The following is a 141513-nucleotide window of genomic DNA, read 5'->3' as shown; positions in this document are numbered from 1 at the left end:
AGTCTACGTTGGGTATCCTATGGGGAATCAAACCCATGACTGTGCATTTTAGACAATGACTCTACTCACTGGGCTAATTCCTCAATACTGCTTTTTTTTTCTTTGTTTTAATTATGGGCTGGAGAAATGGCTCAGTGGTTAAGAGACTAGTTACTCTTCCGGAGGATCTATCTGCATTCTCTTCCCTGTGTGAGACCAAAATGGAGCAATACACCTTGCAAATTAAGGAACCCATTATGTTAACCCCTACATTACAAAGGTGGGTTTTTTATTTAAGAATAAGTTTCTGTTTCTTTCTTTTTTGGTCCTTTTTTATTGTTTTTTGCATTATACATTTTTCTCTGCTAAATTTTTGTTTCTTAAATCTACTGTTGAAAGTTCCCTGGTGTGGGGAGACTCTCACTCAAGTCTTGGGATAACATGACCCCCGCCCCCAGTAACTCACGAGAGACCGTCCTTGCTGCAATCACACAAGGTTTATTGACAGTACAGGAACAAGTGCACTGGGGCCAAGACTCATAACCCATGCAGGGGAGGAGTTTGACCTCGAGTAACTGGGAGAAGGGCTTTTTAAGGGAAGAAACCACAGCTCAGCAAGCCAAAGGGGGTAGGGAGGGCGTCATAGAAAATTTTGAAAATACCAGTGATGGGGCTGGAGAGATGGCTCAGTGGTTAAGAGCATTGCCTGCTCTTCCAAAGGTCCTGAGTTCAACTCCCGGCAACCACATGGTGGCTCACAATCATCTGTAATGAGGTCTGGTGCCCCCTTCTGGCCTGCAGGCATACACACAGACAGAATATTGTACACATAATAAATAAATATAAAAAAATAAATAAATTTACTATAAAAAAAAAGAAAATACCAGTGATGATCACAAGGGGGAAACTCCCTGTTCCTCAAGATTATTCTCAAGATTACAATCTAACTTTATCTTCAGCTAGTTCCTGAAACACAGTCACTGAACCAGCTAATCCTAGATTTCTGATTCTTCTCTCCCTGTTTATTTAGATTTTTGGCTATTTTCTTCCTGCTAGGGGGCGGGGGTCTGGATTTATCCAGGTCTTTCACTGTAACCTGCGAAACATATGAACCTGTTTACATGATGATTATATCGTTGTCTTCCTCTTTCATCGTATTTTTCTATCAAATCTCTTGCTTCTGGAAATACGCTTACAGCTGTTAATCCTTTACCTCTTTCCCATAAAAGGAACCTCAAAAGTCCAGAAGGGGCTGCTTTCTAAAATACTGACTTAGGGTGAGACATCTAGCCAGTCCTGGGTGCACCTCTGAAATAAACCGTGCTCCAGTTAGACAATTGTGGAACTGGTTTTTCTGTTTGAAAAATTTGGGGTTTAACACTTGCACCTCCATTGTATCTCACAACCATCTATAACTCTCCAGTTTCAGGGTATCCAGTGCCCCCTCTTTTGACTTCCCTGAGCACCTGGCATACATGGGGTACGCATACATGCTTGCAGATAAAACGTGCACACACATAAAAATAAAAATAAACAAATCTTCTAGAAATATTGCATGGTGTATTGTGTGGTTGCAAGCATGCCAGTCACCTGCGGTCTCTGGATCAGGTGTTAGAGCCCCCACTTCCTTTTCCTGTGGACAGAGGCAGGGCCTGTTGTCCTAAAAGAAAAGCCTTCATCTGCATCTGGCCCTTGCTTTACTGATGTAGATAGATGTAAATTTCTCTCAACTGATGCTTTAGGGAGTCATTCCGGTGTCTGTCTCTGAGGCCTTGGTTAACCCTTTCCTTTCAAAACCAGGCAGAGAAGCAAAAGAGTTGGCACCCTCTCTCTGTGCCGCAGTGACAACCATGTGACGGCACTCAACACCCCCAACCTAAAAACGTTATGCAATTTCTATTCCCCACAAGTGAACGCTGTGATGGACTGTATAGCTTGTTTATTTTTGCATGTGTGCTTGCGTGCACGTGAGCCACTGTGTGCGTGTAGAGGTCAGAGGACACCGTAGAGAGTTCTCTCCTTCATACCAGCATGTGGGGCCTGGGGATTGAATATAGGTCATCAGGCTTCATGGCTAGGTGTTTAATCTTCTAGCCATCTCACTAGTCCCTGTTAATGTTCCTGTTCCAGCAGCGAGGCTCAGAGTCTGTGCCCTGGCAGTCCTTACGTGTTAGGTCCAGGTACCCTTCAGCTATCTAAACAAAATGACTGCTGAAGAGCAGAGAAAGGAGAATTGATCAATATGGACACGCAGGCTAGAGTAAAAGGCATTCAGTGGCTATCACCACCCCGAAAGGGATCAGGATATCGCAGGATTAAGGTTGAAGTAAAAGGCAAGAGGTAAGCATAACCAAACAGTCCCTGTGTAGGTGTGGTCCCGCCTATGTTGTCTTAGCTTGTATTTCTGGAGATGTTCTGACAAGGTGTCAAATTGTGTGAACTCTTCTTCCAGTTGGCTGGCTGGCATCAGCTGACCCTTCTCCCAGCTGAGATTCCTGGAGCAGTCCCTCTTTCTTGAGGTTCATGTGTCTCTAGTCCAATACCAAAGGGTATCTATTTTTTTGTTTGTTTTTGGTTTTGCTTTTTTGAGATACGGTTTCTCTGTAGCTTTGGAGCCTGTCCTGGAACTAGCTCTTTTTAGACCAGGCTGGCCTCAAACTCACAGGAACCTGTCTGCATCTGCCTCCCAAGTACTAGGATTAAGAGCAATGTGCCACCACTGCCTGGGCTATTTTTTTTTTTAAAGATTTATTCATTTTATTCATTTTTTGATGTATACAATGTTGTGTCTGCATATGTTCCTGCATGCCAGAAGAGGGCACCAGATCTCATTACAGATGGTTGTACCTTCCCATGAGGTTGCTGGGAATTGAATTGAAGATGCCTGTTGCTAGCGCTCTTTTTTTATATATATATTTATTTATTATGTATATAATATTCTGTTTGTGTGTATGCCTGCAGGCCAGAAGAGGGCACCAGACCTCATTACAGATGGTTGTGAGCCACCATGTGGTTGCTGGGAATTGAACTCAGGACCTTTGGAAGAGCAGGCAATGCTCTTAACCTCTGAGCCATCCCTCTAGCCCCCCCCCCTTTGTTTTTCTTTCAAGACAAGGTTTCTTTGTAGTTTTGGGCCTGTCCTGGAACTCATTCTGTAGACCAGGCTGGCTTTGAATTGACAGAGATCTGCCTGCTTCTGCCTTATGACCAGAAATTGACGTCAGCTGAGTTAACTTTTAAATGATGGGATGTACATGACTTTTGACTTTTGGGTTTTATATTGTCCTATACCCTTCCCTGCTATGCAAAACTGGCAGTGTCAGACTATGGTAAACACTAACAAGGAAAAAGAATGGACTGACTGTAAACACCAGTTCAACTGAAAAACTCTGGTAATGGAAACTGCAAGGAAGGGCAAATTGTATCTGAGTTTAACCTTGAGATTGCAAAAATTCTTTGGTTTATAGCTTAATGCTTGCTATAAAAGGAGGAGTTCAGAAACCAGCCGGCCTTTGCCACACCTTTCAAGTCCGTCTTTGGCTATGGTCTCAGCTAGCTGATAAGCTTTTTGTGCCCCATGAAGATTTATTTTAAATTTTTTTTTCCTAAAATAAAGTTTGCTTCTGGTTTATTAGACTTTGGTGGTCTTTCCCCATCTTTGCACAACCCCCATGGAGCTAACACTGAAGGGTCTAGGTTAGTAGGTAGGAATGAACAGCCTAGGGCAAGCTGGGTCTGTTATGACCTGCTTACTGACTTGTGCTACCCCTTTAAGAGACAAGCCCCACCCACTCCTCCCTTCTGCCAAGGCTAGCAGATCTTCCTCTGCTTAAAGCCTGTACTCTCTCTGTCCCATCCCTCTTCAGAAGAGGTACCTGCTGCTTCTTCTCTCCTATTCCTCACTTTCTCCTTCTCTCTCTCTGTTTCTCTCTCTCTTTTTCTCTCTGTAGCTCCCTCCTTTCCCCTTCCCTTTCATATCCCGCTATATAAATTATATCCAAACCCTCTCTTCATGGCATACCTACACATCTCTCAATGTTGTAGCTCCCTGTCTCCTTGTGGGATTGGCTGCCCCGCCTACCCGCCAAGGTCCCTCACCACCGCCTCCTATTCCTACCCACCTGGGACCCACAGAGGACTCAGGTGGTTGGATCAGCTTCCCCTAGGGTCCCTCTGCATGTCTGGGAACTGTGCCGCTTTATCTAAACTATTCCAGGGTCTGTCTTAGGTGTGCTAGAGCGTGGTATGAGATGCTTTATCTACGTTAGGCTGTAAAGTCATGAGGAGATGGCTGCTGAGCTGGCTCTGTGGTAAAGTGTTTGTTGCACAAGCATGAGGACCTGAGTTGGAATCCAACACCCATGGAAAGAGCCAATTGTAGCCAGGAAGTGGTGGCGCACGCCTTTAATCCCAGCACTTGGGAGGCAGAGGCAGGCCAATCTCTGTGAGTTCGAGGACAGCTTGGTCTACAGAGTGACAGGCTCCAAAGCTACAGAGAAACCCTGTCTCAGGGGAAAAGAATTGTGCCAATGCTTGTGTTGGGGTGAGACAAGAGTCTCTACCATGATGGTGAGCTCAAGATTCTGAAAATAAGAGAGGAAATCTTTTTTGTTTCCCCATGGTCTATCCATGCTCAAGCAAGAGGGCAAGATTCAGTGGGTCTTTATGTGTATGTGTGCACATTTACAGATATTTATATATGTGTGACCGTGTGTTTATGAGGGGCTAGATGGGGCTGGACAGGTTGCTGAGTGGTTAGGAGCATTTACTGTTTTTTGATTTTGTTTTTTTTGGTTTTTTGTTTTTTTGTTTGTTTTTTTTTGAGAAGGGGTTCCTTCACCTTTTAGCCCTGGCTGTCCTGGAACTCCCTCTGTAGGCCAAGCTGGCCTTGACCCAGTGCTGGGATTATAAGCATGCTCCACCACTGTCCAGCACAGTTTTCCTTTTTTTTTTCTAAAACCAAAAACCAGTGACTCTTAAATACAATGTTTGCTCAGTGTAAGTGGTTACACAAAAGACATCTTACTAGTTGCAAAATAAAGAAGGCCAAAAATTAAATTGTTTACCGGACACATTGGTGATGGGTGGGGAAAGCGGCCACAGGTCTCAGGCTCTAGCTAATGACACGTAAAGCTTCTGGATGGGTACAAACTAGTGTCTGCTATTTTTTAAAGATTTATTTATGCCTGGCAATGGTGGCACATGCCTTTAATACCAGCTCTTGGGAGGCAGAGGCATACAGGTCTCTGAATTCGAGGCCAGTCTGATCTATAGAGTCAAGTCCAGGACAGCCAGGACTACACAGAAAAATACTGTCTCTCATCACAAAGATGTTAAGTCAGCACAGGAATTGGCAATGAATGACTTTCAAAGGGACAAAAACAAATCAACAACAACAAACAAAACAAAAGGCAGGCAGGGTCTTCCACTCCAGTTCTGATCTCAGCACTTGAGGCAGGCAGACCTCTATGAGTTCAAGTCACTGTCTCAGAAACTAACCAAAGCAAAAAATTATTATTATGTTTACCTATTTGGGAGAGGAAGGGCCTGTGCCCCAGTATATATGAAGGTTAGTTGACAACATCCAAGAGTCAGTTTTCTCCTTCAACAATGTAGGCCCTAGGAACTGAACGTAGGTTCCCAGATTCCGAAGCAAGCACTTTTACTGCCTGAGCTGGTGGGGTGTAGGCCTTGTCTGAATAAATAGAGGAAGAATTAGAGTGGGCGAGAGGTGTGCCTGACAAAGCAGTTTCTTCAAGCTCTCTATGGTTGATCCTTATCTCAGAGAAGTTCTGGTTCTGTGGGTTGACTGGAAGAGGAAGTTCTTACTGCAAGAGAGGGCAGGCTTGCCACCCAGAGATGCTTGCTCTTGCCCCAGGGTGCTTCCTCAGGCAGCAGAGATAATGGCTTTTATTAGAGGGATTGGTCAATTCTGCTTCTGGAATCCAAGGTAACTTTAAGTTTAGGGTGGTAAGTCTGTGTGGTCAGCCTTGCAGCAGAAGGCCAAGGCTAGCAGGGGATTTTAGATAGATAATATTGAAAGACTAACTTGCCCATACCTAGTCAAGCATTCATCTGAGCCCAAAATGAAGATGTCAGTGAATGTAGATCAACAAGAGACAAGCAAGACAACCTCTTACCATCAGGAAACTCCTTGGGGGCCTCTCACAGGCCCACAGATCAAACGTGGTCCAGCCATTCCCAGTTGCTGTGAAGGACATGTCTCTCCAGGATAATTAGAAATATGGGGATTGTTTTAAAAAATCATATTGCTGATGCCTGCTGTGGTGGCACACGCCTTTAATCCCAGCACTTGGGAGGCAGAGGCAGGTGGATCTCTAGGAGTTCGAGGCCAGCCGGGTCTACAAGAGCTAGTTCTGGGACGGGCACCAATGGAATACTCAGATTAACATCCTTGCAGTCTCAGAAATGGAACATAAACCAACACGTTTCAGGGGAGGATATTATAAGGTACTAAAAATAACAGTCACCAACCATTCAGACTGTACAAAAGCAAAAACTAACTAGCAAACTTTCAGAGGTACCAACACTCCTACCTTTAAAATGGTTAACTGAGAAACCGATATGGATTAAACAAAAGAGAAACTGCAGGCTTTAGAACAGTTGGTATGCTGAGCAACTAGATGCTCAGCATATTGAAGAATCAACCAGTCCTTGGAATTCTCTCGTGTTTATTTTTATTTTATTTTTTTTTAAATATTTTATTTATTATGTATACAATATTCTGTCTGTGTATATGACTGCAGGCCAGAAGAGGGCACCATACCTCATTACAGATGGTTGTGAGCCACCATGTGGTTGCTGGGAATTGAACTCAGGACCTTTGGAAGAGCAGGCAATGCTCTTAACCTCTGAGCCATCTTTCCAGCCCTGAAGTTTTTTGTTTTTGTTTTGTTTTTTTGTTTTGTTTTGTTTTTTTTTTTGGTTTTTCGAGACAGGGTTACTCTGTGGTTTTGGAGCCCGTCCTGGAACTAGCTCTTGTAGACCAGGCTGGTCTCGAGCTCACAGATAGCCTCTGCCTCCCAAGTGCTCCTTTGTATGCGCACCACCGCCCGGTTCTGTGTTTATTTTTAGAAAGAAATCTGAAAAATGGAGAGTGGTAACAGATCTAAGAGCTATTAATAAGTTGATTTAACCAATGGGTCCTCAACAATCTAAAATTCCTTTGCCTTCCCTATTGCCTAAAGGATAGCCTCTTATAGTTATTGATTTAAAATGTTGTTTCTTCACTATACCTTTACAAGAGAAAGTCAGAAAAAATTTCCTGCCGGGCGGTGGTGGCGCACGCCTTTAATCCCAGCACTCGGGAGGCAGAGGCAGGAGGATCTCTGTGAGTTCGAGACCAGCCTGGTCTACAAGAGCTAGTTCCAGGACAGGCTCCAAAACCACAGAGAAACCCTGTCTCGAAAAACCAAAAAAAAAAAAAAAGAAAAGAAAAAATTTCCTTCACAATGCCTACTTATAATAATTCTCAGTCTACTAAAAGATATCGTCTCACAGGGAATGTTAAATACCCCACCCTGTGCCAATATTTTTGAAGTCAGCAATTGAAATCACACATAAGCGATTTCCTGAATCTATAGTTTACCATTACATGGATGACATTTAGCTACCTGATTCAAATGTAAATACTTTAGAAAGAGTGTTTGAAGAAGTAAAGTTTTGCCTAGTTGGAGATTAAATTGCTCCTGAAAAATACAAAGAAGAGATTCTATCAATTATCTAGGTTATAAAATAGGTTTACACAAAATTAGAACACAAAAAGGAGAGATATATTGCACACTTTTAATGACTTCCAGAGATTGCTAGGAGACATTATCAATCTGTGGCCCACCTGATCAAATAATTCATTTAAATAAAACCTTAGATGGTGAAAGACTTAAATGATGCTAGGGAAATAACAGCTGAAAGTGAAAAAGAATTGACTTTAATCAAAGAGAAATATGTGAAGGTATATGTGGATCATGTGGATCTGAGTCTTACCTGCATCCTGGTCATATTACCCTCCAAATATTCCCCTAATTTAATTTTAATTCAGAAGGAATATATTTTCTCAGAATGGATCTTTTTTTTTTTACCATATATACCAAGTAAAAAATTAAAATCTTATGTGGAAAAGATCCCTGAATTAATTATAAGAGGAAAATTGAGACTTCATCAATTAGCTGAAATAGACCCTGGGAGAAATTATAGTACCTTTTACTAATGATAAAATTTTTTTTTAAATATTTATTTATTATATATGCAATATTCTGTCTGTGTGTATGCCTGCAGGTCAGAATAGGGCACCAGACCTTTGGAAGAGCAGGCAATGTCCTTATCCACTGAGCCATCTCTCCAGCCCCTAATGATAAAATTTTAAAAATATGGCAAGACAATGAACCCTGGCAAAGTGCTTGTGCAAATTTTTTGGCAGATTAATAACAACTATCCCAAAATTGACAGAGTTAACCTTACAAAGAGAGCTAACTGAATCCTTCCTCGCATTGTATATGACACACAAATAATGGGAGCCCCTCATTCTATCCTGCTGCAAATAAATCAGGAGAGGCAGGTTACAAATCAGAAGATTTAGGTAAAGTGGAACAAAGGCCCTATGATTTGGTTCAAAACTCAGAATTAAATGTTATTCTCATGGTACTAAGGGGTTTTAAAGAACCTCTTGATATAGTTACTGATTCACAATATGTAGAAAGAGTTGTTTGGAAAGACCTGGATAAATCCAGACCCCCCCTAGCAGGAGAAAATAGAGCCAAAAATCTAAGCAGGAAGAGAAGAATCAGAAATCTAGGATTAAGCGGTTCAGTGACTGTGTTTCAGGGGCAGAGCTTTCTCAGGAACAGAGTTCCAACTGTGGCAACTCCAGGGGAGGAGGCTTGAAGCCTCCACCCGAACATTGCAGACTCTTTGGTTATATGGACACCAGGGGCTGGCGTGATGCTTCCACCCAATCAGGCAGGTCTCTGCAGAAACCATCATCTTTAGACCCTGTACAATGCTTGATCTTAGTTAAGCAGAACATTTAGGTTGTAGAAAGATGGGATGCTCCCAACCCAAAAAATAAAACATATGTTTTAGCCGGGTGGTAAACCTTTAATCCCAGCAATCTGGAGGCAGAGACAGGCAGGTCTTTGTGAGTTCAAGGCCAGCCTGGGTCTACAAAGGAAAATAATTCTAGGACAGCCTCCAAAGTTATAGAGAAAACCTGTCTCGAAAACTAAAATAGATAAAAGAAAGATGAAATGCCCTGGGTTACACAACCAAAGTTATCTTGAGCTCTCTCTCTCTCTCTCTCTCTCTCTTTCTCTCTGTAAATACCTAATTGCTATCAACCTTTAATCTGACCTACCATTTTTTGACCTTTAGGTGAAATTCAGGAATTTGACACACCCTACCTTCACCAACAGTGAAGCCAAACAGGTGCTAACAACACAGGTTTCCTTACACTAAAGTTTGGACGTGAAGGGTTTCTCTCCTTCACCCCCTCAATAGGCTCACGTGTTTAGTCACTTGGTCCCCTCTTGTGGCACACTTTCAGGAAGTTGTAGAATCCATAGGAAGTGAGGCCTGGCTGGCAGAAGAAGGGCACTAGGGACGCACTGTTGAGGTTATAAGCCAGCCCTGGCTGCATGCTGGCCATTTCTGCTGCCACTGTGATGTGAGAGGTCCTGCTGCCATCAGATCTGTCATGCTTGCATGGACCACGGCTGGTACTCCTGTGAAAGTGCCCCACTGTGCCATGCTAGAGTGAATTATTCCCTCAGGTCCTTACAGTAGAGCTGATACTTTATGTGGACACCACACTGGAGTGAGGATGGGTATGAACAAAAACATTCTTGCTGCTCAATCCTCTTTGAAAAGTTGGGGTGGAGGGAGGGGGAGGGAAATGGGAGGCGGTGGCGGAGAGGAGGCAGAAATCTTTAATAAATAAATAAAGAAATAAAAAAAAAAGAAAAGTTGGGGTGGGGGCTGTGGTGTGACCCTGGTCTGTTGTGTGGCGGCACCATCTGCCCACCCAAGTGTGGCAATAAATTCCACTGTGTGTCTGAGAGGTGCTGCTGGCATTCATGTGAGCAAAACACTTGGAAACCACTCTGTAGTTGAGTGCAGGGACCCAGCAGGATGCTGACAGCTGCTGCCGTGAAAAGATGCTTTTCAAAGGAGAGGGGCTCTAGTGACCTTGAAAGAACTTTAGGTGTCTAAAAAGAAAGCTACCTGCTGAGGTGGCCGGCCTAGCCCTACCAGCTCAAGAGCCAACCAGTATAGGGACCTGGCTACTTTTCTTTGGAATCTCTGCCTTCAATTTTGTGTTTATCTCTAAGACAGGATAGAAAGGCGAGAAATGATGAGGACATGAAAAGTGAAGAGAGCCTCTCACCCACAAACCTGGTTAAAAACTTTCTGTGGTGAGCCCACAAGAACTGTACAGTAAATGGACAGCCGGCAGGTCTATTGGACTTTCTGCGGTAAGTGTATGCTCCACCTGGAGAACCCGTTTTTTCAGAACTGCGGGAACAGTTGTTCTTTGGATAAGTCATTGTCAATTCTTAAAATCTTGTGAAATCATGACATTTCTCCTTCTATGGTAACCAAGCAGTGTAGCAGTCTATATAAACCTCACTTTTCCTGAACCGCAACTAGATACCTCTCTCCACACCATGAAGCCTTGGTGTGAAAAGGATTCAGTCAAGTCCTTGTTCTCATAGCCAAAATCTACATAAAAATATTCCCCCACAAACCTTTTTTATTGACGGTTGTCACTGATAAGAAAGGAGCCTCACACAGGAGGTAGTATGTCTGCCCTAACAGCAGACTCAGGAAGTGTAATCTCTGGTCTTCTGCTCTGATTTAACAGGCTACTAATATTCTGTATTTATCCTTCACCTTGGTTACAACTAACACAGAATCATAGCTCAGGAAATTAACTGTTTAGACAGGAAAAAGACCCCAGTTCCTAAAACTGGCTTCAGAGAGAAACATTTTCACCTGGGCACCCTGCTGGAGTTAAAAGCAGGGTCCCCAGAAGAGACTCCTTTTAATACAACCAGCAAGATGCTAATGCAAATCAAGCCCACAGGTTAGTGTAGCTACCAAAGCTGTGTTCCCAGTCTCAGGGGAACTTCACAGCCACGCCCTCTCTGAGATGTAAGGTGCCTCCTTGTCAGACCCACCAGTTTCTTGTGATTCTGTTAAAAAAAAAAAAAAAGCATGCTTGATACAATTGTTACCACCTATGGGACTGTTAACTTTTCGGTATGCCTATATAAACTAAAAGCTTTGTGGAGATCACACCTTACCCTTAGACTTAGCTGTATCCCTTATCCTTATGCCTTACCCTTATGTCTGATGCTTTGCCCTTATGCCTTATGCTCTTATGCTCATCTTCCCCTAAGGAAAAAGAAACTTGCAGGAAAAATGTGCCTAAGTCAGTCAGTTTGGTTTACCCCTCAGATCCCATTCCCAAACCAGTCTTCACTTGTCCTAGAAGCCCTATTCTGAACCCTGAGAAAGTGCTGGGGCCAGTACTCAGTAACCCTAGGTACTCAGTAACCCTGGATATCTTTCCCTAGCAGAAAAGCAAGAATTCCAGCACAATTAACAACTGCTTAAAGCATTTAACCCTTCCCAGCTATAAACATGCAACTCTCTAGGAATTTCACAAGAAACTCTTTATCTATGCCTAGGGGCTCCTGGTTTTCACCTTATAAAACAACAATCACATGCAAGGCTCTTATTCTATAATCTCATTTATCAAAAGTCGAATTGAAAGGAAGAAGGGGGAGGCTTCTTATCTTTTGAGATACAACTTGAAAGTCATCAAAATGATACATATATATTGTGTAATGTTTAGCTTTGTCCATTTGACACAACCTAGAATCACCTAGAAAGAGTCTCAATGAAGAATTGTGGGGTTAGCTTGGGCATATTTGTAAGAGATTGTCTTTAAACTAATTGATGTGAGCAGACACATTCCCCTGTGGGCAGCACCATTCCCTAGGCTGAGGGTCCTTAACTGTTTAAGGGCAGAAAAATTGAACTCAGCACAAGTAAGTGAGCATGAATATGTTCATACATTTCTCTCTGCTCTTTTGTCTAAATAAGAGAGTTCTAAGCCTAATACAAAACTATATGCAGCCGGGCGGTGGTGGCGCACACCTTTAATCCCAGCACTTGGGAGGCAGAGGCAGGCGGATCTTTGTGAGTTCGAGACCAGCCTGGTCTACAAGAGCTAGTTCCAGGACAGGCTCCAAAACCACAGAGAAACCCTGTCTCGAAAAACCAAAAAAAAAAAAAAAAAAAAAAAAGGAAAAACAAAACAAAACTATATGCAATAAAAATAAATATTAAGTATTGTCCAGGGAAAATAAGAGGCAAAAACATACATAAAAATTAGAATTACAACAAGCAAGAACAATATCAAACAAGAAACATATGCTAAATGTTTCAATAGTTATCCTATCCTAAGAAGTCTAAGTCTTATATTACAAATGGCTTGGCTAAGTCATTAGAGGAAAGTAACTAAGACTATCTAGTCTTCAACCCCCTCGAAGACCTGAGAAGGGAAATGATATTACTTGAGTAAACAGAAAATGCAACCAAGGAACTTCCAAAGGTAAAGGAATAAATGACAGAGACAGCCGGCAACCTGGGCAATCATCCAAAGTCTCATGTGCAACATTGGGGCAACCAACTTTGGCTAAGCCTAGAGTATCTGACAGACCATGTTCAGAGGCAGGAAAAATTTCAAAACTCTCTTACCCTGTCTTAACAAGGTTTGGCAGTCTGTTTGCTTGTATCCTGCTTGTCCAGTCTGGACACTTTGCATTTTGTCAGTGGTCGAGGCAGGGCAGTTCTTTGCCCAAAGGCCAAGGACTTTGCCAAGAAGAAAACAAGCTCCAAGAGGAGTGTCTTTGGTGCCTAATATTCTCTCGGAATAGACCAATGTTGCCAAGAGCAATTATGTCTCATGTCAACAGAATCCTAAATTATTTAAATGCCATATTCTTTTTTTTTTAATTTTTTTTTATTTTTGAGACAGGGTTTTCTGTACCTTTAGAGCCTGTCCTGGAACTAGCTAGCTCTTGTAGACCAGGCTGGCCTCAAACTCATAAAGATCCACCTGCCTCTGCCTCCCAAATGCTGGGATTAAAAGCATCCTCCACCACCACCTGGCTAAATGCCATATTCTATAGTTCATTGAGGTGTTTGAATATTAACTATCTATATGGAATACAAACTCTATACATCTAAAGACCCCGACTAATCTATAGTATGACAAACATTGATGACTATTGACCTATGTCAGGGACTGTAGGCCCATATTTTCTACACGGTGTGACAGCCAAGTTCTCGGGCCATTGTTGGTATCCAAAGCAATCCCTCCAGACAGGCTCAGGATGTTCTTCTCCTTCTCTTTTGTTATTATGTAGATCGCGGGAAGAGGTGTGAATTCCAAGTTAGTGACCCAGTCCTGCTACCCACCCCAAAGAGAATATTAATGAGCTTCCACCTTGGTTTACCTGGGGGAATAAAAGATGTTTGAATAAAAAACCGTGGGTGATCTTCAGGAATGAATGAAGCCTGAGACTCCATTCCGATATTGCTGTGTGAACTGTTTCTCAATTTTCCCCCCTCCCCCGCGCCTCCACGCTGGTCCAGAGAGGGAAAAGTACTTTATGTTGGGGCATCGGACCCCAACAAGGAACCAGCCCAGATATAAATCATTTCTCTTACCAGAGTGGGGGTGTGGGAATAAATGAAAACACGATTCACATGACAGTATTGGGAGGGAGTTTTAGAGATCATTTAAATTCTGAAATCATCTGCATTAATTTTCCAAATAGCTTTCATACCTTGGTATAAATAGTTTACCTTGATAAACTGAGGGGGGGGCAGGTAACACAAACTTCCTCAGCATTGTTTCCTAGGTAGCAGGGAAATGACTTAGGTCATAGTGGGAGAGGGAATATAATTTTCTAGAATTACTTCCAGCTCCCATGGGGGCAATGCTATTTCTATGGGATCCTGTAAAAAGTAAAATGATGGTTAAGTTTCAAGATTACTGTCTGGTATAATTGCAGATAGTTTCTGAGTAGTCGGTAGGGTATTTCTAAAGTTCTTTACTCTGTATGCTTAGTGCTTTGATTATTATGTGGCAAGAGGAATTTTTTTTTAAATCCAGTCTATTTGGTGTTCTGTAAGCTTCTTGTATCTTCATAGGCATATCTTTCTTTAGGTAGGGAAAGTTTATTTCTTCTATGATTTTGTTAAATAAATTTTCTGTGCCTTTGAGTTGAACTTCTTCTCCTTCTACACCTATTATTCTAAGATTTGGTCTTTTTATGGTGTCCCATATTTCATATTTTAGGTTACGCTTTTGTTAGATTTAATTTTTTTTAACTGATAAGTCTATTTCCTCTATTGTATCTTCAACACTTGAGATTCTCTCTCCCATTTCTTGTATTCTGTTGTTCATGCTTGCATTTGTGGTTCCTGATCTTTTTTCTCATGATTTCTGTTTCTATAATTCCTCCGGTTTGTGTTTTCTTTATTGTTTCTATCTCAGTTTTCAAGTCCTGAATACTTTCTTTTATATATTTGATTTTTTGTTCTTGATTTTCTTTAAGTGATTTGCTGATATCTTCCAATTTTTCAAAATATTCGTTTATTTATTATGTATACAATATTCTGTCTGTGTGTATGCCTGCAGGCCAGAAGAGCATATCAGACCTCATGACAGATGGCTGTGAGCCACCATGTGGTTCCTGGGAATTGAACTCAGGACCTTTGGAAGAGCAGGCAGTGCTCTTAACCACTGAGCCACCTTTCCAGCACCTCTTCCAATTTTTTGTTTGTTTTTTCCTCCATCTCTTGAAGGGAATTTCTCATTTCATCTTTAAGAATTTCAAACATTCTCTTGAGGTTATTTTTTAGGTCATTTTCTTCTGGTTCATCCATATTTGGTTGTTCATATCTTCCTGTTGTAGGGTCTTTAGGTTTTACTGGTATTGTGTTGCTTTATGGTGTAGCGTGTGAGCTTACCTTTTCTACCCGTCTTTTCCTCTAATAGGTGTGGTTGGGGCTGTCTGAGATTCTGTTGAATAATAATCTTCTAGGTGCCAGTGACTCCAAAGCTCAGATGGTTGTTCCTCACGGTACAGTCAGTGTCACAGTTCTAGTTACCCTGTTGGTTATTCCTGTTCCTGGAGGTAGCTCAGTGCTCCTGTGCTTTGGTCTGCTCCCTTGGAGTTTGCTATCTCAGGCCTACTTTGGCCTAGGCTGCTGGCTTTGATCTGTTTCTGTAAATCTTCGTCTGGATCTCCTCCTGCAGAAGTCCCTGGCTTGGAGTTGGACATGTGGTGGAGATCGCTGACTCTGGATCTGGTCGCTGGCTCAGTCCTGATCCGCCAGTCCTAACGTTCTTATTTGAAGTTCTGGCCAGAATGTTGTAAGAAGATACACCATCTCAGCTAGCCAAGTTGGAATCATCTTGAAAAATTGGTAACCCAAAACGGGTCTTAAAATGGTGTGATCAGCATAATGACATCATATCCACCAGGGAGAAATCTTCTTCCTGGAGACATCAAAGATTGAATTGTGGAAAACTTAAACATATTCATATAGATATATATTCAATAAAAGGTCCCATAGAAACAAAAATAGGTATGAGGAGAAGTAAAATGTTTTGAAAGCAGAGTTAATAACAGTAGTCCCTAGATTTTATTTTCCTTCTGGCCCCTGACAGGTGGCTCCTGATATGAGACACAAAGTCTGAATTTTTCTTTTAATAGCATACTTGGATTTAGAGAAGGGTAGCCACTGTCCAGCCAGCTGCCAAATTTCATTCCTTTGAGTACCCTTTGGGTTACTTCCTACAGGTAGTAGTGTTTGGTTATATAAAGCAAATGTAGGACATCACCTTATAATCTCCTTAGCGTGTTTCCATGTAACAGAAAAGTACTTTTCTAAATCTTTGCTATTGACATGGTGTTTTTTTTTTTTATAAAATTCTGAGGCCTTCAGCACATTTTAATCAAAAATCAATAAATTTCTGCATTACCTTGTGCTAGAGGACATGGTAGACCTGTACGGGATTGGATATGATATATATATGACAAAGCCTATTCCTGATTATATCTTGAACCTGAATAAACAATCAAGTCAATACTGTATCATCCGGTATAAATTCAGTGGTTTCTGTTTGGATGGAAGCATCACCCAAGCCCCTAGCACCCCTATATTCAAAGAGTCTGGGATGTTTGGGTGAAAGTTCAATCCTAAGCCCCTCTCCTGGGAGTTGCCTAATTCCAGACTCTACATACAAGAAAGCCCACCAAACAATGACCCGTCCTCAGAGATGCTCAAGATCACTCCCACGAGGTATTTAAATTATACTCCAGAGAACGAACACATGGTTTTCTGGTCCTCATTCCCTGTCTCCTCTCTGGGGAGCTGGAAGACCACCCAGGAGCGTTGGTATCCATTAAACCTGTTCTTTTTCTAATTCAGTTTGATTTTCTCTGATCTGGATTATTGTGTCAGCAGAGAGGTTTATTGGGGCACAAAAACTTTTCAGTTTCCGTATGCAAAACTGAAAGACTGCGCCGCCGCCCCCCCTCCCCCGCAGTAACTCCTGAGACACTGCCCTTGCTGCAATCACATGAGGTTTAATGGATGAGAGGGAAACAGTGCACTGGGGCCGAGACTCATAATCCACTCCTGGGGAGAGTTCGACCCTGAGTGACCCGGAGAAGGATTTTTAATGGAAGGAACCACAGCCCAGTAATCTAAAGGGGTAGGGAGGGCATCATAGAAAATTTTGAAAAACGCCAGTTGGTGGTGGCGCACGCCTTTAATCCCAGCACTCGGGAGGCAGAGGCAGGCGGATCTCTGTGAGTTCGAGACCAGCCTGGTCTACAGAGCAAGTTCCAGGACAGGCTCCAAAGCCACAGAGAAACCCTGTCTCGAAAAACCAAAAAAAAAAAAAAAAAATTTTTTTAAGTTAACTGGATGATGGTGATGCATGCCTTTGATCCCAGCATTTGGGAGACAGAGGCGGCAGGCGGATCTCTGTGAGTTCAAGGCCAGCCTGGTTTACAGAGCTATTTCCAGTACAGCTAGGGCTACACATAAAAACCCAGTCTCAAAATAAATAAATAAATAAATAAACAAATAAACATTTAAGCTATGTTGTATGTACAGGTGCTTTGTCTGTATGGCTGTATACCATATGTGTGCCTAGGGCCCACAGAGACCATAGGAGCACATCAGATCTCCTAGAAATAGAGTTACAGACCACTGTGAGCCACCACACGGTTGCTGGGAAAAGAACTTGGATCCTCTGCAAGAGCAGCCAGTTCTCTTAACCACTGAGCCATCTCTCCAGCTCCATAAAACGGTATTTAAAAATGCAAAATGAAACAATTAAAAAAAAAAAGGAGTACAGACGGATGGGGAGGTAGCCCAGTAGCTAAGCCAGATACCTCAAACTCATGTAAATAGCGGGGGTGATAAAAACAAGGGGGACCAAGCTCATGCCGACTCATCCTTTGGGCTTCCCTGTCGCTGGTGATAAGAGCCCCCCTCTGCCTTCTTGGAAGGAAGCCACAGTCACAGAGACTCTCGGTGCTGCTTCTAATTGGATAGAGGATGCTGTGGCTGTTGACTCTCAACTGCCTTCTGTTTAAAACTTCGCTGGGCTAAGTTGGCATACTTAGGAGTAGTGTATCCCGATCACTTCCGTTTATGTTGTGGCATTAGGGCCAGGAGGATGACTCAGTGGGCAAAAGCACTTGATGCCAAGCCCTCGCATAAACACACACCCAGATAAAATAAAAATGAATTGCAGGCATTGGTGTTTGTTCGTTGTGTGTGTGTGTGAGAGGGCGTTCATGTGGGCGGGTGTGTATGTGTGTTCAGATGCACATACACGTGTGTGCTATATGTGGAAGCAGGGGTCAACCTCTACTGTTGTTTTTCAGGTGCCTTCCAACTTGGACTCTGTGCTTGTGTGCATGCGTGCGTGCGCCAGTCTGACATGTGACGTGTGTGTTGTGCACATGTTCTGTGTGTGTGTGCAGACAGGCATGTGCATGGAGCACACGTGGAGTCAGAGGGCATCCTGACGTCGGTTCCCACTGTTCCATCTTGGTTTGGACAGAGGCTCTTCACTGCTGCCAATACCCTGTTGCTTGGCCTGGGAGTTTCAGGGACTCACCTGTCTCTGAGTCCTAATCACTGCGCTCACAGAGGCTGCTGTGTGGGTTCTGGAGATTCATACTCACTTCAGATTTGCATGGCAAGTGGTTTGCACTCACTGAACCATCTAGATCACCTTGCTTTGGCTAGATCTTGCTGATTAATTAGGCTAGGCTGGCTGTCTAGCATGCCCCTAGGGCTATTGTGCCCACTTCTTCAAGGCTGCGATTTCGAGCAGGCACCCTACCCTCTGCCTTTTTTTATGCTGGTTCTGAAAATCAAATTTAGGTTTGCTTGCTTGTGCAGTAATGGAGCCATCAGCTTAGCCTGGGCATTGGTTTTACACAATCTTCTACACACACACACACACACACACACAATCTTCTATACACACACACGCACAGTTTGACATTCATCCCTTCTGTGTTATATGCCAGCCTAACCCAGAAGATTGGAGTCTGTTTTGGCTCAGTCAGGGCAGGATCTTTTCTGCATTTAACTCTACCTATCCCCATGGAGACCAAGGCAGCAAAGGGCAGTGAGTATGGGAGACAGGAAGGCCTGGCACATCCCAGTCCATCTCTGTCAACTGGTTGCTATGGTGCTTGACATGAACTCTCTCTTCCCAACCTTCTGTTTCTCCAACAAGATGACTGGAAAAGTGGTTCCTTCTCACCACCAAAGCTTCTTCTGAGTTTTGATATCCAGAGACAGTGCAGCGGTCCAGACTCAGCTCCCAAGACCATCCAGCTGATGATGGCACCCATGATGATGACATCAGCATATTTGAGAGATGGATGATTGGGAGTCTTTTAAAAAGTAGATGGGGTGAAAGAGAAGAGAATAGACTAGGGAGCTCCTGCCTCCCTGGCAGTTCACAGAAGTTCAGCTTGTTTTTTTGTTTTTGTTCTTTCTTTCTTTTTTTTTTTTTTTGATTTATTGTCTTTGAGACAAGGTTTCTCTATGTAGTCCTGACTGTCCTGGAACTTCCTCTGGCCTCGAACACACAGAGATCTGCCTGCCTCTCTCTCCTGAGTGCTGGAATTAAAGGCATGCACCCCTATAACTTTTTTGTTTTCTGGGTGCTGGGAATTGAACCCAGGTCTTCTTGGAAGAGTAACCAGTGTTCTTAAATTCTGAGCCATCTCTCCAGCCTCAAGTTGGGTTCTTGAGGATTGTTTGTAACTTCTGGGGCCTGCTTATCTGGAGCTGACTACCTAACAGGCTGCTATACCTGCGATGGCCCCCTTCCTGGAAGTCAGCCGGCCTCCCTGTGTCTCACACCGGCTTTTTGCCAAAAAGCTGCTTCACTGGCCGTGTTTTGTCTGTTATGAATGCTGTTTACTTATTTAATGGTGTGGATGTTTCGTTTGTTGAGATAGAGTCTCCGATGACACAGGCTAGCCTCGAACTTGCTATGTAGCCGAGGGTGGCCCTGATCTCCCGATCCTCCTGCCTCCACCTGAGCTCACCCTCACCGTCTGTCTTTGACTCCAACTCTAGTACCCCTTCAAACGACTTCAAAGACCCCTCTTGGGTCATGAGTCAGGAGGATTTCTCAAGCATGGGCTGGGGGGGGCAGGTGGGAAGGTGGGGGGCGTGGCCGCAACCTGCCTAACCTTGGTCCCACACCCACCCCAGCCAGGTTGCAGCTCCAACTGTTAGTCATCGATGTTCAGTTCAGCAGCTTTCCCAGTGCCTCATCTCACTGTTGGGAAACAGAGTCACTGAACGGGTTAACCTAGGTTTTTGGCTCTTCTTTTCCTGCTAGACTTTTGACTCTATTTTTCCTGCTAGAGGGGTCTGGATTTATCCGGGTCTTTCACTAGTTCCAGGACATGCTCCAAAGCTACAGAGAAACCCTGTCTCAAAAAAGAAAAAAAAGAATGTGTGAGGTCCTGGGTTCAAATCCCAATACTGAAAAAAAATTGTAAAATGAAATATTTGTGGTAGTATCTGTCTGTAATTCCAGCACTGAAGAAACTAAGGTTGGGTGGAGGGTGTGGATCACAAGGTAGAGGCTTAGCTGGGCTACAACAAACAAATTGTAATAAAATATACAAAATTTATACTGTACCAGCCAGCTCTACCCCGCCTCTCTGCAAACTAGCTGAGAAAGCATGGGTGAATGCTCTCAGCCTGAGAAATTGATTATATATATATATATATATATATATATATATATATATATATATGGCTCTGCTGGTGGTGGTGATGCACACTTTTAATTCCAGCACTTTGGAGGCAGAGGCAGGAGAATCTCTGTGAGTTCAAGGTCAGCCTGGTCTACAGAGCTAGTTCCAGGACAGCCTGGGTTACACAGAGAAGCCCTAACCCCCACCCCTACTCCCAGAAAAAGGCTCATGACTAAATGACTGGTAGTGCCCTGGTCTAGCTTGGGTGACGCCCTGCCAAAGGGAAAAAAATTGAAACAGGATATGGGGCATAGTGGTTTACAGCCATAATCCCAACACTTGGGATGCTGAGGGGGACCTGGATTTAGGCTAACTGGACTAGGAAGTGAGATATCTCAAAACAACAATACAAAAGTTGACTGTTGGGGCTGGAGAGATGACTTGGCAGTTGAGAGCATTTATTGCTCTTCCAAAGGACCGGGGTTCAATTCTCAGCACCCACATGGCAGTTCTTAAGTGTCTGTAATTCCAGTTCCTGGGCAAACTGACACCTTCACACCCTTGTACATTAAATAAAGTTAAATAAGTCATAAAAAATTCTTTAAAAAAGTTGAAATTAAACTAAATGTACAATAAAAGTAACAGAATAAGAAATTACAAAAGAAAAAAGAAAAAAACCATAGAAAAACCTTTCTCCAGCTACAGAAATCAAAGGAACCTGGGTGTGTTGGTCCATGCCCTTAACACCAGCACTTGGGAAGCAGAGGCAGCTGGATCTCTGAGTTCAGATTTGCCCTGGCACACAGAAAGAATTCCTGGAGGGGCTGGAGAGATGGCTCAGAGGTTAAGAGCACTGCCTGCTCTTCCAAAGGTCCTGAGTTCAATTCCCAGCAACCACACGGTGGCTCACAACCATCTGTAATGAAATATGGTTCCCTCTTCTGGCCTGCAGGGACATATGGAGACAGACTACTGTATACTTAATAAATAAATAAATTAAAAAAAAATTCCTGGACAGTAAGTTTAAAGGAGAAGAAAAAGTTGACTATCTCAGGATATCTCATGTACTTTATTACTGCATTGGAAATCTGACTAATACAGAACTCTCCTGTGTTTATTTAGTTATGTCTCAAATGCAGCATTGAAACTCGTGTCTCTACTATCAGATTTATCAGATTGAATTGGCCATTTTCTTTTTTTTTTTTTTAATATTTATTTATTTATTATATACACAGTGTTCAGCCTCCATGTATGCTCGCATGCCAGAAGAGGGCACCAGATCTCATTACTGATGGTTGTGAGCCACCATGTGGTTGCTGGGAATTGAACTCAGGACCTTTGGAAGAGCAGTCGGTGCTCTTAACCTCTGAGCCATCTCTCCAGCCCGAATTGGCCATTTTCTATTTATTTATTCTTGTTTCTTGTTTTTGTTTGAGACAGGGTCTTACTATGCAGACCAGGCTGACTCACTACGTAGCCCACACTGCCCTCAACTCACAGAGAGCCACTGCCTCTACTTCCCAAGTGCTGAGATTAAAAAAATGATCTGCTGTGTTCCACTTAAATTGGCCAATTTATTTGTTTGTTTTTTGAGACAGGGTTTCTCTGTAGCTTTGGAACCTGTCCTGGAACTAGCTCTTGTAGACCAGGCTGGCCTCAAACTCACAGAGATCTGCCTGCCTCTGCCTCCTGAGTGCTGGGATTAAAGGCATGCGCCACCACCGCTTGGCCAACAAGATTTATTTTTTAAGTAATGTGTGTGTGTGTGTGTGTGTGTGTGTGCATGTGGAGGCTAGAAAGGGGCACTGGAGATCCCCTAGAGCTGGAGGTTTTAGGTGATTGTGAGCAGCCAGATGTGGGTGCTTGGAAATAAATTTCTGTTCTCAGGAAGAGCTGCAAGTGCTCTTCACCATTGAGTCATCTCTTTGGCCCCTGAACTGACCAATTCTGTATCGAAAGTCGGTAAGCTTTCGCTGAGGTAGGGTAGGATTTCAGGACAAACAGTGTGTGTTGGAGCTGTAGTATGAGAAGCAGGTATAAGAATTATGATGAGGCTAGGGTTCAGTCAACATTTACCCGGCATGTGTGAAGGCCTGTGCTTGTGAACACTGGAGAGAGAAATTAGCAGAAAACAAGGGAGGGGACTTGTAGAAGACCTAGGTTTGGTTCCCAGCACCCACATGGTGACCCATAACCATCTGGAACTCCAGTTCTAGGGAATCCGATATCCTCTTCTGACCTCCATGGGCACCAGATATGCATATGCTGTCCAGACATACATGCAGGTAAAATACTGACCTACATGAAATTAAATAAATCGAAAACAGCAGAAAGAAAACAAAAATGACAGCATGAGAATCTGGAGGTCATGTGACCTACAGGTGGCCGTTAAAGATAGCGGACCTTAGATACATACCAATTGGCTAGAGACTGGGCGACAGGTGCCAGTTTGATAAGTAGATGGTCAGAACGTGTTGATTTCACTCAGGGATGATTTCAGGAGAGTTTGGGTGTAGAAACCTTGGATGAGACCTGGGAACAGCCCAGTTAGAAGGGAGGAGACCCTGCTGTTGTCCCCAGGGTCTGCAGGACCAACTGCAACCAGCTGCAGCCTGCAGCCTGCAGCCTGCTCCTTCTAGCAGAGGACTCTCTGTTCTGAGGAAACTCCACGGAGCTGTCTCCAGTTCCCTCCCACACTCTCCCGGGACCTATATTGTCTGCTCACCTGCTGTTGGTGGCAAGGGCCCACGCCTCCGCCACCCCCGGCTTATCTAAAAGTCAGTTTGTAACTGTACCTGTGCTGACACCCTCACTCCCAACCAGCCCAGGTCCATGCTGCTTTGTGAACTCCAGCGGCACCCGGCAGCTATCGCTCACGCTGCAGGTTCCTGGAGCAAATGCTTTGCTTGGAGATATGGCTCCTCTATCAGGCTTTTGGCTTCTCAGTCAGCAGGTTGGTGTATTCTTCAGAACGAATCAATACACGAAGATGATTCTGACATCTCTGCACCCCATATCCTCCTCTGCATTCAGTGCGTACCTTGGCTGGTATCACCCTCATGACCCTTCACGCGTTCTATCTCCCCACACAAGTACAAAGTGCAGATATTAGAGCTGCGGCACTAAACAGAAATAGATTGGGGGTAGTGGTGAGATGGCTCAAGGGTTAAGAGCACTTGCTTCTCTTGGAGAGGACCTGGGTTGGGTTCCCAGCACCCACATGGTGGCTTACCTTCATTCCCAGGTTCTAATGCCCTCTTTTGACTTCAACAAATGTAAACCACCACCATACCAAAACCTTAAACAGTCAAACAGGAAAAACAGTTTATGAAAAAAAAAGGGGGGGGGGAGGGTGAGCCAGGCTGTGATGGCATGTGCATGTGTCTCTAATGCCAGCACTCGGGAGGCAGAGGCAAGTGGAGATTTTGTGAGTTCGAGGCCAGCCTGGTCTACAAGAGCTAGTTCCAGGACAGGTTCCAAAGCTACAGAGAAAGCCTGTCTTGAAAAAAACAAAACAAAACAAAACAAACAAAAAAGAAAAAAGAAAGAAAAAAAGGGGGGGGGTGTTGTGGGACGTGCCTATCACCCCAGCCCTGGGAGGCTGAGGAGCCTATGGTTTTTGAATAACGACAGAAATACTTCCGGCACACATTCAAGCCCCTACTTCCAACCAGACTGGGACAGTTTGAGCAGACATTGGGCAAGAGTCAGAACCCTAGCTAAAAAATGGCTTCAGAAGCGCTGTGTGACCCCCACCTTGCCTTCAGACTTCTAGGGAAGGCAAAGGATTGTGGGATTGAAAAAAAAAAAACGAAACACACTGCAACAGTGTTGCCATGGGCAGAAGACAGGAAATGAGAAAACCCAGCAAAGGGTACAGAGTTACCGTAGTTAGGTGGGACAAGTAAAGTTTAGAGATCCAACCTACTAAATGAGGTGTATAATAAATAGCATAGTATTTATTAGAAATTTTCTAAAAATTAGAGTTTAGCTTCTTTCTATAAACAAACCATGTGCCAGATAATGGATTTATTGCTAATAATGATTCCTTTATTATATATTTGAATCACAGTATACTCTTTAAATGGATACTTTTAAAAAAAAAGAACACGCACATACAAAATTGAAAACAAAATAAAGGAGGTCACTTCTTGTCTGTCCTCTTTCACGCCTCAGGAGCCCACTGCTCTCCAGTATTGGCACGCAGCATCCTCCCTGCATTGGCAGCAGTGTGGCTTCCCTAGAGCCTTCTCCCAGCAAAGCAGCATGGGCTTGGGTAGGGGAGATCTCCAGTCAGGCAGAGAAAAAACTGTCGCTGGGGAATCAGGAGCACAGGCTGCACCCCCTCTGCTGGGACTGGGGGAATGCCGTGATTCTACACGACAGCTTCTCCAGGGCCCAAAGTTGGCCGGTTCCAGTTTAGCACTTCTGGATTTATGTTGTCCACCTGGGACTAGTACAGTCATTCCTGTATTCAGCTATAGCCATCTGTCATCTGAAGAAGGAAAAAAATACAACATCTCTCTCTCTTTTTTAAAAATACTTATTTGTATTTTTTTTTTTTTTTCGAGACAGGGTTTCTCTGTGGCTTTGGAGCCTGTCCTGGAACTAGCTCTGTAGACCAGGCAGGTACTTATTTGTATTTTAATATAGGCAGGTGTTTTGCCTGCATATATGATTGTGCATTGGTGTTAGAACCTCTGGAACAGGAGTTACAGACAGTTGTGAGCTGCCATGTGGGTGCTAGAAATTGAATCCAGGTCCTCAGGGAAGAGCAGCAGTTAAAAACTGCTGAGCCACCTCTCTAGCCCCTTCAACAATATATTATATCTGAGACTAAAAGTATAGTGATTTTCTGTTCAACTGTATTATTTTACTAGGAACCTAACAAGAATTGACTTAGAGATATGTTTTTTTCCTATATCTAATAAATTTGGAATTGACTGAAAAATAAAATAAAGAGGGTTCCTGTATTCTATAGTGATTGTGGGTACTACAGAGAGAGGGTGCCGAGAGCCCCTTCTGTGTTTGGAATGTCATCTCCTGCCCCTGCCAAACTGTGATGCTTTCAAACACATCCTTGGTCGCCTGACTACTGACACTAGGGTTACGGAGGGTCCTCTGTCAGCACTGGGCAGTGTCCTCAGAGACTGTGGAAGGGAGGCAGAAACAGGGCTCTGCCTCTGAACCCCAGTCTCATTCTCCTGTGAAACAGCCTTTCCTGCCTTCTGCAGCTGCTGCAGGAGAGGCTTCCTGAAGCCTGTGTGGTAGAAGACTCCCTCCTCCTTCCCTTCCAGGTGTTTGTGGACACCAGAGGGCCAGAGAGTGGACAAGACCCCAACACAAAGTGGAACTGGAGAAACTGCCCACTTGGACTATCATGAAAGAGCTTTTTACAATGCGTGGTAACGGGCTCAGGTGTGGGGGACTGCAGAGAGAGAAAGAGAGAGAGAGAGAGAGAGAGAGAGAGAGAGAGAGAGAGAGAGGCAGGGAGGGAAGGAGGGGAGGGAGGGAGAGAGAGAGGCAGGGAGGGAAGGAGGAGGGAGGGAGGGAGAGAGGGAGAGAGAGAGAGAGAGAGAGAGAGGGAGAGAGAGAAGGAGCACTTTGGGTTTAAAATGCTCCTCAAAAAAGTTCATGTGATGTAGCCTTGGTTTCCCTGGTCAGTGCTGTCAGGACAGTTTTGGAGAAACGATTGTATCATGGCAATACTGACTTCATTGGTGGATTAATCTATTGGTGAATTCATAACTTTTGGAGAGTGGTGGGAACTTTGGTAGAATGGGCTTAGTCGCAGGGAACCAGCCTTTGGGAACATGCCCTTGAAGACTGTATGTTTATTGACAGAGTCTTGCAGGGTAATCCAGGTTGGCCTCAAACCTGTGATCCTTTTCCCTTAGCTTCCCAAACACTCGTATTACAAACATGGGATACCTCACATTACAATTTCATTATTTACTTAATTACTATTATTATTTTGACAGGGACTATGTAGCCTGGGTTAGCCTCGAACTTCAGCGATTTTGATGTCCAACCCTTCAGAGTGCTGGGATTACGGATGTCTGCCTCCACACCTGCCTGGTGCTCCCAACAACATGGATTCGGACAGTCCCTGTGAGATAGGGGCCACTGTCCTCACGAGAGAGAAGCACAATAGGTATCCAGTTCATACTAGGGAAAGAGCAGACACACACCCCGGCCTTCCCCGCATCGTCTATCTCATCAGCCATTGCTTTGTGGTCAGCTCTCATTTGTGGTCCTCTGGTGGCTCGAGTCTGGAGCATCCGAGCACACCTGGCTAGCGCGCGGCCCCGCCCCTTACGGGCGGAGCCTGAGATCTCACCAATCAGCATCGCCAGGGGGAGGGCCGCGGGTGGCCAGCGGAGCCCGCAGTTCCCCAGGCCCGAGCGCTCACAGACAGCGGCGACGCGGCGCGGGGACGGAGCGGAGCGCTCGGGCTCGACAGCCTCCCTCCCCTCCCCTCCCTTCGCTGTCCTCACCCTCTCAGCCGGACCGGAACTATGTGATCCCGGAAGTTCCGGGGCCATTGCTGTGTGGGATAAACAGTAATGGCGGAGGCTGCGGCTCCCGGAACAACAGCCACAACATCAGGAGCAGGAGCGGCAGCGGCGGCGGTGGCAGCGGCTTCCCTCACCCCTATCCCCACAGTCGCTGCCCTGTCCCCGGGGGCGGGCGGAGGGGGCGGCGGCAGCGACGGCAGCGGCGGCGGCTGGACGAAACAGGTCACCTGCAGGTAGGACGTTGCGTGGCGCGGCGGAGGGCGGGGGCTGCGGGGCCGAGCAGGAGGCGGAGGCGGGCGTCGCGGGGTCCCCTGCAGCGGCCGCCCGGCCGCAGAGCATCGCTGCGTCAACCCCCGCGGAGGTCGTCGGCGGGATCGCTGCGGGGCTCGGACTGCGGGCTCGGACTGCGGGGCGGTCCCGCCGCCACCCCTTCTCCAGCGGCGCTCCGGTGCGTGCGGTGAGGACCCGCGTCCCCCTCCCCGGGATGCGGCGCGAGCTCGCCGCTGCGAGTCGGGCTCCAACGATCCTCCGGGCGCCCTGAGCTCCTCCGAGGGTCCCGGCGAGCTCGGCCGGCCCCGGGGCCTCCGCGTCCGGCCATCCGTTTGTAACGTCTTTTCTGCTCTCGGCGCCGCGCACCCCCGCCCCGCCGGGAGCAGCCGCTTTTGTATTCCTTTGTATGTAGTCGGTGGCTGGCGGTTCCGAGCTTTGTCTCCGAACCGAGTGTTCGGAGCCGGCGTTAGCCTCCTCCACCCTTGATTTTATGAACTGCCATTATTGTTACTGTCCCTTTGAGAGGCGATCCTCTTTGCGAGAAAAGAGATCCTAGGAGAGAGGGTTGGTTCTGGTTTGGTAAGCGAAACGAAATTATTCGAAAAATGAATGATCAGGTGGTGGCTATACAGCACGCATGAAATTTTTTTTCCCTGCTATAAATTTTGAAGGGTATTTGTTGTATTAATGATTTGGGGGAGGGTGTTTTATTGAGACAGACACCCTTGCTGTGTTGCCCAGGTTGACCTATATATAGTCCTGACTGCCCTAGAATTTTCGGCAAGCCTTTTTCTTTAGTGCGGGGATTGCAGGCGTATGATACCACACCCGACTATACTGATTTAACCATCAAGAGAGACTGTTAAGCTTTTCTATCGGTTAAAGAAAATCCAAAGGAAAAACCACTTTTTGTCCGACAAGGACATTTTATAGGCAAATGCAAAAGGCTGTTTGATCCTACCGAAGAACTCGTTGTTGGCATTAACAACGAAACTGAAGAATTTCTATCCTCAGGTCTTTTGGTCTTTTTTCTTTTTTGAGGCAAGTTCCAGCTTTGCAGCCCCGGTTGTTCTAGAACTGCACTGTAGATCAGGCTGGCCTCGAACTTCATCTTCCAGCCTCTACCCTCCCAGTGCTGAAATAGCAAGTGTTAATTAACACCCGGGCTTCAATGAAATTTTAAGTACCTTGACTTTTTTTTATCACCTACTATCTTCATCTAGTCTAGTTCTGAATACCCATTGCCAAATAACATTTCATTATCGATTTCTTTATCATTCTGTCAGATGCCTGCTTCTATGCAAAGTTCTGTTTCAACATTTTCCTTTCTTAAGTAATCGGTAGTGAGTGTATGATAATCTGTGGGATACTGTCCCCGGGCCATAGAGCACCTGTGGAGGTCAGAGGGGACAATTTTGATCTCTTTCACTTTCGTGCGGGTTCCAGGAATCAAACTCAGCCTTCGTTTTTATCAGCAAGGACATCTTGCCACAGTCACTTTTTTATTCTTTTGAGGACTGTGTGGGGTGTGTGATGAAGAAGCTTCTGTGGCCCAGAATTACTTGGGACTCCTTGATCTTCTGCATCGATCTCCAGGGCTGAGATTGATTATAAGCTTGTCTTCTCCCCTGCTTTCCTTTTACTTTTCCTTATTTCTTCTTTTCTAGTTCCTTACCAGACATCTTTTAGAGCCTACATTTAGGGTCTTCTAAAATTTGATTTTTTTATTTTTTGAGACAGGGTTTCTCTGTGTAACCTGGCCACCATGGAACATACTGTGTAGACCAGGCTGACTTTAACACAGAGACATAGAGTTTTTTTGGTTTTTCGGTTTTTCAAGGTAGCATTTCTCTGTAGCTTTGGAGCCTTTCTTGGAACTAGCTCTTGTAGACCAGGCTGTCCTCCTCGAACTCACAAAAGATCCCCCCCCCCCAACTCTCTCTGCCTCTGCTGGGATTGAAGGTGTGCGCCACCTTTGCCTGTGTAACAGATTCTAACTGCCTCTGCCTCCCTGGTGCTGAGATTAAAGGCCTATACCATCTTGTCCAGTTTAGGGTCTTATTTAGCACAGGGTGACCTTGAACGCCCTATGCTGCCAGAAATTACCTTGACTTACTTGTTTTGAGGTAGGGCTTCTCTGTCTATCCCTGGCTGTCTTGGAACCAGGCTGGCTTAAAACTCATGTCCCTGCCCGCCATTGCCTCTGGAGTACTGGGATTAAGGGCATGTAGCACCAGGCAATGACCTTGATTTTTTTTCTCTGTAGCTTTGGAGCCTGTCCTGGCACTAGCTCTTGTGGACCAGGCTGGCCTCGAACTCACAGAGATCTGCCTGCCTCTGCCTCCCGAGTGCTGGAATTAAAAAATGACCTTGATTTTAAGTGCTGAATTATAAACTTGGGCCAAGCCCAGCTCCATAAGGCTCATTGAATTAATGGAGTTTTCTAGGTGTTTTGGAACAATTGTTTGTGAACGCTTCTTTTATGTCTAAAAAGAAATTTTCTTTGGAGGTTGGAGAGATGACTCAGCTTCTTTCCCTAGTCTTGCATACAGATGCACAAAACTTTGAGTATCCTGACTTGGGGAGACTAAGACAGAAGAATCTTGAATTCTAGACTAGCCTAGGAAATATGGCAATTCATGTGCCTGCCCTAGGGTACATAGGACAGCTCAGTCTCAAAAAATTATAGGTGTTTTTGTTTTTCCAAGATGGTTTCTCTGTATCTTTGGCTGTCCTGGAACTCATTCTGGCCTCCCAGCTGAGGTAAATTTTAAGAAAACAGTCTGAACATAAAAAGGATGCAGGCTTAGGATCAGCAAGATGGCTTAGTTTAGGTAAATTAGAAAATGAAACAAACAAGACACAAACTTAGAGTTTCACATGGTGGCCACACCTATAGTAATAAATAGTGTTTGGAAAGTGCAGGTAAAACCAGGAAGTCAGGGTCTCACTACACAGCACTTGGCCTTGAACTCCGAGATCCTCCTGCGTGTGTCTTAGGACTGGTGTCAAAGAAGTGCCCTTCTCCTCAGCCTTTGCTTAGCCTAGTCATCTATAAAATTGTAGAGCCCCGCTGAGCGATGGTGGCACACGCCTTTAATCTCAGCACTCGGGAGGCAGAGGCCTGCGGATCTCTGAGTTCGAGACCAGCCTGGTCTATAAGAGCTAGTTCCAGGACAGGCTCCAAAGCCACAGAGAAACCCTGTCTTGAAAAACAAACAAACAAAAAAATTGTAGAGCCCCTTATGGTGGCACGTAGGGCCCTTGATACTTGCATCTCTTCTCCTCCAGCTAGTTGGTAGTTGGAGGCAGGATGATGTCTTGACCACACCAGCCTAATTAGAAACCACAAGTTATTTGATATACTTTAGGTGTAAATGCTTGACATTGTTTTCTGTTCTAGCTGCCAACAACATGATCTCTTAAAGTCTTCTTTGAACAGAGGAATAACAACTATGAAATCTTTGTTCTAGACTTTGAGCTTTGAGAGAAGCAGAGTTCTGTTATACCTGCAGGACTCTTCCTCAGTGCCCTGCATAACTAGCAAATGCTCCAGTTGATGTTGATACAACTCTTTTATAGGACTTTAAGAATTTTCTGCCCTCGTTTAAAATGCACTGGGGCTGGAGAGATGGTGCTGCCCGACCAGAGGATCCAGGTCTGATTTCCAGCCCCCACAAGGTGGCTAACAACTGACTATAGCTCCAGTTTCAGAGAATCTTTTGGCCTCTGTTGGTACTGCTAGCATACAATGCAGATACAGATATACATGCAGGCAAAACACCCACACACAAAATAAAAATAAAATCTTAAAATTGTAGAAAGTGTTTACATACACACGTTCATGCATCCATTCTGAATTTTTTAAAGTATACTTGTAAGTTACTAAAGGGAGAGAGGACCTATTAGATAGAATGTTTTTCTTTCTAGGACTACCTTATTCAGACTTTCAGCAAATGTGAGTTCACTGCAGACGTGTTCCTTATAATATTTTTCAGAGTGCTTGGTAGCTACACCTGCTCCTGAGAGAAGGCGCAGCCCGGAGGGAGGTACTAGTGCCCTGAGGTTTCAGGTTCCCCTTGCACTGGATTACCGGCCCTTAGGAGTTAGTTGCCTTGGGTGGGTGCTAGCCTTTGTGCTCCTACCTGCTGAGCTGGCTCTGCACCACCCCTCAAAGGTGTTTTGTTTCTTTTTATATACAGTGTTCTGTCTGTGTGTATGCCTGCAGACCAGAAGAGGGCATCAGGCCCCATTACAGATGGTTATGAGCCACCATATGGTTGTTGGGAATTGAACTCAGAACCTTTGAAGAGCAGGCAACGCTCTTAACCTCTGAGCCCCTCAAGCCCCTCAAGGGTGTTTTCTAAGCCTCGGGCATATCCCTCTTTAAAGTTACTTGCTTAGATAATGTTGTTTTTCTAAGATTTATTTTATAGTGATATTTTAGTAAATAAGGCTTGCCTAAAGATCAGAAGGGCAGAACTAAGCGATTAGAGGTCAGGCAGTGGTGGCCTACACCTTTAATCCCAGGATTTGGGAGACAAAGCAGATCTGAGTTCTGGGCCACCCTAGGCTACCCAATAGCAATGCAGAAATCAATCCAGGTGGTGGTGGCCTACACCTTTAATTCCCCATACTAGGAAGTCAACACGCCTTTCATCTCAGCACTAGAGGGAATATAAACCAGGAGAGAGGCAGACTCTGCTTAGTCTGCTGTTGTCCAGCCTTGGTAGAGGTAAGACTTCTTTAGTGGCTTGGCTGCTTTGCTTTTCTGGTTTTCGGGTTGAACCCCAATATCTGCCTCTGGGTTTTTATTGTTTGTGCTACATTATTTATCTATGTATATGGTTGTTTATCTGCATGTCTGTCTGCATCCCATTGGACTGCAGTTATAGACTGATCTACCGTGTGAGTACTAAGAGATGAACTAGGGACCACTGGAAGAGCAGCCAGTGCTTTTTAACCTCTCTAGCCCCTATTTTTTAGTTTTGAAAAGATAATTTACTTTTTAATGTGAATGAGTGTTTCTCTGAATGTATTGCATGCATGCCTGGTAGCCACTGAGGCCAGAAGAAGGCTTCAGGTCCACTGGAACTGGAGTTACAGTTGTTTGTGAGCCATGATGGGTGTTGGCAGTCAAACCTGGGTCCTCTGTGAAAGCAGCAAGTGGTACTCCTAACTACTGAGCCAGCTCTTCCAGCCGGGGATGCTCTCCTTGTTCTCAGGCAGGGATCCTACTGTGTAGCTCGGACTGACCAGGAACGAGCCCCTAATTCACAGATCTGCCTGCCTCCTGTAGACCCCCTCAGCGAGCTCCGTCCTCATTTTTTTTTTTTTTTTTTTTTTTTTTTGTTTTTCGAGACAGGGTTTCTCTGTGGTTTTGGAGCCTGTCCTGGAACTAGCTCTTGTAGACCAGGCTGGTCTCGAACTCACAGAGATCCGCCTGCCTCTGCCTCCCAAGTGCTGGGATTAAAGGCGTGCGCCACCACCGCCCGGCCTCCGTCCTCATTTTTGATTGATCAGTCTTCTCATTAGCTACTGTTAATGCTTCCGAAAGAGTTGTGTTTTGTTTGTGCTGCCTAAGAAACAAGTCTGCTGAGAAACAGTTACACTGCCACCTACAGGCTGGCTTTCCCCTCATTAGAGAGGTGTTGTGAAGACAGTCCTGGACCAGAACTTCCTCTATAGACCAGGATGGCCTTGAACCACAGAGGTCTGCCTGCCTGCCCCTCCGAGTGCTGGGATTAAAGGCATGGGTCACCACACCACCTGGCGTATTTACTGGCTTTTTGAGACAGAATCTCACCATGTAGCCTTGGCTGACCAGGAAGTCAATGTGTAGACCAGAATGGCAAGATTTATTTCTATTTTGTGTGAGTGTGTGTGTCCACCTGTCCGTGTGAATATGGTTACCCACGGCGCCCAGAGACACCAGTCCCCTTGGAGCTGGAGGTCACAGGCAGCTATGCAGCACCCAAGGTGGGTATTGCTAATCAAAGTCAAGTCTTCTTTTTCTTTTGGTTTTTCGAGACAGGGTTGTTCTTGTTGACCAGGCTGGCCTCAAACTCATAGAGATTTGCCTGTTTCTGCCTCCCGGGTGCTGGGATTAAAGGCGCGCACCACCACCACCGCTCTGCTCGGTACTCATTTTTAACCACAGCCATCTATGCTGTGAATTACTTTGTGTTTAGCCGGAATGTATGTCTGTGCCACGTATGCCCAGTGCCTGGGGAAACCGGAAGAGGTCAGAACAGTTGTGAGGCCCCATGTAGGAGCTTGAAATCAAACCTGTGTCCTGGGAAGAGGAGCCACCGTTGTAACTACTGAGCCATCACACTGGCTCCCAAACTGTAGCTTTTTTGTTTTTGTTTTGTTTGTTTGTTTTTTCGAGACAGGGTTTCTCTGTAGCTTTGGAGCCTGTCCTGGCACTCGCTCTGTAGACCAGGCTGGCCTCAAACTCACAGAGATCCGCCTGCCCCTGTCTCCCAAGTCCTGGGATTAAAGGCGTGCACCACCACCGCCCGGCTCAAACTGTAGTTTTTAACCTAGATGCTTCTGTATCAGAATGCTTCTACAATAATGAATATTCTGGCAGTTGAAATAACACAAAAATTTTAAGGTTTCTTTCCTCCAAATTATCTATCTTTATTATTGAGGCAAAGTCTAGCTGGCCTCAGATCCTCCTGTCTCAATCTCCCAAGTCCTGGGATTCTAGTCATTTGGTTTTAGTTTTAGGATTTATTTCAATTGTCAGTTTGTGGGTATGTGCACATGTATGTGGGTACCTGTAGGGAGTAGAGGCCTCAGGTCTCTGGAGTTGGGTCTGACTTGGGTGCTAGGAACTGAACTTAGGTTTTCTGCAAGTGTAGTATGTGCTCAGCCATCTCCAACCCTTTATTTTCCCTTCTAAAATAAAGAGGTACATGTAGACTTGAGGTTTTTGTAGGTTTTTGTTTTTAAACATAGTCTCATGTAGCCCAGCCCTGCCGTACACTCTAGGTACCTAAGGATGACTTTGAATTTCTGCCTCCACCTACCTTAGTGCTGATGGAATTGCACAGTGTACTCTAGCAGTGGGACTCATACTAGACCTTGAACCCAGAACTTTGTGCATGCTAGGTAAACATTCTGCTGGCTGGGGTTTATCCACAGGCTTTTTTTAAATGCTTCATTTGTATGTGTTTTGCGTGCGTGTGTGTGTGTGTGTGTGTGTGTGTGTGTGTGTGTGTGTGTGTGTGAGAATGTCAGGGCAAGTCATAAGAGTCAAGTTCCCCTATGTCCATCCCTTGTATCAAACTGAGGCTATCAGTCTTAGCACCAAGTTATCTTTTCCACCCTGTTCTAGTTTTTGAGACAGTATGTGAATGCCTGCGTCCATCTCCCCAGTGCTGGGATTGTAGGCCTATACCACCACCACACTGACAAGCACTTCCATCTTTTGTTTTGGGGAGAAATTCTTGGAAGTGCATTGCCTTTTTGTTGCCTATTGTCTGTTACATGTTGCACCATCTCATAATGTCTCAGATTTACAAAGAATGGATTTCACAGAATGTTAGTGTCAGGAAAGGCATGTAATCACATAAAACTAAACACTTAAGTGAGCTGTGACTCAGCCATGTTTTCTTTAGCCTCATGGGATTGCAAATATATGCCATCACTTCCAGCTGTGTCTCTAACATCATTTTAGATACTTTTTTTAAAATTTATTTATTTATTATGTGTACAACATTCTGCTTCCCACACCAGAAGAGGGCGCCAGATCTCATTACAGATGGTTGTGAGCCATCATGTGGTTGCTGGGAATTGAACTCAGGACCTCTGGAAGAGCAGTCAGTGCTCTTAACCTCTGAGCCATCTCTCCAGCCCCCATTTTAGATACTTTTAATAAAAGATTTTTAAAACGTTCTACAGAGTTCAGGCCTTAAGCTTTCAGAAGATTGCACTGTAGTTGCCCAAGTTGATACCTGAGTTAGGGTAGGTTAGACCCGATATAGTTGAAATGAGGCTAGTTATATGTGTAATTCTACTTCCTGCTGAGTTCTTATTTGTTTTGTTTTTTGAGACAGGGTTTCTCTGTCCCTGGCTGTCCTGGAACTCTCTGTAGACCAGACTGGCCTCGAACTCACAGAGATCTGCCTGCCTCTGCCTCCTTCTCCCAGGTGCTGGGATTAAAGACATGCCACCATGTGCGGCCCTACTGAGTTCTTGTGCTTTATTATATTATAGCCTGCAATTCTAGGGTGTAGGATCTTGGTAATTGAAACAATTTCCAACAAGATATGGGATTCTTTTTCTTCTGTTGTCTCTGCATTTGCAGGTAACGTGTATAGACTCAGACTCATTTGAATCCCAGACAGCTTTTTCTTTGTTTTATTTTGTTGTGGGGTCACATGTAAGCTCACACTCTTCCACTGTGCTACATTCAGCTCTGCTGTAAGCCATTCAATATAGCCGTCAGTTCAGTGGGATGTGGAGTCTGTGGAACTGTCTCTTCATATAGCTATGGCTCAAGGGTTTGGAAGAGTGCTCTGTGAGACAGACCAACCACATTTACACCCAAGAAATAGTTATCTTCCTTTGGCATGCCAAAAAGTAACCTTCATTGTCCTGCTCGGAGATCAAGGGAATAGACAAATGGACTCTGGCAGAATTAATGTGCGGATGGAAGGAGGGCTCTCCAAATAACCCTTTCCACCCCTTCATCTCCAGTGCAATTTAGAATTGGACTAGGGGGCTGGAAAGACTCAGAGATTCTTCCAGAGATCCTGAATTCAATTCCCAGGATCCACGTGGTGACTCACAGCCATCTGTAATGAGACCTGGTGCCCTCTTCTGGCCTGCAGGCAGACATGCAGACAGAACACTGTACATAAGAAAAAAAATCTTTTTAAAAAGAGCCAGAGCCGGGAGGTGGTGGCTTATGCCTTTAATCCCAGCCCTTGGGCGGCAGAGGCAGGTGGATATCTGAGTTCAATGCCAGCCTGGTCTACAAGAGCTAGTTCCGGGACAGGCTCCAAAGCTACAGAGAAACCCTGTCTTGAAGAACAGAAGAACAGAACAGAATGAATGAATGAGTGAACGAATGGAACAGAGAGAGAGAGAGAGAGAGAGAGAGAGAGAGAGAAAGAAAGAAAGGAAGGAAGGATTGTACTAGGAACCGGGAAGGGCTGGTAGGGTCTCAGTTCACACATGTAGCAAATGCTCAGGTGATGGTGCTGCTGTTGCTGTTGTTGAGAAACTGCCTGCCTAGAATCCCTTAAATTTGCTGGCCTATTTGCTTGTTTTTCACATGTGGCTTCTAAAGAATTAAAATTGTTGCCTTGACAAAAGTAAAATATAAGCTGTTGCAGCCTGACACTTTCTAGTCTCTGTGGTTCCTTCTCTTTGATGTGCTTTGCAGATCATTGTGGTTAGGAGCTGAAGCTAGTGGGCACTGCGAAATCGAGGACAGTGGTCAGACTTGACCTTCAGTGAAGAAGATAAATGTTTAAAATCTTCAATTTGGGGAGCTGGGAAGACAGTTCAGTGATAGTGTTTGTGTGTTTGAGACCCTAGTTCACTCCCCCCTACCCTCCCCAAAAGAAACCCTGTATAAACATCCAACTTTTATGGTGAACCCAAATGGGTATTCCTGGCCACCCGGCCTAGACTGACCTCATGTGTTAGCTGAATAGTTGTGAGCATGCCGGGAGAATGTGGTAATGGATTCTTTTGAGAGTTGGCTTTAGTCTTCTAATCTAGTTTTCTGGTTCTTTGTCTTACAGATATTTTATGCATGGGGTTTGTAAGGAAGGAGATAACTGTCGATACTCGCATGACCTTTCCGACAGCCCATACGGTGCAGTGTGCAAGTATTTTCAAAGAGGGTGCTGTGTGTACGGAGACCGCTGCAGGTAAGGCTTCTGTTCAAGGGTGGGCTGAGGAAGAAATGAAACTAAAATACATAATCCTAGTAGCTTTGTATATATAATTCTAGTAGCATTATACAGAGCACTCTTTTTTTTAAAAATATTTATTTATTTATTTATTTATTTATTTATTTATTATGTATACAATATTCTGTCTGTGTGTATGCCTGCAGGCTAGAAGAGGGCACCAGACCTCATTACAGATGGTTGTGAGCCACCATGTGGTTGCTGGGAATTGAACTCAGGACCTTTGGAAGAGCAGGCAAAGCTCTTAACCTCTGAGCCATCTCTCCAGCCCCCAGAGCACTCTTAAAAATGCTTATGCTTTGAAAAGTCCTTATTGGATCAGCTGTGGTGGCACATGCCTATAAACCTTGCTACTGGAGTTGGAGAAAAGCAAGTTTGAGGCTAGCTAGGGCTGCAGAGTCCAACCTTGACTCTGAAGGGAAAATGGACTGAGGTCATAGTTAGTGGTAGTGTGACAAAGATCTTGTTCAGGCCCTGGGTACTGCTGAAGAAGACCAATAACATTCCTAGGAATGTTAGCACACCAACAGAAGTCAATCTAGGAACTGCATCACATGTTAAAGTATGTTTGGAATACGGTGGTTGTTAAGTTTAATTGATGCTCATGGAGCAAAGTCTCCAAACTTAATCTCTTAAGTGTGGCAAAGGTGAATTTGTATGTGTTGGTCTATGCCTATTAATCCCAAGACATAGGAAACTAAGACAGGATTCTCATGGCCAGGTTGGACTGGAGTGCAAAAAACTCTCAAAACCAAAGAAACCAAAAATTAAAGCACAGGCATTGGATGTCTTGAGTTTGAGGCCAGCCTGGTTTACATAGTAAGTTTCTAGGCCAACCAGAACTGCATGGTGAGACCCTGTCACAAAAACTAGGAGGAAAACAGACAAAGGTTGGTGTGAGGTTTGTACTACCGGGGCTAGTTCGTTTAGTTGTCCTCTCCTAGTGTGGATCATGAATGAGATGGGTCTGGGCGTTTGGAGGACTGCACTAGTCCCTTTCACACCCTTTGAAGTTCTGGGGATAAAGCCCAGGGCCTCATTATTCACAGCCAACCGTTGGTCTAAAACTATTGAACAGCCTAAGCTCAGGAAACAACATAAGCTTAGGGAGGAGCGCTCCAGGCAGTGCTTTCCCGGAATACCTCTAAAGTATTTGCACACCAACAGGGATTCGGCACTAAGCAATCTCTGCCATTAGGCATGGTATCGCTGTCATAAGCCTGGCACCTGATCTGTTACCATAGTGGGTTCTGTGCAGAAACTGAATAAAGCAGATCTTCCTAGGTTAGAAGGCATCACGTGTATTATTTGTCTCCTGCTGTTAAGTTAATAACTCAATGGTAGCAAGTTAATACATTTGTTGTCATCTCTGGAGGCCTGCGATCAGAATTGTTCTAGTTTAGAGACTTTAAGGGATGGCAGGGTTTTGGCCAGGGTGACTGACAGTCATCTACTGGCTTGACAGATGGGGAATCACTTGTGATGTAGCTGCTGGCAGAGACATTGATTGACTCCTTGCTAGTTGACCTTTCCCAATGGCTGCTGTCATGTCCTTGTATTGCTTTCTCCAGTGCTAGCAGTCAAAGAGGGCTCAGCAAATGACCTAGTCTCAGGAGTCTCTCTCTCTCTCTCTCTCTCTCTCTCTCTCTCTCTCTCTCTCTCTCTCTCTCACACACACACACACACACACACACACACACACACACACGCTGTCACTTTCACACAAGTCTGGACAAAGTCTCTAAGTCCAGCCACATGAAGGGAAGAGGTATTGGACTTTACTGTTGGAGAAGAGTCTTGAATATGCTTGAAAAACAACATACTAGGTCAGGCTTAGAGCCACTGCCACATACAGATGGATGGATGGATGGATGGATGGATAGATGGATGGATAGATGGATAGAAAGATAGTGTGGTGAGTCTGTCGGTCTATGTAATACCAGTATCACAGCCACATATAGATGGATGGACAGAAAGACACATACGCGCACACACTGATAGTCAGCTATTAGGTTCAAATGCTTGGAAGTCAGACTTAGCTGAATTTGTAAGGATTGGTTAAAAAGTAAGCCCCTCCCCACCAACTAACAAAGGGCCAGAAATGGATCCCTTGACATCCGAGTCTAGTGTTTAGTCTCCTATTGCCGTGCTAAAAGGAGGATATGTCAGGATGTCACACCCTGGGTTGAAGGAGCAGTTCTTTTTGTGGGAAAGTTTCTTGAATCTTATAAACAAGGCTCACTGTGGGGAGTTTTGGCCCTCAGTGGCTTGGGGAGGGGAACGGAATATTGAGGATAGCAGAGAGCTGTAGGGAGTAGACCATGGGACAGAATGAGGGAACGGTGTGGCTAAGCTGAAGTACTCTCTACTCACATGGAGATCAGAGGACAACTTAGAAAATCCTCCTTCCATCATGTTGGTTCCAGAAATTGAACTCAGGTCATCAGGCTTAGAGGTAGGTGCCTTTATCCACTGAGTCATCTTGCCAGTCTCATTGAAGTTCTTTATATAAAAGTTATACTATATTGATACAGAATATGGAAGAATCCGCTGTTTTCTCAGCATTTTTTCATCACTTAACACTCTGAAAGAACCAGCAATTTTGTCACATCCTCTTGTAATTTAGTAGCTGTAATAACAGACTCTCCCAGGGGCTCATGATTCTAGCAGATGTGAGGATCTTTATAGGCTGGATTGGCAGACTTTATCTACAGGAGGGAAAGAATGTACAGTGTTTGACTCAAGGTGTGTGGTTTCTCAGGCAAAAACCAGCCATAGATAATATAAACTAATGGATACAGCAGTGTTTCAATTTGCAGTTTTAATTTTATGCAGCTTACACTGTGTTAAGTATTATGTCTTGAGCTGGGCAGAGTGCTGCACACCTTTCATTCCAGCACTCTGGAGGGCGAGACAGGTGAATAGATTGCTTGAATTCTAGGCAAGCCTGATGTACAAAGCAAGTACCAGGACAGCTGGAGCTACACAGAAACACTGTCTTGAAAAACCAGAACAAATGAAAAAAAGGAGAAAGAAAAAGGATAGAAAAGAAAAAATACGTCTTTTAAAACCATTTAAAAATGTCAAAGCCACCAGTCATGGTTTTATACGATGTACATTGTATTGAGTGATGTCTTGAGCTGGGTATACTGGTGTACACCTTTAATCATAGCACTCTGGATTCAGAGGCAGGTGAATAGATCTCTTCAGGTATGAAACCAGTCTGGTCTACACAGTGAGTTCCAGGACATCCAGGACTATATAATGAGATGCCAAAGAAACCAAACCAAAATAAAATACAAAACCACCAGCACTTAGGAGGCAAAGACAAGGTGATCTCTGAATTCCAGGACAGTCAGAGGTATCAAGAGAAACTCTGTCTTGAAAAACCAAAACAGGCCTGGCGGGTGGTGGTGCACACCTTTAATCCCAGCACTTGGGAAGCAGAGGTAGGCGGATCTCTGAGTTTGAGGCCAGCCTGGTCTACAAGAGCTAGATCCGGCACAGGCTCCAAAGCTACAGAGAAACCCTGTCTCACCCCCCCCCCAAAAAAAAAACAATCGTCAAAGCCATTCTTCCTGGTTTTGATTATATTTACTGTCAGTCCGTGTTCTTCAAACATTCCCCGCATGCACTGTACTTTTTACCTTTTTAAAACAAGATTTATTTATTTTTTATTTATGTATACAGTGTTCTGCCAGCATATATGCCTGCAGGCCAGAAGAGGGCACCAGACTCCATTACAGATGGTTGTGAGCCACCATGTGGTTGCTGGGAATTGAACTCAGGACCTTTGAAAGAGCAGGCAATGCTCTTAACCACTGAGCCATCTCTGCAGCCCCCATCTTTTTTTTTTTTTTTAATTTAGTTTATTCTGCTTGTCTGAATATCTTTGCCATTTGTCTGCCTGGTTCCATGGAGCCATCCTACTGGCCTTGGCTTTTCTTTCTTTGCTCTTTGTTTATCCTTCCTGGTATCTACTCAGTTTTTACTTCAGAGCATATTCTATGCAGATCTGTAAGGGAATCAGTATCTCGTTAGTAGATTTGGTAATGTAGGTTTTATGTATTACTTTGGAGACAGTCTTGACTGTCTGGCAGTTTGTTCTGTAGACCAGGTTGTTCAGAGATCTGCCTGCCTTAGCTTCCCTAGTTCTGGGATTACAGGTGTGCACGGACACACTGGGCCTGTCTTACATGCATTCGTAGTCATTCTATTTATTCTTTTTTTTTTTTTAATTTATTGATTGTGTGTACAGCATCTGCCTGCGTCCCTGCAGGCCAGAAGAGGGCACCAGATCTCATTATAGATAGTTGTGAGCCACCATGTGGTTGCTGGGAATTGAACTCAGGACCTTTGGAAGAACAGTCAGTGCTCTTAACCTCTGAGCCATCTCTCAGCCCCATTCTATTTATTCTTTTTTTTTTTTTTTTTTAGTTTTTCGAGACAGGGTTTCTCTGTGGCTTTGGAGCCTGTCCTGGGACTAGCTCTGTAGACCAGGCTAGTCTCGAACTCACAGAGATCCGCCTGCCTCTGCCTCCTGAGTGCTGGGATTAAAGGCGTGCGCCACCACCGCCCGGCTCTATTTATTCTTGAATATAATCTCATAACAAAGGCTTTTGGGTTTGCTTATTTGGATTTTCTCTTTGGGTTTGTTTGTTTTTTTCGAGACAGGGTTTTTCTGTAACAGTCCTAGCTGTCCTGGAACTAGCTCTGTAGACCAGGCTGGCCTCAAACTCACAGAGATCTGCCTGCCTCTGCCTCCTGAGTGCTGGAATTAAAGGTATGTGCCATCACCGCCCGGATTTCTCCATTTTTTTGAGACCTCCAAAGTGGTGGCAGAGGCACTTGCTTGATACCCTGCTTAACTGGTATCCATGTCAACAGTCTCCTTTCGTAAAGAGACCTTACATCATTTGTACTGATTTTACAGTAAATTACACAAGTTCCTAGTACTTGGTAGATTTACTACCAGGTAGTGAGGAAAAAATGTCAATTGCTTGAACATGTTTGTTTAACTTTCTTTTAGTGTGTTTTTTTTTAAGGGGGGGTAGGAGGTAGAACTCAATTCGTAGTCTAAATTGGCTTCAAATCCTCCTTCCTTAGCTGATCAAGTTCTAGGATTATGCAGAGGTACCCCTTATTAAATTTTGTTTTGAGGGGCTGAAGAGATGGCTCAGTGGTTATAAGCACTGGCTGCTCTTCCGGAGATCCCGGGTTCAATTCCCAGCACCCACATGAGAGCTCACAACCATCTGTAATTCCAGTCCTAGAGGATCTGACCCCTCATACAGACAGATGCAGCAAAACACCACACATAAAATAGAAAATAAGTCATTTATAAAAATTTTGTTGAGGCAGTGTCTCTGCAAGTTTCCTAGGTTGGTCTCAAACATGGAATCCTCCTGCCTCAGTCTTCCAGATAGCTGACCCTCTGGTTGTACTTGACCTTGTAAAGTTTGCTAAAGTTTGTAAAGCCTTGATCAACAGTATGACATCACAGTGAGGCTTTTGAAACACACCGTCATGGGCTCCCTGTCCAACTGAAGGCACAGCCCAGTACTTGCTCAGGTACACGAGATGGGTTCAATCCACAGCACTACAGGGTTGAAAATCAGGCCAGATATGTTGATATGCCTGTAGTCCCAGCATTTGAGAGGCTATGGCAGAAGGGTCTGTGCATTTGAAGCCAACATGAGCTAAATAATGATCATGAGGCTAGCCTGAGTTACATAGCCAAACCCTCTCTGAAAGTTACCTGGGACTGGAAAGATGCTCAGCAGTTAAGAACACTGACTCTTGGAGAGAACCTGAGTTTGGATCCCAGCACTCTCATTGGGCAGTGCACAACTGCCTGTTAACTCTGGCCCTAGGATCTACATGTGTCTTTGAGCCTCTGTGTACACGCACACACATTGGTTCACATGCACACACATGAGTCCATCTTGACAAGCTCTAGCTGCTTCCAGTCATGTTTATGTTCACGCTGACGTTTGAAGAGTCCGGGACTCTAGGTAGACAGTAACTGCTTCCTTTTGTGTGTGTCAGATACGAACACAGCAAGCCACTGAAACAGGAGGAAGTGACTGCAACAGACCCGAGTGCGAGACCATCCCTTGCTGCTTCAAGTCTCTCTTCGGGAGTTGGAGCACTTGCTGAAATGAATCCAGGCGAAGCTGAGTCAAGACACCCAAACTTTGCAGCTGTAGGAGCAGGTTCAGAGGACTGGGTGAATGCCATTGAGTTTGTCCCCGGGCAGCCTTACTGTGGCCGTAGTAAGTATTGTGAGGGCCCTGTAAGATGCGGTCAAAGGGCCAAGTGACAGGCCGCAGCGCCTCGGTTCGTTTACCCTACTGTCAGCCTTTAGAGAGATGAAGTCAAAGAAGTTTTTTGAACTCTAATAAAAATTAATTTATGTTTAAAAACTGAAATGTCTCCAAATGCTGTCCCCCGCCTGCTCCTGGTGGTGCTGAGATCAAAGCCTGGGCTTTGCACACGCTAGACAAATGCTTTACTATTGAGCTAACACTCAGCCCACCACTAGTCCTTTATTTGGTGTGTTTTTTGACATAGGGTCTCTGGTAGTTCAGATTCCTCAGATAGTGAAGGATGACCTTGAACTCCTGATTCTCCTGGTCCATTCTACCCCACTAACCAATACCTACTAATATTAAGAAATTTACATGCAGAACCAGGCTTGGTGCCACACACCTGTAATACCAGCTTTGGAGAGGTTGGGGTGGGAGGATTAAGTTCAAAGCCAGCCTAGGGTTATGCGGGGGGGGGGGGGGGGGGCAGAGAAAATGGAGCTGGAGAGTGGGGGTATATACCTGTAATTCCATCAGTTGATGTTTTGAAATAGGCAGACAGCAAGTTCTAAGCCAGCCTGGACTGTATAACCCTGTCTCAAAAAACTAAGGGGACAGAGAAAACCTGTCTTGAAAAACCAAAATTAGGGCTTGGGGAGAAAGTAGAAATTGAGTAGTCTGACTAGGTTTCACTGCAGTGGTTCTCTGATACCTTACAGCTGTAGTTCTGTTACCTTAGTTCGTATTTGTGCCTTATGTATTTGGACCTTTACTACCATCTTAAACATTTTCAGCTGCCCCTTCCTGCACTGAAGTACCCCTGCAGGGCTCAGTGACCAAGGAAGAGTCAGAGAAGGAGCCAGCTGCGGTGGAGACAAAGAAGCAGCTTTGCCCCTATGCTGCAGTGGGAGAGTGTCGCTATGGGGAAAACTGTGTGTATCTCCACGGAGACTCCTGTGACATGTGTGGCCTACAGGTTCTGCACCCAATGGATGCTGCCCAGAGGTCACAACACATAAAAGTAAGTGATCAAGGAAGCTTCCACTGAGTCTGAGGAATTCTAAGTGTTGATGTACCCGTGTGATCCCGGCATTGTGGAGGCCAAGGGCAAGAGGGTCTGAAGAGAGGGGCTATAGCAATGCCTAAAGAATTCTGTTTCCAGAACCTCTGACTATGGGTTTTTAGAAGGTGTGCGGTTTTTTGTTTGTTTGTTAATTTGGGTTTTTTCAGGACAGGGTTTCTCTAGCTTTGGAGCTTGTCCTGGAATTCGCTCTGTAGCTGGCCTCCTGCCTCTGCCTTCCGAGTGTTGGGATTAAAGGTGTGCGCTGCCACCACCTGGTTTGCTTTGCTTTACTCATCCTTTTTTACTAATAATACTGTTTCTGAGATTTATAATTCTTACAGTTCTTTTGTAATGCATATTTCATTGCTTTTTAATATATTCATAATAATTCTTCAGTCACGACCATAATTCTAAGGTAATTTTCATCCCCAAAGGAACCCTAGACCCCCTGAGTCGTCCGCCTCCGCTCTGTTTTCCTGGCCACAGTGCATCTGCCTTGTTTCTCTGGGTGCTTTGCCAACTCTAGATTATGTAGCGGAATCATTTAGCATATATGACCTTCGGTGACTGCTCCTCGTTTAGCAGGGTATTTCCAAGGTTTTCCCTGTTGGAGTGTGTATCAGTACTTCATTTTGTGGTTGCGTACTGGGTGTGATTTACACATTTGTTTACCTGGTATGTTTCCAGGTGTGTCCATGGAGGCCAGAGGTTAACATTGGGTGTCTTCCTCTCTTGTTCTCTCCATTAATTTTTGAGGCAAGGTCTCTGCCTTAATCTGGAGCTCACCAATTAGATGGATGACCTGTCTATTCATCTCCATGCTTCTGTGCTGGGATTACAAATGCATGTTGCTGTTTCTGGCTTTCACATGCATACCGAGAGTCCAAACCTAGGAGCCTGCGCTTGTATGTACAACGAGCACTCTACTGACTGAGTCGTCCTCCCGACCCCAATCCTGTATTTTTCTATTTAGATGGTTTCATCTTTATACAGATTTCTCTTTTTTTTCTTAAACTTTTTATTAGGTGTGACTGCTATGATATTATGAACAATTCTGTTCTGTGAGCGTGTGTTTTATCTTAGACTTTTACATTAATTACATTAATTAGCATAGTGGAGAGGGTTGCATGCCAGCACACATGTATAGAGGTCGAAGGGCAGCTTGGATGAACTAAGTGGAGCCCAGAGGTTGAATTTATCCAGTCAGGCCTGGCAGTAGGCGCAGTTCTACTAAGCTGTATATCAGGCCGACCCTGCTGTGGTTATCCTTTGGAAGTAGTCACTGGGTCAGCTGACAGTTCTGCTTAGCACTTTGAGTACCTGGCTGGCTTTGATTTGTCATTTTATGTGTATGGGTGTTGAGTGTGTGTGTTTGTCTGTCGGTTCACCACATGCACAGTGTTAACAGAAGCCAGAAGAAGGTGTCAGATCCCCTGGAACGAGCTATGGAGCTGCCTTTGTTTTGAGAACTGAACCAGGTCCTTTGCAGGAGCACTCGGTACTCTTAAATGCCAAGGCGTCTCTCGAGCCCCGCACTCAGCTTTCTTTCTTCGTGTGTGCTCACACATGTCACACCTTCGTAGAAGTCAGAGGACAGTTCCTTTCCCCTCCGTTATGTGTGGGTTGCTAGGCTTGAGTGGCCAGTGCATCATTCATACAGTCTCTGGGGATGGGTGCTGAGAATTCAGCAGTACAATAACAGGTAACCTTGGAAAGAAAGTCCATCAAGCTAGTCTCAAAGCCACAGAATTGGCAGACCACAGAATAATGGTTGCCCACATACGAGTAACTGTTAGGATGGGCTTATGAAGAATAACGAGCACATTCTGATAATAAGGGTAGAGAGGTAGCTTAGCCTTGTTGAGGGTACTTGAGTTAATTCCTGGCACCCGCATCTGGTGACTCACAGCCATCTGAACTGCAGGCCAGGGAGATCCAACTCCTGGCCTCTGGCACCTGTAGTCACTTGCGCACGTGCACACCCACACATGCCCACACCTACATAATTAAAAAAAAACCCTTTATTAAATGATAAGTATTATATTTCTCTGAAAGTACCAGTGATTATCTAATTGCATGTAAATGGGTGAATTGTGTGGTGTGAATATTCTCAGTAAAGTTGTTAGTGTTTTAATTTTTTAGGGACAATGTCTTTTGGTATTGCCCTTAATGACCTGGTTGGAACAACTCATTGCATAGACGAGGTTAGCTGAACCTCACATTTGTGGGATTCTTGCTGCTTCTGCATCCTGAATATTGGGGGCCGCAAGTGCGTGCCACTGAGACCACCCTACTTTACAGGGATAAGGAAATAATGTCCCTGCATAATTGTGACCTAGTACTGTGTGCATCGTCTTTTGTTTTTGTTTCATTTTTTGGTTTTTCAGGACAAGGTTTCTTTGTATAATGGCCTTAGCTGTCCTGTAGACCAGGCTGGCGTCAACTCATAGACACCCACCTGCCTCTGCCTCCCGAGTGCTAGGATTAAAGGCGTGCACCACTACTGGTCATCATTTTGTTCTTGTTTGCTTTTGTTTTTTGATTCAGGGTCCCTCTGCATAGCCCTGACTGTCCTGGAACTTGGAATGTAGACCAGGCTGTTATCCAACTCAGATCTGCCTGCCTTCTGCTCCATGGGTGAAGGGATTACAGGTGTATGCCACCACACCGTGTATCCTTTATTTTTCTTTGGAGACAAGGTCTCATGTAGCATGGGTTTAACCTATAGAACTCTTGCCCTTTCTGCCTTCACCTCCCAAGTGTTTAACAATCTTGACAGATGTGAAATGAAGGTTTTAATCCTAGTTTTTCTGTTTTCCATCCAGAAACTGAAACATCTATGGAATTGGTAGGGAATTGGTAGGGTCTTTGGGGGAGAACTGTGGGTACTGAGCTTTACAGGTCTGGGTAAAGGGAATTGGATAATCTTTTCGGATCTCAGAAGTTGACCCCACAGTGGCTGCCTGGACCTGTGCTTGTTAACAAACAAATCCTTCTTCCAGGTCAGACTAGAGACAGGCAGGGTAGGCGACTTGACTGTGGGGTCTGAGAACTGCAGCAGCCTGACTGTGCCCCTGTCTCTCCCTTCTTGCAGTCTTGCATTGAGGCCCATGAGAAGGACATGGAGCTCTCTTTTGCTGTGCAGCGCAGCAAGGACATGGTATGTGGGATCTGCATGGAGGTGGTCTATGAGAAAGCCAACCCCAGCGAGCGCCGCTTTGGGATCCTGTCCAACTGCAACCATACCTACTGTCTCAAGTGTATCCGCAAATGGAGAAGTGCTAAGCAATTTGAAAGCAAGATCATAAAGTGAGACTCCTCCCCAATCTTCGTTTGTGCTTTCTATTTTCGGGAAGAATTTAGTATCTTGTGCCAACTTCCAACCAGAAGGACCACATTTAAATGCATGTATTTTATTGTGAACCTGGGCGTTCTAATTGGGATTTCTTCTTTGTACTTCAGCTAGCTGCTAGTTTAGTTGTCTGTCTCTTATTTAAATGAGGAAACCCTGTGTATCAGTTAGTAGACTCTTCAGTGTTTTCTGAGGAGATTGTGTTTAATGGATTCGACAGTTAGAGTTCGTGAACAAACGTATCTAGCTCTGAATGTATGTTTCTTGGCCTTTTACATTTTCCACTTCCCTATTCCATTCATTAAGCTAGTCAATAATCCACCATCCTTTAAAAACTGTTCTCATAACTGAACAAAAGCCACACAATCCAAACAGAGCAAAGTTACAAGAAATAAATTTATTTAAATGAAAGAAGGAGTCTGTGTGAAATGTCTTCTTTTTTATTTTTGTTTTTTTCCCCCCTTTGGTTTTTTTTTTTTTTAAAACTTAAGTTTTGTTTTTGTTTTTTGAACTGGCTAGCCATTGAGTTGATTTATGAAGTTTGTCTTTCCTCCAAAGAAAGGGTCAGTTGTGACTTTGTGGAACCCCTTTCTGAAAATGCTCACATTCTTGTCAGTTTCTCTAAGTCTCGGTGACACACCAGGGTGTGTCTTGAAGTGCGGGCCTAGAGAGGGGACTGTGCATTGCAGCCTGTTCATTGTTTCCCAGGTCCTGCCCCGAATGCCGGATCACATCTAACTTTGTCATTCCAAGTGAGTACTGGGTGGAGGAGAAAGAAGAGAAGCAGAAACTCATTCAGAAATACAAGGAGGCCATGAGGTATGAGCAGCCTGGCTCCCTTGGCTAGAGCAGTGCTGTGCTATGTGCTCCTAGCCCCCCCTCCTTTTCTTGACCTCCCAGGCTGCTTTCTTTTGTCACCCATCACTGCTTACCAGTTTGTCTCTTGCTTTTAACCCATCCCTTGGGTGTCTGCCGAGGGACTGTTCCAAGGAAGTCTCCTAGCTGAAGCCTAGCTCATTCCGGGTCTTAAGAGTTACCCGATGAGTTACTGTGTACTGGGATTCCAGAGGGTTTTCACTCGGTGTTAGTGCTGGCAAGCCGTATACGTTTGTTTAAGGAGGGATGTTTCTCGCCAGTGTTTCTAAGAACACATCTTGGGGGGCTCTGCAGTCTTGGTTCTGCCTCAGTGATAAGTCAATGCAGGCCTGAAGTCCACTGTGAATAAGGGTTGCGATATTTTCCTTTCCAGCAACAAGGCATGCAGGTATTTTGATGAAGGACGTGGGAGCTGCCCATTTGGAGGGAACTGTTTTTACAAGCATGCGTACCCTGATGGCCGTAGAGAGGAGCCACAGAGACAGAAAGTGGGAACATCAAGCAGATACCGGGTAACTCTCAACTGTTTTTCTAAACGAGGGGAAATGCCACACTGTCAGTTGAGCCTGCACATACTGGGGTAGGGGAAGAATGACACTCAGGTCTGGGAGGGAGGCCAGAGTGAAAGAGCCGGACCTCAGAAAACCGGGAGGGGTAGGAGAGGAAAGCGCTCAAAGCTCTAAGTCTAACTAGCCAGAGGGAGGCCTTGGTAAGGTGGACCAACAGGAGTCACACGGTTGCCTCATAAGCAACAGGACAGAAGCCACTGCTCGTGCCTCTATCATGGCTTGTTTCTTACAGGCCCAACGAAGGAGCCACTTCTGGGAGCTCATTGAGGAGAGAGAGAACAACCCCTTTGACAACGACGAAGAGGAGGTTGTCACCTTTGAGCTGGGCGAGATGTTGCTTATGCTTTTGGCTGCAGGTGGGGACGACGAGCTGACAGACTCTGAGGACGAGTGGGACTTGTTTCACGATGAGCTGGAGGACTTTTATGACTTGGATCTATAGCAGCTTTGCGTGGCGTGGGAACTGGTCTGCGGAGCCTCAGACAGTAGCTGTCCCCTGTGCTGTGTGGCAGTGCACGTGGCTCTCCTAGGCAGGCCCCTCCAACTCCAGGTGCTGTCGTCATCACTCCCCAGGGCCTGCTCCTCTCCCCTCACCTTCCCCCAAGAGTGTGTTGTTTTCTGTTTCAAAAAGTTACAAAAATAAATCTTCAAGTTAGTTTTTTTGTAACATGACTTTAACTGTCAGACAGTTAGTGTAGGTTTGTTGCGCCATCTGTTTTCAGCCAGGTTGTGTTCACGGATTTGCACACTCGATTTGAGACCCCAAGTTCAAAGGAAGAAGCACTGAGTATGCTTTGGGGGTCCAAGGATAGGGGCAATTGGGAAAAAGGGAACCTGAGACGGCAAGTTGCTCTCTGCGCTAGATTAGGAGGGCTCCTGGAGGTTCCTGTGAGAGCTGCACCTTGGCGGTTTATGTCTGTTCCCTGCCCTGGAATCCCCATCACCCGTGCTTGTCCTGTGGTTTGGGGCTCTTGTTTGATTGCACGCAAGAAATACTACTGAGTAACCAGAACCAGGTGCAAACGTGTTAAGGCTAACGTGAGAAAATGTAAAAACACAAGGATGCAGAGGTGGCAGGTAACTCCCGAGGATCAGTGGACTTGGTGTTGAGCGTGATCAAGCACGTGAGCAGCTCCCCATCTGTGCATAGGTGCAGTGTTCTTAGCCTTAGTGAACGGAGATGGATTAGTGGTTTCAGCCGTGTGTGGCAGGTAGATCGTAAAGGACCAGGAGTGTGTCAGTAGTTGGTGACATTGCAGTGCTAGTGGCTCCGTCTGTGTGCTAGAGACGCGGATCATCTGTAGAGGGTAAGTGACCTGCTTCTCCCCTTAGCAGCACAAGCTGGGTCTTGGACACACCAGTGTATTGAATGTTTTATGGTCTAGCCTTTTCAGTTGAGGCGCTTTTTGGAAAAACCTTTGTCCTCGTTTGAGGGTTCTTTTGTTTGGATCTGTGTTTGTTTTGTGGGTATCTGCCTCGTTTCCATCATTGAAACTAGACAGGTGAATTCCAAAATGAGGTGTTGATGATACTAGAAGAATTCTTTGCTGTAGTAATAACCCCTCTCACTAAAGGAAGAGGAGGGCGTGGCTACCTGCAAGACAAGCAGAAGCTAAGTTGCTAGAATCCCTTGCTGGGATTTCACCTTTGCCTTTTGTTGCTGTTTCCGGAAATAACTTGATGCTCGGATTTGTCCCTCTGCCTTGCTTCCCCGGGACCCACCCGGTCTTTCACTTACGAAAAGCAAGTCATCGTTGCAGAGGTCTCTGTATTTTGCAGATGCCCTTTTGTAAGAAGCACTTTTCCCAAATAAAACAATTAAAAAAAATTGTCTTCTTGCTTTTCTAATGACCTGTTTTCAAAACCACAGAGAACTGTCAACTTTCCAGTCTCAGCCGTCTAGATTGGCTGGGAAAAGTGGGTCTCCTTTTTAAGTCGCCTTGCGCCCGAGAACCTGAAGGCACCTGTGTGCTGGCTGCCATCACCCAGCTGTCTACTCTTGTAGGATCCGCAAAGTCACCATCTCCCTCCTGGTACCATGTGCTTGTAGTGGAGCCTGGGTCGGGCTCCTAAGTAAGACCATCCGGAGGGTTGGGAATTTGAATGGTTCGTTGTTTGGGGTTTTTTTGTTTCTTCAAGGCAGGATTTCTCTGTGTAACAGCTCTGGTTGTCCTGGAACTCACTCTGTAGACCCAATTGACTTCAAACATCAGACATCTGCCTGCCTCTGCCTCCAGAATGCTGGGATCAAAAGCGTGCACCACCACTGCCCGCCGCATGGATGTTTTGCTTGCGTTTCTATCTGTTAGCCATTGCGGGTGCTGGGAATTGCACCCAGGTCCTCTGGAAGAACAGGCAGTGCAAGTAACTGTCAAGCCATCGCTCCAGCCTCACTGTGTCACCTTGACTGCTCAGAACTCCGATGTTTCTGCCTCCAGAGTGCCGAGATTCAAGGCACGTGCCACCATTCCCAGTTTGTCATAACAGTGTCTCATGGATCCCAGTGTTGTCAAGGGTGGCTTTGAACTAAATCCTGGTCCTCTTCTCTGTGCACCCAAGTACAACTCTACACAGTTATGCAGGATTTGACTGAACCCACGGCTGTGAGGCAAGGCCTCCTTGTCCCGGAGGTGATACTCCTTCAACTCTTAAGTGTCCCAACCAAATTTTCTTTTAATTTTTAGATGTATTTATTGTATTGTGAAGGTTTGGCTTGAATATCCATATATATGTCTGGTAGCTGCAGAGGTCAGAAGATGGTGGGGGTATTGGATCCCCTGGAAATGGAGTTGAAGGTGGGTTGCTGGGACTTGAACCCAGTACTCTGCAAGAAAATAACAGCCATGGGACACCTCATTTTGTTTGAGAACGGATCTCACTGGAGCTCACGTAGGCTGGATTACCCTTGGCAAAGAGTACTGCCTAGCTCTGTCTCGCAAGTAAAGGTGTGTGCCACCATGGCTAATTGTTATTTAAAATGGAGGTGCTAGGAATCGAACCTGGGTACATGGAAGAGCAGCCTAGTGCTTTTACCCACTGAGCCATCTCTCCAGCTCCATTGTACCTCAACATTATTTTCCAGCACACAGCCAATGTCTCTAGCCCACCTTCACATACCCCATTTTTTTTAAAGGCTAAAGTTCAGGGATGGAGAAATGCCTCAGTGGTTAGCACGTTATTCCCTTTGGTTCCCAGCTCCCATGGTGGGCAGGTCATAAGTGCCTGTACTTGCAGCTCCAGGGGATCCAGGGCTATGGACAGCTGTACTCAGTGTACACTAACCCACATACAGATACAAACGCATAAGTAAAATCATGAGGGGGGCTGGAGGTCTTGAGTTCAATTCCCAGCCCCCACACGGTGGCGCTCAACCATCTAATCTGGTGCGGCAGAACACTGCGTAAGTAAACCTTTAAAAAAAATTCAATCTCCAGTACCATAAAAGAAAATGCTTAGTGAAAAGGCACGAAGACTATAGCAGAGGTCTGGAGGTAGGTGGAGGTATGGGACATTGTAACCATTGCTGCTCTTCACAGCTTCTCATTCTTGTGGCCTTAGATTGAGGAACGAGTTAAGTTCATAAGCATGAAGTTGGCGGACTGAACCACGAGTTTGCATTTGTTGCCCGGCTCTTCCATCTAGTATTAACCCATTTCCAGTATTTTATATTTTACTACGAAGTTTATGGCCTACATCTGTCTCCAGTGGGGCTACATGGCTTCTCAACTCCGCCTCCTTTCTCCCAGCATTCTGCCTAGTTTCCCCCCTAAGTTCTGCTCTGCGTTATCAGGCCAAGCCAGTTGTCTTTACTAATTAACCAATCATATTCACAGCACACAGAGGGGAATCCCATATCAGCTGAGTTAGCAACTAGTTCCAGAAAGTAATCAGAGGGCACCTGGGCACTGGAAGGAGTGGGAACCATTTGGAGTGACTTTTGTTTTGATGAGCAGAAGGGCGCTCTCTGGGAGACACCAGCAAGGAGAGAAGCTTAGGTAATTGCTACTCAACCTCTGAGCTAACAGGTTTTCACCCCAGCCTTTGAATCCTAAGTCTTATTTATAGAGATCTAAGTTAGAGCTAGCTACCGTTAGCAGGCAGAGCGCCTGCCCTGCGGAAACAGAGTTCCCACCCGGGTGTGGCCTGCACACCTGTGCCTGCTGCCAGAGAAGCAGGCTGGTAGCTGCGGAGTTGGAATTGTTGGCTGATTAAGGTGCAGCCACTGTATTAAAGTTAAACTTGTGTGTAGTGCTCCTATGTAAATAAGGCAACAGTCACACACAAATCATGTAGCTTCAGTCAGAAACCAAGGTCCTTATCTGACTAAAGCCCCCTTTTCCATGGCAGTAAGTTTTGTGGAAAGCGGTTATGCCCCCACCCTCACTCATAAAGAGAATGCCCAATTGGGACGTGGAACTAAGGGAACAAAAGCTGGGTTCGATAGTTGCCAAGGTTACAGAATGAAGTTTTTTTTTTTTAGATTTATTATGTATACAACATTCTGCCTCCATGTATGCCCACACACCAGAGGAGGGCGCCAGATCTCATTTCAGATGGTTGTGAGCCACCATGTGGTTGCTGGGAATTGAACTCAGGACCTCTGGAAGAGCAGACGGTGCTCTAAACCACTGAGCCATCTCTCCAGCCCCCCAGAATGAAGTCTTGTCTCAAAGTGAAAACCTGTAGCAAGACGGAAACCAGATTGGAGAAATGAGTCCACCATTAAGAGAATTTGTTCTTGATAACCTGGGTTCAGTTCTAATCCCTTCCATGGTGGCTCTTCACCATCCCTAACTAGTTTTTGGAAACCAAACACCCTCTTCTGATCTTGTCAAGCCCCAGGCACACAGACGTACATATGTAGGCAAAACACTTTGACATGACAGTTCTGTATTCTGGGCAGATGCTAAACAAACGGGCCAAAGTGTGGTATCCAACCTGCTTTGAGAAATCAGAATGTCTGTTGACCTTCAAATTTCTGGAGACTATTCAGGGGTTTTTTGTTTGTTTATTTTTTTTGGGGGGGGGGTGTTTTGGTTTGGTTTTGGTTTTTTGAGACAGGGTTTCTCTAGGTTTTTTTTTTTTTTTTTTGGATTTTTCGAGACAGGGTTTCTCCGTAGTTTTTGGTTCCTGTCCTGGAACTAGCGCTTGTAGACCTGGCTGGCCTCTAACTCAGAGATTTATCTGCCTGCCTCTGCCTCTGAGTGCTAGGGTTTTGTTACTGTTACTTCTCTCTCTGACTCACACACACAAGGTTTCACCGTGTAGCTCTGGCTGGCCTTGAACTGGCAGATTTGCCTGCCTCTGCCTCCCAAGTGCTGGGATTGAAGGTGCGTGTCACCACACCTAACAGTCTGGCCAGCTCAGCTGAAGTGTGCGTCTGTCTGCAGCTTTATGCTTGGGTTGCCTAGACTACAGATGCTCACTCACTCAGTACCTGTGGTTAGAGACCACAGGTAATGGGAATTTCTGGATCAAAGGTAATTTCTCCTTTCATTAGTCTCTACAAGGGCTGGAGAGATGACTCAGTGGTTGGGAGCACTAGCTGTTCTTCCAGAGGACCCGGGTTCAATTCCCAACACTCACATGGCAGCTAACAACTGTCTGGAATACCAATTCCAGGGCATCTGACACCCTCACACAGACATACATTCAGGCAAAACAACAAAGCACAGAAAAAAATCACTTATGAAAAATAAACTCTACAAATTGTAAATAAAGGGGAAAGTCACAGCCATGGGAGAGAACTGCTCTAGCCATTCCTCCATGTAAATGTTGACTTTTTAAAGACTACTTCATTTTTTTTTTTTTTTACTGAATTTCTGTGCGTGTGCATGCGTGCTTGTACAAGAGAGTCTGTTATCTCCTCGGGACAGAACTCAGCTCATCCATCAGTCATGGTAGGTGAGCCATGCCACCAGCTCAAATGTTGGCTCTTGAGACTGTTTAGTGTCCAGTCCATGGTGGAGGATGAGATCAAGTTCTCAGGTGTAAGGAACTTGATCTCATCTCAGGTGTGAGGAACTGCATCTTCTTCACCCTTTCAGAATGATCTTTATTCACAGTCCACACAACATAGCTTCACCGGCCCAACGAACCGTATTAGATGGTATTTTGACAGGCCACCCACCATTGTCAAAGCCAAGATTTCTCAAGGTAGGCGCTGATGCCCCTCCCTCTCGCATGTTCTGCTGGCCATCATTAGGAAACTGGAAACCCCACTTGCTACGCCACAGCCGCCTCAGGGACAATTTATGAGCTATGAAATATTAACAGGTATGTATACCCCTGGACAATAAATACTGAAAGAAGCGTTTTATATCTTTATTTTTTCAAAACACCCTTTGGGTTTTTTTTTTTTTTTTTTTTTTTTTTTTTTTGGATTTTTCGAGACATGGTTTCTCCGTAGCTTTTTGTTCCTTTCCTGGAACTAGCTCTTGTAGACCAGCCTGGCCTCGAACTCACAGAGATCCGCCTGCCTCTGCCTCCCGAGTGCTGGGATTAAAGGTGTGCGCCACCACTGCCCGGCCCCTTTTGGGATCTTGATTTCATATAATTCTCTGGTTGCTAGCTATACAATATTGTGGGTGTGTGAAAATAGCCATAATTCTATTCTACACAGCCTGTCCAGTGCTGAGTCAGGGTCAAGTCCACTGGAAATGGTTTACAGGGCAGTCAGAAGCCTAACAAGCTTTGCGAAAGCCCACCTCGCTCTTTGTGGCAGGCAAGACTTTTGTGCATACAGTTCACAGAAACCCTCCAGTCTATACAGTTCCAAGTGTTGAGAATTTGAACAGTAGCCCAAAGTTTAATAAGAAGTTGCTGGTATTCACGTAGATTCTTCTCACACATGTAAGCTGTAGGGAGGACTGTCTGAATCTAGATCACCCCCCAAAGTGTACTAGAATTTGAGAATTTCAGTGCCGGTGGATACTGTAATTGGTGCGTGTCCACAGGGTGGCATTGCAGTCGCCCGATGGTGTACTTCCTTCCAAGGTGCAAATTACTTGGTTGTTTTTTGTTTTTGTCTTTCTGTCTGTCTTCTGTGAAACAAGGGCTCACTATCTAGTGCTGGCTGGCTGGCTTCACAGTAAAACTTACTGTGTAGACCATTTTGGTCTGGAACCCGCAGAGATCCACCTGCCTCTGCCTTCAGAGTGCTGAGATTGAGTGCTGCTGGACATGTGTCACATACCTTTAAACCCATCATGTCGGGGTGGATCTCTGTACTTAAGTCCAGTCTGGTCTTGTCTGGTGAGTTCCCGGACAGAGAGGGAGGATACACAGTGGGACCCTTCTCAAACAAAATAAATAAAGCAAGGCCTGCAGAGCCTGTCTTTTGTTTTTAGAATGTGTTTTTTTTTTGTTTTGTTTTGTTTTTTTTTTTTTTTTTTTTTGCTTGACAACCCTAACTGTAGAGGAACTAGCTCTGTAGTTCAGGCTGGCCTTGAACTCACAGATCAGCCTCTCTCTCTGCTTCCCAAGTACTGGGATTTAAGGTGTGGGCCACGACCGCCTGGCAGTGCTTGTTGTTTGAAGTCGGGTTTCCCTGTTTTTCCAGCTGGCCTTGAATTTGTGATTTTCCTACCTCAAGATACCCATGTGCAAGAGCTGTGTAGAGTCTGCTTGTCCCTCCCCCCACCCAGATCTGAAATAATCACACAGAAACTATTTAATTACAATACTGTTCAGCCGGGCAATGGTGGTGCACGCCTTTACTCCCAGCACTCGGGAGGCAGAGGCAGGCAGATCTCTGTGAGTTCGAGACCAGCCTGGTCTACAGAGCTAGTTCCAGGACAGGCTCCAAAGCCACAGAGAAACCCTGTCTCGAAAAACCAAAAAAAAAAAAAAAATACTGTTCGACCAACTTAAGTATATTTTTACTTAGTATATTTTTCTTACATATTAAGTTAACCCATTTTTTATTCTGTGTATTACCATGAGGCTCGTGGTTTACTGACAAGGTTTGGGGCATCTGTCTCCTTTGGTGGCTACATGGCGTCTCTCTAACTCCGCCTTCTTTCCCGCCTCTCTCTGCTTGGAATTTCTGCCTTACTCTATTCTGCCCTGCCATAGGCCCAAAGCAGCTTCTTTATTAACCAGTGGTAACAAAGCACATTCACAGCATACAGAGGGGGAATCCCACATCACTGCTGGGATTAGAAATGTGGATGGTGGTGACGCATGCCCTTATCCCAGCACTTGAGAGACAGAGGCAGGTGGATCTCTGTGAGTTTGAGGCCAGCTTCATCTACAGACAGAGTTAGTTCCAGGACAGCCAGGGCTGCACAGAGAAAAAGAGAAAGAAATGTAAACACTAGCTGTCAAGCTTTCGTTTTTAATAGTTTGATTTATTGACACCGTGTCTCTTGTATCCCTGGTTGTCCCTCTGACTTGCTATGTAGGTGACGATGACCCTGAACTTTTAATTGTCCTGCTTCTGTTTCCCAAGTGCTAGGATGATAGGTGTGTACTACCGCACTTGGTGCTGAAGCTTGAAGCCCAGGATTGGTGCATATTAGGCAAGCACTCTATCAACTAAGGTATGTCTCCAGCTCTTGGGGATGCCTTGTGTGTGTATTTACATGCCATTGTGTGCAAGTGTGTGTGTTTGTGTATACATGCCATTGTGTGTATACATGCCATTGTGTGCATACATGCCATTGTGTGCAAGTGTGTGCGTTTATAAGTATACACCATTGTGTGCAAGTGTGTGTGTTTATATGTACACACCATTGTGTGTACATGCCATTGTATGCATATGGAAGCCAGAGGACAACTTGCAGGAGCTGGTTCTCCCTCTCTACCGTGTGAGTCCTGTGGCTCAAGCTCAGGCTGTCGGCCTTGGCCGTAAGTACCTCCAACACTCTGGGCCATTTCTCTGATCTGTGATTATTTTAAACATTGCTGAGTGGTCTGAAGATCTTTGTGAGTCTGTAACCTCTCCTGTCTCCCTGTGGGCAATGAGGCTTACAGCCTCGTTTTCCCGACTGGACAGGCCATTTCCTCCCAGCCACAAGGCAACCCAAGGTGTACCTGGGCTTCTGATAGTTTGTTCTCTCTTCATTTTAACCCCCAAAGATTGCCACTATTCTTGTGAATTTGGCTATGAAGTTACAGTTATTTATAAATACACATCTAAGCTAGTCACAGCAGAATATATCTGAAGTCCCTGCTACTCAGGATGCTGATACAGAGCAAGAGTATTCCGTGAACCCAGGATTTTTTTTTTTTTGAGGTAGGGTCTCTCTATGTAGCTTTGGTTGTACTAGAACTCACTATGCAGACCAGGGTGGCTTGGAACTCACAGAGATCTCTCTATTTCTGCCTCCCAAGCGCTGGGATTAAAGACATGCTATGGCTAGATTTTAATTTTTTATCTTATTTCTTATTTGTGTGTGTGTGTGTGTGTGTGTGTGTGTGTGTGTTTGACTTTTTTCAAGATGAGGTTTCTCTTTGTAACAGCCTTGGCTGTCCTGGAACTTGCTTTGTAGACAACGCTGGTCTTGAACTCACTGAGATCCTTCTTGCCTCTGCCTCCTGGGTGTTGGGATTAAGGGCATGCACTACCACACCCAGCCTAGATTTTAAATATTTTAGATGTGTTTTTGTGTATGTGTTTGTGAGAGAGCATGCTACACATGTGTGGGTGTCTATGGAGACCAGAAGAGGGTGTCAGATCTGGAGCTGGGGTGTTGAAGGAGCTGCAGGCTGCATTCCTGCCACCCAGCTCCCGGCCGCATGGCTAGCTTATGCCCCGAAATAACAACACACAAATTGTATTCATTTAAACACTGCTTGGCCCATTTCTATTAATGTGTGTAGCACCACAAGGTGGTGACTTACCAGGGAGATTCTAGCCTACGTCCATCTTGGGTCGGAGCTTCATTGCATCTGCTCTGGAGAGGGGAGGCATGGTGTCTGCCTCACTTCCTCTTCCTCCCAGCATTCTGTTCTGTTTACTCCACCCACCTATGTTCTAACCTATCAGGCCAAGCAGTTTCTTTATTAATTAACCAATGACCTTCCTCCATCACTGGGGTAGTTGTGAACGATCTAATGTGGGGGTTGGGAAATGAACACAGGTCCTCTGGAAAACAAGCATTCTAAATTTCTGAGTCATCACTCCAGGCCATAAGACAGATTTTTTGAGTTAGGTGGGATGGCGTATATCTGTAATTCTAGTACTTGGGAGATGGGAGCAGAAGAATCAGTAGTTCAAGGTCCTTTCTGGCTACACAGTGACATCAAGGCCAGCCTAAACTGCATGAGACTCTCTCAAAAGTTGTTAACCGTTTGTTTACCTCTTTAATCATTTATTTGTTCATTAATTTAGAATATTGGTGCTTAAACCCAGGGCCTACTGCGTGCTAGGCAAGTGCCCTACCGCCAAGACATAGTCTCCCATCCATCTCCCTTAGTTTTTGGTGGCACACACCTTTAATCCCAGCACTCAGGAGGCAGAGACAGGAGGATCTCTGTGAGTTCAAGGCCAGCCTGATCTACAGAGTGAGTTCCAGTACAGGCACCAAAGCTAAGAAAAACCCTGTCTCAAAAAAAAAAAAAAAAGAAAAAACAAATAAAACAAAAAACCCCCCAAAAAACAAAAAAAACCAACAACCCAAAAATTACTTTATTTTTTTTTTTTGGTAAATCGGGAGAACAGTAGGTCTCAAGTGACAGTTATGAAAATGAAAAGGAAGATGGGTAGTCCTCCGTAGTCTTTCCCAGAATTCCAAGAAGAGTTGTTACCACAGAAGAAATGACGGAACTAGAAGACTACCATCTCATGGCCTTGAAGAAACAACTCAGGTTCCATAAAGCAGGCCCTACAAGCAGCAGGTGAAGTATGGTGTTCACAGGCAGCATGGAGAGCCGTCTCATGTGGCAGACACAGTGGGCCTTCTGCTGGAGAGATTCTTCAGTCTCCAGTCTGGCATGGATGCCAAGTGTCTCCTGTACGGTGACATGCTACCTGACCTCATGTCTCAGCGATTACCTGGCATCTTCTCCAGAATGCTTGGCACTAATCGCCCAGCCTTTACACCTGACTTTTGGCAGACTGCGCCCTTTGTCCATCTACATTACTGTAATGAGATACTCGAGGCTTGGTAACTTACAAAGAAAAGTGGTTTATTTAGCTCATGGGTTAAGTCACAGTGCTGGCCCTGGCGAGAGGCCCGTTTGCTGTATAACATCATGGTGCAGGACATCACAGCGGCATACATTTGTTGGAGAGGGAGAGAGTTCATGGTGGGTCAAAAACAGTGAGGGAGAGGAACCAAATTTGCAGTTTTTGTTACAGCTCTGTCTGGAGAGAAGGAACTTGAGCCTTTGTTGTTGACACTATTGGTGGGAAGGAGGAACTGGAGCCTTTAGGGGGTATGCCTAGTACAAGGAAGTTAAGTCATCAGTGCATGGCTTGAAAGAGATCTTGGGACTGACTCTAAGTCCTCCCTTCCATTCTGTTTCCCAGCCTCCCACACACAGCTTCCCTCCTGCTGTGCCACCGCAGGCCCTCTGTGAACTGAAACCTGAAATCTCTGAACCTGAGCCAAACTTAGCTTCTCCTTGGGCACTTTCTCGGTGGCTGAAGGCTGGTGAGTACCCGGAATCCGAGGGAATGCCCCTAGCTACGTACGGTTTAGGAAGATGTTGTGAGTGAGCCCAAAGGACAGCTTGGGAGTAGTGGCACTTGTCACCAAACCGGACAATCTGAGTTCAATTTTTGACACCCACGAGTAGGAAAGAACTGACTCCACGAATATGCCATAACACTTGCGTGTGCGTGCGTGCGTGCATGCGCACACACACACACACGTAAAAACAATCCATAGCACGCTTGCGTGAGAGGGTGTAAGGTGTCTCCTGCTTGAGCAGGCAGGAGCTGCATGAGACAGGCTCTCTCCGTTGCCCTTCCTGTCCTGCCATGGTGAATTCATGTGTGGACCCGTTATGAAGGTCAGAATCTAAGTTCCATCCTGTCTCCCTCTGTTGGCTAAGGTCAAGCTCCCACTCCTACCTGACGTCCTCAGGAGAAACAGGAGGACAATATAAGGCTGGCCTTAGGGAAGTCGGGCTAAGAGGGAAGGACAGAGATGGCCTGAAGGACTGGCTTCCTGTAGGATGTGTGCTCCCTCCATCTCAGTACAGCCGCTGGGGTGCTAGAAAGAGGACAGGGAAAGTGGGGGGACCAAGCCACGGCAGGACGAGAGGATGTAGAGAGGCCCCCATATGCTTCAGCTAGTGGCAGCTTCCCTTCTGCACCGGAGTTGGTAAACCAGGGCCTGCTGACTCCCCAGGGCTCTCACCCAACTTCTGTCAGTCTCAGAGGTGCAGATGAGTATCTGCTGCCCTCAGGGGTCCTAAAGCTAAGGACCCCTTCTGTGCCGGGTGTGACCCCATAGCACCCTTCCTTGTCTCCTTTTGGTGTGGGTTGGTTTCTGGTGTTGGGACTGAACCCAGGGTTCAGACTTGAACTCTGTCACTCTATCCTCAGCCCTTTGAGTTAGGGTCTTGATAAATTGCCCAGGCTGCCCTTGAACTTGTTCTGTAGCCAAGGCAGATCTTAAGGAGGGCATCATATCTATGGGAGCAAGAGTTACAGGCGGTTGTGAGCTGCCCCACACAGGCACCAGGATCCAAGCTTGAATACTGGCAAGAGCCGGACCTGCTGATGACTGAGCCATGTCTTCATCCCTGGTCTTGAACTTTTGGTCCTCCGGCCTCAGTATCTTGAGTAAATGAGATTACAGGCCTGTACCACCAAACCCTACCATAAACTATTATAAGACAGGGTCTCAGGCAGACCTCGAGTGGCCTCAAATTCAGTGATGTAGCCAGAAGGACCGTCAGCTTCTGACTCTCCAGTCTCTACTTCCCAGGGGGCGGGAACTGCAGTGTTCACTGCCATCCCTGCCCTTCTTTATGTTTGTATCAGTTTATTTCTGTTGTCTTATTGTTTATTTATTCATTTACTTTTGCAGTGCTGGGGATTGAATCTAGGTCATTATACACGCTCACCAAATGCTCTACCATGGAGCTACACTCAAACCCTCTGTTTGTAGTTCAGAAGTGGTAGCTCCTCCATCACAAGAAGGCATCAGCTGCTCTTTGGCCACATCTTACAGGAAGTGACACAATGCTGGTTTGCAGATAGTCGATAGAATAACTAATTTTTTTTTTTTTGGATTTTTCTAGACAGGGTTTCTCCGTAGCTTTTGGTTCCTGTCCTGGAACTAGCTCTTGTAGACCAGGCTGGCCTCGAACTCACAGAGATCCGCCTGCCTCTGCCTCCTGAGTGCTGGAATTAAAGGCGTGTGCCACCATCGCCCGGCTAAATTTTTTTTTTTTTTTTTTGCTTTTTGAGACAGGGTTTCTCTATGTAGCCCTGGCTGTCCTGGAACTTGCTTTATAGACCAGGCTGGCCTCAAACTCACAGAGATCCACTTGCCTCTGCCTCCTGAGTGTTGTGATTAAAGGTGTGTGCCATCACCGCCCAGTGACAAGTTAATTTCAATACAGAACTGACTTCTGTGTGGTAGGTAATTTGCTGTTTTAGGAACTCATGGTAAGCATCTCTTCCATCCCCGTGGTCAAACAGATCAGCAGGGGTGGAGCCGGTTCCATCTGCCTCCTGGTTCCTGACCATTTGTCAAGATGGACGATGGCATTTCTGGCTTTTAGCCAACAGCCCTGGCTCCCTGGGAAGACCTGGCTGTGACTGTCAAGAAGCACTGGCTTTTCTCCTTCCTTCCTTCCTTCCTTCCTTCCTTCCTTCCTTCCTTCCTTCCTTCCCTCCTTTCTTCCTTCCTTCCTTCCTTCCTCCCTTTATTTATTTTTGTTTCTCAAGACAAAGTTTCTCTGTGGCTTTGGAGCCTGTCCTAGAACTAGCTCTTGTAGACCAGGCAGGCCTCGAACTCACAGAGATCCGCCTGCCTCTGCCTGCAGAGTGCTGGGATTAAAGGCGTGCCCCACCAGTCTGGCAACTCTGGTTTTTCATTACAGGCCTTCCCCCACCTGTTTCCAAATCTAGACTGTTCCGATCTCTCCATATTCCCTCTCTCTCCTTGCCATCACCACTGTCTTTGTACAACAGAGAAGAAAACTCCAGTATAAAACATTTGGGGTGTTGGGGAGACAGAACCAGGATGGGGAATGTCCATCCTAAACCTCTTCCCCCAGGTCCTGAAGGACATCGGCATCCCCTTGTCCTCAGAGTCTGTGCTGCCCATCCAGGCCAGGAGTAAGGCTCCGCCTGCAGTTCTGCCTGGAGACACTGGCGTCTGTGTACCCTGGCTTCTGTTCTGGCTTCCCACACGCATTCAGCAAGTACAACGGGTGTTCTCGCTGGGGCCCTGGGCCACAAAAATTGGGCTGGAATCCTGGGAAAGAGCTTGCTGGGCGCTCTCCCCATACAGGTGCAGGCTGTTGCGGGCAATTAACTCTTTGGCCATGAGGATGAAGACTTCGTCTATGTTCCTGGACTCCTTAGCGGACGTCTCCAAGACAGCCAGGAGGCCGTATTTCTCAGCCAGTGTGCAGGCGTCCTCAAACAGGACATGCCGCTTCTCCCACAGATCCGATTTGTTTCCTACAGAGGAGGTGTGGAAAGATAACTGAGAACACAACCTGTCTATTGAAAATGAACTTTTTCCCTCCCTCCTTTCCTTTCTTCCCTTCTTTTTTGTTTGTTTGCTTATTTGTTTGTTTTTCAAGACTGGGTGTCCCAGAACTCACATTGTAGACCAGGCTGACCTCAAACTCACAGAGTTCCACCTGCCTCTGCCCCCCGAGGCTGGCATTAAAGGTGTGCACCACCACCACTTGGCCTGTCTTTGTATTTTTTTAAAGATTTATTTATTATGTATACAGGGTTCTTCCTGCTTGTATGCCTTCAGGCCAGAAGAGGGCACCAGATGGTTGTGAGCCACCATGTGGTTGCTGGGACTTGAACTCAGGACCTCTGGAAGAGCAGCCAGTGCTCTTAACCACTGAGCCATCTCTCCAGCCCCGTCAGCCCTATTTATTTATTTTATTTTATTTATTTATTTTATTTTATTTTATTTTTTTTTTGGATTTTCGAGACAGGGTTTCTCTGTGGTTTTTTGGAGCCTGTCCTGGAATTAGCTCTTATAGACCAGGCTGGTCTCGAACTCACAGAGATCCGCCTGCCTCTGCTTCCCGAGTGCTGGGATTAAAGGCGTGCGCCACCACGGCCCGGCCAGCCATATTTTTTTAAATTAAAAAAAATTCATTTATATGTTGGGCAGTGGTGGCACATGCCTTTAATCCCAGCACTTAGGGAGGCAGGCAGACCTCTGTGAATTCAAGTCCAGCCTGGTCTACAGAGTGAGTTCCAGGGTAGCCAAAGTTACACAGAGAAACCCTGTCTCGAAAAACAAAACAAAAGAAAAAAGGTACATTTCTGTCTTGTGTTGGGAGTGTGGAACACTCACATGCCCTAGTACGTATGTGGAGGTCAAAAGACAACTTTCAAGAGTTGTTTCTCTTGGGGAATTGAACTTGGGTCTTAAGGCTTGGTGGCAAGTGCCTTTTTCACTTAGCCATCTTGCCCACCCCCTCTGCGTTCTTTGTTACAGGTCCTCATGTAGCCCAGGCTAGCCTGAACCTGGTGGCATAGTCACAGTCCAGAGATGGTGGCTCAGGCCCTGCTGAGGCTCTTTTTTTTTAAATATTTATTTATTTATTATGTATACAATATTCTATTTGTGTGTATGCCTGCAAGCCAGAAGAGGGCACCAGATCTCATTACAGATGGTTGTGAGCCACCATGTGGTTGCTGGGAATTGAACTCAAGACCTTTGGAAGAGTAGGCAATGCTCTTACCCTCTGAGCCATCTCTCCAGCCCCTGAGGCTCTTATAGAGCACCAAATGTACCAGAATCTGGCAAATTCTGAACTCCTAAATTTTTTCCCTAGCATTCATGCCCAGCCCCTTCCTTTGATTGACAGCTTAAAAAGAAGAAAAATTCCAGCTGGGCAGTGGTGGTGCACACCTTTGCCTTTAATCCCAGCACTCGGGAGGCAGAGGCAGGTGGATCTCTGTGAGTTCGAGGCCAGTCTGGACTAAAAGAGCAAGTTCCATGACAGGCTCCAAAGCTACAGAGAAACCCTGTCTCAGAAAAAATAAATAAATAAATTAAGAACCTTATAAGGCAGACATCAGTGTAACCTACCACAAGAAGAAGTTGCCTCCTCAAACGCTTTCCCTTTTTTCTTTCTTTTTTTTGAGATAAGGTCTCTGTGGACTTTGAACTCACTGGCCAATGAATTTCATGGCTCTCCCTGTTTCTCTTTCCCAGCACTGGGACCACCGATGTGGGCGATAGCCCCTGACTTTGACCTGGGAGCTAAGGATCTGAAGTCATGTCCTCAGGATCTTATAGCACGCACTTCACTGACTGAACCGTCTCTCCAGGCCCCCGCACGTTCAATTTAACTCATCATCACCCAGAGACATGGGATTACATGTAATTCCAGTGAACTTTAATGTATCTTTTAAAAAGTTTCACTTAGGAATTTCCACACCCATAAGTGTGGAATTGGCCAGTTGACTTTCATTTGAGGGGATCTGGGGCTTTTTTGTTTGTTTATTTCTACACAGGGTTTCCCTGTGTAACCCTTGCTGTTCTGGAACACCAGGCAGACCTTGCATTCAGAGACTGCCTGCCTCTGCCTCCTGAGTGTTGGATTAAAGGCGTGCGCCCCCACTGCCTGGTAGATTTGGGGTCTATTAAACCTCAAGCTCTTCTGTATTTTCTGTGTGACTGACACAACCTAGGTGTCTACATATCGCTGACAAGTGTTTCATAGAGTTTACTCTGCTCATCCCATGGTGAGAAGCTCTGGGGTGCAAGCTGTACCCTTTTTTTTTTTTTTGGATTTTTGAGACAGGGTTTCTCTGTGGCCTTGGAGCCTGTCCTGGAACACGCTTTAGACCAGGCTGGCCTGGAACTCACAGAGATCCACCTGCCTCTGCCTCCCAAGTGCAAGGGTTAAAGGTGTGCGCCACCACCGCCCAGCCTGTAATCAGTCCGATGTTTATCTCACTTTGTGCTTTATTGTGCTCATGGCATTGAGTTAATTATCGCCAGGAAAGTTTTCACCAAATGGTACTGTGCTTAAATATGCCTAAAATAAACTACCTGGGGTCAGACTCCTGAAGTTTGAACCCTCACCAGCCTTTTTGCCTCCTGGGGATCATGATTTTGCTGGCTGTGGTGGCCTCGCTCTCTGAGTTTTAGGATTTTATCCTGCACTACTGAGGAAAGCAAGTTGAGCGTGGGTAGAGGAGGGGCAAGCAAAGCTGACCGCCCGGGAAACGCCCTACCGATCAGCATGATGACCAAGTTAGCGGCGCCGTATTTTTCTATCTCGCGAATCCAGTGAGGGACAGACTCGAACGTGGATCGCCGCGTGAGGTCGTAGGCAATGATGGCGGCATGGGCACTCCGGTAGTAGCTTTGGGTGATGGTGCGGAAGCGCTCCTGGCCTGCTGTGTCCCACACCTGCATCTGTAGGGCGGAAGAGATAACAGGAGGGATAGCAACGTGGACAGTCCTTCATTTAAGTCACCTTACAAGTAGTTTCCTGTGGGCTGGCAAGATGGCTCAGTGGGTAAAGGTGCTGCCGCCAAGCCTGACGACCTGAGTTCAGTTTCTGGGACCCACGTGGTGGAGGGAAAGGGCCAACTCTGGCAGGTTCTCCTCCACTTTCACACACACACACACAGTGGCAGGCATGCCCACATAGGCACACACAGCAAATGAATAATATACATTTTAAAAGAACGAATAAATTCCCACGTCTTACTTCAATGTATTCAGATTCAGTAGGGCCAGGAGGGGTCAAAATGTGCTGTCTGGTTTAGGGGTCACCCTGAGGGGCTCTCCCACTGATGGGAGGATTACTTATTCCTGGGTCTTTTCTTTTGACTTTTGACCTCAGACATCCCTTGGCCTAGATTTTTGGGTTCATATTTTGAGTTCACACATTGGGAGGAATCCTGGCAAAGGGGATGGTATAGGCTGACCTGCACTGGTTTTGAAGGACCACTCAGACTTCGCGTGTTGTAATAAGAGCGGTGGGCTGCGTCCCTGGCACCCGGCCGCCCACATGGCTAACTTTACCCGAAATAATTATACGGAAACTGTATTCTTTTAAACACTGCCTGGCCCATCAGTTCCAGTTTCTTATTGGCTAGCTCTTACATATCGATCTAACCCATTTCTAATAATCTGTGTAGCTCCACGAGCTGGCTTACCAGGAAAGATTTGAACCTGAGTCTGTCTGGAGTGGGAGAATCATGGCGACTCTTTGACTTAGCTTCTTTCTCCCAGCATTCTGTTCTGTTTACTCCGCCTACCTAATTTCCTGTTTTATTAAAGGGCCAAGGCAGTCTCTTTATTTAACCAATGAAATTAACACAAAACAGAAGACTCTCCCCCCATCATTCGCATCCAGTAGCATCCTTATCACAGTACTCAGAATATCATCCCAAGCATGGACCACATCAGCGCCAACTTATACACCTTTCAATAGTGTCTATGTTTTTTTTTTAATATTTATTTATTTATCATGTATACAATATTCTGTCTGTGTGTATGCCTGCAGGCCAGCAGAGGGCACCAGACCCCATTACAGATGGTTGTGAGCCACCATGTGGTTGCTGGGAATTGAACTCAGGACCTTTGGAAGAGCAGGCAATGCTCTTAACCTCTGAGCCATCTCTCCAGCCCAGTGTCTATGTTTTTAAAATCATTGTGTGTGTGTGTGTGTGTGTGTGTGCATGCGCTTGCGTGTGTGGGTGCCTGCAAGCATCACAGTCAGCAGGGAAATGACCCAGGTGAGGTACGAATGAAACTTGGTTCAGTCTGACTTAGTCAGCCAGTGCAGGGACAAATTTCTAGAGTCTGACACTAGGTTGTTTATTTTAGCCATGTGTAAGCACAGCACAATTTTGGAAAAATATTTTCTGATGTCAATTAACTGAGTCCTTTGTGTATAATAAAGCTTAAGACATGATTACATGAGACTTTACAAAGCACAGATGGCTTCTTCCATAAAGATGGGCTCTGTTGAACAGTGTTCACGATTTAGGGTCTCAGGAGAATGACTGAGACGAACAGAATGCCTATGGGAGCTAGGAGTGGCCTGGCCCAAGACATCAGAGAATTTGCCAGGTGGCGGTGGTGGCACACACCTTTAATTCCAGCACTTGGGGAACAGAGGCAGGCAAATCTCCTGGTCTGAGGCCAGCCTGGTCTACAGAGTGAGTTCTAGGACAGCAAAGGACTGACTACAAAGAGGAGCCCCATCTTTTAAGTCGCTTAGGCTGTTGTATAAAGTACAAGTGATGTCACTCATAAAGGATGGCTTTAATTAACTTAGAAGTGATGCTCAAGACTTAGGGGGAAGTTCTGGGATAAACAAAATATGAATTCTGGGGAATATGGGTGAAGCTGGCTCTACAGAGAGCAAAGTCTCGCCAGTTTGCAAACGGTAAACGTCTCTTTCCCTCAAGAGATAAGCCTGCAAGCTGAACTTTTCCTGCTCTACAGTGCTTATCTGTGTGCACGAGGACATGTTGCCCTCTACACGTGTGTAGGTCAGAGCAGAGTCTCTCCTACCAAGTAGGGCCCAGGGAAGGAAATCAGGTCGTCAGACTTGGGGGTAAGCTGTCATGCTGGCTCTGACTGTATTCTTACAAAATTTATGAAGCAAGTTTTGTCTGTTCTGTGGCCACTTTTTATATTTGTTCATTGGCCTTTTGTCTGTTTATTATTGAGACAGGGTCTCACCATATAGCTCTGGCTGGCCTTGAACTCACAGAGATCCAATTGCTTCTGCCTCCCATGTACGAGGATTAAAAGCACGCACTACCTAATTTAGTTCCTTTTATTTTATTAATTTCTTTATTTACTATGTATATAGTGTTCTGCCTGCACACCAGAAGAGGGCACCAGATCTCATTACAAATGGTTGTGAGCCACCATGTGGTTGCTGGGAATTGAACTCAGGACCTCTGGAAGAACAGCTCTTAACCTCTGAGCCATCTCTCCAGCCCCCTACTCTGTTTATTATTGAGGGTCCTTACTATCTATGTAGCTCAGCCTGCCTTGGTACTCAAAATGTGGCCCAGGTGGCCTCAGTCATCTTGCCTTTGCCTTATGCTGGGATTGTAGGTGTGTGCCATCGCACAGTTGCTGGTGCTTTTCTTAGACATTTATCAAAATTCTTGCTACAGGGCTGGAGAGATGGCTCAGTGGTTAAGAGCATTGCCTGCTCTTCCAAAGGTCCTCAGTTCAATTCCCAGCAACCACATGGTGGCTCACAACCATCTGTAATGAGGTCTGGTGCCCTCTTCTGGCCGGCAGACATACACACAGACAGAATATTGTTTTTTTTTTTTTAAATATTCATCCATTTATTTATTTATTATGTACACAGCACTCCTTTCATGCATGCCTGCAGGCCAGAAGAGGGCACCAGACCCCACCACAGATGGTTGTGAGCCACCACATGGTTGCCGGGAATTGAACCCAGGACCCCCGGAAGAGCAGGCAACGCTCCCAACCTCCGAGCCATCTTTCCAGCCCCCCAGACAGAATATTGTATACATAACAAATAAATAAAAGAATTTCGTTTCAAGTATAGTGCCAAAATTATAAAAAAAAAAATTCTTGCTACACCAAAGAAGCTAGTCTTTTCTCATATTGCAAATATTTCCAATTTGTCTTTCCTCTTTTGACTGCTTATCATACTTTTGGTTTGTAGAAATTATGACCTTTAGGTAGATTTAGCAATATCCTCTTTCGTGGCTTCTTAAACCTTATGTTAAGTGTTCACACTTTACTTATAATGGGGGTTCTGGCTGAAACAATGGAGCTACCCCAGTGTCCCTCTGACCTTCACTTTCTTGCCGTCTATCTCGAGGGAGCGCACGGTGAAGTCCACCCCAATGGTGTTCTGCTGTGACTCGGTGTAGACTCCAGACTTGAAATGCTGTACCACACATGTCTTCCCCACGTTGGAATCGCCAATGAGGATGACCTTGAACAAATAGTCCACGTTCTCATCTGCTGCTCGCATGGCTCTGGCTGAGCTCCTAGAATAGACCCAGGGAGGAAAGACAGCGTTCAGTTCCTGCACCGGGGATCCAGTAGAAGACAAGCTGGGGTAGCTGTGGCTTTCACAGGACAAACACTGCCATGGGCGAGGGATGCCAATGCCTGCTCAGGTGTAGGGAGTTGCCCCACAAGCCTACACCCCGGGTATAAGTGGTCACAGCTTCCGGAAGGCCCTCACACTGATAAGACCATTCTTCGATGGGAAAAGAGTGTAGTCAGCTTTACCAAGTTAGAGGCCTGAGGAAACCCCAGTTCTGAAGATGAGGTACTCAAAGAGCAGGGTAGTGGAGGGAATGCTTACAGGAGGAGCTCCCTGGCCGTCAGTCAGGTGGAAGCCGTGCCCGCAGCCACTAAAAGCCTGGCTGCCCATCAACTCATGACAACTGACGAGATTTGCCTGGGAAGCCAGTTTAAGGAAGACTCAGGTCTGTGAGCACACAGAAGAGGCCAGAGGTATTGGGTCCCCTGAAACTGGAGTGATAGGCAGTTGGGAGCTCGAAGCGGATGTTGGTGCTTTTAGCCTTGGAACCATTTTGCCAGCACCCACGTGGCCTTTTTACTCTGGGTAGCACTCCATTTTTCTCAAACAGGAAATTAAATTTGGAGGATATTCAAAACTAACACTTTAGTGAGAATGATATGGCAGGGCGGTGTGTGGGGGCACACAACTTTAATCCCAGTGCTCAGGAAGCAGAGGTAGGTAGATCTCTATGTGTTCAAGGCCAGCCTGGTCTACATAGCAAGTTCCAGGATAGCTAAGGTTATATAGTAAAACTTGGGGGTGGGGTGGGGGAGAACTCTATGGGAAATTCTAGTATGGAAAAGAAAATAACTTAAAGGTTTCTAATGTTGGTATTTGCCAAACTTAATGATTATCAGAATTAGCTGGAGGAGATAGTTAAAAATACATATTATTAGAACTTATGTCAGATCTACTACATCTATCCATCCATCTATCTATCCATCCATCCATCTATCTATCTATCTATCTATCTATCTATCTATCTATCTATCTATCTATCATCTATCTATCCATCTACCTACCTACCTATCTCTTTATATAGATATATAGACATATATATTTAATTTATGGGGCTGGAGAGGTGACTCAGTAGTTAAGAGCATTGGCCGATCTTCCAGAGGATCCAGGTTTGGTTTCTAGCACCCACACGATACCTCACAACCATCTGAGACTCCAGTTTCAGGGAACCCAATGCTGTCTTCTGTCCTCTATGGGCACTGCATGCATGCAGAACAGAGACATATATGCAAACAAATCATCCATACACATAAGATAATAACAAATAACATTTAAAAACATTTATTTTTGGGCTGGAGAGATGGCTCAGCGGTTAAGAGCACTGCCTGCTCTTCCAAAGGTCCTGAGTTCAATTCCCAGCAACCACATGGTGGCTCACAACCATCTGTAATGAGATCTGGCGCCCTCTTCTGGCCTGTAGACAGAATACTGAGAATACTGTATACATAATAAATAAATCTTAAAAAAAAAAAAAAACAAAAAAAACATTTATTTTTATTTTATGTGTTTACATAAAAAAAAAAGAAAGAAAGCCAGACACGGTGACATGTGCTTGTGAGCCCGTCTCTGGGGAGGTGGAGCCAAAGGATCCCTGGGGCTCACTCCTCAGCCAATCTAGTCCACACAGTGAACTCCGGGCAAATGATGGGCCCTGTTTCCAAAGCCAAAGTGGATGGCGCTGAGGATGATACATGAGGTTGACCTCCGGCTGCAACATGATGTGCACACACATGAACACACACAAAAATTAAAACAACAGGGGGCTGGAGAGATGGCTCAGAGGTTAAGAACATTGCCTGCTCTTCCAAAGGTCCTGAGTTCAATTCCCAGCAACCACATGGTGGCTCGCAACCATCTGTAATGGGGTCTATAAGGCCCTCTTCTGGCCTGCAGGCATATACACAGACAGAATATTGTATACATAATAAATATATAAATATTTTAAAAATATTAAAACAACAGATATGCATGTACCTGTTCCCCGGGTGACTCTGATGAGATCTGAGGACCATTGGTCAATGCATCAATTACCTGGAACTACATTCCCACTTTCAACATCTCTGTTTCAACAGTCACCTGGGCTTAAATATCTTCAATCTCAAGGAACTGGATTTCTCCTGAAAACGAGTGTGAACTGGGGCAGCTCTTCATTCTAGGAGCTGAAACCTAGCTCCCTGGGATTCCTATCTGTCAGTCTCCGGCTCCCCTTGCTCTGTAACATGCTGAGTTCCTAGTCCACATGACAACTCTGCAGACATTTGGAGCAGCAAGCATATGCCCGAAAGGACAGGTACTTAGGCATTTAAATCATCACACATTTGGTGAGGTCTGCTTACCAAATATGTCACGAGACCAAAATACCCAAAATACTTTGATGATTGAACTTGAGGTTCAGTAAACTGCTCTTATCATAAGACACCCTCATTTCTCCTTGATTTGTTCTCTGTTTTTCTCTGATGCCTTAGGAAAGCTCAATTGAAAATGCATGCAAATGCTCGTGTCTATTTTGTCAGACAAATAAAAACACACAAATATCTAGTCTATGCTTTGGTAGAAACCAAAGGTTTTATAGAGGTAAGGAATGGTCTAGGACCTCTAGGTGCCCCTGAGATCACATAGGAGGAATGATCCTCTAGAGAAGAGATACAATCAAACCACTTTTTTTACTCTTCTGCGTCTTTTCAACTGAAGAAAACCATTCTACTTCCGGCATCTTACCACTGTAACTTGAGCTGAAACATTGTTCCCAAGTCCCGATTCTCTTCCTCCCCATCAAAGGGCCCCTGGGATTCCACAAAATCCCCCTACAAGCCTTGCAAGGAGAAACGGCGGCTCCTTCCAGACACCATTCCACATCCCTGCAACCTTCCCCTGCGTCCACCTGTTGTTTACCTGTCCCCTCTCTCACCTTGCTGGCTGGCAAGCAGGTTGTGTTTGCTTTTTCTCCTCGTTACCTTTGCAGCCCTCAGTGCCCTTCTTCCTCCTACCTTGCCGCGCGCGGTGGAAACTGTAGTTCCGGCCCCTGGCGTCAGGTTTGGTGGCTGGAGAAAGCGAAAGGGAAACAAGGGCAATCCCTCCCACCTGCAAGGAACCCGAAGCTCTCTGGCTGAGGTGCTGGCTAGTGCACACAGCTAGCTTCCCTGCCAGAATTCATCAGACCAGGAGAAAACCCAGAGAGAAACTGCCTTCCCCGCAACTGACACCTGTTAAGCTTCCCTGTTCCTTTTTTGCTCTGCATCCTTCATCCTCCATCCTGCCAGATACACTTGCTTGTTTGGCTGGGCAGGGAGGCTGATAACCGAGATGACATCGAGTTAAAGGAGGATATTGATCTGGGTCTCGAGAAGTCACTGGAAGAAAGCAGGTGCTTGTGCAACAAGGGTCCATAAGATGTCTCATGTCTCAGTCGGTAAGGGTACCTGCTGACAAGCTTGAAGACCTGAGTTCTACCCCCAGGGCAAGTTGTTCTCTGACCACGCGTATGTGCATGAGCACACGCACAAGGACAAAATAAGTGAATGTAAAATAAAAAAAAATAATATAACAAAAATCCCCAAACCAAATAAATGGAAAGCTCACGAATCAAAAGAACTTAGAGCAGTGGGGGATTTAAATTAATGGTAGAATACTTGCCTAGTAAGTGCAAGGCCCTGGGTTCTGTTCTCAGCACAGAAACAAAATAATAAATGAAATAAAGATGCTTTATTGCATGTGTGTGTGTGTGAGAGAGAGGGAGAGAGTCCCAATTAGAAGTTCTTTTCTTTTCTTTTTTTTTTTTTTTTTTTTTTTTTTTTGGTTTTTCGAGACAGGGTTTCTCTGTGGCTTTGGAGCCTGTCCTGGAACTAGCTCTGTAGACCAGGCTGGTCTCGAACTCACAGAGATCCGCCTGCCTCTGCCTCCCGAGTGCTGGGATTTTTTTTTTTTTTGAGACAGGGTCAATTAGAAGTTCTACCACACAACAGAGGCTATTTTTTATTTATTTATTTATTTATTTATTTATTTATTTATTTTTCGGGACAGGGTTTCTCTGTGAGACAGTCCTGGCTGTCCTAGAATTTGTTCTGTAGACCAGGCTAGCCTCCAACTCACAGAGATCCGCCTGCCTCTGCCTCCTGAGTGCTGGGATTTTTTTTTTTTTTTTTTTTTTTTTTTGTTTTTCGAGACAGGGTTTTTCTGTGGATTTGGAGCCTGTCCTTGAACTAGCTCTGTAGACCAGGCTGGTCTCAAACTCACAGAGATCCGCCTGCCTCTGCTGAGTGCTGGGATTAAAGGCGTGTACCACCACTGGACGGCTCTGGAGAGGCTAAATTTTAAGTGTGAGAAAGCTTAGAATTGATTGGTCCTTGAAGCTGTCAGTAGGAACAAAGATCTGAGATGAATTTCTTTCTGTTTCCACCCAAAGAGTCTACCAGTCCTGGATTCTGTTAATTAAGTGTTTCTCAGAGCCTATCCTAGGAACAGGGTTTTCACGCAGGGAAGATGGGTCTGCGGATAAGCGGCTTGCTGCCCTTGAGTTCAGTTCCCAGCATTCATGTCTTGCAGCCCTGAAATAAGAGACAATTGTCCCTTATTCAAGAACACTGTGTCTCTGAGGCCTTCAAATAACCTTTAAGTTGTGACTCATCTTACCCCGAATTCTACCCACACAGGATTTTTGAAAATATCTCTTTTAAGCAAGGCAGCTCAAAGCTTGATTATAGTTTCTCTCTCTATCTAGAGCGAGTACAAGCAAGACGCTGTCTAACGCGCTGCCGGCTGTGGTTTTGAGATCCTCTGTCACACGCATCACCTGGAAACTAGGTCAAGATCCACCACAAACGTGTGGGCTGGGGCGGAAAATAAGGCCCTGTAATGTCAGTGTCACTGGCGGGAGCTGCAAATGTTTTCTTTCTTTTTTTTTCTTTCTTTTGGTGATGATTATGGTCAAAACCAAAAAAAGTCAGTTGGCTCAGACCCAGCCCACAATGCATACTGGGAGGGCACCTGGAGGTGGAAATCAAGGGTTAAAATAGCCTGCTGGTTGCCTTTCTACATCACTTCTAGGTTTTCAATTAATTGATTTTTAATTTTTATTTATGTGAATGAGGGAGCCGTGTGTGTTTGTGTGTGTGTGTGTGTGTGACATATTCGGGTCCCTGAGAAGACCAAATTAAGGTAAAGGATCTCTTGGAACTAGAGTTATGGCAGGTGGTGAGCTGCCTGATGGGTGCTGGGAACTGAACTTGGGTGCTTTAGACGAACAGCATCTGCCCTTAACCACTGGACCGTCTCCAGTATCTCATCTCCCCTTTTACTTCATTTTCAAATCCACAGATGGAAAAGCTGAAGTACGTACAATTTGAAAATCCACTTGCTAGGTGTTGCTTTTTGCCCACACCTGTTTAAAACCGAGGCACTTCCGTTATTGGCCTGGACGGATATATTTCTCCCTTACCTGAGTCTCCCTCCCTTTATAAACAAATTATTTTATTTTACTGTGTAAGGTGTTTTGCTCGCACACATGTCTGTGTACCATGTGCATGCCTGGTGCTGGAGGAGGTCAGACGAGGATATCAAATACCCATATAGACAGTTATGAGGGGGCTGGAGAGATGGCTCAGCGGTTAAGAGCATTGCCTGCTCTTCCAAAGGTCCTGAGTTCAATTCCCAGCAACCACATGGTGGCTCACAACCATCTGTAATGAGGTCTGGGGCCCTCTTCTGGCCTGCAGGCATACACAGACAGAATATTGTATACTAAATAAATAAATCTTTAAAAAAAAAAAGCCCCCATTGTCTCACCTGACAGTTATGAGGCACCATGTAGGTGCTGGGGATTGAATCCAGGTCCTCTGGAAGAGCAACCGCTCTCCACCCCCTCTTGTCCCTTTCCTGTGCATCCTGAGCTGTAAAAACATTTTGATGTCTTCGTGTTGGGGTTTGGCTGGCCCTAAGGCTTTCTGCTTTAGCTCCTTGTATCAGCCTCTCTTCTGCTGGAGGATCTTGGGTCTGTTGCTGCGACTTCAGCTTTCCTAACCAGAAGCCATCGGGCCTTTGGTAAGCCTTGGCTAAAAGGTGTGCAAGACGAGAGAAATTTGGCCAGCGTCACCAATGCCATAGAGTAACTGTGAACTAAATCAGGTCCAGGAGTGCCCCAGAAAGCAACATTTATCACATGACCACTGGAGCTGGCTCCCGCAAAGCTTTGCAGCTGGTTTGATTCAAGGGTTGGCACCTGGGCCTGGATCTGCCTTTTGTGTCCACTACCTTCTGTTTGAAGTATGTAAATCTTGTCTGCGTGTTTCCTAAAGGGTTCAAAGCCTATGCAAAACTTGGTTGCTGGGAGGACTCAGAAAACCGAGGTGTCCTGTGACTGGGAATTGCTTTGGCATTTGTCCCTTTGGGGAGCTTCAGATAAGAGGTTTTGGTGTGTGAAAACTGACTTGCTAAGGTGTAAATTGTCTAACAATAAAATACTGTTTGCAAAGCTACAGTCAAGCCGTTCACCAGCAGCTCAAAGGCTACAAATCATCCTAAAGTGACCCTGTTTCTTCCACAGACCCGTGTGAACCCAACACCTGACACAACATCCCTATGGTGGTGTTTCTTGAACATGCTTAGATGTGTGTTTTGTGTTTATCATGATTTTTGGATTCCTGCTCTGAGTGTTGAAAATATGACGAAGCGTTCTTATTACCTGGTCTTGGACACCCTGCAAAGGCGATTTGGTGGCGGCAGTGGCGTCTTCCTCCGCCTCTTTCTATTTTTGTGTATGTGTTTATCTATGTAAGTGTATGCCACGCCTGTCGTCTGTGCAGCGCCGTGGAAACCAGAAGAGGATGTCGAGTCCTTTGGACTTGTAGTGGTTGTGAGTCACCATGTGGGTGCTGACCTGTTTCCTGGAAGAGCAGTCAGTGAGCCATCTCTCCAGCCTCATTAAAAAAAAAAAAATGAACTGAGTTATTTATTTAATCATCTCTCCAGTCCTGCTGCTGGGAATATTTTTTTGGTTTCTCTGTAGCTTTGGAGCCTGTCCTGGAACTAGCTCTTGTTGACCAGGCTGGCCTCGAACTCACAAGGCTGCCTCTGCCTCCCGAGTGTTGGGATTAAAGGTGTGCCACTTCCTGACGCTGCTGGGAATCTTAATATGCATGATTTATTTTGGTGGAGTGGCGATGGGGTGTAGAGCCGTGAACTGCATTTAATGAAACAAAAATCTAAAGCAGAATAAAGCCTCTTTTTGAAAAAATGGCTAGCCTTCCAATTCTTTTCAAATCATATCTCTCACTCATTACCTCTTTCCAGCTAACATTTTTGGCCACCGTCCCCGCCCTCTGCATGCAGGTGAAGCGGCATTGACTGACTACAGCTCCCGGCATGCCCCTGTACACTGGGTCACGTGAGGTCCGGAAGCTCTGGCCACTTTGCTGGGTGAGGCGGCGGCGGGGGCTGCTGGCAGCCCGAGTATAGCGGAGTCGGTACTTCGGCGGGTCTCAGGTGCGAGTCTGCGTGCGTCCGGGTGCTTGGGGCCCTAGCCCGGCTGGATGCGCGGGGAACTTCGGGTGCCGGAGGCGCGGGCAGCTGGTGCGTGTGGCGGCGCGGGCACGGCTGGCCGCTGGACCCCTCCGGACCCCACCGGAGCTCCCGGTGCTGCCACTGCTCGGTCCTGAGGCTTGTGTGCACCGCAGGGGAGGAGGACACCCTAGAGGGAAGGTGGCCTCAGTCCAGCCCACGCGATCCCCCGGCGGGGGGAGACTTGTACCCCTCCAACCATCGGTCCCTTGGCCTTGGATCATGGGACATTTGAACTGAAGAAAAATGAAACCCAAGAAGAGGGCTCATGGTTTAGCCATTGGAGGCCTCTTTTCAGGTAGGGTGGAAGGCTTTTGAATAGGTTGCACCGAGGTCAGAGAGAAGAACGGACTTCGTGGAGAAACTAGGCTTTTGTTTTCTAGTAACTACCAAGAATTCGGCTCTGTTACTTATTCATCTTTCTTTGACTCTTATTTGCAGAGTGTGGCCTGTTCTTAATTTTGATAGGGACAATGGGAATGTGTCCACTTAGTTTTAATGTTTCCTGAAATACGTTAGGCGATGCCGTGATTACTTACTGAAATGTTTTAGAGGAAGCATAGTTGCCAGGGCGAGCAAAACCAGACTTGTAATTGCTAGCCTCTAACCATTGCTTGGTATCTTCACACACGTTTCTGAGTTTACGAAATACTCGCCGATGAAAAGAGCGCCTTTGCTTCTTTGATGGCTGGATTATTTCTTCGCCATTTGCCAGATGTTTCCTGTCTGACAGACTGCCCTAAAAAATGCAGTAAATCTTTTCATTTAATCCTTAAGTGAGGAAATTGAGCCTCAAAGAAGTGAACTAAATAGACTTGAACTTTCATGTCAGAGTAATGGGTGGTCTTTCTCTGGCTCTCAGGAGCAAGCAGGTTCAGTGTTCACTGTCTAAGGTTCTGGATGGGTGCCTGTTCATTAGTGAGGGTGACATGTCATTACAGTGACCATTGGCATGGTTAGTGCTTTGTCTGGAGGAGGAAGGAGAAAGTAGTTGTCTTTGGAACGTGTCCAAAAATAGCAAATAAGGAGAATGTGGTCTTAGGAACCTTGGTATAAAAGGGTGTGGTTTTAGAACCCTGCCACAGATAGCTAGGTCCTTAAACATCTTTGGTAATGAGGCAGTTTTAAGAAAAGAAAAAAAATTACTAGATTTGGTGTGTGTTGACAGGTGTCATGTTGTCCAGGTCACCTCCACCTCCCTGTCTAGCTGGAGATAATCTTGAACTTCTGATCTTCCTGTCTCTGGCACGCTAGGTTTGCTACTGTTTACTAGCACGGCAGGTGTAGTGTATGCTGGTCAAACACTCTCCCACTGACCAAACCCTGCTTCTAAGGCAGGCTCCCAAATGAATGTGTACTCTGCCTGTTTTTGAGACAGGGTGTAGTTCTGTAATCCAGGCTGGCCTCAAATTTAGGCTCTTCCTGCTGGGATCATAGGAGTGTATACTTGGGTAGGCTCGAGTTTTGAAAAGAGAAGGAATGTGCGTGGAATTGGTCAATAGTTTCTAGTTAGATGACGAGAGATCAGAAAGATACTGTTTAAGTGCGGAGTATTGGCACATAAACGATAGCACATAAAGTACTGTGAAATCGCCGAACTCAGCGATGCGTCTGATGCCTTTCTATCTACCAGTACTTTGAGTACACATGTAAAAACCAAGTCCTTGAGAGTCGGATGATTGCCAGTTCTGCCCATTTGAGGGTACAAGGGAACCACACTTGTTTATAAGTTAGACTTTTCCTGTCCTCAACTACATACCAGTGGGTTTAAGATGTGGTAATTCTAATTATGTATTACACAGCCTGGCGTGTTTTCTCTTTTAACTTTCCCGCTTACACAATATGCTGTGGAGTCTAGTTAGAGCTGGATTCGAGTGCATGCTTTGTCTCTCAGGAGAGAAATTACTTTCTGAGATTTTTTTTTCTCACCTGAAAGCCACCTGGAGAGCTGGCTCCAATTATATGTGCAAAGACCCTATCAGGATGCTGGTGTCTTGTAGGCAGGCATTCAGCTAAAGAAATCATTGACCCTGGGCGATGGTGACATAAACCTTTAACCCCAGCAAGTGGGAGGCAGAGGCAGGTGGATCTCAGTGAATTCAAGGCCAGCCTGGTCTACAGAGAGTTCTGGTCAGCCAGGGCTACACAGAAAAACCCTATCTCATAAATAAATAGATAAATAAAGAAAGAAAGAAAAGAAAAGAAAGAGAGAAATCATTGACAAAGTTTGTGTTTTATTTTGATGGTCTGAGTGCTCTGGGAGGTCTTAGGGATACAGCTGTGGACTTAGTACAGAGAAAGACACCATTTTTTAAAATGGAGTTTACAGATGAACAGTAAACATGTATCATTAAAGAAGCAGAAATGGGAATGGAAACTTTTTATTTATTTATTGGTACAGGGACTTGAACCCAGGGCCTTGCATATGTATGCTAGGCAAGTGTTCTACTACTGAGCCATGTCTAGTTCTATTTTATTTTTGTTTCTAGACAGGATCTCAATGTTACCCAGGCTGTCGTCTGTTATTGCACTCCGTAGTCCACACAGGCCTTGAAATGGCAGTGTCTGTTGTCGACTTTGAGTAGGTGGGACTGACCATATTTCGTGTTATCTCCAAGGCCAGTGCATTTAGTGTTTTGTGATGAAGTCTTGTTGTGATGCTGACCTTGAACCGCTGAGTACTTGAGAGCAGTCTCACCTTCACTCCCTCCTAGCTGGGCAGTGTGCTTCAGTATCCTGCTCATGGGGTCTCACTGTGAAGCTCTGGTGTCTTGTAGGCGGGCCTAGAACTTGCTTTGTGGACCAGGCTGACCCCAAACACCTCTGTATCCTGAGTGCTGGCGTTAAATGTGACCACACCTGGCCCCAAGGGGAAGTATTTTTGATGAGTGGTCCGAGTAGTTCTTGGGGAGGTGACATCTGAGTAATGACCCCCAGAAAGGGAAGACCAAGCTGTTGTAGAGAACCAAGAGAAAAGCACCAAGGTCCAAAAGAGATGCCTTGGTGGGTTCAGGAATCGGAGATGGGGGGAGGTGTAGGAAGGGGGGAGGGAGAGGAGGCAAGCGGACAAAGAGTAGATTGTGGCCTGGCAGAGGACTGGAAACCACTCAGCCGCCCAGTGGGGACTGGTACAATAGATAAGGATTTATTTGTTCACATAATGGGACCTGCTCGGACTCAAGCAGCAGGTGTGTAGGTGCTGAGAAAATAGATGGCCTCTGATGGTGAGGAAGAAAAGGGCCCGGACTGTGTGCTGTGTGCTTGGAAGTGTGTTTGTCTGAAGGGCTCTGCTTGGGGTGAATGCTGAGATCCAGAGTCTGCCAGAACAGGAAAGGAACTCATCAGACAGGGGTTTGGAGATGGGAGGTGGGGGTGGGAAGCGGGGCGGTCTTCCTGTTACTCTCCGCCCTTTTATATCATTTGATATTCTGCTCTGTGGTTTGTATTCGAGGCCTCTTCCCACAAAGCTCATTTGGTGAGGTCCTGATCCCTAGGTGGCAATGCCCTTGAGAATGATTGCATCATCAGGATGCTAACTTCATCAACAGCTAAGCTACCGCTGAATTCCTACCCAATAGGCTGTTAGGAGGTCAGTCTTGGTGGAAGGCGATCTGGGGGCCTGCCTTTGAAGGGTGAATCTTGACTTCGCCTGCTGCCTGTGGCTCCCATGCTTCCTTAGCTGCTTGCTGTGAGGTGAGCATTTCCCTCTCCCCATGCCCCTCCATCTTGACATTCAGTCTTGCTATAGGCGCAGAGTCGGTTGACCCAAGCATGGAGTGCCGCCTCTGAACTGTGAGCCATTGTAAATCCTTCTCTTAAGTGGTTTGCATCAGGTATTTTTCTTAGTGATGACCAAGCTTACCACTGGGAAGTACAGTAAAACAACCTTCAGCCATCCAGCCCAGTCTATGCAGGCAGACCCCACCAGCCCTGATGTTCCCCATCCCTTAGTCACACCCATTTCTTACTGGGAACTAAGACAGACAGACACACTGGAAAGGCTCTGCAAAGAAGACCTTCTTATTCTTCTTCCTCCTCCTCCTCCTCCTCCTCCTCCTCCTCCTCCTCCTCCTCTTCTTCTTCTTCTTCTTCTTCTTCTTCTTCTTCTTTTTGACAAAACTGACAAGTTTCTTGGAAAGCCATCAAAAGGTTGTAAGCAGAAGTTGATTCCTCCTCCCCCTTTCCCCCCCTTTTTTTGATGGGGCTAATAATGAACCTGGGGCCGTGCATATTTTGTCCTTGCAACTTAATGTTAGCCTACATTTTTGGTAGCAATACTGTAGCTAGCTAACCTTTGAATTATGTGTTTCGGGGATAGTCTTTCTTTGTAGCTCAGGCTGATCTCAGAATTAACCATAGGCCTGCCTCAGCCTCCTAAGTGCGTTCACACATGTCCTACCCTGCCTGATGGTCAGATTAATGTTGTAAGATGTAGTTTTACAGCCGGGCAGTGGTGGCGCACGCCTTTAATCCTAACACTCGGGAGGCAGAGGCAGGTGGATCTTTGTGAGTTCGAGGCCAGCCTGGTTTACGAGAGCTAGTTCCAAGACAGGCTCCAAATGCTACAGAGAAACCCTGTCTCGAAAAACCAAAAAAAAAAAAAAACCAAAAAAAAAAAACCCCAACAAAATACAAAAAAAAATGTAGTTTTACTAATGTGTGAAGAATCATTTGGGGGTGCTGTGAATATTTAGGGAGCGAAATCCTGTTACAGTGGGCAGGGGGGTAGATGAGGGCAGGTCATCTTAGGGTGGTGGCAGGGGGTTCATTGGGATATATTTTGGAGGTAAAAAGGACTGCATTTAGTAAGGGGCTGAATGTGGAAGCTCAGAGAAAGGGGAAAATGAAGAATTAATACTGTTTACTTCGTTCATCCACAGGAGGGATGCAGGTGTTATTTCTGAGGGGAGGACTCCCAGGGGAGGAATAGAGTTGGAGGAAATGGATCCTATTTTAGGTCTGTGGAGAGATACCGGAACCCTGGAGTGTTAGGGTTAGTGGCGGGAATCTGAGAAGCGTTGCTCTAAAGCCACAGGACTGGGCGACAGAGCAGAGGAAGATCCTGGAAGTTTAGAAAGGGAAGGGAGAAAGCGCTCGCTGTCTCAGAGGTTGAGAAAGCAGGGTTGTTAGGGAAGTGTGGGAGGATTGCCCAGCAGTGTTGCTTGCCCTTTGAGGTTTGTGGTTTGAATCTGAAGTCAGCCCGCTTGTGTGATTTTTCTCTGACAGAGCTCGCTGTGAGGATACAGGGAAGGAAGCGGGCCAGGCCTGGGAGAAGAAAAGACCCACTGGGGAGATGGCGGCACTTAATCTGGTAAGGAAGTACGGGCAAGGGGAGGAACCTGATTTGAATGAAATGAGTGCTGGAGCTTGAAGTATCAGAGGCAAGGGTGTTTCGAACTCATCTGCGGGAGCTAATGACAGGCCTGAGTTGTACCCTTGGAATGAGACTTCTTGGGGACACGGGGAGAGGATAAGTGGAGAAGACGTAGACTACAGAGGGATTTAAGGGGGGTGCTGGGAAAGGACCTCTGAACAGGAGCTGTCCAATGTGGGGGCTACTTCTGGAAGGCAGAGTGGTGGGAAAGCCTCCCCGGGGCAGGGTGGGCATGGACCCCTTGGGGTTTTGAAGCAGGTGGCCTGTGAGAGGAATGCTTGCTTCTTGAGCACCTGCCGTAGAGACAGCAAGGTGTCTATCAGGAAGTGGGATTAGTTAACTCTCTCTGTGTTTTCAGAAGGCCTGATGGGAGGGTGGACTGGGCAGTGGGGGAAGACCATGCCAGGGGATGACGGGGGCTGGAAGGCTGGGGGTGGGTGGCTGCTGTGGTATGGTTTCTCTTCTACCAGCCTCCCTTTTTCATTATGCTGTGGATTTTCATCAAATGTTACTAATACAGAACATTTTCACTTAAAAACGTGTATGTTTTATTTACTTACTGAGATAGTGTCTGCTCTGTAATAGCCCAGGCTGGCTCAGTGGCTCACTATGCCCAGTACAAGATACCTTTAAAGGGTTACTGGATTTGGTTTGGAACAGACTGTAGCTATCTCTGTAGAAGTGAAATTTTGGGTCATACTTATAAACCCAGCACCAGGGGAGAACAGCTGAGGCAGGAGGTTCCAGACCAGCCTGGGCTACAGAATGAGACTATGTTTAAAGAAATCGACAATGGAATTTTAGGAGTAACAATGTAACAAGTTAGGGGAATGTTGTATCCCAAAGCAGCATAATGTAGGGCGGCATTGTTTCCAGATGTGTGGCAGGGTAAAACCGTCTAGTGTCAGCATTCATAGTGCCCTTGTGTTCTGTTTTGCCGAGCACACACACACACACACACACACACACACACACACACACACACACACGGTACATATATTGAGGCCAGAAAACAACTTCCCTTTTGTCTTAGCTGTGTTTTGAGGATTGAATCAGGTGGTCATCTTGGTCAAAGGTGCCTTTACCTGCTGAGCCATCTTGCTGTTCCCACCTTTATAATTAACTCTTTATTGTGCGTATGCAGGATGTGTATGTATCTGCTTTGGCGTGTGGAGGTCAAAGGACAGCTTTGTGAGGTTGGCTCACCTTCCCTTCACCTTTATGAGGGATCCAGGAATGGAATTCGGGTCACTAGGCTTGTTCAGTCAGTGCTCTGTCTGCTGAGACATCTTGCTCACCCCCAAAGTACTATGTAATTTATATATGTGTGTGTGTATTCTTTTTTTTTTGAAAAGTACTGTTTTTAATAGCCTTCCAGGCCTCATTATAGAAATCACATTGCTTAGTGATTGCGGACTTGCTTTAAAATGCAGTGGGTTTGGATCTGATTGATGATGGAGGTCTGTGCTTTATTTTGTTTTGTTTTGATGCACTGCAGGGGATTGAGCTCAGGGCCTTTGTGTGCCAGGCAAGGCCACTTCTACTCTGCTCTAGTTTCCATCCCTGAGATCTTTTCTATTAGTTATGTAGCCCTGGCTGCCTTGGCGCGCTCTGTGTAAACCAGGTTGGACTTGATCTGCCTGCCTCGCTTCTGAGTGCTGGGATAAAAGGTATGGCCCACCAGTTTGAGCTACTAGCCCCTGCCCAAGACCTTATTATGTTATTTATTTATTTATATTTTATGTGCATTGGTGTTGTGCCTTCATGTATGTCTGGGTGAGGGTGTCGGGTCCCCTGGTTCCCTGGAACTGGAGTTACAGACAGCTATGAGCTGCCATATGGGTGTTGGGAATTGAAACTGGGGCTTCTGGAAGAACAGTCCATGCTCTTAACTACTGAACCATCTCTCCAGCCCCAAAACCTTATTTTTAATATGTATATGTGTAAGAGACCTTTTTTTTTAAATTTTTTGCTGTTGGTTTTTTTATTTGTTTGAGACAGGATTTCTCTGTGTATCCCTGGCTGCCTTGGAACTTGTTATTGTAGACCAGGCTAGCCTTAAACTCAGAGATCCTCCTGCCTCTGCCTCCCTAATGCTGGGGTTAAAGGCATGGAGCACCACTGCTGGCAACATTTTACTGTATATATTTTAGTTTTAAGGTGACAATGTAGAAGTTTGAGGGATATTGATCAAAGGGTATAAAATTCCCTTCAGAGAGAAGGATTAAGGTCAAGATCTCCGTTGCATATCATGCTAACAATGTATCTAGTAGATTTTAAGTGTTCCCTTCGCAGAAGATGATACCCGGTGAGGAAATGCATTTGTTAATTCCCTTGATGGAGCCATTCCACAAAGTGTACATATTCTAAAACATGCTGTATACGACAAATGTATATTGTATTTTGTGACTTAAAAAAATATAAGCAAACCTAGGGCTGGCTACTAGGTAAAGTGCCTGCTTTGTAAGTCTGCTGACCTGTGTTAGCTCTCCATAGCCCATGGTGAAAGGAGAGAATTGCTTCTAAGGATGTCCGTGACCTCCACAGGTATAGCTTAGCATGCATGCTCAAATTCTCTCTCACATACAATAATAAGTAGATATGCACATAAGTAATAAGGAAAGCTAATTCTTAGCACTGTCAGCTATTACATGATAATTATGTGTTCAGTAATCATTGAAAAAAAATACTAAATGACAAGTTACTATGATTTAAAAAATGTAGAAATTTGGCTTTAGTAAGTGGTATGTGATGGTACTTACCTGTAATGCTAGTACTTGAGAGGCTAAGGCAAGAAGATTGCTCCAGTTTGGAGGCCAGTCTGGACTATATAGTGAGTTTGAGGCTAGCCTGTACTACATAATGAGATGTGTCCTTATTTATTTATTTATTTATTTATTTATTTATTTATTTATTTATTTATTTTGTTTTTCGAGACAGGGTTTTTTTTGTAGCGTTGGAGCCTGTCTTGTAACTAACTCCAGCTGGCCTCCAACTCACGGAGATCCACCTGTCTCTGCCTCCCGAGTGCTGGGATTAAAGGCATGTGCCACCACCACCCAGCCTAAAATTTTGTTTGTATGTGGATTAGTGTTTTTTTTTAAATTTATTTATTATGTATATAATGTTCTGGGCACCAGATCTCATTATAGATGGGTGTGAGCCATCATGTGGTTGCTGGGAATTGAACTCAGGACCTCTGGAACAGCAGTCAATTTTCTTAACCTCTGAGCCATCTCTCCAGCCCCTGGATTAGTGTTTTGTCTGCATGTGTGTCTGCCGAATACCTGCAGAGGTCTGAAGAGGGCATCAGATTCCCTGGAACTGGAGTTACAGAGGGTTGTAAGCCATCGAGCCACTATGTGTTTTTTTGTGTTTTTTGAGACAGGGTTTCTCTGTGTAACAGCCTTGGCTGTCCCAGAACTCGCTTTGTAGACCAAGCTGGCCTCGAACTCTTGAACTCACTGAAATCTGCCTGTCTCTGTCTCCCAAGTGCTGTGAGCCACTATGTGGATGTTAATTTTTTTTTCAAGATAGGGTTTCTCGGCCCCGTCACTGAGCCGCTGCCGAGGATTCACTTGCCTCCCCCTCGAGCCCCCTCGCTTTCTGACGCTCCGTCCCCCCCCACCCGCCTTCTCCCGCAGCCGCCTTCCGCAGGCCGTTTCCACCGAGGAAAAGGAATCGTATCGTATGTCCGCTATTCAGAACCTCCACTCTTTTGACCCCCTTTGCTGATGCAAGTAAGGGTGATGACCTGCTTCCTGCTGGCACTGAGGATTATATCCATATAAAAATTCAACAGAGAAACGGCAGGAAGACCCTTACCACTGTCCAAGGGATTGCTGATGATTACGATAAAAAGAAACTAGTGAAGGCGTTTAAGAGGAAATTTGCCTGCAATGGTACTGTAATTGAGCATCCAGAATATGGAGAAGTAATTCAGCTACAGGGTGACCGGCGCAAGAACATATGCCAGTTCCTAATAGAGATTGGACTGGCTAAGGACGATCAGCTGAAGGTTCATGGGTTTTAAGTGCTTGTGACTCTGAAGCTTAAGTGAGGATTTCCTTGCTATGAGTAGAATTTCCCTCCTGTCCCTTGTCACAAGTTTAAAAACTTCACAGCTTGTATAATGTAACCATTTGGGGTCCGCTTTTAACTTGGACTGGTGTAACTCCTTCATGCAATAAACTGAAAAGAGCCATGCTGTCTAGTCTGGAAGTCCCTCATTTAAACAGGTCAAGCAGTAGCCCCGGCAGTGTCCAGCCTGAAACAAAGCAATAACTATGTTTCAGCCAAGCCCAGAGCCCCAAGTTCATAGGCTATGTCTGCCCAGAAGCTCCTTGGCTCTCCCCCTACAGAATCCCCTGCCCTAGGAGAATGTCACCACTTGAACAGCCCAGGTGAACAAGAGAATGGGTAACACCACAGTAGCTATGCCACTAGAGGGAATCTCTAGCAAGAGCCCCTGGTGTCCGACCAGGTAGGCAGAATTCAGAAATGGTCATGGACATGTGGCTTGCCATCAGGGTAATGTTTTTAGCCAGGCATATCGCAAGGGATGTTGGAAGAACTGAAGGGTGGGGCCAGCCTCGTATCAATTAAACTTATGACAAGGGAACAAATACCAAACTGATGCCATCGGTCATGTGGCTAGCTGTATGTTTCAACTCAATGGTAGCAGCTACCCAGTGCCATGTGAAGGAACAAACTGGTTTTTTGGTTTGTAACTTTGGAGCCTGTCCTGGTAGATGTTAATGCTCTTAACTGCTAAGCCATTTCTCCAGCCCCTAGGATGTGTCTTTAGGGAAAAAAAAGTAAGCCAGTCATGATGGTGGATGTCTTTAATTAACATCATTTGGGAGGCAGAGGCAGGTTCAAAGCCAACCTGGTCCACATATTGAGTTCCTGGCCAGCCTAGGTACATATAGCAAGATCCCATCCCATTTTTTTTTTTTTAAATGTAGCTAATCTGGTAGAGGGTTTCCCGAGCGTGAAGGAGGCTGTGGGTTTCATTTCCAGAACTGCTGAAGTGGCTGTGGTCACGGACACCTGTGATCCTGGCACTCTTGGGTGGCGGAAGCAAGATGACAAGTCATCCTTGACTCTGTAGAGAGTCCAAAGCCAGCTTAGAAGACCTAGACCCAGGGCTGGAGAGATGGCTCAGCGGTTAAGAGCTCTGGACACTCTTCCAATCTCAGCACCCACATGGCAGCTCACACCTGTCTGTTACTCCAGGTCTAGGGTATGTGGCACCCTCACACAGACATACATGCAGGCAAAACCCCAGTACACATTAAAAAAACAAAAAAGAATGTCTTAACTTTGTGGCATCCTCACATAGAAAGAAGGAAAAGGAAGGAAATACTTAAATAAAATAAAGAAATAAATTGAGCTTTATTAATTGTAGCAGAACTGGCTAGATTTGAAAGACAGCAGCCATACCCAGTGTGTGTTCACGGTGTTGACATGGTGGAAGCAAAATGTGCTGACGTCCAGACTTGGCAGCGACCCCCTGTGTTCAGGGCCCCTAGCTCCCACCTGAGTGGAAGCCGTCTCGGGGCTACGGAGGATGTATGTACACGGTGTTCTTTTTAATTATTGTAATTACATAGGACCAAATGCTATAATAGTGTTCATTTCAAGTGGCAGTCTGCCAACAGCAGGTGACTGTTTAAAACTGTTTTCCCATATGCTTATTAAGACTTCTCGGTTTCATCTGTATGGCTTAGGATAAAGTGGTTAAAATCCACATGGCCTCAGATATCTCAGTAAATACATACATACATACATACATACATATACAGAAGTATCCATGTGGCTCTGAATTATACAACTATTGCTGCTAAAGCAGTAGTAATCTCAACTTGTTGCGTTTTAATGTAGTGATTCATTCATACTCACACTGTGTGTGGGGGAATGGTGCACGCGTGTTGGGGTAAGAGGGCAACTTGAAGGAGGGAGTTGGTTCTCTACTCTCTGTGTGCGTCTTGGGGATCCAACTCAGATCATCAGGCTTGGCGGCATGTGTTCTAACTGACTGAGCCATCGTGTTGGCTCTAGCTTTTCCTATTACTACATTTTACTTTTTTTATATCTTATGTTCTTACAGTGTTTTGAGGTGGAATGTGTTCAGGTAGAAGGAGTGTTTTCTTTGCTTCTTTTTTCTCTTAGGTACTCCCAGGCAGGTCTAGAATTTACTGTATATCAGGGATGACCTTAAATAATAATAATAATAATAATAATAATAATAATAATAATAATAATAATAATAATAATAATTCTCCTCCTCCTCCATCACTTATACAGTGTTCTGTCTGCATGCATCCCTGCCTGCCAGAAGAGGGCGCTAGATCTCATTACAGATGGTTGTGAGCCACCATGTGGTTGCCAGGAACTGAACTCAGGGCCTCTGGAAGAGCAGCCAGTGCTCGCAACCTCTGAGTCATCTCCCCAGCCCCGACCTTGAATTGCTACCTCCACTTCCCCAGTGCTGGTATCACAGGCACACATTACTTTGCCTGGTCTATATGGTGCTGGGGGCCAAACTCAGGACTTCCTGAATTCTATGCAAGCAATTTACCAAGACCAAGAACTGTAATTTTGGTAGCAACACGATAAGCTCTTGTTTTTGTAACTTCTGGAATTATAAACAGGTTATTTTGTCAGAGTTTTTAGTTTTATTATTGGCTTATAAATTTGTTAGCATTTTTCAGAAGGAATGATTTCAAAGTGAAATTAGCTACATTCTATTTATTTGGGGCTAAAACAATTTTCTTTTGGAGGGATGGGTTATCCAGTGGCTTGCTGTGTATCCTGGGCTAGTCTTGATGATTCTGCCTCAGTCTCCTGATACTAAGATTACAGATGAATGCCACCATGCCCAGTTAAAGTGAAAGTATGTATTAATGTATTCAAACAGATTTTATTTTATTTGTATGTCTGTCTGTTTTCTTGCATGTATGTATGTATGTATGTGCACCACATGTTTCTTGGAACTGAAGCGCTAAAAATTGAACCTGTGGTGTCCTCTGGAAGAGCAGCCAGTGCTTTTTTTTGGCCGTTTTCAGTTTGCAGTCAGTGCTTTTAACCACTAAACCATTTCTCTAGATTTTTTTTAGGTTTGTTTTTTATTATTTTAAATTATATGTAGGTATATGTATCTGCAGGTGCGTGCATGCACATGGGTGCAGGTTCCCATGGAGACCAGAGGCAGCAGATCCCCTAGAGCTGGAGATACAGACACTGTGAACTGCCTGATACATAGATGCTGGGAACTAGGCTCAGGTCCTCTGGAAGAGCAGTCCATGCTCCCAACACTGAGCTGACTCCTCAGCCCTGTGCAGACTCTTTATTTTAATCAACATTTCTAATATTACTTGGAACTTTTTTGGTTTTGTTTGTTGGTTTGTTTTTCGAGACAGGGTTTTCTATGCAGTTTTGAAGCCTTTCCTGGAACTCGCTCTGTAGACCAGGCTGTCCTCGAACTCACAGAGATCCTCCTGCCTCTGCCTCCCGAGTGTTGGGATTAAAGGCGTGCGCCCCCACCACGGCTTGGCTTAATTAGAACTTTTGTTACTTACCTTTAAGAGCTAAGTTCTTCTGTGTTGTCTGTTTACTTCCTTTGCTTTTTCTGTAAAAATGAATGCTTTTTTTCTCCATTTGCACGGCTGTTCCTTCTACTGGGTATATTCTTTTGTTGAGGTTTCTTTTCCTACTCCAGGACTAGCCCGTGACTACAAAACATAATTGTCAGTACAGTTTTCTGGTACCAGATAGCTTATGAGATGAAGTTGTGATTATTCATTGACTGGTCATAAACCTACTAGTTCAGATTTCACAAAACTTATTTCTAGTTCAGATTTCACAAAACTTATTTCAGATAGATTGGGTTATCATTCTCTCTGTCTGTTTTTCTGTCGTGTGTGTGTATGTATGTGTCTGTGTGTGTGTGTGTGTGTGTGTGTGTGTGACAGATCTCCTGTAGCCCAGGCTGACTCAAACTCACTTGGTAGCTGAGGATGAACTGAGCTAACTCGATTCTTCTGCCTGAACTTCCCAAGTGCTGGTGTTAGAGGCATGTGCCAATAGGTCTGCTCTTTGCTTAAAAAAAGAAATGTCAATAATGTATCTTTGTCTTTCCAGAAAGAAGTGATGTAATTTATCACTGAAGACTGAAGTCGGGGTGAAGAGGGAGGCGGGCGAGCATGGCCTGGCCACGATTTCTGCAGAGGGGGTCTCTGCTCAGCGGCTTCAGCCATCACCACGTCGCCGTGTTCCTGCTCACTTTCTTCAGGTAGTGGCTTCCCGACTCTTCCCGACTCGTCTGAAGAGTGGTGCTGCATCAGAGAGCCCAGTGTGCTGGTTGGCACGGGCTTCCGTCTGTGCCTCATTTGTTTTACTGATGCTTGGCACGGAACTCATGGCTGCAAGCTTGCTGAGTGCATTCTGTGTTGCTGAGCTAAACCTCTCGCGCTCAGCTGTGCTTTCACCCCCCAAATATATAATGACATTCTCATAAGTCAAAGTGTTTGAGATAGGGTCTCACTGTGTAGCTCTGGTTGTTCTGGAACTTGCTATGTAGGTCAGGCTGACCTTGAACTCCCAGAGTTCTCTGCCTCCTGAGTGCTGGGATGAAAACGTGTGCCACCTCACCTGGCTACAATTTGACATTTTTAAAAACTTTATGTGTATGAATGTTTTGTCTGCCTGTACACCACATGCTGTAAGTGTACCACATGCATGCAATGCCTGTGGAGGCTGGAAGAGGGCATTGGAGCTCTTGGAAGTGAAGTAATTAAGGGTTATGAACCATCACATGGGTGCCCAGAACTAAACCTGGCTCCTCTGCAAGAGCAGCAGCAAGTGTTCTGTTCCCTCCCTCCCTTCTTTCTTTCTTTCTTTCTTTCTTTCTTTCTTTCTTTCTTTCTTTCTTTCTTTCTTTCTTTTTTTTCGGGACAGAGTTTCTCTGTGTGTAGCCCTGGCTGTCCTGGAATTAGCTGTGTAGACCAGGCTGGTCCCAAACTCACAGAGATCCACCTGCCTCTGCCTCCCGAGGGCTGGAATTGAAGGTGCGTGCCACCACCACCACCTAGCTAACATCAAGTGTTTGTATTTATTGAGCCAGCTTCCAGATCACATAATTCAATTTTAAAGTTTTATTTTAATTAATTTCTGTGGTGATGGGAATGAAATCATAGCATTTTATTTGTGCTTAGCCTGTACTTAACCCCTGAGCAGCACATTTTGTTTTGTGGCTCTTAATTATTATTATTTTTTTTTGTAACGTTATGTATAGAATTCAATCCTGGCATGTAATTCTAGGCTGAGCCCCTGAGCTTTATTTCCAACTCTATTTTTATTGAGACCAGGTACATATTTGTAGTTTCAAGGCTAGCCTGATTATGTGTGTGTGTGTGTGTCCCACTACCTCTGTGCTTGTATTATAGATGTGCATTCTGATATCCCCATTGTACTTTGTTGATGGCTAGGATAGCAGTTCTCAAGGTCAGTCTTGTGACATTTTGATTGTCCTGATGGAGGTTTACTATTTTCATTTAGTGTCAGAGACCAGGTGTGCTGCAAATGTTCAACCTTGACAGAGAACTTGTTGATATACAACGCTGCAGATGTTGAGAAACCCCAGTCTGACGTCAGGTGCTCTCTGTTGAAACAAAGATGTGTGTGCTCAGGAGATGTACAGAGCCTCTGAGAGCAGCAAAGATGAGAGGGATGTTGTCAGGAGTTTGGGTTACTCCTGTGATCCTTGAGGCTTAGCAGCCCCGAACTAGTCCACATGACTGGAGGAGTTGTCTGTGTTTATGGTTCTATAGTCCTAAGTGACTTTTTAGTAACATTTAATTATCGCGGGTACCCTCTGCCATGCGTGAGCGTGGAGGTCAGAGGACAAGATCTTGGAACCGGTCCTCACCTTTTACCACGTGTGCCCTAGGGATTGAATTTAGGCTGTTAGGCTTGGAGCCAGATCCTTTAGCCACTGAGTCATCCCACCATTTAATCTTTATCGAAAACACTACACATGTTATTTTGTGACATTGGTGTTTTGCCTGCATGCATGTCTGTGCGAGGCGTTGGAGCCCCTGGAACTGGAGTTATAGACAGTTGTGAGCTGCCATGTGAGTGCTGGGAATTGAAACCGGGTCCTCTGGAAGAACAACCAGTGCTCTTGCCTGCGGAACCCTCTCTCCAGCCCCAGCAGAGCCTGCCTTCATTGGCAGCTTTTGCAGTTTTCCTTGTAAAGCTTCCAAACTTGAATAAAACAAATGTGCACCTTTGGTTTTTGTTGAACGCTGTTTTCTTTGCTTCTCATTCAGTTCTGTTTTCTCTCTGTGTTTTGCAGCTATTCGTTGCTCCACGCGTCAAGAAAAACATTCAGCAACGTCAAAGTCAGTATTTCCAAGCAGTGGACCCCAAGTGCTTTTAACACATCCGTTGACCTGCCTGCAGAGGTACGCGGAGTGCTGGGGTGGAGCTAAGAAGGGCTCCCCCTTAAGCGATTCCTAAGTTCTTTTCATATCATCTGATCAGGACTTTGAAACAACTTACTGTGTCCTAGGGTTTGAGCTCCAGACTGCTGTGAGTTCGGAACCTTCAGATTCAGCCCAGGCACCTAGCCCAACACCGCATTTCTCCCTGTTGGGAACTCACACAGCTCTGGTCATTGAGTTTTGCAAGTGCTGTGTGCATTTCTCCCTTTGATTTATTTATTTATTTTTCATTTTTTAGTTTTTATTCTAGTCTTGTACCTTTCTCCTTTCCCTCCTCTCTTCCTTCCTCTCCTCTCCTTTCTCTCTCTCCTCTTCTTCCTTTTTTTAAATTTTTTGAGACAAGGTCTCTATGTAGTTAGTCCTGGCTGGCTTAGGACTCACTCTGAAGATCAGGCTGGCCTTGAACACACTGCCTGCCTCTGCCTCCCAAGTGCTAGTATTAAAGGTGTGCACACCACTGCCTGGCTTCTTCTTTTTGGAGACAGGGTTTCTCTATGTAGTCTGGCTGCTCTGGAACTTGCTCTGTAGACCAGGCTGGCCTCAAACTCACAGAGATCCACCTGCTTCTCCTTCCCGAGTGCTAGGAGTAAGGCATGCACCATCCAGCTGGCTACTTTTTTCTTTTTCTTTTTGGTTTTTCTCTGTAGCTTTTGGAGCCTGTCCTGGAACTAGCTCTTGTAGACCAGGCTGGCTTCGAATTCACAGAGATCCACCTGCCTCTGCCTCCTGAGTGCTGGGATTAAAGGTGTGCGCCACCACCGCCCGGCAAGTACTCTTTAACTGGAGAACTATCTCTCAAGCCCCTCCTCACCCATTTTCTGCCTAAATTTTGCCATTCCCTTTGGGGTGAGATAAATACCTTTTTCTTTTTTAAGAAAAAGAATGAATTTTATTTATTTGTATGTTTTGAGTGTTCTTTCAAGTGTTTGTTCTTTCCTTCCACCATGTGGTCCTAGATTTTGCAGCCCTTGCCAGTCCCTCATTTCTTTTGTTTGAGCTGGCTCCTCCAGCTGTAGTTCGGTGACCTTGAGCTCTCAGTGTGGGACTCAGCTTCAGCCTGCTCAGTGTCCAGAAATCTGGGATTTGTGTTTGGGGACTCTGGGTCCCCAGGTGTGATGGGTTAGTGGCGGCTTAGAGCACTCAGCATTAGGGTTTACTGCAGGGAAAGGGCAGGAAGTGAAATTAGCAAACGGAAAAGCGCCCAGCGTGAAGCCGGCAGGAAACCACGCAGAGTGTTTCTAGTTTTCTAGTTTTTAACAAGAGCCGTGAATTGCTGTCTACCAGGGTTTTTATTGGCGCTGGTCACACAGGTGTCCTCTGTGTAGCACACTGAGATTCCAGAGTCTTGGGAAAGCAGGGTTCAGGATTGCTGGGTGCAGAGAGTGGGAGTCCTCCCTAGTCTGGGTAGGGTGATCTGATGTTTAGGGTCAGCCTTGTGAGCAGGCTTCACTAAGAGCCGCCTTGGGCCTGGTTGACTTCATGGTGATGACCACTCACACCGTTAGCTCCTATGGGACAGTGTCGGCTCTTTCACCTGCTTGCGGCTTAACCCACCCGTCCAGGGTCTCATCTGCACTAAGCAAGCGCCCCCACGGGGCTTCACCCCCAGTCCTTTAGGTATTTATTCGACTCTAATTGATGTCGCAGTAGGTGGTGCTATTCTTTTTCTGCAGAACTGCTGATTTTGCAGTCTGCATTGACTGCTCGGCTCCACAGAAGTCAGGCTCTGGCGTGCCACGTAGAGCTCTGAGTTTCTTTACAATCCCATCCTGTTGATGCCCACACTCTGACCCAAGGCAGAAACTGGGAAACTAATTTAAATCCACCAGCCCCCAGGATTTTACCTTCTGTTAAATTACAATATTTTGGATGGTTGAGAGCACTGACTTGCTCTTCCAGAGGACCTGGATTTAATTCCCAGCACCCACATGTCAGCTCACAATGGTCCGTAACTCCACTTCCAAGGGACCTGATACCCATGGCAAAACACCAATGCCCATAAAATAAAAAAAATTACTAAAAAAAAAGGTTCACCTGGCAGTGATGGTGCATGCCTTTAATCCCAGCACTTGGGAGGCAGAGGCAGGTGGATCTCTGTGAGTTCCAGGCCAGTCTGGTCTACAGAGCTAGTTCCAGGACTGGCTCCAAAGCTACAGAGAAACCCTGTCTCGAAAACAAACAAAACAAAACAAAAACAAAAGAAAAGGTTCAGTAATTTTGGTCTGGAAAGATGAATGCTCAGCAGTTAGGAGCACTTGTCCCTGCAGAGGACCCGAGCTGGGGTCTCGTCACCCATGCCAGGCAGTTCACAGTCACTGGGAATTTCATTTCCTGGGGTTCCGATGCCTCTGGTGTCCGGGGCACCTGCACTTATGTGCAAGCATGTGCATGCCCCACCCCACAGTAAGACAGAGATAAAAATGAATATTTAACTTTTTAAAATTACATTTATTTATTTTATGTGTGTATCGTGGGCATCTGCATGTATGTAGAGGACGGGATGGTGTCCCGAGTCCACTTTCTCCTTCCACCATTGGGTCAGCTCAGGTGGTCTGGATTATACCTGTGATCTGCCTTGCTGACTCCAAAAATAAATCTTAAAAAACAATACCGCCAACAATAAAGTTTCTCTCTAGTTTTCTGAAGTGCGCAGTCTAACCTCTGCCCTAACCCTCAAGCCGTAGAGCTGTGTCCTGCCCCAAATGCTCCGGCCTTCATTTGGGGTCAGGTCTTGCTGCAGTCCCAGCTCCAGGCAGCGGCTGATCTGGGAAGCTGTTTTTGTTCTATTTTTTTATTAATTAAAAAAAATTTTATGTGTATGAGTGTTATGCTTGCATGTATGCACGTGTGTGCCTGTTTCCAGCTGAGGCCAGAAGAGGGCGTCAGGTTCTCGGGAGCTGGATTTTTGGGTAGTTGTGTGCCACCATGCGGGTGCTGGGAATAGAACCTGCTCTTAACCTCTGAACCATTTCTCCAGCCCCAGGGAGTCATTTTTTAAAGTATATAAAACATGGCTTTCCTGGATGGAGGTGCATGCGGTTTTTAATTCCTGCATATTTAATTCAGCCAGAACTTATTTCTTCTAAATGCTTGCGTTTGCATACACAACCCAGTCTTATTACTGGAATGACTTGGTCACCGGCGTCTTGGCGGTTTGACTGAAGAGAAAGAAAGGGTTAACTAAGGAGCATCCTTGGTGCGCTAGAAGTAGTAGTAGATCCTTGGCAGAGCTGGACTTTGCAAGTGTGCAGCTTTTCACACGGGGGCTCTGATGGTGTGTGCCCTCTCCACGTGTGCACACGTGTGACTGTTTCCTTGCCTCCAGGCTTGTGTGGGATGTGTGGGGTGGAGGTGGACACGGGTGGCTGGGAAGTGTGAGGCACTAGGGTCGCACAGAGTGACTTGTCCTGGTCCTGTGTTTCTGCAGGTCTGGAGCAGCAACCATTTGTTCCCCAGCACAGAGGAAGCCACTCTTTTCCTTGGAACACTAGATACTGTTTTTTTGTTCTCCTATGCTGTGGTAAGTTTTAAAATTTTGGAGGTTTTTTTTTTGTCTGTTTTTGTTTTTTAAATAACTACTTAAAGTTTTGTTCTGTTTTGTTTTTTAAGACAGCCCTGACTGTGTAGCCCTGGCTGTCCTGGAAGTCACTCTCCACAGAGTGGCTTTGAACTCACGGAGTTCCACCTGCCTCTGCTTCCTGAGTGCTGAGATTAAACGCGTGTGCCACCACTGACTGGCTGAAAATTTATTTTTTTTAATGTGTCTTTATTCATGTGTATGAACATTTTGCCTGCATGTATGTCTGTACACCACATATATGCTTGATGTCTATAGAGGTGAAACAGGGCATCAGATTCCCTGAAACCAGGCGTACAGACAGTTTTGATCCACCGTGTGAGTTCTGGGAGTGAAACCCCGGAAGAGCAACCAGTGCTCCTAACCACCGAGCCATCTTTCTAGCCCCTAATTGGTTCTTTCTGTTGATTTGCCTTTATTTCTGTGGCCTCCAGGCATGGTGCTTTCTGGAGCAGTACGGAACCAGTTGGTCCCCTCATCTGAAAGAGAGCTGAGGGTTTTTCACTGCCCTCTTCCTCACAGATCCACAAGGCTCCTGTGGCCTTTGTAGAGCAGAGTCTACTGCTATGCTTCCAGTGTGCAGGGATGAGCTCTCCTTACTGCTATGCTTCCAGTGTGCAGGGATGAGCTCTCCTTACTGCTATGCTTCCAGTGTGCAGGGATGAGCTCTCCTTACTGCTATGCTTCCAGTGTGCAGGGATGAGCTCTCCTTGTTACTTTTGTCCTTTGAGGAGTCTGTGTTATTAAGGCAGTCGGTTTATCAGAATTAGTTGGTCCTGTGTCCATTTATGTTTGAAGTCAAGACAGTGACTCCAAGGTGTGTTGCACTTAAGGTATTTAGTTCCTGCTGGGCCCTGGGAGAGGAGGGAAGCAGCCACTTGTGCCTTTCGTTGGCCATCACCTTCCTAGCCTTCCCATCTTCCTTGCTTTGTGATGCCCTGAAATCGAAGAGGAACATGCAGCTGGGTGCAGCATAACTTCTGTCTTGTGCCTGCAAGATCCCAGCCAGTCCGTGCATGTGTGGAACACTTCTGGTTTTGTTTCTGTTTTGTTTTTTGAGACAGGGTTTCTCTGTACCTTGAGAGCCTGTCCTGGAACTCGCTCTGTAGATCAGGCTGGCCTCGAACTCACAGAGCTCTGCCTGCCTCTGCCTCCTGAGTGCTGGGATTAAAAGCATATGCCACTACTACCCAGCGTGGGGACACGCTTTAACCCCAAGTGCAAATGGTTCGGAGAATCCTGCAGGAAGCCTCAGGACCACTGTTTAATCTAGTTCATCCAGAAAATGGAGCATGCCTGGGGGCTTGTTCTGTCTTCTTCTGCCGATGTTTGCTGAGGTTCTGACATCCATAGACAGTTAGGGTAGAGATGTGAGTGAGGTTGGACTTTTCCAGTTACCTCCCTTTAGTTTGCCCCGTTTGTAACATGTGCTTCCAGTTTAGACGGTTACTATGTAGAGCCATCAGTGAAATGCTTTCTCTTTAGGGCCTCTTCATCAGTGGCGTCATTGGGGACCGGCTGAATTTGCGATGGGTGCTGTCTTTTGGCATGTGCTCTTCTGCATTTGTGGTAAGTTGAAAGCTTCTTATGGGGATAGTGGTTATTACTGGGCTGTCCAGATGGCTTACAGGTTAGAAGAGCTTGCCGTGCAAATCAGATGACCTGAGTTCAATCCTCTGATCCCACAGTGGATGGAGAGGCACGCCGAAAAGTTGCCCTGTGACCTCCACGAGTGCACTCTGGCATGTGTGTACTCCAACTCATACTTGCATAAGCATGAATAATGAATAAAATTTAAAAACACACAGCTACTGCTATTTTGATCAGGTGGTCTAGATCATGGCTACCCCCTTCCTCTGCATCTAGCGTGGAGGAATGAGACTAGTCTGCATGCTGCCTGTCATCCTGTGTGTCTTTCACGTAGGCCGATCTTTTTACAGCAAGAACCCTGGCGTCCTTCCTTGATTCCCATAGTCTGAATAAACAGCACGGTGCTGGGGCTCTCCGGAGCCTGGTCTCAGGTTGCCTGACAGTCACGCTCGCTTGCTTGCCCTGACTGTTGATTCCCTAACCTGGCCACTGTTCGCTACCCAATGCTTTTGTTCTCCATCTTCTTGCCTCAGGCGGCCCTGTCATGGCCAGGTGACTCCCCTGTCTCTGCTCCTCTCTCTGAGGTCCTGTTCTGGCAGGAATCACTCATGGCCTCTTCTGGGCTCTTCAATGCGTTTTTCCCTCTTCACATGTGCTTAGATTTCAGTCTAGCTTTCCAGAGTAAGCCCCCAGACCCTAGCCTGGGACAGCTCAGCTTGCCTCTTCTTTCTCCAGTGTTTCCCCTTCCTCGTTTGCCAAGGGTGTGTGTGTGTGTGTGTGTATACAAATGGCACCTGATAGTGAGGTGCTGTACAGGGTAGCATCTGAATCAGAGTCATCTTGCTGGGTTCTTATTGATTTGAATCAACTCCTAGACTTCTATTTATTTATTTATTTATTATGTGTACAATATTCTGTCTGTGTGTATGCCTGCAGGCCAGAAGAGGGCACCAGACCTCATTACAGATGGTTATAAGCCACCATGTGGTTGCTGGGAATTGAACTCAGGACCTTTGGAAGAGCAGGCAAAGCTCTTAACCTCTGAGCCATCTCTCCAGCCCCTCATCTCCTAGACTTTAGTCAGATTCTGATTTATTTTAGTCTTTCAATGTCTGCCATTTGCATACTGAAAAAAACTTTTTTCTTAAAGTTTTAGATATCAAAACACCGTTTTATAAGCCAATGAGCTGCACTTATATACTTTTTTAATATTTAAGAACATTCAGATGTATATATAAACCCTTGAGGTTGTAGTCTTGTTTCCACAGACAAGCGTGATTGGATGATTACCTCTCCCTCTTCCCACAGCGGCTGGCAACCATTGACCATTTTCCTGTCCTATTCTAGACTTACCGCTGAGAGCTACAGTATTCTGCTTACCCACGCCAAGTCCTCTCAGAATAGACTTGAACTGCAAATAAAATGTCCCTTTGAGCAGAATGCCTGCGCATGATGGAAACTGTTGAATAATTCAGCAGATGATAGGCAGGGCTCGCTTACGTGACTGAACTTAGTAACTGCCTAGCCACAGCGGGCTTACCTAGGACAGTCCCGCAGCCACAGCTGGCTCACCTGGGACAGTCCAGCAGCCACAGCTGGCTTACCTGAGACAGTCCAGCAGTCACAGCTGGCTCACCTGGGACAATCTTACAGTCACAGCTGGCTTACTTGGGACAGTCCCGGAGCCACAGCGGGCTTACCTGGGACAGTTCCGCAGCCACAGCTGGCTCACCTGGGACAGTCCAGCAGCCACAGCGGGCTTACCTGGGACAGTCCAGCAGCCACAGCTGGCTTACCTGGGACAATCTTACAGTCACAGCTGGCTTACCTGGGACAATCTTACAGTCACAGCTGGCTTACCTGGGACAGTCCCGCAGCAACAGCGGGCTTACCTGGGACAATCTTTCAGTCACAGCGGGCTTACCTGGGACAATCTTACAGTCACAGCTGGCTTACCTGGGACAATCTTACAGTCACAGCTGGCTTACCTGGGACAATCTTACAGTCACAGCTGGCTTATCTGGGACAATCTTACAGTCACAGCTGGCTTACCTGGGACAGTCCCGCAGCAACAGCGGGCTTACCTGGGACAATCTTTCAGTCACAGCGGGCTTACCTGGGACAGTCCCGAAGCTCAGTGCCTGGTTCTGTTCTGACCCAGTGTGCACACCTGGGTTCGTGTTGTGCTTCAGTCCTCTGGAGATTGCTGTTCCCAGAGGGGATGCGGGAATAGATGGAAAACAAGGCTTCTGCTTCTAGAGTGGAGGGTGCAAGTTGAAGGGAGTGTGTGTGTTCGCGTGTGTGTGTTCACGTGTGTGTGTTCACGTGTGTGTGTTCGCGCGTGTGTGCTTATGCAGGTGCACGCATACAGAAGCCAGTGGAGAACATTGTGGGTTTTGCTCTCTCACTCTCTACCTTTTTCTTGAGGCAGGGTCTCTCACTGAACTGGGTGGGAGCTTTGCTGACGTCTAGTGAGCCCCAGCAGTCCTTCTGTTTGCATCCCACACAGCACTGGGTTGCCAGGGTACATAAGACCACACTCAAGCTTTGACAAGGGTGCTAGGATTTGAACTTGGGTCTTCATGCTTTCATAGCAAGCGTGCTTACCCACTGAGCCGTTTCCCCATGCCACGGCTGTAGTTTTTGTGTATCCTGAAAAGTGGTTGGGTATATTGAAAGTGCCCATGTGATGCTGCATGTCCCCTTCTCTTTCCTTTTCTCGAAGGAGTTTGTCTTCGGCACTCTCACGGAATGGCTGCGCTTCTACAACAAGTGGTTCTACTGCGGCCTGTGGATTGTGAACGGCCTGCTGCAGTCCACTGGCTGGCCCTGTGTGGTGGCTGTGATGGGCAACTGGTTCGGGAAAGCTGGGTATGCTGCTTCCTTCTCTGATTGGATCACTGAGTCTGGTCAGACTCTGCTAACTCGGGGCTGTAGAGCATGCCTCATCCTCTCTGTTTTGGAGAGAGAAGGTCCATGAGAGTGACGGTCTGTAGACACCCAGGGAGGCACATTCCGGTGGCTGCATTTCCCAGTTCTTTCTTCTTAGCCTCTCTCCCTAGAAAACTGTCACTGTCCCACCCAAATGCCATCCATTGTACATGTTTGTTTGAGTTTAGCTCCCTTTGCCACATTTTGAGACTGTGGTTTCCTTATCATTGCATTAACAATAAGGAAACAAACATGAAAGTCAGGGTCATAGCCCAGTTATAGACCATTGTGTAGCCTATAGAAGATGCTGAGTACAGAAGAAAAGGTATCTGTGTGATGGACCTAAGGCCGCCGAAAGGGGGCGTGCTCTAATTCAGATGTTGCCGTGATTTGGGGCTTACAGCATCCCCTACCCCTCCCTTCATGTTAGAGTATGTTTGTTGGACTTGGTATGTGTGGTGCAGACTGCAGAAGGAAGGGAGGTGCCTGCTGATGAATCCCCCATGTCTACCCAAAGAAGGCTGAGTGCATAGGAGGGAAATAGGTCCAGTGAACCAGACTTGCTGTGTGGTTTACCACTGTTGATGAGGTTCCTGTTTCAGAAGCATTAATGACTTGGAGTTTAGTCATTGTCCCTGGACAGTGTGTATGTGTTGTCATGGCATGCTCACCTCCTGTCTGCTTTCTTTGCGTGTTTGCTCTTACACATAGGAAACCGAATATGCAGTGCCTTCCACTGTGGTGTGCAGCATACCCTCTTGCTGGTGCTTCTCAGCTGCCACCTTCCCCAGTTCCGTAACGGGAGCTCCCTTGGTCATTAACATTTATTTACCTATAAACTGTCCTGTGAGGATAAGTACTGTTCAAAAGCACTCTGGTATTTCAGTGCCTAATGCCTTCCGTTTCGCTCTGACTTTAGGTTAGCAAGATTGCATTGGAAAGGTGTTTACTTTTTATATTTTGGGTTTTTATTTGTTTGTTTTCAAAAATAGATGAAGTCGGGCAGTGGTGGTGCACGCCTTTCATCCCAGTACTCAGGAGGCAGAGGCAGGTAGATCTCTGTGAGTTCAAGGTCAACCTGATCTACAGAGTGAGTTCCAAGATAGGCTCCAAAGCTATAGAGAAACCCTGTCTCAAAAAAACAAAGAAGAAAGAAAGAAAGAAAGAGAGAGAGAGAGAGAGAGAGAGAGAGAGAGAAAGAAAGAAATATGGATAAAAAGAATTTTTGGTGGAGTTAGAGATTGCACAGGACTTCATGAATACTAGGCAAGTACTCTACTATAGAGTGTTATTCTCCAGCCCTTTTTTCTCTTTATTTTTTCGAGCTAGAGTCTCACTAGTTGCCCTGACTAGTACAGACCAAGCTGGCTCAGACTCAGAGATCCATCTGCTCTGCCTCCCATGTGTGTGCTCCCACACTCGGCTTAAAATTTCTGGTCTCTGTGTAACCCCGACCGACCTCAAACTCGCAGAGATCTACCTCCCTGCCTCCTGAGCGCTGTGATTACAGGTGTGCGCCACCATGCCTGGCAAGAAGGCTTCGTGCTTTCCGGACCACAATGTGTGATGTTACTGACAGAAGGAAGCTAACTTGGTTTGCAGGGGCCTTGGACTGTGTAATGAACTCTAACTGCTCAAGTTGCAGCCCAGCGTGGAAGTCTTTCAAGAATGTAATGCAAGAAGAGGAAAGATGATAAAAGTATGAGCCCTGAGTGAAAAGTGGGGGTGTTGCCTCGGCAGCCCCGCTGCCCATGGTCCACCATGGGTGTGGAGGGGCTTCTGAAGGGGCGGAGTCTTACTGTAGAACCTAGGCTGGTTTTGAACTTGTAATCCTCTTGCTCTGGCCTCTCAGGTGCCTGGCAGACTGACAGTGAAGCTGCTGTGGTGAGAGGAGTTGGGCCAGCGTTGCCTTAGACTCTGACTCCTTGGAAACCTTAGCAGGAACCCACGGCGTCCACTGATCTAGGAGAACTGAAAAGAATCAGTTTCCATAGGCCAGATTCTTCTCGTACGCCGAGGTCCTGGCTTGCTTACTTTCCCCTTCCAGGACCCCTTGATGGGTTTTAGTGTTTTTATAGTATTGGAGCTTTTCATCTTTTTGTGTTTCTTCTTGAGGCAGTGTGACATGGGTGCCTGGAACCTGCTGCCTTCCAAATGCAGAAGGGTTAGAAGCGTAAGCCACCATCCCTGGCTTCTTTTCTTTAGTTCTTTCTGCACAAGGAATTCAAGATTTCACTATTGCTCTGCAAGTGCTCCGACTCTGAGGTCAACATTTAGCATCTAAATGAAAATCTAGCATCAGGAAATCTCAGAAGAATCTGGTTTTATCATTCTGGCATATTTTTCAAAGGTTTAAATAGAACGTTAATTCTTCGTAATGTACATCTTTACTGTTTGAGCCGTTTTTATTTTGACACACTCAGAATCCCTCTGACACATTGCCTTTGGTCTTTCCTTGTTCTCCTTAGCCGAGGTGTTGTCTTTGGTCTCTGGAGTGCCTGTGCTTCAGTGGGCAATATTTTGGGAGCGTGCCTGGCTTCATCTGTTCTGCAGTATGGTTATGAGGTGGGTATTTTTTCACCATTTGTGTGTGTACACTTGCTCTTGCTATTTAAGCCAGGGTGACCTCTCCTGAGGGCTGTGATTATAGGCGTGCACCACCACGCCTGGCAAAAAGGGGCCACAGTGTGTGCTGTTATTGAGAAGGAAGCTGACTTGGTTTGCAGGGGCCTTGGGTTGTGTGGTGAACATTAACGCTCAGGGGTCCATCATGGGTGTGGAGGGGCCTCTGAGGGGGCCTTCTGTCTCCAGGGTACACAGCCAACAAAGTCCATCCAGATGGGAGGTAGTCTTTTGGGTGGGCATGTTCAGTCTGCTGAACATTTGGCAGAGTCTGAGTGGGGTGGAGTAGTGAATCCCGAGCTGGCTCAAATCGAAGCAAGCCTGTGCTTGTAGAAAGAGGAGTAAAGACAGATCCGTTCTCTGACCTCTGAGTCAGATGCTCCTTTGGGAGCATCGTCATCAGATGCTGCCAGCTGTTTGGATCGTTTTAACTGCTTTGAGTTCCTGAGGAATCATGGTCAAGAAGCCCTAGGCATCCATCCCAGATAGGCCTAGGAGCCGGAGTGATGCTTGAGGTGAACCCCCTGGAAAATGGTCCCTATAGCCACACAGCAAGAGGCTGGGTGTGCTGGCTGTTACATGCTGGGTGTGTGGAGAGCTGGGCAGTCCGTGCTCTGCCTGCAAAGTGTCTACGTGTGAATGGGGAATAAGAAGGAAAGTCATAAAAGTACATTTTGAGTTTTTTTTTAACCAATTAATTTTTATTAAAAAACAAGTAAAAGAATAAGGGACAACAGAAAGACTACACTGTGTGTTTACTAGCTTGGTAAAGTGCAGACCGGTGACCTGTGGTGCTCTTGAGGTCGTGAAGCAATGGACATGGCAGTTGTTGGCAATGTCCGTCAGATTACAGCTGCTCTGACCACGCTGTTCCACCTCCGGGAAGTAGCGGCACCAGCGAATGTGCTTACTCGCGTACAGTCAGTGTTATCTGCAGTTATCTCAGCACGGTTTGTAATAGCAAAGACTGATGTTAAAAGTCAGCCGATAGAGAGGTAGTTAAGCTCCGGCGGACCTGTTGGAGGATGCGGTGTAGCTGCGACTTCGGACCAGGAGCTCCGAACTGAAGGAGATCCAGACGCGGGGAAGATCTCAGACAACAAGCAGGCCAGGCAGTGTGCCCTGAGATGCCAGTTTGGAGAAAGGCAGGCTGGAGATGCTTGTATTAGCTTGTATGTTTCCCAGTGGTCCCTGCAGAACAAAAATTACGCAGCAGTGCTTATATGTTTGGATAATTGAGAGTTGGATGGGTTGGGAAGGGATCGGGCAGAAAGGATTTACTCCACCTCTTGGTGCTTATTTTCTTGAACGGATTGCCCGGTTAGAAACCTAAGTGATTAAAAGGAAGTTGCTCTCTGAGAGAGAGCTGTTCTGGTCCGGGTAGAGGCCCACTATCTATCACAGTCACCTTTTGTTCCCTGGACGTTTTCCCATCGCTCACACTTGGCTTGTACCGATTGTTCAAGTGTGAATTTCACTCACCCCTGTGCTGCTCCTGAATCTGGCTTCTGGAAATGCGGCTTTGATTTTGGCGTTTCTTGTTTAAAAATTCTGCCTCATTGTCTGTATCGATAAGGCAGCTCATACAGCCTGGCCACTGAGTCTTTCAGGTTCCCCTCCACCTCCCGTGGCAGTTTTCTTCCCGTGGTCCCAGGCAGAAGCCCTCCCCTAAGGCACGCGGGGAGCGCCCATCCCATCCCCAGGCTGCCAGCGCCTCTGCTGCTGTGCCCAGGAGGATAATTTCCCATCATGCCCTTCAACGTCATCGAGCTGCATCAGCCTCCTTTCAGCTCTTCTTCCTTTTGAATCCTGTAGGTTTCTGCTAGGGCTAGGTCTCATTTATTTAGCTGCATGCTACCTGTTCAGACTGTAGGGTATTGCTTAATCCCCTCAGCTGGGTGATGTGTCTTCAAGGGCAGATACCGTGTCTCTGTAGGAGTTTGAATGACAAAAAAAATGAGATTTTGGGGGGGCTAATCCTGACTTTTCAATCGTAATAGTGCCACTTGGTATCCAGGGGACCCTGATGATCTCTGTCAGCCTCTCCATGTCCTTGGGAAAATGCAGTGGGGACTCACAGGTCAGGACACTTGGCGCAGTGCCTAGCCAGGAAGCCCTGGGTCCTGAAGTCCTCCCAACCTCCCCTCGTGTCTGTAATGAACACAGCTGTGATGACCACCTCTGAGTAAGATTCTCCTCAGCCGTCTTTCCTCTCCTCCAGTACGCCTTTCTGGTGACCGCGGCTGTGCAGTTTGCTGGCGGGATTGTCATCTTCTTTGGACTCCTGGTGTCCCCAGAAGAAATTGGTGAGGAGAAGCCATCTCTGTCATTCAAAATACCTTACTGTTGTAAGCCAAGGAGGTCCAAGGACAGGAGCTGGGATTCTCGGAGGAAAGCTGCACACTCCTCTCAGGGCACTTAGGAGCAGTTTTGCCCTGTGCATCCTGTCCAGTTACAGCCAGTCTGTTACCACTGCGTGTGTTTGAGGGGAGTGAGGCTCACATTTGAGTGCAGGAAGGTCCGAACATTTGTAGACGGTTTGTGTAATTGAGATACTGTCTAAGAATGTCACATCTTGAGACTAGATTCTTTTCCTTTAGGAAGATGATTCAGTTAGATGTTTTTTGTTTTTTGAGACTGCCTTAGCTGTCCTGGAACTAGCTCTGTAGACCAGGCTGGTCTCGAACTCACAGAGATCTGCCTGCCTCTACCTCTCGAGTGCTGGGATTAAAGGCGTGCGCCACCACTGCCCAGCCAGTTTGATATTTTTTTATGGTTAAATATGGAGTGTGTACAAGTGAAGCCATAGGAACAGGGGTGTGCAGCTCTTCTGATCTTTGAGCCAGCAGACTCTGGAGCCTTTATTGGTTTTAATTTCCTTGGTGTCTGAACCCTAGTTAGGTCTTCAACATGAGGAAAATAAGAACAGCCTCAGCCCCCAAGTGGTGATGAGTGCGAAGCCTCACATGTGGGCAGGCACATGGTGGTGCTCTGTAAATGGCCGCTGTTTTTGCTGTCCTAGGTCTTCCAAGTATTGAGGCGGAAGAAAACCCTGAAGAAGATTCACACAGGCCTCTCATTAATGGTGCTGAAAATGAAGACGAGTACGAACCCAATTATTCAATCCAAGAGGATGGGGCTGTCGCCCAAGTGAGGGCGATAAGCTTTCACCAGGCTTGCTGCCTTCCTGGAGTCATACCGGTACGGCTCGCCTGGCTTCTCCCTGGCCAGGGCTCGGGCTGATATGTTTTGTTTTGAGGTGATCGTGTTGCATCCCTTAGCTTCCCCGATAGCCTTGAAAACCCAGAGACTAAATATTTGCAGCTTGGGGGAACTGAAAAATCTTAGTGTGGTCACTCGGCTCTGTAGCACGTAGAAGCTCCAGACGGACGTGGCCAGATGTAGCCCACAAATCGCTGCCCTGACCTAGCTTGTAAACTACTGAGGCAAAAATAACAAGGTTTTAAATATGTGTTTTGAGCCTGTGGCATCTACACGGACCTAGAGGGGTTCTGAATGGTTCACTCTCTGCCTTGTTTGTGACTTCTGGACATTCCAGGGAGCAGGCTGTTGCCCTGTCCAGGGCAGAATACTCAGTATTTCCTGGTAACACATTCCAGTGTTTCCACAACCTTTGCAGACCCCTTCTGCTGCAGTCTGTCTGTCTTGATGTTTTGGGTGCCCTACCCTTGGAGTACAAGTTAAGAGGCCTAGGTTGTATTTCCATCTTGCCCGCTAACTTCCTGTGAGACCTGGTTAAGTCACTCAGTTCCCCTTCCTGTGGGGGGTGATGACACCCATCTTGCCTGGGTCAGTTGACAAAGTACCTGTTTTTGTCACCTTGCTTTCAGGATGCTTATGCATTGTCCCCGCCCCCACTTGAGTCCGTCTGTAGGCCAATCCTCTGCCTCTGCCTTCCTCCTCTGCCTCGTGCCTCTCTACTCAAAACAAAACAAAAAAACACTTCCAGCAGGTAGTCAAGTGTCAGTCAGATATAAGTGTAACACCCTAACACCCTGAAATGCTTGACTCCAGGGACAGTGGCTAGCGTTAGGAAGACTCCGGTTCTTGTGGCCTGTCCTTAGGAAGATCCTGTCTTTCAGTTATTAAAACATTTTGGAGGTGTTTGCTTGGGTTGAGACAGAACTTGGGTTTGCTGTGACAAAACAAGAAGCTCCTTTGCTGGTTCCTTTGTACTTCCTAAGCCATTGTTCTCCAGCTCGGGCGGGGTGGAAAGGAAGTCTGGTTAACCCAGGCCTTTGTCTTTGTAGCAGCCTGTGGGCAGTGAGCTCTGCTGCTTGGGATTTGGCTCTCTACGGGTGGCTGCTGCCCTGCTAGAAGCTCTTTTAGAACAAGTGGCACCTGGGGAATAGCTGGCGCTCAGGGGCAGGAGTGTACTAGCCAGACACCCTTTGAAGTCAGCCCTCTGCCTCCGCCTTCCCTTTGATGCTAATAGTCAGGGTTTCCTGGTAATAATGTGTTGGATGCAGGAGTCTCAGCCATCACCCATTTAAGGTCGCTCTCCTTCAAAAGAGAGCCAGGAGGCCAGTCAAGACCACATCCCTTCCTCTCTGGCCCACCAAAGATGCTTTCCTTTGTGGGATGTAGGGCTTTTTGGGAGCTCTAATATGAAAATGGTCCTCAGGTGGCTCTCTTTGTGAGTGTGACTGGGCCGCTTCGCTCTCCGTAGTGGCCAGCATTAACTGTGTAGGAAGAGAACCAGGGAAGTCTGGCTGCCTGCAGTGTGAGCTGAGATCTTAGCTAGGCTGATCCGTCCGTGGCTGATGCGGGTTGGCAGCGCGGATACCATGGACCTTTTGTCTGAATAAAGAAACATGGGTACAGTGTGTACTGCTCTCTGGGTTGCAAACACTGGCTTGCCTCTACCAGAGGAACGATAGGAGAAGGCACTGGAGATAGCTAAGAAAAAGCTGTGTGAGGTTTTTGTTGTTGGTTTTTTTTTTTAGAAGCCAATGAGAGTCAAGAGAAGAGAATGGGCTGCCAGGTAAAGTCACGGAAGTCACGCTGTGCCGTTTGCTGCTCATTGATAGCTGTGTTTTCCTTGCAGTACTCACTAGCCTATGCCTGCCTGAAACTGGTGAATTACTCCTTCTTCTTCTGGCTGCCCTTTTATCTGAGCAACAACTTCGGGTGGAAGGAAGCCGAAGCTGACAAGCTGTCCATTTGGTACGACGTCGGAGGCATTGTAGGTACGCACGTGCGCATCTCCTTCTGCATAGGCAGGAACCTTGCTTCATTTGAAGTTTTACTGCTTGCTCCACAGCCGTCTCTCCCAACCCACCCGACCAGTAAACATGCAGACTTGTGTGAGAACAAAAAGTCCATAGAGAGAAGAAGCAGCCCGAGACGGCTGTGACTCATAGGCTGTCTTTTCTTAGTCTTTGGTTGATGGATCAGTCCTTTTGTCTTGGGACCGCTCGGGAATCCCTTTAAACGCAGCCCCTTTGTACGCTTTCAGGGGTGGCTTGGCTTTGAAGCTGATTTTTGTGAGAGCTTCAAGGTGGAGTGGGAATATGTTCGCTTCGGCTTCCTTCCACTGTCCCCCTGTCTCTGGCCAAGGAAGCAAACACAGCACTTTTCAGGGTAGATTGTCAGATATCAGAGGGAGGAAGAGCAGGGATTTTCCTTTCCTTTCTTGTGTATGTCTGTGTTCGCAATTGCCTTGCTGTATATGGAGGATTTGTTTTATTTTCCAGGCTGGGGAGTGAACCCTGGACTTTGTACATGCTAGCAAATAAATAACCCTAGTTCCGCAACAGATTTTACAAGTGTCTTTGTGGTGTAGGCAGAAATGCAAAAAGGAAATAATAAACTGTTAAATAAGGCCAACGGATTGCACACTGGGGCCCCACCTTAACATCTCTGTCTCCGTGATGTTTACATACAGAGATACAGTAAGACCAAGCTACCCTGAACGCATGAACGGCACAGTAGGCCCTTAGGTGGCACACTGGCCTCATATCTGAATTCGGCCATTGGTAGCCTTAGGTCCAGAGCCAAAGGTGATATAGACAGCCCGAGACCTGCCATATTCTGTGTCCTCCGAAATTAAAGGTACCTCGGTGCAGAAGGAAAGCTGCATCTCAGAGGTTCTGCTGACAGCTTGTGAGGCGTCTTCCTTAAACTTGGTGTTGTTGAGGCCAAGCCCACACCAGGCAGCCCGAGCTGCTCTCTGGTTTATGGTCTTCCTGCTCCAGCCTCCTGGGTGCTGGCAGTAAGGTTTACTTGGTTAGTTCATCATGCTTTAAGTTAGAGTGAAGAAAATCCAGGGATCGCTCACTTATTATTTGGTGGGGAAAATAGTATATATGGATAATAATGGTTCTGAAGGTTTTCTTTTTTCTTACTTTGATGCTTGATTTGTGGTGTCCTGTCCATGGGCCATCACTGCGGGGAGGGGACACTTGAGAGAGGAGCGTGCCTCAGATAGCCGTGCCCAGCCGCTGCTTTCCACCCATGTGTGCTCTTTGTGCCTGAAGGTGGGACTCTGCAAGGCTTCATCTCCGATGTGCTGCAGAAGAGAGCGCCTGTGCTAGCCCTCAGCCTGTTCCTGGCGGTGGGCTCCCTTGTTGGGTATAGTCGTGAGTATCCCTTTGCAGTGGCCTTGATTCACTTGCTCAGAGTCAGTGGTCAGCCATGGGGAGAGCTGTGATTAGCTCTCAGTGCCTGGGAACTGTCATCACATGGTTTTATTTGTGTGGGAAGGAAACTGGCATCTCTCCTGCTTTGTGGGTCTGTTTAAAAGCTTGCTTGGGAGTGTATTGCTTTGTTTGCGGGGCGGCTCCAGAGGGACAGCATTAGAGCCAATAAAACCATAAAAGGGGGCAAGGTTTCAAAAGCAGGGAAGATGGTAATTAGTAGGCCGTGTGTGTGTGTGTGTGTGTGTGTGTGTGTGTGTGTGTGTGTGTGTGGTGTGTGTTGTGTGTGTGCACACGCGCGTGCGTGTTCTAAAGACGGTAGAGTTTTCTCTGGCTTTTAGATATCTCATTAGCTTGAGCAGCAGCCAGAGGCAGACAGGACAAAAGCTGGAAGGGGTGGTGAGAGTCGGCTGTCTTTGTTGTCTCCAGAGGGATTGCGAGGTGTCAGGGATGCAGCCGCTGTGCACGGAAGGAGGCACATGCCGCTGCTGTGCCTGCACAAGTCACAGTGCCGTGTGTCTCTTCTCTCACAGGCTCTCCAAACAATAAGTCCATCAATGCACTTCTGATGACCATCACAGGTACGGCCGACTCTCTGCTCACACTCTGCTCACTGCTCCTCTGGGGGTCAGAGAGCGCTGTCTCCCACAGAGGGACTGATACTAAAACCTCTGCTCTATAGCACGCAAGTGAGAGGGAGATCGATGCCTCCTTTGCTAGGTTCTCCCCTCTGCTTGTGACTGACCCCCTCAACCCCTGTGATAGAAACTGTCCCCGTGGAGGGGTCCTAAACATTTAGATTGCCGCCCCAGGCCTGGATTTGACTTCAGAAAGTGACTTAGGAAGGTAGCACATTGGAAGTCCAGGACAGCTAGCTTTTTCTCTGGTGCCGAACTGGGTTGGGTTGGTATTTCCCTGAGCGCTAGGTAAAATTCTGGGTACAATTAAGGAACATGTTTTATATATATATATTAAAGTTACTTTTTAATTCAGCATGATGTGTGACTGATTCCAGTAAGATGACCCAGTTTACAAGCTCCACGCCACACCCGCCCGTGGGTTGGCTTTCTTTCTTTTTTTTTATATTTATTTATTATGTATACAATATTCTGTTTGTGTGTCTACCTGCAGGCCAGAAGAGGGCATCAGATCTCATTTCAGATGGTTGTGAGCCATCATGTGGTGGCTGGGAATTGAACTCAGGACCTTTGGAAGAGCAGGCAATGCTCTTAACCGCTGAGCCATCTCTCCAGCCCCCGTGGGTTGGTTTTCTGAGCGCAGTGGCAGTTAGGGTCCCTGAACCTCTGGAACAGCACTGTTTGTCCCTCTCTTGCCAGTGTGGTGTTGCCTTGGGTGGCTCGAACGATATAGAAGGCTGTGTCTTCTGCTACTTTGTTCTTACCCGTAGGTGCTGTACAGACACTAGTGTGTCACATCCTTCGGGAAGGGACTTTAGAAGAGTAGATATCAGTTAGTGTGAAAATACTGTCTGGGAGCACTTCCTTTATTTTCTGTTTCTCCCCAACATTTTGATGTTTTGTCTTATCTGACTAGAATTATGGATCGTATTTTAACCCAAATCTGTTCTCGTTATGGCTTCAGGGTTTTTTATCGGCGGACCGTCCAATATGATTAGCTCGGCTATTTCTGCAGACCTGGGTCGCCAGGAACTGATCCAAGGGAGCAGCGAGGCTCTGGCGACCGTCACGGGAATCGTTGACGGAACCGGGAGCATTGGTGCTGCTGTGGGCCAGGTGAGGACAGCGTGTGCTTGCCGGCTCCCACGGTAGGTGGCGCTCTTGTGCTGCGAGCCGCTGTACAGCAAGCCCTTGGTTTTCAGCCTCTGAGAGGTGGGACCTGATATGGGAGGCATCTCACATGACCATAGATTGCGTCACGGCCACCTCTGAGTGTAGTCTGTGTTCTCCATGCCCAGACATCTGTGACTGGTCCCAGAGGGTGACTTAGGTATCCCTATCCCGTAATCATCTGGGATGCAGAACACTGGAAGTCTGTGGACCTGCTGAGATGGAACCTGTTGATCCGTGGATCCCCCTGTGGATGCCGAGAGGCTAAGATGGTCCTACTGTAGTAGTCACAGCGACTTGAAGTTTGCTGGTTTGCCTGACTAGTGGGTGAATTGCTGCTAGCTGATGCAGTGAGGAACAGTGGACTATCCGATGGTACACAGCCATGGAGTGGATGTATATCAGCATCTGCTCGCTGCAGTAATGCAGGCTCCCTGAGGGCAGCATCATGGTTTGGTTCCCCTGTAGCCTTTCCTGGCACACAGGAGACACGCTGCTTCCAAAGCACTGCACAGTAAACGGTTGACACACTTAGGACATTTGAGTGTATGATCAGGGGGGAAAATTAACAAGGGCAGGAGAAATACTTCTTCATGCTCTGTGATAGAAATCAAACAGGGCCACTGTCACCCATTCAGAAGGCTTCATGTCTGAAGGGACAGTGAATAAGCATTTTATTTTATACACCTACATATTTACATGTTCGTAAGTCCGTATGTGGAGGCGTGTAGATGGAAGTTTCTGTCCCGCTCAGTTCTGCAAGCCATTCAGTCCCAAATAAGCACACAGAGGCCTATATTAATTATAAATGGTTTGGCCTGTTGCTCAGGCTTATTACTGACTACCTCTTACAACTTAACCCATAGTTCTTGTCTATGTTTAGCCATATGGCTTGGTACCTTTTCTCAGGAAGGCATTCTCCTCTTGTTTCCTCTGCTTCTGGATGACGAGTGCATCTCTGCCTTTCCTCTTCCCAGAATTCTTCTAGTCTGGCTGCCCCACCTATACTTCCTGCCTGGCCAACCAGCGTTTTATTAAACCAATATGAGTGACAAATCTTTACATTGTATAAGAATGTTACCCCATAGCAGGGGCATGCATGCTGTGTGGCATATGTGTGGGTTCTGGAGCTTGAACTCAGGTGACAAGGGTCTTTACCCTCTGAGGCATCTTTCTGGTCCCATCACATTGAGTATTGTATTTTATTCATTCATTCTTTTTTTTTTTTTTGAGAGAAGGTTTCTCTGTAGCTTTAGAGCCTGTCCTGGAACTCACTCTGTAGATTGATCAGGCTGGCCTCAAACTCATGGAGATCCACCTGTCTCTGCTTCCTGAGTGCTGGGATTAAAGGTGTGGACCACCACTGCCCAACTAAACTGAGTATTTTAAATTGTTTCTCACTAATGCTCTCTGAGTGAATTAGGTGGGTAGTTGTAATTGACATTACAGACATTTTGCTTTGAATTTTCTTTTTTCCTTTTTGAGGATAGTTTCTCCCGTAGCTCAGGTGACCTTGAGTTTGCTGTATAGACTGTCACCACCTTGAGTTTCTGATCCACCTCTCAAGGACTGGGATAATAGACCCATGCTCCCACGCCTGACTTCTTGGAGTTTTATCCCTGTCTCACACGTCAGTGTTCCGATCCTGATGGTGATCACGTCACCCTCAGACTGACCCCCACAATCAGGCCAGGATTCAGGGTCCTTAGCTTTCCTGGTGTTCCTGGCTGTTCTGGAACCCAGAGATTCGCCTGCCTCTGCCTCCAAGTGCCAGTGTTAAAGGTGTGGGCCACCATGCCTGGCCTCTTGGGGATTGTTGAATGACTTGCCATTGCCTCACCAACTCTGAAGGCTAAAACTCCACAGCCTGGCCCTCAGCTATTCCCTGGGGTGCGCCAAGTGATGGTGTTGCCTCTACCTTCCCCTGACTTTTCAAGGATTTGTTATTTTTCCGTTCTGGTTGCCATAGCAGCTGGCTCATGCCTCCAGGAGAACACTCATTATCCATGATGTTCAACTGCCAGCCTGGGTGTCTGTGCTCTCTCTGTACCAGAGTCTGCATTCCTTGAAAACCAGCTTGTTCCAAGCTGAGCATGATGGTGCACACCTGTGATCCCAGCCTCAGAAGCAGCGGGATTGCTTTAATGTCAACCTGGGCTGTGTAGTGTGACAACCAGGTCATCAAGGCATGGCAGCATCCTGTCTCTATAAAACTAAAATTAAAAGCGAACTGTTTCATCCACCTTTGTATTTCTAAAACTTAGTATGTTGTTTATGTGTGTATGTGTGTATGCATGCCTGTGCTGTGTCACACATGTGGAGGTCGGAGGACAGGAAGTTGATTCCTTGCTTCTGGGATTGGGTTCTGGAGGGAAAACTCAGGGTGCAAGTATCCTTACTCACTAGGCCATTTCAGCAGCCCCCTTAGTGCATTCTGGACACACATTTGGGGGTATGACCCAGCTGCACTGTCTACTAAGGAGAAATGAGAATAAATGTGTACATTGAAAGTTAAACATTTTAGGCACCGAATGTAGAGACAGCACAAATGTCCAGCAGCAGATACATGCATAGATAGGATGCGACAGTAGCTATGCACTGGAGTGTTGTCCCCCAGTCCTGACCACATGCGCAGTGGTGCATGTTCGTGCGCATGCAGACATGCAATGAGTAAGTTTTTTTTTTAAACAATTGAAAGAAAGATAAATTTTTTTTTTTTTTTTGAGGTTAGTTACAGTTACTGTTTGGAAGCTCTGATGGGATGGGACTTGTACCTTTGTGGGTTGGCGAGTTTGCTCTCCAGGTTGGCCAGGAACTCAGTCTTCCTGCTCCATTCTCTCGGGGGCTGCCATTCCAGGTGCACCACTGCACCCAGCTGGACTTGAGCCTTTTCTCTTTATCAGGACCTAGGCTATGTCGCTCAATCACCCTGCCTTAACTTTTCCCAGCACATAGTTCAGTAATACTGTGGTTAGTGTGGGTTACATCATCTGTGTGGTCAGGTGATTTTCAACACTAGTGTCAAGATGTTCAGCAAGGGAAAGTGGGCTCTTCATCAGTGGTAGGGGACAAACTAGATATCCACGTGAAAGGGGTGTAATTGAATCTTGTTTTATACTCTGCAACAGTGAATTCAAAGTGGATCAAAGATCTTACTCTAAAAGCTAAAATTTTGAAATTCTTAGAAGAAAACCTAGGAGCCAATTTTGATGAAAAATCCATAACAATGGCTACTATAACACACAGGCAGAGTCTCAACAGCCTTAGTAGGGAAATACAAACCAGAACCACACTGAGGTCTTGCTTCATTTATAGTGAAGATGGCTGTAATTAAGAAGGAGGAAATAGGACCAGCCTGGTCTACAAGAGCTAGTTCCAGGACAGTCACCAAAGCTACAAATACTGTCTCCAAAAACAAAAATAATGTGGTATGTACATTCAGTGTAATTCTGTTCATCCGTGAAAAAGAATGAAATGCTGATGTGTGTTACTATATGATTGAACCTTGAAAATTTGCTAAGTGAGTGACTAATCATACAGGAAAAAAAAACCAAATTATTTCCATGAAATATCTACAGTAGGCAAATTCACAGCTTCAGAAAGTAAACAGAAGTTATTAAGGCAGGTATGGTGGTCCATGCATGTAATCTCAGCACTTGGAAGACAGACAAGAGGATTGCCACAAATTCAAGGCTGTCCCTAGCCTATATAGTGCTATCAAGACCAGCCTAGGCTATAGAGTGGCTTTGGGGAGAAGAAAACAACAAACTAGAACCTGCCAGTGGCCGGGTGTGGGTGCTGTGGGTTACAAAGCTCTTGTTCTAGGTGAAGATTTGGGAAGTAAATGCTGTTGTGGTTGCACGTCATTGGTACTGTGATTGATGCTGCTGACCTCTGTGTTTAAAAATGGTTACCACTGGGGACTGGAGAGATGGCCCAGGGTGAAGGATACCTGCTGTACAGTCAAGAGGACCCATTAGGATCCCAGCCTTGAGGTAACCCCAGCTCTGAGAGAGAGCCATCAACAGGAGGATTGCTGGGACTTGGTGGCTTCCAGCCCAGCTGAGAAAACATGATCCCTACAGCCAGGGAAACCTCAGAGGAATAGACAGTGTGAGGGAGGACACCCAATGCCTTTTTCAGCTTTTACCCTTGGGCATAAGCTCACGCACCTGCACATATATGCACACACACATACACACACTCTTTAAAAAAATATAAAATGGCAGATTTTATGTTAGTTATTCCTGTAGTAAGAAGGTGGGGGGAAGCCGGGTTAAGTACTCTTAGCTTATTTTCAGTAGTTGAAAGTAAGGAGAAAAGCCAGGTGTGGTGGCATGATACCTTTAATCTCAGCACCTGGGAGGAGAGGCAAGTGGATCTGTTCTACAGGGTGAGGACAGCCAGGTTACACAAAGAAACCCTTTTTCAAGAAACCAAAAATAAAAAACAAAAAATCTCAAACAAACAAAAAAGAAAATAGTTCCATTGTGGAACAGATCGTGTGGTGCGAAGGGAGAGAGAGGGCTTTTGAGGCTGCCCTCACTGGGATCAGCTTCCGGCTGCTCGGGCCTACACAGTAAGGCTGTGTGCCTCAGAAATACTTAAAAGGGGAGCAGCATGGGCGACAGCTTGCTCTGAAAGCATCAGCTCTAGGGCCTGGGAGATGAGGAGGGAGCTGGAGGCACAGCAGATACTGTTCTTCCTCCTGGAGCAAGGGGAGTAGAGCAAACCTGCCCTGAGCAGGAAAAAAAGCAAAAAAGCTTCTGCAGTTTTGCGTAGAATGAGCCAGTAATAAAATGCAAATGGAGCCAGGGTGGTGGACCATGGACCAAACCTGTAGCCATTACCAGCATTCAGACTGGCAGTGTGTTGTGAGACCCTGTCTCACTATGGGAGTATATATGTGGAAGATCTTTGTAACGACAGATGTTACTGAACCCCCAGCTCCTGATTTTCCAGAGTAGTCCTGACTAATCTCCTTTTAAACTACGTTGTCTCGTTTATATTATTTGTGTATTATCGGGGGTCAGCCTTGGCAAAAATACCCTTTCCATAGTGGAGGTGTGGGAATTTAGAAATATAGTAAAGAATATGAAGACGCGAACAAAAATAATAAAACGCAGGAACATATAGGATAGTATAGGGAGGGAATTTCTCAGTGAGTACTGAAAATTCTCCTGCCCGTGTTTAATTTCCTACCGGTTAATATACCCCTGACCTCAAAAGGTAAAAGGAAGGGCTGGAGAGATGGCTCAGTGGTTAAGAGCATTGCCTGCTCTTCCAAAGGTCCTGAGTTCAATTCCCGGCAACCACATGGTGGCTCACAACCATCTGTAATGAGGTCTGGTGCCCTCTTCTGGCCTGCAGACATACACACAGGCAGAATATTGTATACATAATAAATAAATAAATATTTAAAAAAAAAAAAAAAAAAAAAAAAAAGGTAAAAGGAAAAGAAAAGACAACATTAACATACAAGTTGAAGGTCACGGCTACTTTCACCTACATTCCCCAGACTCACGCACTACAGCAAACACTCGGTAGGCAAACCACTCCCAGGGTGGAATGCCAAGTTATTTCCTGGAACTTAGTCGGATCCTTAGACTTTGGTTTTAGGTAGCCAACTACTTCCCTATTCCAGGAGCAGGAGGTCTGGCGACTAGCCACACCTGTTGAGGAAGAAAATCTCGGGAGAGCGGAACTCTGATTTACAGCTAGGTGGGGCCTTTGTTAGAAGCACGACAACCTTGAATGAACTAGAAACAAGTCCCTGACTCTTTGGCCTCTCTGGCCTCCACGAGTTTGAGTGCTTTGCACCTTGTGACGTCTGCTGCCTGCACAGGTCAGAAGAGGTCGTGGGTTCTCTGAGCTGGAGTGACAGGTGGTTGTGATTGAGAGCAGCTAGGGCTTTTAAGCACTGGACAGTCTGTCTCTGCAAGCCTGACGTCCGTTCTCTTAAGGAAGAGTCTCAGTAGCCCAGGCTGGTCTCAAAGCAGTTGGTGGTAGAGGATGATCTTGAATTTTTGGACCCCCTTCCAGGACTGGATCACAGGCTTGTGCGGCCAGGTTCAGTTCTGTGTTTAAGTGGCTGTGTGAATGCTAGCTAAACATCTTACCAATAGAGCCTTGTCCCCATCCCTCACTTTGTTAATTTATACAGAGTTAGACCATATTTTCCTTTTCTTCTTTTTAGTATCTGGTGTCTCTGATCCAGGACAACCTTGGATGGATGTGGGTTTTCTACTTTTTCATTCTCATGGTAAGCGTGTGCTTTTTTTTCTTTAACCATTTTTCCTTAGAACCATTGTTCCATTAGAACATTTCACTTCATCACTACTTGAAACCAACAAAATTGCCGATTGCTTGTAAAGACGTTGGTGTGAAAAGTAACATTTGTTTGGCCTGAGTGAAAAGTAACATTTGCTTGGGCTGAAAAGACTCATTTCTTTTCTCAAGGAGCCAAAGGGCCCCCAGTTTGCCTGTCCCAACCGGAAACTAACAAGTGTGGCCCGTTACAATTCCCGAGAAGCAAAGGCTTCCTCATAATCGCCAGGCAGCAATCAGTGTGCTCCCCTGGGCTGCGGACTGGGCTGCTAAGCAGGCCTTGAGAACTCGGAAGCAAAGCAACAGTCTTACTTTTGTGGTGAAGCTCTGATGAACACTGTCTGCGGGGCAGTTGTTCCGCTGGGATGTTGCGCTTTATGGGAAGACGGCCCCAAAGGCCCTGCTTTTAAAATGCTTTCCATTGAAAAGGCGTGTGACGTATTCTGTCATATTGCTGATGGGACAGTGCTCATGACTGGTGAACTTGAGCTCATCTGTGTGCGGCTCCTCCTTGAAACCAGGCATCCTAACTGGCCACCATCACTAGCTCCAGGCAGCTGTGTCTAGCCTGTTCCAAGGATGGCCAGGATAGGTGAACGTGAACTAGGTATGTTAACGGGGCTCTTCTCTAGCTTCTGGTGACTCAGATTCGGTCACACACACACAACTAATTTTCCAAAGTTGTTCTCTAATTCACTGAAGACAGTTTTCTTCCTGTGAAGTCAGAATGTGTTTGCTCGAACCCCTTGCTAATGTTTGAATCATGATGCTCTTCATTTTAAAACCTTTTTCTCTTCACAGACAAGTTGTACAATTCTGTTTATCTCACCGTTAATAGTGAGGGAAGTGTTCTCTCTTGTGCAAAGAAGACAAGCTCGTACACTGAGTGAATGATGGTGCCCCCCGAAAGAGAACGGACTCATGAGGGCCTGTGGGTCCCAGTTCAGGTGTGCGGAGTCGTCAAGGTGCCGGTGGAAGCTCAGCTTGTCAGGTGTCACGCAACACTGCCAACCGCCCCAGACGTTGTCGAGTAAGGGCCGGATTATTTTTGTACACTACAGCATTTATTGTTGATTTTTTTTTTAGTTATATCGGTGAATGTACTGAAAGGAGAAGGAGCTGCCAACATCCCTGTTGGGCTTGTCGGTTTATCCCATTAACCTGCCGTGTTGTTTGGTCCTGGACCCTTGTTCTTTAGTCTTAATTCAGAGCTAAGTGAACAGGAGGCAGAGATGGGCGAGTCTGTATTGACGAGAAGACTGCTGTGTGGCCCTCTAAAAGCAAGGTGTAGAGAGTGGATCACCATGAAGGCGTCAGAGCAGAACTCAGGCCGGACGAAGCTCTGGCCCCGCCTTGGACAGAGCGATGATTGCACTGTGTTTGTGGCTGGGTCACTCTGTGGCCTCTGGAAGTCCTCGTCCTCTCCAGAATGGTTGTCAGCTTTTTCTCCGACTTCACTCACGTCCAACTGACTCCTAGGAGGAGTCTTCCGTTCATGAACTATAAATTATCTCAGACATTCCAGTGTGGGGCTTTCAACCTCAGACTTACAGTCTGGGAACGTTAGGGCCCTCCGAGAAGTCATGCTATGTAGCCTTATTCTTGAAAACCTGGGTTCCTGGAGTTACCTCAGAAGATTCGAGTTAGAGACAAGACAATGGCTCTTTGTTGCAAGGTGTGAAGTGTGTGTATTGAATCATGGTAGTCCATTGTTAGGGCCTGAGGCCTGTCCTTTTTAGAAGATGGTAGAGTGTATCTCTTTGAGACTGAATTCTTTTTTTTCTTTTCTCTCTCTTTTTTTTTTTTTGTTGTTTTTTTAAGACGGGGTTTCTCTGTAGCTTTTGGAGCCTGTCCTGGAGCTAGCTCTTGTAGACCAGGCTGGCCTCAAACTCACAGAGATCTGCCTGCCTCTGCCTCCCGAGTGCTGGGATTAAAGGTGTGCGCCACCGCCGCCTGGTGAGACTGAATTCTATATGAGAATCAATACTTTAAGGTCATCCTGTACATACATTTTAAATTATGTTGCAGACTAGGAGGAAAATGTGCAATTTTGAGGGACACCTAATTCACATTGGGTTAGGGACTATTCTTCCACCTCTTGTTTTATGTTCCAAATATGTGTCAACGAACTTGTTATTTAATCTGCAGACTTCTGGTCACTTTACTGTTGAGTCACTGACGTAAAGGGAAAACACAAAGTATAGGAAGGGAGGGGAACGGAACGACTTTTGTAATAAACGCCCAACTGTTTGGTTATTTAATCTCTGCTCAAGCTCTGTGCTCCCTCTCGTTTTTCTTTGCCCTGGCCCTGGGATGGAGCGTGCCTCGCACATGCCCAGTGTGCATCTCTTTGCTGCACTGCTCTCCCAACCCAACTCTACATGTAAGTACAACGGATGCCCAGCACTGCTTGTCGCTGGCCAGCAGACACTTAGCCCACAGCCTTGCGGGTCGAGCTGCTGCCCTGCCTTAGGTACTGGGAGACAGCAATGCTGGAGGTGCTGGGAAAACCTGACCCCCCCGCCCCCCCAGCAGATTGCTCCTGGGTGAGCCCTCTTGTTATCACTGACCTCTTGTTGACCTGTAGCTCAGAGCTCCATCCTCTTCAGCTGGACCTTCGTGCTGCATCTTCAGGTACAGATAGCAGCCAGTGCTTTCTTTTCCAGTTGAGCTTCCTATACACGAGCACCCCCTTGACTTCTCCGTGGTTCTCCAAGCTCTACCTGAAATGGAGTCATAAAGACTCGGAACTGGGTGAAATGACAGCCTTGCTCTCTCGATCTACTTCTGCCTACCTGCGAAGGAAGTAACTTTAACAAATGCTTACGAGTCACCTTACTTTCTTATTAAATGTTTCCCTGGAAGAAAGTCAGGGACTGGGGAGCGGCCTAAGTGAAGTGCTCACTGTGAAAGCATGGGTACCTGAGCTTGGGTCCCCAGCACCCACGTGACGATACCTGTAAGGAATCTCAGCGCTCAGGAGGTGGAGGTGGACCTAGCTGAATTCGTGAGCTCGGGTTCAGGGAGAGACCCTTTCTCAGCAAGAGTGAAGGCTGGAGAGATAGCTCAGCAGTTTAGAGGATGCTGACTTCTCTTCCAGGGGTCCAGGTTCAGTTCCTAGGACCACATGACAGCTCATGATCACCTGTAACTCCAGTCTCCAGGGCTGTGTCCTCTCTTCCAGGGGCCCAGGTTCAGTTCCCAGGACCCACATGACAGCTCATGATCACCTGTCCAACTCCAGTCTCCAGGGCTGTGTCCTCTCCCACGGCCTGCACACACTGCGCTTACATACATGCAGCTGAAACAAGGCTAGGGTTAGGGTACACATAAATAACACATCTTAGAAAAGTGGGGGGGGGGTGGTAGAAGACATGCGATGTTGACTCTTGACCTCCGCGTGCGAGTGTACCCACACACCATGCACACATAGTAACATATATCAAGCATGGGAGAAAAGGCCATAATAAAAGTAGGTTTGAAAGAAAAAGAATCTTCTGTCAGTTAAAAAATAATTTGGAAAAAAAATATTAGTATGAGGCTCTTACCCAGTAAGATAAAGAATTTTTGGTTGGGAAACATTTTGTCCTTCAAATATGTCACATTCTAGAATTTAAAAATAGTAGTTATATATTCCTTAAGTAAGAGCTTAGGAAAAGAAAGAAAATCCCTCTTGACAGCTCGGTCGGAGGACTAGAGCATGGTGATCTGTTTCCACGGTACCGTGGCTAGTACGCAGGGCCTCTGTGCTGGCTGTGCAGGTGCTCGTCCCCTGGACAGCTGCCTCTCCAGCCCAGGGTGCCTCCTGGTTACCCCTGGAGCTCTGAAGCCCACTGTGATCCTCCGCCTCTGCCCCTGGGATGACACACGAGCACCACGCCCGCTACAAGGGATCCCACTTGTTCCGACTAGTTTTTCTGACTAAACTCCTGTTTTTCTGTCCTGTTGCCCTCCTGGCTCTGCCGCCAACTTCCTCTTCAATGACCGAGCGGGGTAACTAGCGGGGAAGCTTGCCAGCACTGCCAGAACTGCCCTGCACTGCCTGTCATTCAGCTGTAGTCACCGGTGACGTCACCAGCGGCACCGCCTTTACCAAAGAGGACGCCGGATCCTCTTCCCACCCACACGGCAGCTTGTGGAGCTCGTTGCATTTGGGAGCTCTCCCGCCTCAGTCCTTCTGTTTCCAAAACCTTTCCCTTGCGTTTGATACTGGTAATAGCTTTATCTTTTCCCAGGACTTCTTTTTAACTCCTTCCTTTGACTTCTAGAGCATTTTAATTTTTGGGTTTATGTGTGTGTATTTATTTGTTTGTTTGTATATTTGGTGACTGTGGCTTCTAGGATCACATGTGTACATGCATGTGTGTGCCTGTGTGTTTATTGTGTATAGGTGTCTGGAGGTGACATTGCTTTCCTCGATCACACTCCATCTTAAATTTATTTTTACTTTATGTCTATGGATGTTTGCCTGCATGTGTGTGCATCATCTCTGTGTAGTGCCCTCGGAAGCCAGCTGAGCCCAGAAGTCGAACTGGCGTTACAGACAGTGGTGAGTTGCCGTGTGGGTGTTAGGAATCAAACCCTGGGCAGCCAGTGTGTTTAACTGCTGAGCCCCACCCCCTCCAGCCCCACCTATCTTAAACCTGTCTCCACGTAGGCCAATCTGGCAGCTGCTTGCATTGGTTTGATTTTGGTTTTTCAAGGTAGGATTTCTGTGTGTGGTGGCGCACGCCTCTAATCCCAGCGCTTGGAAGGCAGAGGCAGGTGGATCTCTGTGAGTTTGAGGGCAACCTGGTCTACAAGAGTTAGTTCCAGGACAGGCTCCAAAGCTACAGAGAAATCCTGTCTCAGGAAAATAAAACAAAACAGTAAAAAACCCCAGACAGTTTTGTCGCAGGGCCGTCTTACAGGCTCATCCTTAGAACCTTGCCAACTTTAAAACCTTGGTAAAAGCTGAGCCTGTTGTAGAGGTCTCTAGTTTACTGGCTCTGCTCTCTGAGAGCCTCCTGTAGAATTGATCTGGTTAGTTTACAGCTCGCTAGGGTGGCCATGCGCACTTGCTCCTGCTTGTCCTAATTTGTTCCCCGTCTCCTCTCTCTCAGTCTTCATTTGCCTTCAAGCTCCCCCAGCACCATTTAGTCTAAGAACCTCCTGTGAGCCTCCCACGGCCTCTGCTGCTTCCTCAGTCAAATCCATCTTACTCGGCTACTTGGTGTCTGAGGCCCGTGGGCTGTTGTGGCCCTTTTCTTCTAGGTGAGACCCTGGTGTGGTTGGTGCTAGATGATGTTGCTCTGGTTGGAAAAGTTGGAAGGAAAATAAGAATGGAGGGTGGGCAGAACAGGCAGACAGGCCCTGCGTTGCTCACGGTAGCTCCCCTGCAGTAGCCGCTGATGCCATCAGGCTGCCTGGTCTTATGCAGGTGCCGTCCCCAGCTCTCAGGTTACTCAGCAGCGGGGAGACGGTTTGGGCTGCAGTGGGGCTCAGACAGCCGCTTTGCTGCCTGTTATTTTCTAGGTTGCTGCTTTTCTCCAGCCTTTCAGGCTTCCTCTGCCTCCTGGTCACCCTGTGGTGATGAGTCTTCCCTGCTGGAGCTTTCCAGGCCCTTATCTTGGGCACCGACAGCCAGGCCTGCTGGCTTTACTGCCTGATTGTATCTTCTGGTTGTTTCTTGTCATTTCCTCAATTAAACCGTGAGTGTGGGCAACATGTCCAAGGACAGGCATTCCTAACTTCCTGATTCACCTTTCCACACAGCTTCTTTTGAACTTTTAGATACTATCTTAGTTACTACCCTCTCCCTGGCCCTTCCTTATTGCCTGGAGCATTTCTGGCGAATCGCTTGTTTCCACACGCATCTTAGATCAGATTAGATGTGAAATACTAGTGTTGGTGCAGACACAGGTGGTGCAAAGCCTTAGCTGAGAATATATGTACTAATAAAGCCTGGCATTTATCTTTAGTTACATGTTACTAATGGCATTTTAGAAGCAAGAACCTATACAGAAGTAGTTCCAGGGAACCCAGCATTCTCTTCTGGCCTCCATGGACACCAGGCACACACGTGGTACACATACATGTGAATTGTGTTGATTGGTTTTTGTAAACTTTGCACAAACCTAGACATTTGGGAAGATGGAATCATAATTGAGAAAATGCCTCTGTCAGATTTCCCGTCCATATACTATTTCTATCTATTTATCTATCGCCCATATCATATATACAGACAATATGATGGAGTCACATATCCACGGGCAGGTGGTACTAGATTATATAAGAAAGTAGGCTGAGCAAGCCAGGAGGTTGTTCTCTTCCATGGTCTCTGCTTCAGTTCCTGCCCTGACTTCCCTTTATGATAGACATGGGACATGTAAGCTAAATAAACTTTTAGTCATGGTGTTTTATCATAGCAGTAGAAACCTTAATAAACAGACAAAACACTCAGACACGTGAAGTTTTTAAAAACTTGCTGTCAGCCGAGCGATGGTGGCGCACGCCTTTAATCCCAGCACTCGGGAGGCAGAGGCAGGCGGATCTCTGTGAGTTCGAGACCAGCCTGGTCTACAGAGCTAGTTCCAGGACAGGCTCCAAAGCCACAGAGAAACCCTGTCTTGAAAAAACAAAAAAACAACAACAAAAAAAAACTTGCTGTCCTCTTGACTGAGGTTACCCCTTCGTTCCCAACCATCCAGACTTTTTTTTTTTAATTTATTTATTTATAACCATCCAGACTTGAAATGACCACACAGAAACTGTACTAATTAAATCACTGATTGGCCTATTAGCTCTAGCTTCTTATTGGCTAGCTCTTACATCTTAAATTAACTCATTTCTATTAACCTGTGTATCGCCACATGTCTGTGGTTTACTGGTAAATTTCCTTTTGTTGTCTGTCTCCTGCGGGCTTCTCCCTGGCTTCTCTCTGACTCTGCCTTCTTTATTCCAGCATTCAGTTTAGTTTTTCCACCTAGCTCTGTTCTGCCCTGTCATAGACCCAAGCAGCTTCTTTATTCATTAACCCATAAAAGCAGCACCTATACAGAAGGACCCATCACTGTCCCATTTACTGTTGAATGTGCACCACAGGCTTTGTGGTTCAGAGACCTGCAGTTGAGAACCCAGCGAAGACGGCTGTTGTCTAGGGTTACAAAGTGATAGGAGAGAGCCCAACACCCAGTGTTTGCCATCTTGCCACATGGCCTGGCCTTCCCTCCTTCTAAGGTATGGTTGTACAGTGCACCCATCTTTCTCCAGGCCAGGGTCTCAAGTGGAACTGGCAATTGGGAGGCTTTTTGTGAAGACTCCCTATAGTCCCTGTACCTGCCTCAGGGTCTCAGGACTTCCCAGAGCTGATATATGGCTTTGCCAGATCCTAGCCCCCCTCTGCATTAGTTTTCTGCTATTAGTTTGGGGGTGTGTGTGTTGTATGTTTGTGCATGTGTGTGCATACATGTGTAGCCCAGAGTTTGATGTCCAGTGTCTTCCTCTGTTGTTCTCCACCTTATTATTTAAAATCGTTTGTGTACGGGTATTTCGCCAGCAAGTATGTCTTTGTACCATGTGTGTGCCTGGTGTGCAAGGAAGCCAGAAGAAGGTGTTAGGTCCCCGGAACTGGAGGTGTAGGCAGTTGTGAACCACCATGTTGGTGCTGAGCATGGAACCTGGTCCTCTGCAAGAACAGACAGTGTTTTCAATTGCAGAGCTGTCTCCCCGGCCCCGTCACCTTATGTTCTGATACGAGGTCCCTTGCTGAGCCTAGAGCTTACCATTTTGGCTCGACTGGCAGCAGGCCAGCAAGCCCCTGAGATCTGCCAGTCTCTTTCCCCACCTGCAGGGCTGGGGTCACAGATGTGTACCAATGAGTTCTAGAACCTGAACCAGGTCCTCATGTTTGCTCAGGAAGCCTTTGACCCGCTGAGGCATCTCCCTAGCCTTTTTGCTGCTTCTCCCTCCTTCTCCCCACCCTCTCTCATTTTCAACATAGGCTTTTTCTATGTCGCCCTGACTGCCCTGGAACTCAGTCTGTGAACCAGGCTGGCCTCGAACTCACAGAGATCCACCTGCCTCTGCCTCCCGAGTGCTGGGACTAAAGGCGTGCGCCGTTATCACCCGGCTGCCCGTTAGCTTCTTTAAGAAGTACTTCACTGCCTTAGCTTCTTTAAGAAGTACTTCACTGCCGGGCGGTGGTGGCACACGCCTTTAATCCCAGCACTCGGGAGGCAGAGGCAGGCGGATCTCTGTGAGTTCGAGACCAGCCTGGTCTACAAGAGCTAGTTCCAGGACAGGCTCCAAAACCACAGAGAAACCCTGTCTCGAAAAACCAAAAAAAAAAGAAGTACTTCACTGTCCTTCCAGATTTTTCTGTTTGAGAAGAATGCTGGCACCCACTGAAATTGCCCCCTCCTCTGTGCTACAGGGCGGGATAGTCGGTGAAGGTGGTATTACTTCCTGTGCATGGCTTACCCAGGTCTGACTGTCCTGCCTCCTGCTCACTTACCTTTCTCCCTATGAATGTTTCATTAACTTGGGATGAAGTTCTTGCTTCTCAAATATCGTTAGCTGGCCCTCAGCTGCTTGTCATTGCCCCTGTTTAAAGGAGACACCATGAGGCCAATGAGATGGCTCAGTGGGTAAAGTCCGACACTGGCCACCAAGTCCCGTGGGCTGTTTCATCCCTAGGACTTGCTGGTGGAAAGAGAGCTGACCTCACACACTCACAAGGAACAAAATTAATAATAACGTTTTAAAATGAAAGGGCCTTCCCCTACCCTTTGTGCCCTTTCAGACAAAAAGTAGCAAGATCGTTTGAAACTGTTTAGTAATCCCTTTTTTTGTCTGTGTGGCCCAAGAAAGTTTTTTTTTTTTTAATTCTTTTTGGTTTTTAGAGACAGGGTTCCAAGAAAGTTTTCATCTCACTCCCAGAGCATTAGAGAGGGGCTGATAAGGGCGGCAGTCTTCCACTGGAATGCTGAGTTTAATGGGATAATTGTACTTAGGGAAAATCTTTTACCCAAGACTTCAAAGGCCTTTGTTTTGTATGGCAGCTGTTTGTCTGGGCCCCAGAGAGTGGCATCAGAGGCCCATAATCCTAGGTGGAGTCTGTGTGTGTGTGTCTGTGTGTGTTTTGTTTGTTTTCTTGAGCTCATTATGTTCAGTCTCAAGAACCGAAGCCTTGCAGTTTCTTCCGCGGGGGAGCAGCCACTGTGCCACAGGTGGAGGTCTAAAGAAAGCCTAGTGCCCCGGAGCCAGGAGCACAGGGCTGGGAGGGGAAGCTACCCTGCAAAGGGCACGTGGCCCAGGACCCTTTCCCGGCAGTTCACCTAGTAACCATGGCTGATACTGCTTGGGTTCAGAGCAGAACTCGAGAGGTTGCCTGTGCTGCCTTGTGTTTGGTAGAACTTTGAGAAGCACCCCTGGCATGACTGGGATGGAAGATCTCTTTGAGTTGAAATGGGATTAGCGCTCAGTCTGTGGTCAGTTAGAGGCCATTGACAGAGCCTCTGGGTGAAGGGGTGAGGCAGGAGTGGCCCTAGGAATGCCGGCCCCGCCCTCCCCCCACCCCTCGCGCATCTGCCTACTAACTCAGTGGAGACTGGGACGTTACCAGCTGGCTGTATGGGGGAAAACCTGTGGCTTTGGAGCCTGTCCTGGAACTAGCTCTTGTAGACCAGGCTGGTCTCAAACTCACAGAGATCCACCTGCCTCTGCCTCCCGAGTGCTGGGATTAAAGGCGTGCGCCACCACCGCCCGGCTCGTGGTTCTGGTTGTTAAGGAGGCTTCTGTACCACGGTTTATGTTTTCCTCTCTCTTTCCTCTTGCCCAATTGAAGTTCTGTCCCTGATGCAGACCCTTGCTGTGCCTCTGGACTCCACAGGGGGAGACAGATCGCTGCAGCGGCCCTGATACCAGACATGTTCCTTGTGTCGTTATTACTTTAGGTCAGTTCGGCTCCTGCTCCATCCTTCACGCTGGGAGTTCTCACTCCCCTCCCATCCTCCTCTTGGTTCTGCTGGGAAGGTGCTAGGAGATCGCCACCCACCCCTGCTCAGACACCAGGTTCACTCCTCTCCCTTCAGCCTTTAAGTCACCACACATTTGGTTGAGGTGGTGGTCAGGACCCCTGAGGACCCCTGGGCCATCCTCTCTCCTCTGTGCTTCATGCATCCTGCTGTGTGTGGTGCGCTGATTTTAAACGGAGGGTCGCTTACTTGAGCTTCATTATTTCTCACTAACTGTGCCTTCTGTCCACAGCCCGCAGTCCAGTTTAGAATCAGGGACTTCGGGGCTAAAGGGAACTTAGCCTGCAGTCTTCTTGGGGTGAGTTCTTCATTTTTAACCTTTGTGTTTTATCTTGATAGGCTCTCACTGTGTAGTCCTGGCTGGCCTGGAACTCACTGTGTAGACCAGACTGACTTTGAACTCACAGAGCTCCCACTGCCTCTGCCTCTCACGTGCTGGCATTCAGAGCATGTGCCACCACTCCTAGGTCCTTTGTCTTAAAAAAAAAAAGGCAAAGTGAATTTGCGTGTGTCTGTGTGCATGCACACGTACAGGGAGTTCACACGCTGGAGTCCCTGCAAAGTCAGCAGTTTTCCGGGAGTCTCTTCTTTCCTGTCACCCTGTTGAAGCTGGTGTTCCCTTGTTTCCGGTGCACCGGGCACTCAGGCTAGCTGTTTTCCTGTGTCACTTTAGGAGTGTTTGGGTTTAGATAAGTACATGCCCCCACGTGGTGGGTTGCAGGGTTGTCAGGTTTACCCACCAAGCCCTTTCCCCATCTCCTTTTTTTGTGATGTTCCGTACAGGTTCTCATGGTCAGTCCAGACTGCCTACACACTCCCAATCCTCCTGCCTTAGTTTCCGGACTGCTGAGATCACAGACATGAATTGCTGTGCCTTTCTCCTTTATGTCATTTTACTGGTTGGTCACTGGCCTGTGCTTAGAAATTGTTTCCTCCCCCTGGAAACCCATTCTGTTGTTGGATAGCTTTTTTGTTTGTTTGTTTGTTTGTTTTTGTTTTTGTTTTTAGACAGAGTTTCTTTGTATAACAGCCCTAGCTGTCCTGAAACTTGCTGTGTAAACCAGGCTGGCCTCGAACTCACAGAGATCTACCTGCCTCTGCCTCCCAAGTCCTGGGATTAAAGGCGTGCACCACCACTGCTTGGCCCTGTTGTTGGATAGCTTTAACTGTAAGAAAACTCATTGTCCTGTTGAGTGAAAATGGCCTAACTTCTTTCTGTTCTTAAATCCCCCTTCTCTGTGTGAAGTGTTATATTTTGCTTGTTTTGGGCAGTATTTCTTACTGCCTTGAACAAGTGTTGGGGCTACCAGCACATACTACAGCAGTGGCTGTATTTTCTATTGTTAAATTGGAAAACTGGAAACTGTTCCCCTCGCTCCCGCTCTCTGACCAGGCTGGGCAGTACCAGCTCTTTGGATCTGAAATTCCTTCTCCCTTCTCAGTCTTCACCTGCTTTTACTTTCCCAACTCGGGACTGCACACCAACAGGAAAATCCTAGACAGAGTTTTCTCACTTTCGCTGTTGGCTCTCTGCTTTCAATCTTGTGCTTGCCCGTTTGCACCATTAGAAAGTCAGGACCGCATCTTCACCCGTGTGCGCGCTCGTATGCACTGAACCCGGGACTGCGTACCGTTAGAAAGTCAGGACCGCATCTTCACTGTGTGCGTGCTCGTATGCACTGAACCCGGGACTGCGCACCATTAGAAAGTCAGGACCGCATCTTCATCTGTGCGAGTGCTCGTATGCACTGAACCCGGGACTGCGCACCATTAGAAAGTCAGGACCGCATCTTCTCCGTGTGCGTGCTCGTATGCACTGAACCCGGGACTGTGCACCATTAGAAAGTCAGGACCGCATCTTCACCCGTGCGAGTGCTCGTATGCACTGAACCCGGTACTGTGCACTGTTAAAAAGTCAGGACCACATCTTCTCCGTGTGCGTGCTCGTATGCACTGAACCCGGGACTGTGCACCATTAGAAAGTCAGGACCGCATCTTCTCCTTGTGCGTGCTCGTATGCACTGAACCCGGGACTGTGCACCGTTAGAAAGTCAGGACCACATCTTCTCCGTGTGTGCACTGAACCCGGGACTGTGCACTGTTAGAAAGTCAGGACCGCATCTTCTCCGTGTGCGTGCTCGTATGCACTGAACCCGGGACTGTGCACTGTTAGAAAGTCAGGATCGCATCTTCTCCGTGTGCGTGCTCGTATGCACTGAACCCGGGACTGCGTACCGTTAGAAAGTCAGGATCGCATCTTCTCCGTGTGCGTGCTCGTATGCACTGAACCCGGGACTGCGTACCTGCCAAGCATCTGCTGCGCGCCAGCTGTACCTTGGCTCTGGGAAGGATTTTTAAATCCCCTTTAAGGGCCCCAGCAATGGGGGCAGCTCTTTAGCAAACTGCTTAGTTTTTACATATCTATTTCTTCCTGTTTTAGTTTTTTTCTTTTCTGTAACTTGTTTTTATTGTGTGTGTGTGAGCGAGTTTCTGGAGTAATAAGTGCTCTGAATAGCTGAGCCATCGCTCCAGCACCACCAAGTCCTCCTGTGTAGCCCTGACTGGCCTGGGGTTTTCTATGCAGACAGACTAGCTTCAGATTCAGAGATCAGCCTGCCTCTGCCTCCCAGGCACTAAAGGCATGAGCCACCATGCTCATTTTCATGTTTCCGTAAACCCTCAGACCAAGTAGTACATTTTATGTCTGCTCTAAACAGCAGCAATAACAAAAATCACTTATCTATGTTGAGGAATGTATTACTTCTTCTTCTTCTTTTTTTTTTTTTTTGGTTTTTTGAGACAGGGTTTCTCTGTGGCTTTGGAGCCTGTCCTGGAACTAGCTCTGTAGACCAGGCTGGTCTCGAACTCACAGAGATCCGCCTGCCTCTGCCTCCCAAGTGCTGGGATTAAAGGCGTGCGCCACCATCGCCCGGCTCTTCATTTTTATTGTACATTTATCCAGCCATCAGTGGATGGACTCTGAGCTGTGTTTGTGTAGTTTATACACTGTGAACTCTATGGTAGCAACTTTTTTCTTAAGCTTATTCACAGAGTTGCATGCCCATCCCTACTATTTAATTTGTTGTTGTTGTTTTTGAGACAGGGTTTCTCTGTATAGTTTTGGACTACTATTTAATTTTATGTTATTCCCTCAAAAGAGAACCTCATCACCTCAGTGGGCACCCTCCATTCTTCCCTCTCCTCTGCTCCTGATGAGTACTGTTTGACAGTCTGTCTATGGGCTTGCCTGTTCTGACATGTCATATAAATGGAGTTCTACAGCACGTAGGTCTTTTGTGACTGGCCTCTTTCCCTTACACTACTTCAGGGCTGTTATGTTGTGCATTTGGTATCTGTTTAGCACAGAGTCAAACAATATTTTTGTTTTCTATATTTTTTTTAGTGTTGATGTCTGGTTATTTGTAGCCTCATTGACTAGGAAGAAGCTGATCTTCCCAGATCTAGTCACTTCTTAGAGAGCAGAGGAATGGTCTAAGAATACCTCACGCATGTCCAGAGCTTACATTTGTAGCTAACAGTCACTCGAACTGGGACAGCAAACATCAGCCATATCTCCAAGGTCATGTTATCAGCGTGGGATACAGCAGGAGACTCTTATTCTCAGGGATCAATGCTACATGATCTATAGCTATATATGCATATTATATATATGTGTGTGTGTGTATATATATATATATATATATATATATACATACTTGGAGTTGGCCCTCTGAATTGTGGGGTACGCATCCATAGTCAGTCTACACTGGGTTTAAAATATTAGCGTCTATAGGGACCGGTAAGATGGCTCAGTGGTAAAAGTATTTGCTGACAACTGTGACAACCTAAGTTTGATCCCAAGGGCCCCGAATAGTAGAACGGGGCCTCAAACATGGCTTTCCCCCTGTTCCTGGTATAAGCACACACGCACACAAATAAATATTAAGAAAGATTGTATCTGTGCTGAACTAGTACCTTTTTGTCTTGTCTTTGTTTTTAATCCACACAGTTTAACGACTGTCAAGACACATTGTACTGGGTACGAAGGATGCAGTGATGGTTTAGAATGCAGGAGAGAGGAGCTGTAGAGGTGGCTCAGCGATTCTGAGGCTGCTACTCTTCTGGTGGACCTGAGCCTAGTTCTTAGCACACACACCAGGCAGCCCCCTGGAGCTCCAGTCCCAGGGGATTTGATGTCCTCTTCTGGCCCTCGAGGGCACCTGCTCCAACTTGCTCATAGCCACAGGCACACTCGGACACATGCACACATAATTCAAAATAAAATCTTAAAATTCTTTTAGATTTATTTTCATTTTATGTGTATAGATGCTTTACCTTCATGTATGTCTGGCACCATGTCTGTGACTCATGCTTGGAGTCCAGAAGAGGGCGCTATATCCCCTGCACCTGGACTTACAGACTCCAGTTCTGAGCTTCCATGTAGATGCTGGGAATTGAACCATATTCCTCTGCAAGAGCAGCTGTGCTCTTAACCCCTGAGCCATCTCTCTACCTCCCAAGATAAAATATTCTAAAAGAATTTAAGTATAATAAATGAATCAGGCAGTGGTGGTGTATGCCTTTAATCCCAGTGCTGAGGAGCCAGAGGCAGGAGGATCTCTGTGAGTTCGAGGCCAGCCTGGTCTACAGAGTGAGTTCCAGGACAGCCAGGGCTACACAGAGAAACCCTGTATTGAAAAACCAAAACCAAGCAAACAAAAAAGCTAAATAAATGGAAGACTATATATAGGTTGTATCAAAATTTTTACTTATTTTTTTTTTTTTTTTGAGGCAAGGCCTCTTTCTGGCACCAAGGTGATAGACAATGTAAGCTCTTCCTGCCTTGGTTTCCCAAGTGCTGGGTGGCTGGCCTGTGCCACCGTGCCTGGTACCACTCGCCCATTCTGTTAAGGGATTTGAGCATCTGCAGATCTTAGTGTATAGGATGTGTGTTCTTGTGACTGCTAGGGAAGACTGCCTTTCCCTGAGTCAGCACAGGGATAAGAGGCTGGAGGAAGAGGCCAGAGGCCTTGGAGCTGGGTTAGAGCATTCAAAATCAGGTCCTTTAGAAAAGCAGCGAGTGTTATTAAGTGTATTTCTTTCCTGGTCCTGTTGGATGCTGGGGTTGAACCCAGGGCTTTTATGTGTACTAGGCATGAGCACTAGTACCAGCCACACCCCAGCCCAGGTCTTCTGCTCTTTTGAAGTTCTGATCCAATCTGATGGTCACTGTCACCTGCTGTGGGTGTTCAGGTGATTCTCTCCATCTGCAGGAGCACTTAAGGTACCTGCTGTGCACATCCCGCACGCCTACCCAGGCTTGCATCTTTGTAGGAAAAACACAACAGAACAAACCAATAGCTGGGGCTGGTCCTCCCTCTTTCCCTGTGGAGACATGCTTGTTCTCCAAGGCACAGTTCCGGAGGCCTGCCTCACTCCCAGCCAGCCGAGTGATTCCTTTCCCTCTGAGTGCGTATTAGGGTGGTTACGTGTCTCCTTGCAGGCGTCTCCCAATCTCTCTAATCTTGCTTTCTCCTAGGCTGTGCTTGCTAACAGGACACAGAGCACACTGCCTGCCAATACCTGTCCCCAAAAGTCCAGGACACAAGGAAGTGTGAGGACAGAGGCCTGCTGACTTCCTCCTCTGGAGTCTCCTGCAGTTTAGTACAGAGTGAAGAATCTTCTGGTTTTCGTTTCTCTGTGTAGCCCTGGCTGTCCTGGAACTCGCTCTGTAGACTAGGCTGGCCTCGAACTCACAAAGATCCGCCTGCCTCTACCTCCCAAGTGTTGGGATCAGCCATGCACTGCCATGCCCAGCTCGGAGTGTAGGTTCTTATTTAAACTCCAGTAACCAAGTTGAGATGGTCTCTGCAGCACTTGGCTCCCTATGTCTCCCATGGGTTAAGGTTTCCTTGGGCTGCATGGAGCTGGCGAAGCTGAGAAGGCGCCCAAGTGCTGCAGTCTGGAGAACTGTTCATGGGGCTCACTCTGATGTTTCCTTAGGGAATCTAGAACTTAAATACTTCTTCGGCCCTTAGTAAAATAAATAGCCAGGTGATTCATCTGGTAAATTCTACCAGGTCTGCCCCGCCCTGCCCTGAATTGACTTTAACAAGCTGCCTCGATTTGAACCAGAAGGAGGTGGCTCCGAGTGGCAGGTTCCTGGTTTCCAGGAAACAGAAGCAGAATAATTAAATGTTTGTGTCTATGAGCTCAACCTGTTCAGGTCCCTTGTTCTTAACAATGCTTGTCTTCTGGAGCCAGCCGGGGAAGGAGACAAACAGCCCGGGGTGCCAGGGTGCTGACAAGAGCATCCGTGCCCTTGGCAGGTCTCAGAATAGCACTGGCAGCTCACGGTGACTCATCGCCAGCAGGCCTGCTCACCCGTGCTCCCAATCCTAGCGTGAATGAGGACTCCTGCCACTTCCTCCTGTGCCCGGGGCTTTCTGCTTTTCCCAGGCTCTGGGAGCTTGGGCAGAGGGGAGGTTTGCCATGTGAAGGCCAGAACAAGGCACCTGCCGAGGGTCTGGGCCAGAGGTAGGCCCTTTTGGAAGGATACCAGCTCCCCTCAGCATTGGAAAAGGGGACTCTACCTCTCTACCTCTGGACTGCCCGGCCTCATTGAGCTAAGGGCACGATGCCCTTGTGAGGACCTCCACATGTTCTTCAGGAACGCATTCTGCCCCTCTAAAACCTGTGGTTAATTGGCTTTCTTTGCCCCACCCCCACCACTGTAGAAAACTATTTTTTTTCTTGTCCCTTGTGTAGCACGAATTCTATTTATTCACAAACCACAGCTGTTGGGTTTTGCTTCTGGGGCCGATTTCTCAGCCGTTCATAGCTAGAGCAGGGGATGTCATCACTCTCAGCCCTGAGGCCCCCTGTGGATCCAGGCCACTTTGACCAGCAACACAACCGTTAGCGTAGAGGCCGCCCAAGGCATGCTGTAGATTTCTTGTTGCTCCTTTGATTTCACCTCCAGCTGCCTAAACTGGCTTGTAGTGCAGAGCCTCTGCTTTCACCAGTCAGGGGCTGGGATTACAGGGTGTGTGCCACCTCCCAGCTCCATGTCACACTTAACAAACGGTGACCCAAGACAGGCCTCAGGTCTGAAGATCTGAAAAGCCAGTGCCATTCTCTGGTCAGCACCCAGCTCTTGCTGCGCGTCCCACTTCGCTTTTGGAAGCAAGTCATCTCCCTCTTTTGCGACTTTGACAACATGGATTTTTCTGGGATCCACTTGAGCTAAAACTGGAGCATCTCCCTTCCTCCCTCACAGAGGGAGCTCTCTGCCTTCCATCTCTGCCTGTGACTGTCCTTACCAGTCTCCCAGCCCTGTTTCGGGACATTTTATAGAAATGCAGATTTGGAGACTTGTCTGGAATGACACAGCACTGTCTGGGGGAGGATATTCATCTGTAGCTCCTGAAGGTCCCCACGTCCTTGTTGCTACAGGACACACATGCTCTGTAGAGAAATCAGTTTTAGTGGCAAGAAACCAGATATATCCAGAAAGAGAACACAGGGCTGGGGGTGTCGCCTACTTGATAGATGCAGGCCTAGCTTGCACAAAGCCCTGGTTTCCATCCCAACACTATATCCAGGCCTGGGGGAGAAAATCTTTATCCCAGCCTCCAGCAGGTGGGGCAGAAAGATCAGAAATCCAAGGTCTGGCTGGCGACTGCATAGAAACTTCAAGGGCATCTTGGGTGACATGGGACCCTGTCAACAATAATAATAATATTGTAATAACAACAGTAATAACAAGCCGAGCTTTAGGGTAGCAAAGCTTTTAATGCCAGCACCCGGGAGACAGGAGCAAAGACAGGTAGGTATCGGTAAGTTCAGGGCACCTTGGCCTGCAGAGCAATTCTGGTTCCGCCAGATCTGCATGGTTGAGACCCTGTCTCAGAAAAGAGGGAAAAGGTAACACAGGAGAGCTGAGCGTCCTGCGGATTCCGTCCCCCCCCCCCCCTCTCTGAGGAGGCTGGCGAGATGGCAGGGATGCTGTGTGCTGTACCAAAGTCCAAACTCTCAACGCGTTGCCATCTCTAGTTCGTAGCTAATTCCAAACCCACAGCATAGATAGACGACCTGTTCACTGAAACATGTTGCAGGACCTTGTGAAGCCTGGACATCCGTGTCCAGAATTCACTACAGTGGGATACCCTGGGAACTGAAACATGAAGCATTTTGAAGTGGTGTTCCTTTGTCTTGTCAGAACCATCTTATAAGATGGGGGTATGGAGCCGAGCTGTGCAGATGGAGACTTAGCTTGTCCTCAGCGCTGATCCCCCAAATCAGACATGGTTGGCAAAGTGAGGGTTGGACCCTTGATGTGTGTTGTCTGTCATGCTTTTCTTCTCTTTATCTCTGTCTGTCTGTCTTGCTTTTTCCAGGAAAGCTCTTAGAAGAAGCCAGCCACCGCTGATAGAACCGGGTGGTCTGCTGATTCTGAGGTGACCTTCTTATAGGCTGCATTTGGTGCTGTGCTGAGTCGCCCACCCTCTTCGTGCCATTGCTATCAGAGTCTTGAGCATCCATGCTACTGACGATCCAAGCAGCCCACCCATCCATCTGTCTAGGCCTCCTTTTAAAGCAGTGCATTTACTTATTTATTTCTGTGAATGTGTGGGTGTATACAGGCTATATTGGACATAGACGGAGGTCAGAGGACAACTTGCAGGTGTCGGGTTTCTCCTTCCGCCCCAGGTGGTCCTGAGATTTGAACTCAGATCATCTAGCTTGACAGCAAATGCCTTTATCTACTGAGCTGTCTTACTGGCTCCAGGCATCGTTAATGATGGGACGGCTGGTTGCAGGCAGTCATCCACAGAAGTCCACTGGATGTCACAGTCAGCTGGGACTGTCCCTCTAATCTTAGTTTAGAATCTCTCTGAGTATGTCTCACGGGGTTGAAAGACCATGACCCTGTCTTTCTTCCTTCTTCCTTTGCCTTTGGCAGAGATCACTGATTGATCATCAGGGTGATTAGTCGGACTGAGTCCAGCTACGAGCACTGATCGTGTTTGGCCTGTGGGACTGCATCAGTGTTCTCATTGGGCCTTCCACCTTTCTTCTCTATTAGCATGCAAGGCCTGCAGAATCTGGGGGGGGTTCTTCCCAGGGGGGTCCCTCCCTCTCACGTGTTGTGTGTGCATGCATGTGTGCCCATTTGATGTAGCAGTCAGAGAACAACTTTGGGGAGTAGCTCTCTCCTTCCGCCATGTGTGTGAAGCTCAAATCCCTTCACCCCACCATCCTGCTAGTGAACTCAGGTCAGCTGGCTTGGCGGCAAGTGCCGCCACTCCCTGAGCCATCTCCCTGGCCCACTTACCGCTTCTGTACCAGCTCCCATTCCAAAGACGGGTCTTCTGTTAAAAGGAGTGCATTCTACATTTTAGAAATTCTGAGTCCCAGACTCTGTCTTAGGGTTCCAGTCACTGTGAAGAGACATCACGATCATGGCATCTCTTAAACAGAAACACGTTGCATTGAGATGGCTTACATTCCAGAGATTCAGTCCATGATGGCCGTGGTGCGACGTGGTGGCACGCAGGCAGACAGGAAGCGGAGAAGGAGTTGGGAGTCCTACGTCTTGATCCGCAGACAACAGAACCCCCCACCCGCGACACACTTCCTCTAACAAGTCATATCTATTTCATCAAAGCCATTCCCTGTGCTCCCCCATAAGGGGGCCAATTGCATTCGAGCTGCCGCAGTCTCTCTGCCGCGTTCCGTGACGTCACTGTTTCTTAGCCACAAGAATGAGCATTTTCCCATCTCTATTCTCCCACCCTGTCCCGCGCACTCTCGGAACCCTTGTTGGTCTCTGCCTCTCCCATCTGCTGTTCCATCGGTTCCCTTTCCTTTCTCCTCTGACTTTAGTCTTCCCCTGTTCCCACAAATTCTCTCCACCCCTTCAACCTCTCCTACCCTAAGAAAATAGACAACAATCAGAGCCTTCTCTCTTCATCTTCACAGCCATGGCTCATTCCCACCTCTGTCCCCTTGAAGCCGTCAGCTTCTGGGGAGTATGCCCGAAGAACCAAGTCACTGGCCCCAGCCTTAGTGGCCGGGCAGTGGAACCACCCACAAGGACAATCGGATTTCCTCCCCTCAGGCCTAGCCTGGCCTTCCTGGTGGCTCTTCAGGGGCCCAGGCAGGTGGCTCCTCTCTTCTTCACTCAGACACCTGGCTAATTATTCTCAAAGCTGCTTTGGGAACTTATTGTTCTGCCCAGATATAGCTGGGCAGTCACCGTCCCGTGGGTCTGTCCCCTCTTCCCTTCCCAGCTGCTTCCCTCCCAGGGTTCTGCCTCTGTCCACATGCGCAGATGCCCACTCCGCTCTTCCCCCATGGGCTTGCACTAGCCGCATCTCTAGAGTGTCCTCCATGTTCCTCTCTGCTAGCATTGAGCTCAAGGTCCTCACCTCACAGTCCCACTAGTGCGCCCCACAGCCAGGAGTGGTCTTCTCAGATTTTGAGGCACATGTTGTATTTTTTTTGAGCCTCTGGAAAACACCGCTCTTGTTTCTGCTGCTAGTTCTACCCCGGCCTTTGGTGGCCATGAGGAATAGAATATATTTGTTGTTGTTGTTTTAGACAGAGTCTCATGGAGCCCAGGCTGGCCTTGGACTTGCTGCGCGGCTACGAGTTTGCTCCTCCTATCTCTTCCTCCCAGATGTTGGAATTACAGATAAGCACCATCATGTCTGATTTGGAACATGCTTTTGTTTTATCCACGGTCCATCCCTGCTCCACTATGCAGGGGCAACGCTGCTACTGTGGGTCCTGTCATGTAAGTCTTCGTGTAGACGAGGTTCATTGCTCTGAGCTGAAGGTCCTACATACACAGAGCCCAGCGCTCACCCAGCAAGCCCTTGTAAATTTTCAGAGACACTCCGTAGGTTTTGTTGTTTTGGTAACCAAATCTATAACACAGAATTTGCCATTTTAACCATTTGGTGGCATTGACAGCATCTGCCATGTCAACATTATTTCCAGAATTTTTAAATGGATGTTGTTGTGTGACTCAGTCCACCACAGACATGCGTGGAAGTCAGAGCAGCTGCCATCACACTGTGGAAGGGAGAGACATCTCCCTCGGCTCCCCGAGGATATTCAACCATAGACAATTGATGAATGTGGGCTGGGGGATGAGACCCTCCATGAGACAGTCGTCCAAAGTCACCCACGCTCCTGCAGGTAGCCCTAATAAAGGCATTTGCCCACCATGGTGGACTTAAGTAGAATCATTTCCTTGTAGGCTCTCCAGGAAAAAAAATCAGACAGCAGCCATGAGCAAGCAGTAGCTTCTCATTCCTTGACCCCAGCCCCTGCCCTGATAACTGGATTATTATTGTTATGTTTTTTTTTGGTTAATATTCAAAGTAATGGGCTTCCTCATGGCACCTTCATACATGCAGATCATCATTCTGTTCTTCTGTGGTCCCCTCTCCTCCAGACGGTTCCCTTTCTTCCCCAGGTCGTCCCACCTTCTGCTTTCCTCTTATCTGTTTCCTGTTACCCTCCCTACTTCCAGATCCCTTGAGAATTCTTCTTTTCCTCTGATGATCCCTCTCTGATAACTTCTCATGAATTTGCCCATTCACCTTATTTAATATTAATCTAGTCCTACAATATCTTGCTGTTCTATTGGAACAATCTGGAATGGAGTTGCTTGGTTCTGTCACAGCGCAATATTTAGCTTTATTTAGGCAACCAGTGTAGAATTTAACTAACTTTGATATAATCAATCAGAGCATATACACAAAACTTAGGAAACTTTCCTTTTTTTTTTTTATTTTTTAAGGATTAGGAATCTGGTGTGCCTGGGTCCACCCCACTGTAGGGATTTGATTGCGGGCACAGTAGAGCCTGCTTTCTGGAGATGGCTCTGGTGTCCTACTCAGCCAGTAGAAGACACTGGTGTCCAGAAAATGGATGCTTGCCACCCACCCTAGCAGTCTGAGTTCTCTGCCTAGGACCTGCATAGTGGAAGGAGAAACTCGGTTCCTACTGGCTGTCCTCTGCCACACACGTGACATCACACCCATACACAGGCTCACACACGTGGGCACGCACACTGGCCTTTCTGGGGCCCAGTACCAGCTGCTCCTCTCCCTCCAGGA

The 141513-nt window shown here is 46.5% G+C and overlaps 3 protein-coding genes and 1 pseudogene across 8 annotated transcripts; 3 read left to right on the top strand and 1 right to left on the bottom strand.

The window, feature by feature from the left end:
- The first annotated feature begins 26739 nt into the window (after window positions 1–26739).
- On the top strand, window positions 26740–49896 carry Mkrn1 (makorin ring finger protein 1). Of its 4 annotated transcripts, none has more exons than XM_075953372.1 (8): window positions 26740–27084; window positions 36886–37014; window positions 43105–43331; window positions 44159–44385; window positions 47522–47736; window positions 48488–48598; window positions 49029–49167; window positions 49457–49896. In XM_075953372.1, the coding sequence occupies exons 1-8, from the start codon at window positions 26900–26902 to the stop codon at window positions 49664–49666; spliced, it is 1443 nt and encodes a 480-aa protein (XP_075809487.1). In that variant the 5' UTR covers window positions 26740–26899; the 3' UTR covers window positions 49667–49896. The 4 variants fall into 4 exon arrangements, with proteins under 4 accessions (XP_075809487.1, XP_075809490.1, XP_075809489.1 ...); XM_075953375.1 differs by having other exon boundaries at window positions 26746–27084; window positions 48488–48531; XM_075953374.1 differs by lacking the exon at window positions 26740–27084 and adding an exon at window positions 27139–27299.
- Window positions 49897–62746: 12850 nt separating this feature from the next.
- Window positions 62747–73436, bottom strand: Rab19 (RAB19, member RAS oncogene family). Its single transcript, XM_075953717.1, has 4 exons — window positions 73325–73436; window positions 70156–70354; window positions 66578–66761; window positions 62747–63817 (listed from the first exon to the last, which is right to left on the bottom strand). The coding sequence occupies exons 2-4, from the start codon at window positions 70336–70338 to the stop codon at window positions 63549–63551; spliced, it is 636 nt and encodes a 211-aa protein (XP_075809832.1). The 5' UTR covers window positions 70339–70354; window positions 73325–73436; the 3' UTR covers window positions 62747–63548.
- A 4356-nt stretch (window positions 73437–77792) lies between these two features.
- Slc37a3 (solute carrier family 37 member 3) lies at window positions 77793–121624 on the top strand. 3 transcript variants are annotated; one of them, XM_075953441.1, is made up of 16 exons: window positions 77793–77892; window positions 83194–83278; window positions 91487–91637; window positions 93702–93810; window positions 97277–97369; window positions 98912–98995; window positions 101742–101887; window positions 104416–104512; window positions 106791–106875; window positions 107592–107770; window positions 109638–109779; window positions 111070–111171; window positions 111762–111809; window positions 112831–112982; window positions 119233–119298; window positions 120165–121624. In XM_075953441.1, exons 3-16 carry the CDS (start codon window positions 91549–91551, stop codon window positions 120255–120257), a joined length of 1485 nt encoding a protein of 494 aa, XP_075809556.1. In that variant the 5' UTR covers window positions 77793–77892; window positions 83194–83278; window positions 91487–91548; the 3' UTR covers window positions 120258–121624. The 3 variants fall into 3 exon arrangements, with proteins under 3 accessions (XP_075809556.1, XP_075809558.1, XP_075809557.1); XM_075953442.1 differs by having other exon boundaries at window positions 77840–78265; XM_075953443.1 differs by lacking the exon at window positions 83194–83278 and having other exon boundaries at window positions 77800–77892.
- On the top strand, window positions 86916–88051 carry LOC142838119 (eukaryotic translation initiation factor 1 pseudogene; annotated as a pseudogene).
- Window positions 121625–141513: the final 19889 nt, after the last annotated feature.

Source organism: Microtus pennsylvanicus, chromosome 19 (assembly GCF_037038515.1).
Source record: "Microtus pennsylvanicus isolate mMicPen1 chromosome 19, mMicPen1.hap1, whole genome shotgun sequence".
NCBI lineage: Eukaryota > Metazoa > Chordata > Mammalia > Rodentia > Cricetidae > Microtus > Microtus pennsylvanicus.
This window is presented reverse-complemented; position numbering and strand designations above follow the sequence as displayed.

Coding starts and splice junctions, on each gene's coding strand:
- Slc37a3 (XM_075953441.1), top strand. CDS start 91,549: ATGGCCTGGCCACGATTTCTGCAGAGGGGGTCTCTGCTCAGCGGCTTC. Junction 91,638..93,701: donor TTCCTGCTCACTTTCTTCAG/GTAGTGGCTTCC, acceptor TGTGTTTTGCAG/CTATTCGTTGCTCCACGCGT. Junction 111,172..111,761: donor CTCCCTTGTTGGGTATAGTC/GTGAGTATCCCT, acceptor CTTCTCTCACAG/GCTCTCCAAACAATAAGTCC.
- Mkrn1 (XM_075953372.1), top strand. CDS start 26,900: ATGGCGGAGGCTGCGGCTCCCGGAACAACAGCCACAACATCAGGAGCA. Junction 48,599..49,028: donor AAATACAAGGAGGCCATGAG/GTATGAGCAGCC, acceptor TTTCCTTTCCAG/CAACAAGGCATGCAGGTATT. Junction 49,168..49,456: donor GAACATCAAGCAGATACCGG/GTAACTCTCAAC, acceptor TGTTTCTTACAG/GCCCAACGAAGGAGCCACTT.
- Rab19 (XM_075953717.1), bottom strand. CDS start 70,338: ATGCGAGCAGCAGATGAGAACGTGGACTATTTGTTCAAGGTCATCCTC. Junction 66,762..70,155: donor TAGACGGCAAGAAAGTGAAG/GTCAGAGGGACA, acceptor TCCGCCCTACAG/ATGCAGGTGTGGGACACAGC. Junction 63,818..66,577: donor CTTGGTCATCATGCTGATCG/GTAGGGCGTTTC, acceptor CCTCCTCTGTAG/GAAACAAATCGGATCTGTGG.